We start from the raw sequence: 144,179 nt of genomic DNA on the forward strand, positions 1-144,179 counted from the left end.
GATCAGTATATCCCTAGGCGTTAAGAGCAGCTTATCACAATCTGGTTCCTTGCGGTAGCCCTAGAAAGAACAGGCTGCATCTATCCGTCATGCAACGTGGGACTGGCTATCAGATCTGAGGCCTGAAAGTAACCGGAGTCCCTAATCTCTCCCTCTCCTGAACGCTCTGGGCACTTCCTTTCCACCTTTCGAGGCACTCACTGCCCTGCACTGCCTATCTTAGCTGTTTGTCCTCCTCTTGCTAGAGTATAAATGGTTGATGACAGGGCTGGCTTACTCACTACTGTGTTGTACCTTAGCATAGGTGCTTTGTGCACAAAAGATGGGCAAATGTCTGTAGCAGGCACACCCCTCGAATACAGCATTTATCAAAACATACTACATTTGCTTGTCTGTCCCCCCTTTAGACCGTGCTCAAAGGCAGATATTGAGTTGTATTGATCTATGCTTTCTTTGTGTTTGAAACTTAGTAGTTTTGCATATGTTGACTGGTTGGTGTGAATGCATTGGTCAAAGAATGAATAAAAGATAGGAGCATGTGGAGATTTAGGGGGAAATCTAAAAAGATGCCTCACTGCACAGGCACTGCATTTTGTCACACAATCATCTGTCTCATCCTGCCATCAGTTGTGAAAGCTGGTGGAAAACGAAGCCAAGATACCTGTTTTCATTTACACCATATGAAATGTTTGGAATACACATTCTGGATCTTATGCAAATCTCTAGCCACCCTCTTTTACAGCACAGGGCCTGGATAAAAGGGCTAAGTGTTCCTTGCAGCTAAATGACTGACAAGTCTGTCCACCTTTATTAGGTACCTATTTGAATGGGTTCAATGATATATTACCCTGGGCACTTGAGGACTGCAATTTAAGGCTGGCATTGCAGAGAAAAAGCAAAAGATTTATGGAACAGGATAGAAGCAGCATTGGATCAGAACAGTGGAAATCTACCCCCACTGCAGGGAAAACAGTTACTTGAAGGGCATCTTTCAATTTTCACTGGGTAGGGTTTTTTGTTTTAAAGACTCGCTTCCCGTCTGTGAGGCCAGTCGGAAATAATAAAAGCGGACTCTCACACAGGGCGTACTTTGTGTCCAGGCATTAGTCTATGTGATTTGCATATATTAACTCATTTCTCATTACAACCTTTTGAAATGGATACCATTATGAGCTCCATTTTAGACGGCATGAAACGGAATAAGAGAGAAGTAATACAACGCAATCAAGGTCATAGAGCTAGAAATGGGGGGAGCTGAGAATCAAACCCACGCAGTCTGGCTCCCATACATCGAAGAGGAAAGTGTGTCTGGTTTACCTGTGTGGATTATAAAGAAAATCACTTAGCTTTTCTGATTATGCCAATCCAGCACTTATAAACTGTTATATGCTAGGGACGCTAATACAAGCTTTAGTTGCACTCTCTCATTTCTTTCTGACAATAACCCCCGAAGTAGTTTTTAATCCCTATGTCAAAGGCAAACACACACACATACACAACCACCGCCACCACCACCCAGATTTAAGACACAAAGGTTAAAACGATTCGCCCATGGACTGAAGTGCAGGCCGGCTGAGTCCACTACGAGCTTCTCAGTCTTTGCTGGCAGTGAAATGAGGCGAACGGAGGACCTCAAAATGATGCCACGGGAGTACAATGAAATAATGGATGTGAAAAGGCCTTGGTGAACAAGTGTAAAGGGAAAAAGGCCTACCCACTCGAATCACTGTTGAAAACCGGTTACCCAGGGCCCCAGTCCAACGGTTTCTAGTCCCAACCCTGTCCCTTCTCTGCCCAACCCACAGCAATATCTTTGAATCTCTTTCTCTATATCCTCGGATCCTGCCCCCAAACACTTGGCGAAGCGGCAGAGCGGAGAATAGAAGGTACGCGCGCGACCAGGAGGCGGAGCCTAGCCACCCCGATCCGTACAGGAGGCAGTGTGCACATGCGTAGTAGTGCTGCGACTTCACTTGCCCTGTCTCTGAGGCCAATCAGAGCCCGCGGCGCGCTCCAGACGTATAAACGCGCTGGAGAACGTGTGCGTGCGAGGGGGGTGACGTAAGGGCGCTCCGCGAGCCCGTCTCTCCTCGAATGAAAGGAAACAACCTCCAGCGACAGAGCCCCGCTCTCAGGCGCTGCAGGAGAACCGATACCGACTTCTTTCTCTTTCCCCTCATTGGCGCTTCTCTCCCGCCCTCCGCCTCTAAGCCCCGCCGGTGAGTCCCCTCGGAACCCTGGGACCCCCCATTCTCTGCCCGGCGGGAGAAGACAAGGAGGATGGCGGTGGCCAGGCCGCCGCCCCTGCCCGTTGTTAAGGGGGGGACTCTTGGTGGTCTCGCTTTATTGTCAGGGACCCCAGAAGCGCCGCTCATTGTAGGCGCTTGGCGAAGAGGCTGCTGAGAAAGTGCTTTGGAGGTGCCGGAGGAGACATTAGCCTTGAGCCTCGACTTCGGGGGAGGGGGCGCGACATCCGAAGAGGGGAAAAAACGGAATTTTTAATGTTTACGGTTGCTTAGGACACATTTGGGAAGAAAGAGACACTCAGTTTAGGGAGAGTAAGAAGAGGAAAAAATGTTAGAATGGCAAGAGGGTTAGCCTTACGGAATGAGGAAAAACTCCGGGGTGGGGGGAATTAGGGGTGAAACTGATGCAGAAGGCGAAGCTTACAACGAAGACTATTGGAGGGCGAACTCCTGGGGGAGGGGGTCTAAAGAAAGTGGTAGGGTGCTATTTTCCTGGTTTCTGGAGGATTGCAAAAGGACAATTAGGGGACCTTGACTTGACTACGGAAAGGAACCTGCTGAAGTATTTGAGAAGAAGATAGTTTTGCGAGTTTATCCAGCGCTTGATTAGAGGGAGATCTTGGAGTTTAGTGTGTATTGGGGAATAAATAACGGAGAGGAATCGGTACGTTAATGTGTACCATCTTTTATTATATGGACGAAGAGCACCGTGTTCCTTTGCAATTTCCATTCGTTTCGATGTTCTGCGTGGAAGTTAAAATCTTTTTGTTTTTGAAAAAAAAAAAAAAAAACCTTTTCTTTTCACGGGCTTACTGCGTAATAGCAGGTCGTATTCATACGGTTCAAATTCTTCTCTACCCTTGATTTTGAAACAACTGGAAAATTCCTTTAGTTTCCTTTTGAATAACCGCAAAAAGCAGTGCGAAGCGTGTAACAATATCGTGCAACCAAATTCAGGTGCCCTTCCGGTACATCTCTTATTCGTTTATTTCTCTCCACTGTAACTTTCCTGCCAAATACTGCTTCTTGGGGGGATCACGTTTATAAATTCAGATGTGTATATTTCAGCTCGCCTGCGTGTGGGTGTTTTAATCTTCCGGAAGTGCAGTTTTTGTTTTTATTTAGTTTGTTTTTCTGTGAAAATGCTCTTTCAGATACCAGACATTGAATGAGCTCTCGACTCGGTTCTTGAATGCTCTCCTTGCTGTTTCAGGTTATTTCTGTCTCGGCGCTTCACAGCATCTTGGAAAATCAAAAACGCATTGATCGCTTCAGCTTAACTAATCTGGCTCTCATATGTTTTCCAGGCATTTATGTTCTTCACCCTATTACTGTTGTCTCTCTAATTTTTGCTTTGGAACATCCATATTGCAACGTTCCTTTTTAAAAGGAAAAGGTTCCATTGTTGGGTTACAGTGATAAACTTTGATTTTGGCATACCCTGAAAACCATTGTAAACTAAAATTAAAATGCCATATAGCTGTGGATCATTATAAACCCCCTTAGTACTGGTCCTTGGAGTGCCCCTATGCTGCTTAACTAGAGACCACAAATGTGACAGCATTAGATAAAAGTCTGTATTTTCCTGATAAAGACATTTTTGCCAGGAGTCATTGTTTCCACTTATGTTTTACAAGGAGGCTATAAAAAATTAGCAAGATATGCACAGATGCATTATTTGAATTTTAGTGGAAAAATCCATTTAGTCATTGTACATTGGGGAAAGTTTGCAATTGGTTTGTAGTACTTTTTGTGTGGGGGGCTCTGTTCACAAATGAAATTTAAACTAATTACAGAAAAATATTTTTGAATGCAAAATAAAGTGTACCTTTTTCCCCTCTTTTAGATGTTACAGCCTGTGAAAAAGTAGAAGAGCAGGTTCTCAATTAACATGAGAAATTTACCTGTTTATTAATCGGAAGAGGCAAATTCAATCGGGATAGAATTTGGGGGGTACCATTTCAGAATTAATTTTAAGAATAAAAAGTAATTTACACTCTAGGAATTTTATCTTAAGCCAGTTTTATACCCGGTGCTAGAAGTGTATAGAAATTACACATTACAGATGTCTGTGCAGATTAGATTTATAATGTGCCATCCTTTCAACTGGCCAGGATGAGCGGGAGAAATGCTGAATACATTACAGTGGTTTTTGAGTGCCTACTATTCATTGCATAGTAGTAAAGAAAACTAATTTAAGCCTCAAATAGCAATTTTTGGCACTATTTATGAATCTTGGTGTTTTGCATAGTTAATTCTAAAGGTTTGGGCAGTTTCTGGATAAAACAACTGAGCACATACTTGCCTGAGCAAATGCAAACACACTTCCCCTTTTGTTTCTTTTGTTTCTCTGTTATGTCCTTTTTTTCCCCGTTTAATCCTAAAAGTATTTGCTGCCTGTTTTCAATCAGTTTCACGGTTTATAGCCAGTGCTGTGAATTTAGTACTATTGCGAAGTGTCTGATGGCTGTTTGGAAGACTGAGGTATTTAAAATTATAGATAGCCTTAAGAGTTTGTTAAACCCATCAAAGCAAGGACTGTCAGGGCCTTTGAAGTTTCCTTAAAAAGAAAATTCCAGATGTAAATTGATGATGAGAGGACATGTTTTCTTTGTTGCTTCCCACTTAATTTTGATGAAGTATCTGAATTTTTATATTGAGAAATGTTGAGTGGTTTGTAGATACACTACCACCTTGCTGGCATCCAGCTGTCACTGTTCTTGGTGAACAGGTACTTTCTCAGAAAACTACATTGTTGAAAGAGTATTATGAACATTTTCACATAATGAAAATAGAAAACTTTTAATCAATTAATTACTTTCAATAAAAGTTTAAGATTTGATTGATTGTGATACGTGCTCTCACAGCCTGGCTCCAGGACTGTTGACTTGGGAAAACTACAAAAATGGAATAACTGATTTTCAATCTGTTTGCTGCTGTTCTGCAGAATCCATGTTGAGATGATGATGTAAATCTGAAACCTTTTGTGGCAGACTTTTTCTTCCCTTTTTTGTTTGACTATGCTACCTATAATTATAATTCGACCAAATTTAAGGCTCATTCAGAAAATTTTTCCTTCCATTACACAATATTACTAATGTAAGTATGGAAGTTACCGCCTTTAGAAAACCATTGTCAGTTATCAGTTTGTGACTTTAATTACTAAGCAGACTTGGAGTAAATCTCAGCATCATATAATATAGTTGTTTTATAAAGAACTGAATCCTAAAATTACTGTCTTTGACTAGTTTGTTAGAAGCTTATTTTTTTACTTGAAAAGGAAAAAGAGTGGCAAAAATGAATTTATTAGACATACACATGATTTTTAAAACTTAGAAATAACTCAAGTTTAAAAATAAATCAGTGTTCCAAAGTCATGGTTAAGTAACTACACTTTACTTTTACTGATTTATCAACATGTGAACTTTAAGAAATTGTGCAGTTATAGGAGCCTGTTCCTTCTGGATGTTTTGTGGTGCTCTTAGTAGTTTTTGCTTAGATACATAATTTTTCCTTGAAATGGTACCTTGTTATACATAAAATATAGTTGGCATTAGGCTTTGCCAGCAGATGATTTAATATTTACATTTTTATCCACACAGAAATAATTCTAATTGTTTCCCATATTCCCTAATTTGGAGGCAGCTTGATTTTTCTCACTCTAGACTTCACTTAGTTATTTATCTATAAATACATTTGTTATAGAGGCATCTTAGATTTTTACATTAAGTTGTATATGCTTTTTCATTTATTGATTATTGTGTTTAATTTGACTATTAACCATTTGAAAAATGAGTGTATTAAAACCTAGGTCAAACATTAAACAACTGACATGAATATGTATACACTGATTTTTAAAATGAAATTAACTGTTTTATTGCCATTCTTATTCTCGGTAGCATTTCTTAAGGCTTAAAGTGGCAGTCTAAAGGCGATTTAAAAATCATGTCAAGCTCAATTGAACAGAAAAAAGGGCCTACAAGACAGCGAAAATGTGGCTTTTGTAAATCAAATAGAGACAAGGAATGTGGACAGTTACTGATATCTGAAAACCAGAAGGTGGCAGCACACCATAAGTGCATGGTAAGTATCCTGGCAGCACCTAAGAAACCTTGATGCTATTCATGAGAATCTGAATAGCACATGAATATTCCCAAATACTTAAAAAACTCAGCTAAGATTTTAAAAAAGTGATTTATCACTATTGCTATGCCGTTTTTAGTAGTAGAAAATTTCCTTTTAAATTTAGCATCTCATTCATTGTTTTACAGTAATTATTTATGAACCTTATTTTTTTAATGTAATTTATAGCTATTTTCATCTGCCTTGGTATCATCACACTCTGATAATGAAAGTCTTGGTGGATTTTCTATTGAAGATGTCCAAAAGGAAATTAAAAGAGGCACAAAGCTGGTAAGTTGGTATTTCTGCCTCTTGAGTATAAAAATAATTTTAAATTTACTATGGAGGAAATGCTTATTTTAGAGTGTATTGCATTGTTAACAGTATAATTTAAAATCCCAGGCTTTTTTTTTTCCTGAGCCAGCAAAATCCAAGACTGAGCTTAACTTATTTACCACTCAATAAAAAGGAATGAATCATTATTTACATAATTCAATTTTTTTCTTTTCAAAAAGAATTAAAATGCTCTTAGAGGTTGTGTTTACTTAGAAACCAAGCAGTTTGCTTAATTTGAATATGCTTTAAAAATTGTAATGATATTTTCCATAATTCTGATACATTTCATATTCCATCATCAAATTATTGTGGTCATTTAAGTAAAGATGAAAATACTCTCTCAACAGGAAAATGTTAGCACTTGACACTCAAAGTATTTTACTGTGGTTCAACTATATAACCTGGCATTTATGATTTTGGATAACTTCTGTGAATTTTATAGAAATTTTTCTGAAACTGTACTATGGTAATGGTCCTGTAGTTGTCTTTACTACCAGTAACCAGATTGATAAGGTATTATATTGCTCTATTGAAAAAGTAGTATCATTTCAATTGGTATTTATGGCACATTGTGGTTTACTTTGAAACATTTAATTGAGCGATTTATTTTCATTTAGTTCTTTCTCTTGTTTGAGCTCTTTATTGAAATTGCATCTGTACTTGCACCTTCTGTAGTTTCACTATCAAATGTTTTGTTATTTTAAAGCTGTGTCTGTGTTTTTAGCCATTGGATGATCCCTTATTTTGCAAACAGTCTTAGATGGTAGTTTTGGGATGAAATGGTGATGGGAAGAGGAAGGTTATCAGTCTTCTAGTATTAAGGAAAAAAAGTAACATGAATGCATTTAAGTTCAAAGATAACGTATGAGATTTACTTCAGGATAAATTATCTCAAATCCTGGTATCAGTATTGGTGAAAAATGAGAATTTAGAGGTCAGACTGGTTTTGTTGTGAGATCTAAGCTGTGAAAATCTTTATTTTCCCCACGCTCAGAATCATAGATAGTAAATGAAAGCTCCATTTTTAAAAATGTGATTTTTGTTTGGTTTTTAAAGATTTCTGCATGTTACATGTGCTGGTTTTTTGAGAACTAGAGCATTATGTTTTTATTTCTTAGTCCTTACAAGAAATTCCGATAAAAAGAAAAAATACTATTTATTTGGAAGTAGTTGGACAGTCAGCCTTATTACCTTATTATTTATTCCTTGTCATGATGAACATTCCTGGAAAATGTTTCTATATCCTGACTGGTTAGCATTTTTGTCATTTGACATGTCTGCTGTAGTCAGAACTGGAGCAGTTTTGGTCCCTGATGTTGAAATATCATTAACAAATATTCCATGAAGTGGCACTATACATCTAACAATATTGCTAAATTCATTAGAGATTTAATTTATTTGGATTGTTTGCAAAGAACACATCAGAACTTTATGCAAGTTTCATTATTACTGTTTTGATTAATTTTAATGTTAGAGTGTAGGGCATTAAATTCCCCCTTAAGCGTAACATATTATAAGTAACTAAACTTGTTCCTTGATCCAGAGAGTGGAGCAATTCTGGAGGTGAGAGCGTAAGCTGTAGTAGCAGACTTGAGTAAATCTCAGCTCTGTTCCTCATTCGCTGCGGGACCCTGAGTAAGTGATTTCTTTCTCTAGGCCATGTTTCCGTCACTTGCAAGAAGGGGACAATGTTAGTACTTGCCTCATGGAATTATTGCCAGTATTAAGAGAGAGAATATACAGGGCTTAACAGAGTGTTCAGCACATGGTTAGGACTTGATAAATGGAGGCCCCCATTGTAGTTAGTGGTTGTAAATAAAAGTAAGATCCTGCTAATGTCATTGTAGGATAATGAAAAGCGTGCTGGTCTGGCAAGTCATGAGGCCTATTTTTTTTAATAACTGCTACTGACACATTCTTTAACCTTAGACAAGTCAGCAACTTATTTGTCTTTTTGCCAAGTGTAAATAGCTAATGCTGCATCATTGCTTATTACGTACTTGATGTTGTGTGACTGCAAAATACTGTGAAAGAGAAAGATTTACCTTAGAAAAGATGTTTCAGAAGCCATTTTGAGACTGTAGGCATTTAACATTGAGGAACAGTGGCAGGAGGAGAGAACTTTTGAGTCTGGACATAGCATTTTGCTCCCTTTCCTTCTCCCCAGATGTCAAAATTTAAATAACTTACTTAGGGGATAGGAAAGCAGGTTTATATATTTAACTTTGAAATAATTTTACCTTCAGTTCTGTTCCTTCCACACTATCACGTTTTACAGTTTTTTTTTTAAGATTGATTTATTTGAAAGGCAAAGTGACAGAGTAAGCGAGAGATCAGTCTTCATCTGCTGATTCACTCCCCAAATGCTGCAGCAGCCAGGACTGAGCGAGGCTGAAGACAGGCGCCTGGAGCTCAATCCAGGTTTTCCACATGGGTACAGGGGCCCAAGCACTTGGGCCATCTTCCGCTGCTTTCCCAGGCCATTAACAGTGAGCTGGATCTGAAACAGAGCACCTGAGACTCCAACCAGTGCTCTAATAATGGGATGCCAACAATACAAGTGGTGGCCTAACCCCTGCGCTGGAGTGCCAGCTTCCCATTGAATCATTTTTTTTCTTTTAAGATTTATTTATTTGCTTGAAAGTCAGAGTTACACAGAGAGAGAAAGAGAGAGAGAGAAATCTTCCATCGTTGGTTCATTCCCCAGATGGCTGCAAAGACTGGAGATGTGCCGATCCGAAGCCAGGAGCAAGGAGCTTCCCCACGTGGGTGCAGGGGCCCCAGGGCTTGGGCCATCTTCTACTGCTTTCCCAGGCCACAGCAGGGAGCTGGATCTGAAGTAGAGCAGCCGGGACCAGAACCGGCGCCCATATGGGATGACAGCACTGCAGGCAGTGGCTTTACCTGCTACGCCACGGTGCCAGCTCCCCCCAGTTGAATCATTTTAAAAAGATGATATAACAAATAGCCAGAATTCCAGATTTTAATTTTTTTCTTTACCCTCCAGAGATTTGCCTTTTTAAATTTTCCAATATTTTTTACTTTTCATTTATTTGATTTCCCATCTTCTGTTTCACTCCCCAAATGCCCTCAAATAGCTAAGGATGGGTGAGGCAAAAGTCCCGAGCTTGGAACTCAATCCAGATCCCCCACAAGGGTAGCAGGGATCCAACAACAATCACCTGCTACTTCCCAGGGTTACACATTAGCAGGAAGCTGGAGTTAGAAGCAGAGTTGAGACTTGAACCCAAACATTCTGATACGGGATGTGGGCATTCCTGTAGCAAACATTTTGTGTAACCAATACAAGGGCTGTAAATCAAATGGCGGGGGAGGGGGGGTGGCGCATGAAGGCCTTTATGTAACTAGGTAAAGTACATATAAACTAGACAACCAACTTCCCTAATTGACTTTTTAAGGCATTTTATTCTGTGAGCCTGTTTGCCCTGGCTCTTTTTCATCTGGATTTCTTGGTGAAAAGTAGGTCATGAATACTCACTGAAAAATCAAAAGCTGGAATGCTGGCCCCTGAGTGCTTTCAAGACAGATTCCAGTCTACCTGAAGTTGGCACCAAAGGTGCTTATTTGCCCCCAAAGAAAAGGACAGAGAGAAGAGGGTTTAGACCAGAAGGGTCTGAGTCCTGTGAGGATGGTGGGCTAGTAGGGCAGAAGGTACAGGTGTGTAGTTTCTGTGTTCTTGGCTGCCATAGGCAATCGTCCAAGGTTTTCAGGTCAGCCATAAGAATCAGAAGAGGAAAGCCATCCTACATAAACATATTCATCTCTTTTACATCATTTTTAAGGACATAGCGCCAAGATGGACCATGAAAAATTTGATAGACTGCTAAGGCTTTTATCATTTGAGGCCTTGTTTTTCCAGTTTAGACAGATACACAATTTTTCCAGAATGACTTCCAGTGCCTACTGAAGCCATATGGAGAATATCAATCTGTACCATCTATTCTTACTCTAAAGCCATCTAGCCAAGAAATGCAAATTTCCAAGTAAAATCATGACTTATCATTGCTTTTTTTGAATTTAAGGAAACACTGGAGAGCAGTATATTTGAAGAACATTCTCTCTGGATAAAGCTAGGTTATGTGGTCACTAAGATTATCTATGTTGGATAGCCACTATTCTAATTGGGACCTGTGTCAGAAAGAGTTCAGAAGGACATTTAGTTCACCTTCCTTACCCCAGGCAGGATGACCAACCTACAAGCCATCCAAGAGAAGATTGTTGTCTGCCTTGTGTTTAAATACGTTAAGAAATTGTGACTTTCCCCAAGTAACCTAAAGCAGGACCAATAATATGTTACTGGTTCAGAGTTGAGAAATTCTTCCTTCTGTATTACTCGAGCCTCTTTCTTAATTTAAAGCTGTTTATTCGAGGTCTGTCTCCTCCCATTAAAAAAGTAATTTTTCCTCTTATTTAAGAAAACAAATCCTTCATATACTTGATGATCATCCTCACAACTAGACTTTCCCTTTCAAAACTAAATTTTACTCAACTGACTTATAAAATTCTCTGAACATTTTCCTGCTTTTTCCTAGCAATAGAAATAGTTAACGTTTATTGAATACTTTATATGTGCTGGGGACTAGGCTGAGTATTTTAAATGTGTAATCCTGTTTAATCTTCAGTCATACTATGAGATAGGAAAGTATTTCTTTTCACCTTATGCCTATGGAAACTGAGGCTTAGGAAAGTAGCTTGAATGGTCATAGAGCTAATAAGTGGCAGAGCTGTGATTAGAATCCAGGGCCAGTTGGCTCCAAAGACAGAATCCTAATCATCAGGTTACACTAGCCCATCTTTTAAGATACCCACCTCCAAATCACATTTTTAAAAATGAGATGATTAGGCCGGCGCCGCGGCTCACTAGGCTAATCCTCCGCCTAGCGGCGCCGGCACACCGGGTTCTAGTCCCGGTCGGGGCGCCGGATTCTGTCCCGGTTGCCCCTCTTCCAGGCCAGCCCTCTGCTGTGGCCAGGGAGTGCAGTGGAGGATGGCCCAGGTGCTTGGGCCCTGCACCCCATGGGAGACCAGGAAAAGCACCTGGCTCCTGGCTCCTGCCATCGGATCAGCGCGGTGCGCCGGCCGCAGCGCGCCGGCCGCGGCGGCCATTGGAGGGTGAACCAACGGCAAAGGAAGACCTTTCTCTCTGTCTCTCTCTCTCACTGTCCACTCTGCCTGTCAAAAAAATAAAAAAAGAAAAAAAAAAAAAAAGAAAAAAAAAAGAAAAATGAGATGATTAGAGCCTAGTTTTCTTTTTCTTTCTTTCTTTCTTTTTTTTTTTTTTTTTTTTGACAGAGTGGACAGTGAGAGAGAGAGACAGAGAGAAAGGTCTTCCTTTGCCGTTGGTTCACCCTCCAATGGCCGCCACGGCTGGCGCGCTGTGGCCGGCACACCACGCTGATCCGAAGGCAGGAGCCAGGTGCTTCTCCTGGTCTCCCATGGGGTGCAGGGCCCAAGCACTTGGGCCATCCTCCACTGCACTCCTGGGCCACAGCAGAGAGCTGGCCTGGAAGAGGGGCAACTGGGACAGAATCTGGCGCCCCGACCAGGACTAGAACCTGGTGTGCCTGCACCGCAGGCGGAGGATTAGCCTATTGAGCCTCGGCACCGGCCTAGAGCTTAGTTTTCTCATAAAGATGGAAATAGTGCTGAATTTAGGATATAATTAGATTCCTGTTAATTGATATGTTTTGTAAATAGCCCCTTAATTTTTAGGATGACAATCCTATATGCCATGTAAGAATGTTTTGATCATTACCTGCAGCCTCTGAAAATAAAAAGACAAATTTTATGTAGTCTTTATGTGCTCAGTACCAGTGGAATGCTGACACTGCTAAGAAACAGTTGTCTAAATTTGACAGTGTATTAATAGGTGTTGGACCTACCATGAATCTGCATATATGACACTTCATTTTGTACACCTTTTTATTCTTCAGTCTTACGTAATTATGGAATTAACACTGCTTCCTAAAGGTGGTAAAACTAAAAGAATGTTGTTGAGTATAGGAAATAAGTTAGCCATACCAGCATGGGTCATTGAGATAGGCAGTAATGGACTAGAGTTGAGTGGGGTGGGCTGATTGCAGCAGGTCTTTAAATATTCAGACGGGACTCCCTTCTTCTCCTGAGAATGGCAGGGGAGCAGTGATTCCTTCTGAGCTCCCAGTTTATTATAAAGTAAATTAGGTATCCCACCCTTCTGATGGCTCTTTGTTTTATCTCCAACGCAAGCCAAATAGGATAAAAGATTGCAAATGAGGTCTTTTGTTGGGTTTTGTCTCCGCCTTGTAACTGAATGTGAAGCTGAAGTTTCTTTTTTCCCCCAAATTGTACTTAGAAACCCCACCACCCCAGCCCCCTTCAGGTTTTTCCTTCCCTGGAGCCCCCCTCTGTGCTGCTCTGGCTGGAGGTCTTTGACTCTAATAAATCTTGCTTTTAAATCTCAAAAAAAAAAAAAATAGATAGGGATTTCAACACAGAAAGATAGGGATGGAAAGGGCATAGGATTTTTCAGGAGACAAGTGATATACAATAGGCACCTTGGAGAATGAGATACAATGATGGCAGCATATTTATCTGCTCTACATAGATGTCCTGCAGGCATCTTAAACTCAACCTGTCCCAACCAGTATTCATAACTCCCTCACCCTGAAACCTGATTCTCTTTTGTGAATCCCTGAACTTCAATTCCTTCTTCTTCATTCATGTTGAGTCTATTTCTGGGATGTCTGTGCCCTATTGTCTTTCTTGAAACTACCCTATAGCTAATTCCCATCTTCCAATGCAATGCTGGTGATTACTTGGGCTCTGCTTTTATAACTTAGTGTCACTTCCTAGCTCAAAACCTTTCATGATTCCTTGCTTATTATTATACAAAATAATACCCAGAGGCTTTAGCCTGCCCTTATTATCTCACCTTTTTGATTCCTCTCTGCTCTCCATTTCCTGAACTACTTCTGTTTGCCTGCCCCCACTGCTGTGCATGTACTGATGTTCACCTGTGCAGTTCCCTTTTCTTCTCAAAAGTTGTGTTTTTGAAGTCCAGCTCAAACTTCAAATTTTACTTGTCCTATAGTACAAGACGTTATGCATGTGCATAAGCCTTTATCCTCCACTGTACTATGGACTCTGGGACACTTGGATTGTATTTCTTTCCTGTCCTTTTGAAAATATTTAGTTGAGTACCTACTTTGTACCAAGCACAATGATAGACAGTTTAAATGTAAATATGAATAAATATGGGTTATCCTTGCAAGTATGTAAAGACTGCCACAGTAGAACTGGGAAAGAGGACCACAGTTAACTCTATCGGAGATATCAGAAGGCTCCATATAAAATGACATTTGAAATGTGTTTCACCATGAGAGTCAATGGGGAAAAAGTTTCAAGGAGGAGGAAGTGGCCACAAACATTAAATGAGTATTAAATACCTGTGCTGTTTAGAGTATGTGGCTCATTGAGCTTTCAGTAAGGGCTGGATGGAGCACTCACCACCACCTTGCTGTCTGCATATGTAGAAGCAGAAGATGCTAGGTGACTATTGGTGCTACTAAATCCTTAGAGCAATGGTACCTAAGCAGCTTCACTAAATTGGGGGGGCAAGAGGTGAATTGCAGTCAGGTATCTTTTAAAAAGAGTTCCCAGGTGATTTTTGATGCACTGGTTTTGCCATAGATCATTGTTTTAGGATAGTGGTTAGCAACATTTTTCTGTAAAGGACCAGATAATAAATACTAAGACTTTGCAAGCCACATGAGCTCAGTTAAAATCACAGACAATACACAAAGAAATGAGCACAGCTGTAATCCAATAAAATTTTATTTACACAATGAAGTGGTGGGCTGAATTGGACCTACAGGAGGTTTGCCTTAAGTTATTTGGGGAGGGAAGGTAGATTTCATTTTTTGAAGATTTGCTCAGTGACCCCATTATCATCTGTGTACATGCGTTATGAATGTATTCATAGGAATTTTTTTACAAAACTCCAACTATGGCATGCAGATTAATTTTAATGTATGCAAGTATTTTACTTGTCATTTATGTTAAAATGAACTTTACTTTTAAGGTAACGAAGAATAACCAAAAGGCTAAAGAGAAACATTAAGTCTAATGATGGAGAAAATTGTGTCTTTGATTATTACCGAATAAGTTTTTTTTAAATGCACCATTTTTCCCTTGCCTTCATTTAATGTTTTTTTGTAATTGGGAATACTATAAATTTATGTCATTACATAATTCTCATTTATTTATGCTAATGGGGGAGAACCAAAACCAATGATACAAAATAATTTATGATGTCTTGCTTTGGGGACTGTCTTCATATTTAGTTGGGTAGAGTACTTCAGAAATTAAATACAGCATGTAGCAAGAAACCCGTATCTTAGAAAATATGGAAAACAAGATTTCACACATTCCAATAAGAGAATTTATATTCCTTATTTATTCTGATCCAAATGTTTTTTATTTTTTTACAGGCAGAGTGGACAGTGAGAGAGAGAGACAGAGAGAAAGGTCTTCCTTTGCCATTGGTTCACCCTCCAATGGCCGCCACGGCTGGTGCGCTGTGGCCAGCGCACCGCGCTGATCTGAAGGCAGGAGCCAGGTGCTTCTCCTGGTCTCCCATGGGGTGCAGGGCCCAAAGACTTGGGCCATCCTCCACTGCACTCCCTGGCCACAGCAGAGAGCTGGCCTGGAAGAGGGGCAACCGGGACAGAATCCGGCGCCCCGACCAGGACTAGAACCCAGTGTGCCGGCGCCGCAAGGTGGAGGATTAGCCTATTGAGCCACGGCGCCGGCGATCCAAATGTTATATGGAGTTGGAATATATGTTACTCCAAACAAGATTGGAAGATTAGGTTAAGTAAGAACCTGACAGGCTCAGTTCACTTCCCTCTAGCTTCAAGACTCCCGAAATGATGTATTTAATAAGTACTTAGACTTACTCTGTTATACCATTAAAAACTTAGCAAGTAATTTTCAGTTACCTCATTTTTTTAGAAGTGCCTAGAATTTAAGGTCCTAATGTGGTTTTCAAGCAACCTGTCACTTTTCAATGACTTTGACAGCTTTTGGATTTCATTGTTGCTTTTTTCCATTTAGACCTTTTAAGCAATGTTATGTTAATGTTTTTATGTTGGTGTTTTTATGATATTAAAATGCTGGGCTTTTTAAAATAGTAGCTGTAGGATTAAACAAAAACAGTTAATGAATTCATATTCCACCCTCCCATGCATACTTTTTAAAAGGAATTTTTAATAAACCAGGCAACTGTCAGCCAGTAATTCAGAGGGCACCCTATTCTCTATGTTGGATATGCGTGGAGTTACCATAAAGCAATGAACCTGGAGTTAAGTACGATTTGAAAGGCCATCTCTCTGGCCGGCGCTGCGGCTCAATAGGCTACTCCTCCACCTAGCGGCGCCGGCACACCGGGTTCTAGTCCTGGTTGGGGCGCCGGATTCTGTCCCGGTTGCCCCCCTTCCAGGCCAGCTCTCTGCTGTGGCCAGGGAGTGCAGTGGAGGATGGCCCAAGTGCTTGGGCCCTGCACCCCATGGGAGACCAGGAGAAGCACCTGGCTCCTGCCTTCAGATCAGCGCGGTGCGCTGGCCGCAGTGCGCCAGCCGTGGCGGCCATTGGAGGGTGAATCAACGGCAAAAGGAAAACCTTTCTGTCTCTCTCTATCCACTCTGCCTGTCAAAGAAAAAAAGGGGGACATCTCTGAAAACTTAACCCAATTCACTATTCTGCTTTCTGTTTTTTAACTGGAGATAGTGTTATCTGTTAATAAAACCAAAAACTAAGCACCTGTGTGAGGTGAGCTGTTCCCACTTCTTTTTGATTCTGATCTCCTGTGAAAATATCCACAGTATCCTGTCATCTACTACCAGTACTTTTGTCATTTTTTTCTTTGCCTACAGGCTCAAGAACATGGCCTGTTGTTGTACCTTCCTTTGCAGTCACTGTGCATTTGTAGCTGTTTTCTTGGAGCAGGTGTTTTGAGAGTAGTAACTACAATACTTTGAGAATTTATATCTGAACACCTGTAATTACTTACTGACATGTGTAGTAGATATACAGCAAGTAAGCTGGGCAAAGCTAAATTGTAGGGAGTGCTTCCTCCCTGGGTTCCATGTGGCTCTATCTAGACATCAGATTGAAGCTTTTCCCGAAGAGCCTTTTGCTGCATACCCTAGAAGTTGGCCATCTCATTCTAGTTTTACTGCCTCTTAGCTAGAAAGCAATATTTTTCCTTTCATTACTTAAGATTTCATTTTGCAAACTAAATTTCAGTCCTGGTGTAATTCAGGTGCCTGAGGAACAGCTATGTCCCAAACTCTGATTCCTACCAGACTTTAACTAAGTCATGGTCCTGATAGTTCCTTGTACCCACTCTCATATGTGACTTAGTTCCTCTTTCATCTGTGGGTCAGCTCCTTGAAACTGATTTGTAGCACAACTTACCTTTAAGTTAGTGTAGCTTCTAACAGCAGTATAGAGATGCCACACAGAGACCTATAAGAGGATGAAGTTGCCTTTTCAAATCTCCCCAATTTGGAACTGGTATTGAGGTTCACTAGGCCTACTAAGGTAGCAAACTAATAGGAGAGTAAATCTGTTTAAATCAAGAACTTCACATTAGGACACTAGCAGGATATTTTGAGATCATTCTTATTTCTATGTAACCTTTATATGTGTGTTGACAGAAAGAAAGAAGCTCTCAAGAAAATATCTGATATGTGGGTCAGGCCTTTTTTTGGCAGTGGGGCGAAGTCTACCATTGTTTTTGAAGAAGGTATTCTCGTCACGTTAACTTTCATTTCCCCACATGGAGGGAGCCATGGGTACAGTGCAAGCATGATGATGAATGGCAGCTATCAGTTCTGTTGAGGGCCATGAGGAATGGTGAATTGGAGAGCGAATGTTTCGTATGAAGGGGGATACCATTATTTGGGTCCAACCAACTGGTGCCTTAATGTAGCAGTGGAGATGGTGGTAGTAGTGGAGATCCCATTTTCTAGTTCTACTTTTTTTCCAAGAGCAGGTATCTTTTTTTTTGTTAGTTCCTACAGTTTTAAAAAAAGCTACTAGCCAGCTATCTATTTTTCACCTTTTTAAATTTTTCTTTTTATCTCTTCTTAGTTCTCAGCTTTGTTTATAGCAGAGCTAATTTTTTTTCCCCAAACGCTCATTCTGTGCCTGTTCAACTGGATCATTCTCCACAGTTTTATTTTTCTCAATCCTAGACAGACTGTTTATATATTTTTAGAAGTCCCTGAAGATAATTATGTTAAATCTGCAGGTATTGGAAATGTGAATGAGAAAAAAAGATGCCACAAGATTTTGAAAATCTTCAATAACAGCTTACAATCAACAGATTTATTGAGCACTACTTTATAAAACAGCTTTAATCTTCAAAAATTTCAGTATAGAAGGCATTCAATAAAATTTATATATTTATAAAGACAATTAGCCATCTAAGGGGATAAAATGGTGAGAGTCAAAAATGAGCACTTCATATGGTAAGTCGTGAAGGAGTTCCAGGAAAAGGATTGTTTCAGGGATTGGAATATAGGGTAGTAGACTGAAAGATAACAGTTATTTTTGCTTTTTGCTTAGATAGGTAAGCGAAGAAATGTAATATTTTATTTGAATTTAATTATGGATAATTTTTGCAATTTTGTTAGTACCTTGCCAAAAATTTGATTCTTTGTATATGAACACTACATGAATTAGATCCTGTGAATTTTAATTCAGCAAAATGCTTGAGAAGAATTTTCCACACTGAAAATATTTTTATTGCAATGTCTTTCTCTTCCTTGAGTGAGACTGACAATAAAAATAAAATACACTTTCTCTCACTTTTTAAATTGCTATAGTTAACTGGTTATTTGCAAAATTGCTTTTTTTACTATAGCAGCTGAAACCAGTTACTCTGGGAAGAATTGAATTTATAAGCAGCCAAAAAACTGTTTTTGATATATGTTGGGTTTTCAGTTTCCTTTTCATTCACACCAGAGAGATGGGTATTGAAAGTAATTTTTAGAGTATTTATAATGTTTTTTAAATTTTTTGCATATAAAAGTACTTTTGCCCATTGTGGAAAAATCACAAAATAATAGGGAAAACCAACCACTCAGAGAGAGCACTTCGGCATTTTGCTTTATTTACTTCCATTTACTTTCAAAGAATATATGTTACAAACATAATTGTGATCATGATTCACATAGTTTTATATCTGCCTAATTTTTTCACTTAGCACATGTCAGCCTTTTCTCATGCCATTAAAATATCTTTGAAAGAGTGGTTAATAGATTATTGCTTCAAACAGATGTGCTATGATTTATTGAACATCTTTCACTTATTTTTCGTGAGTTGTTTTCCATTTGGGGTTGTTTTAAACAATCCTACAATGACTGTGTTGGTAAATATATTTGTTTGGATCCAACTTTTTTAGTCCAGATTTATGGAAGTAAAATTACTAGATCAGAGAATATAAACTTTTAAAAAGCTCTCCAATAAGTAAGGCAAATTACTTTGCAGCACAGGAGTGTGCCTAGCCCACTGTCTTTCCAGCATTGAGCTCAACACAGTATTTTTAACAGCAGCTCTCCTTTCAGTTTTGCTTACTAATTGAATTCAGCGATGTGTGTTCCAGATGTAACTATCTGAATCCATTGTAGATGCATTTTAAGGTAAACTACTTACTGTAGAGTCCTTAATGAGGTGGGGTAACATTGAATTTATTAACTGTTTAAAAAGTAGGTTGCAAAATAGTGTGTGCAGAATTCATGTAAGCATCATAACACTATAAGGCATCTGCTTGGTGAGTATGAATGATTTTTTAAAGTTTTTTTGTTTTCTAAAAAATTTCTATAATTAGTCTGGTTTTTGGTCAAAAATGTGATTCCCTAAAATAATAGAGCTTTATGATTAAGCTTTCATACAGATGTTCTTCCTCCTTAAGAATTTATAAACCATCCAAAACCTTTCCCCGCTTGATAATTTGGCAGAGTATGTCTTCTTACAGTAATACTTGAAGCTTCTGTATTTATTTAAGGAAGTGAGGTCTTTCTCAAGTACTAATAATGGGTACTGGCCCTCATGTTTTCTGGGAAGTACCTGTATCGAGAGTGGTTCTGTTTCTGACTTAGATATGAATATTTTTAAATGATAGTGTCACTGAGAGTTTGAGTGTTTGACTTGCTTAGAGAAATGTAAGAAATTTCATTGCAATTTGTATTAGCCTCTTGGTACATCAGAATTGCTTAGAGGCAAAGAAATGCAAGAGTTAGGATAGTAAGTGTGCTTTATGTTCAAATTAATAAAGAGGACTGAGAACAGTTTAGAATGAGGTATCTAGCAACCAAGAAACAAATTAATAGTGTTTCATATTTATCTTACAGCTTCGGTAAAAGTCTGCTTACACAGTACACCTCACTATGTGAATCAAAACCACTAACAAGCACTGTTACATACTTTTTTAAAAAGAAAGTTTTTTAAATCTAGAATATGAGCTAGTTAATCAATATGAATTATCCATTAAATTTAGGAGGTAAAGTATATTAAAATACCTTAAAAGACTGTTGTATGTATATGTCAAAAGGTAAGTACCTGATTAAATTGAAGTAGGTGAGCACATTTTTACAGTGCAATCAACTTGATTCCACAAAATATTCTCAGAGCTCAATATATTTAAAAAATTACCTAATTCTTTTATCTCCTCTCATTCCTTCACGTTAAGTTGATTTTACCAGGTTCCTAAATAGTGTATGAGGCTTTTCCCCCCCAAAGATTCTCATTGATTAAGTGGAAATTTCAAAAAATTTTCAGGTATGAGGAGACATTTTCCCCAAGGTCTGATCCTTTTGTAATGTTGTGTATAGCTCATGTTCCTGATCTGTATTTCAACTTTTTTCTTGACCACAATGAAATAATAGACATTAATAATGTCCCATTGATTCTTGTCAGTGTTTAATATGAGGAAAAAATACCCTTAGAAGAATTATTTCTAGGAAAGAAAAGTAGCATTATTAATTGCAAAATTTTTCAATAACCAGTTTGTTTTTCTTGACAGAAATTGATATGCCTCTAACCTGATACCATGGCCTCAGAAAAATCACATACTGCTAATAATACTTTGTTGTTTTGCTGTAGATGTGTTCTTTGTGCCACTGTCCTGGAGCAACCATTGGCTGTGATGTGAAAACATGTCATAGGACATACCACTACCACTGTGCATTGCATGATAAAGCTCAAATCCGAGAGAAACCTTCACAAGGAATTTACATGTAATTATTTGACTTCTCTTTAAGTTTCTTTGAACAGTCATATCTTCTTTAGGCATTTGTAAAGATGTTTCACATTGTGGAGTATTTTATCCTCATCGTGAAGAATATTTTTGATAAGGGGTTTAATGCTCAAAGTTGATACAAGAAATTTCATAGCAAGATGTTTTCAGCCAGCTTGTGAATGGGATAAAGTACATTGCTCATTTTTCTTATTTTGTAAAATGAGTTTAGGGACAAACATTTGCTGCAGTGATGCCACGTGGGATGCTCTTGTGCCCTATCAGAGTGCCTTGGCTTCAGTCCCAGCTCTGCTTCCAATTCCAGCTTTGTTTGAATGCTTACCCTGAGAGGCAGCAGATGATGACTCAAGTACTTGGGTCCTTGCCACCCACGTGGGAGACTTGATTGAGTTCCAAGCTTCTTGTCTTCTGCCTGGTCCAACCCTGGTCTGTGGGAGGCATTTAGGGAATGAAACAGCTGATGAAGATCTCTGTGTCACTGCCTTTGTTTCTGTCTCTCTCTCTCTCTCTGTCTGCGTTCAAAAAATAAAAATAAATAAAATTAGAGCACATTATGACTATATTATTGTGAGTTCTAATAGCAATGACCAAAAACTGAATTTCATTTTGTTTGTGTACTTGATAATTTTCTGTATCTTCCTTTTTTATAGGGTTTATTGCCGAAAACATAAGAAAACTGCACATAACTCTGAAGGTATGTCATTCAGCCACTTTTCAGTTTTGAGAAGAATTTTGAGTAAAATACGAGTGAATTATACATTAATTTTTACCATAAAATATGTCTCATTATTAAGTATATTTAAATGAATTGACAAAAGCATTAGAATAAACTAATGTATATAGTGGGAAAAGATCAGAATTTCTAAGAAAACTTTTATCCCAAAGTTCTTGCAAAATGTGTATTGAAAATTTATATCTCTTTAGGAAGGAATGATCTAGTGGTATTGTGTTTCTGTAAGGGTAGTAACTGGAATCCTTGTTAGCATCTGTTATAAGTAATGTTAACTTGGGAATACTAATACATTTTGAGATCACCAGCCTTTCTATTAAACATTTATTCAGATTGTGCAGTAGTCCCATCCTTTATCTGCAGTTTCACTTTCTGCAGTGTCTGCTACCCTCAGTAAATCATAGTCTGAAAATACTAGATGGAAAATTCCAGAAATAGTTCATACATTTAAAATTACTCATTACTATACATTGGTATAATTGTTGTATTAATTGTTAATCTTTTAATATGTTTAATTTATAAGTTAAACTTTATCAGAGATATGTATGTATATACAGGAGAAACAGTATATACAGGGTTGAGTACTGTCTGTGATTTCAGGCACCCACCGGGGGGTCTTGGAATGTGTCCTCTACTGATGAGTGGGGACTAGTGTCTAGGGAACTAGTACCCTAAGTTTAGACGTGTTTAGAAGTAAATTTAAGGCCGGCGCCGTGGCTCACTAGGCTAATCCTCCACCTTGCGGCGCCGGCACACCGGGTTCTAGTCCCGGTCGGGGCGCCAGATCCTGTCCCGGTTGCCCCTCTTCCAGGCCAGCTCTCTGCTGTGGCCAGGGAGTGCAGTGGAGGATGGCCCAAGTGCTTGGGCCCTGCACCCCATGGGAGACCAGGAGAAGTACCTGGCTCCTGCCATCAGATCAGCGCGGTGCACCGGCCGCAGCGCACCGGCCGCAGCGGCCATTGGAGGGTGAACCAACAGCAAAGGAAGACCTTTCTCTCTGTCTCTCTCTCTCACTGTCCACTCTGCCTGTCCAAAAAAAAATAGTCTTTAGCAAGAACTAGTCTTTAAGTTACACTAGTTAAATAATAAGAACAAAATGTTTTTGAAGTAAAATTTTGTGACTGGAAAGCCTTTATATTTCTTTCTTCCATTTTCTCCTCAGTTCTAGAATTGAAAAATCTTTTGCAAAACAGAGTAAGCTTTCTTACCTTTCATTACTTCACATTTTAACTGTATTACTTGATACTCTATAAGATTATAGTGCCATATAGGTTAGTTGAGCTTTTAAACTCCTGATTTGGTGAATACAATATGAGCATCCTGGGACTGGATATTTGAGACATTTAAGAAGAATGATTAAAATATACTGATTACTAATAAATAGCCAGCTGGCATTTTTATTCCCTAGGTTTCTAAAGCTGATCATACCATCTAGTGGTAGAGAAAAGTCACTGCAGACTATATAAAGTGTGTAGAATAATTTTGACTACTTGTTTGCTGTGAATTTATTAGTGAAAGAGATCTAAGTTTGTACTTTTCAAGGCAACTTTTTTTTTAATGAAACTGGTGGTATTACAACAGTCTCACATTTCTGATGACAATGTATTTGAATTTTGGGCTCAATGTACACTTCCGTGGAATGTTAGGGGTCTCTTATGTCATTAGTATATATAAATGTGTTTATACTCATATTGTAGAACTTGAAGCATGATTTATTATTTTAAAATTTTTATTTATTTGGTGCCAGCACTATGGTGTAGTGGGTAAAGCTGCTGCTTGCAGTGCTGACATCCCATATGGGTGCTACGTTCAAGTCCTGGCTGCTCCACTTCCTATCCAGCTCTCTGCAATGGCCTGTGAAAGCAGTAGAAGATGGCCCAAGTGCTTGGGCCCCTGCACCTGTGTGGGAGACCAGGAAGAAGCTCCTGGCTCCTGACTTCGGATCAGCCCAGCTCTGGCCATTGTGGCCATTTGGGGAGTGAACCAGCAGATGGAAGACCTATCTCTCTCTCTCCCTCTGCCTCTCTAACTCTGCTTTTCAAATAAATAAATAAATCTTTAAAAAAATTTTTTTATTCATTTGAAAGGCAGAAAGAGTGACAGATATCTTCTATCTATTGGCTCACTCCCCAAATGCCCACAGCAGCTAGAGCTGGGCCAACCCTATGGCAGAGGCCCACAACTCAGTCTGGGTCTGCCACATGAGTGGCAGGGACCCAGGTACTTGAGTCATCACCTGCTGCTTCTCAGGGAAGCTTTAATTGGAAGAAGAGTCAGGACTTGATCCCAGGCACTCTGATATGAGATGTGGGCATCTCAAGCCACATCTTTTTTTTTTTCTTAAGATTTTTATTTATTTATCTGGGAGGTACTGTTACAGTGAGAGGGGCAGACAGAGAGAAAGATCTTCCATCCGCTGGTTTACTCCCCAATTGACTGCAATGGCTGGAGCTGAGCCGATTCGATGCCAGAAGCCAGGAGCTTCTTCCAGATCTCCCATGCTGGTGCAGGGGCCCAAGTGCTTGGGCCATCTTCTGCTCACAGGCCATAGCAGAGAGCTGGATGGGAAGAGGAGCAGCCAGGACTAGAACCAGCACTCATATGGGATGCTGGCACCACAGGCGGAGGATTAACCTACTATACCACACCGCAGCGCCAGCCCCCGAAGCTACAATCTTAACTGCTATGCCAAGTGCTTACCTCTTAAAGCATAATTTTGCCATGTAACAGAGTTTGTATTATTGACTTTTAGCTTTTATCACATTTATCTAGCTCAGATTTATTTTATAGTGAGTGCTTTGTCAGAAACCGAACTTCCAGCTGTTCAGATGAAAAGCACGTTTCTGCTCTGTGGTTATGATTTGTGACGGGGAAGGGGTGTTACAGGATTGTGGGAGGTGCTGTTTAAGGGATTCTCTTCAGAACTGTATTATGCTGGTCTCTAGTCTCATCATTTGCTTCTGTGGCTCAGAACTTTGCTAATATTTAAAGTATGATAAACACTATGTAATTCAGTCAGTCAGCTTTATATAACAAGAACTATTTTTGGAAAATATTAAATTTGAGAATAATTGCATATTATAGCAATTTAATTTCCCCACCTTACATAAAATACTACTGAATATTAAATACCTAAAACCCACCAGATAAAAATGGACTGTGAATTTGTAGGAACATTTTGTTTACAGTCCAAGATATTTAGCTATGTGGATAAAATTTTAAGCTGTTACTATGTCACTAGATTATTAAAATGCCAGTCCCAGAACTATATATTTACTGGTTAGTGGTGATGGCCTTAACATAGACTGCCTATAGACTGGCTTGAAATGTGCACAAAAGCATTTCTGATTCAAAACATATCTCCCCTGTCAAATGCAGCAGCCTAATGAGTGTAGGGTCCCTCTGGAATTATACGCAGATTGGTAAATTCATGTTGCCCAGGCCTGTTAGGTAATTGAGGATATAGGTATCTGACCCCAAAGACCTTGAAGTATAATTTGAGGGATGTGCATTTGGTAAATAATTGCACAGTTTTTGGTAACTGGAATAAATGCCAAGAATGAAAAATACTGGGGATCATTAGCACATGTTGGAAAGGAACTTAAGAGTTTGATTTAAATTAAGTCTGAAGCAAATAAAGTTGGAGGGGCATTCTGTGCAGAACAAAATCTTACAGGTGGAAAGTAACTGGATGTTTTCAAAGGACTAATTTTTAAAAAGCAATGAAAGTAAAAGGTAGATAGAGTGGCACAGAGATTGGGAGAAGAATGCATGGGTCCGATTGATAAAGATTTTTGGCTATTATCATAAGGATAAGAAGTGATTGACAGGGTGGGGCTGATGCTTTGATTGGGCCATTTGGTCACCTGACTTCTAGTAAGCCAGGCTGGGCAAAGAATGAAGCTTATTGTACAAAATGGCGAAGGGGCCAGAGCCCAAGATGGCGCCACAGATAAGAACATACCATTTTACTAATATTTCCCCCTTTTGTTTTTTATAAAGCAAATGTTGTATGGGATTACATTGGCCCAGAAGTCCAGGAGGGGTGGAGGGATGATGATTATCGTCTAGAGCTGCTTCCTGCTGACATGGGGCGATATCTGAAGTCATGATGTCCTGGGTGGGGAGCTGAGTATATCCCTGTAGTAGCATTTGGTTGACCACCTGGTTGGTGAAGGGTTTGGTTCATTCCATTATCACTTCCTGTAAAAACTTAAACTGACAATGTAGTATAAAAGCTAGGGTGAGAATAGCAGCTGGGGCCGGCGCTGTGGCGCAGTGGGTTAATGCCCTGGCCTGAAGTGCCGGCATCCCACATGGGTGCCAGTTCTAGTCCCGGCTGCTCCTCTTCTGATCCAGCTCTCTGCTATGGCCTGGGAGAGCAGTAGAAGATGGCCCAAGTCCTTGGGCCCCTGCACCCGTGTGAGAGTCCAGGAAGAAACTCCTGGCTCCTGGCTTCGGATTGGTGCAGCTCCGGCCCGTTGTGGCCATCTGGGGAGTGAACCAGCGGATGGAAGACCTTTCTCTGTGGCTCTACCTCTCTCCATAACTCTGTCTTTTAAATAAATAAAATAAATCTTTAAAAAAGAGAGAGAGAATAGCAGCCAATGGTCCTAAGGGCAGCATTAACTAAGTGGGGGAGGGGGCTCCATAGGGAGGGAGAGAGGAGAAGTTTATTTGTAGAAAAAGTTCTGAGTAATCATACAATGTTAAGTGGCAGGGAGAGGTCTATCAATACACATGGGTCAGGAGTAGAGCCATTGATGTAGAGTAAGAAAGGTGCTGTCTAAACCATGAATAAGTTTTCCAATTGAGAGGCAAATAGAACCTGACAGAAGGGGGTTGATAATAATCAAGTAGGTTTTAAGGCCTTGCCAGTCATGAAGCCCAGGCTTGTTTTTCTCTTTACATGGGGTACATCATAAGGGAGGTGTGAACGTCCTTGGGGAAAGCACTCTGTTGACTTCCATTACCTTGCTGGCCTGGGAGGAGAGCTGGCCACGTAAAGGCAGGTGACATCTCTAACAAGAAATTTACAGTTCTGCCTGCAATGTTGCTGACCCTACTTGGCTGTCCCCTCAGCAGCAATTGCTACTTTGAAAGCTGGGCAGAGTGAAGGGCTTTTCAGCTTGAAGCCAACTAGGCCTGCAGCTCTGACCTTAGTGTCCTTTGACTCCAGGGCATTTCTGTTTCCAGCGACCCAACTCTTGGCTGGCAGAGCTGCCAGGGCTCTTCATAAGCTGACTTCTGCTGAAGCCCTGACTTTCCATATAAACCAATGCAGTGGGCTGGCCTGTTGGGTCTCCTTGATGGCAGATCACTTTGTAGAGCCGCCATTAATTGGCCTGCCACCTATCTTTGCTATGCTTCTGCTGCCTAGCCTTCTCTTTCTCCTGGTTTTTGTTAAAGCAGACCAGAGGAAACCTTTTAGAGGATGCAAAGCAAGGAGGTGTTCAAGTCCCATCTCTAATCTTTGATGGTCTAAACTAGAAGTCTATGATAGGATTTTACAAAACATTGATTCCTTTTAGGCCTCTGGACTGTTCTTATTAAGATAACCATCATGTCTGGTAGTACAAGATCATTAGACTTTTTAACTTTGGGACGTTTATATCAGTAGCATTTTACATTATCATAACTTAAAATTTAGCACGACTTCATGTCTTGACAGTACCTGTAATACAATCCAAATAACCTGATTAGTTGCTGTCTCTACAAGATGAGAGACATATATCCTTTGATATTTCCAGGGGCCCAGCTGGAAATACCGAAGTTCAAAGAATTTGGAATTTTGATTTTTTTTAAATGACTGTCAAGGAAGCCAAGGAGGTTTAAAATATCTGGTAGAAACAGGATCCCTTAACATCATGGCAAAATATAGACCAGATTTGATCATTGATACAAGGTGATTACTCAAATGTTTTAGAATAAGTATATATTTAAGCAAACCATAACTCTTAATAAAAACTCAGCTGTTTTAAACAATCAGAACTTAGCAGGGACATTAAAAGAACATAATAGATTACTTAAACAGAACACAAAATCTGTGTCTCTTTGCTCATTCCAAAAATCTAAAATAAAACCTTTTTAAGAGCTAGTGCATGGAATCATATCCCATAACTTGGAACAGTTTTTACAGAGTCACTACTAGGGAAGAGAAAATAGCTTACTGGAACTGGCTAGAAAACAGAGTCAGCAATTAAACAAAACTATTAAAATGAGATGCTACAGGTTTTAAACAGATTTTTAAGATGATTTCAAAATATTATAAAAACTTCATTGCTTTAACAGAGGATCAGATTCTAGTTCTATGTCAAATAATAGCTTTTGCTTTCCACCTGTTGATTTCCTTGATTTTCATTTTGAAATAACCCTTTAGAAATCTCCAAATTAAGATAGCATTTTCTAAATAAGGTAACATATCGAATTGTAACCTTAGTTACTTTCAAGTGGTGTTGAACTATTGTCACATAGACTATTTATGAGAACATGTTAGCAAACCCAGATAGTTTTTCTATAGACTATAAGGTGTTAAGAGGTACAATGTTTACATTTAGACACATTTATCTCATCTGCCTTTACCCAATTTACATTTAGCAATAACACCTGGATAAGTGAAGGTGCTGGTATTATACCATACCTCTATCTAAATTAAGATCAAAATTGTATTCATATGGAATTCTACTCCTTTTATAAAACTCTATAAATCAGTGACATTAAAACAGAGACTGCAAAATCTACCTTAGAGGCTGTAACAAGGACTGTTTTGTGGTTGGCAAAAATCCAGGATCCCAAAGCAGCTCCCATCCCTGAGGGGAGAGCAAGGTCGACAGAAGTGCCTGGTCCTGGGTTTCTGCACCAATGAAAGGAAAGGCCACCACAAAACACACCAAACACTGGAGTAAGGGAGAAGGTTTATTGTTGGGTGGGGGAAACCTGACAGGCTGCCTCCCCGTGCACAGAGAGAGCAGCAGCCTATACTGGGAGAACAGGTCCTCTATAGCTTTGCAGAGGTCAGGAAGCGGAAGCAGCAGATCCCATTAGGGTGGGGGTGGAGCTGATGCTTGTGATTGGGCCATTTGGTCACCTGACTTCCAGTGAGCCAGGCTGGGCTTAGAATGAAGCTTATTGTAAAAAATGGCCACAGGGCCAGAGCCTAAGATGGCGCCACAGATAAGACAGTAGTACCATTTTACTAACACTGACTAGGTAATAGAAATTGTGAGAGAGAATTATCTCTGTGAGTGGAGGAAAATGCCTTAAGGAGAGAATTCAGAATAGGAGAGGGCCTAGGGCTGATTGTTGAAGAACTTTGAGTATAGAAGGATGGGCCTGTCAAGGGAGAGGTAGAGGAATGGCTTGAGAGGTAGGATGAAAACTCAGGTTCCTGTTAAGTCCTGGCAGCCAAGAGAAGGGAGAGTAGAACTAGAAGGGACTAAATGGTCAACTTGGTATGCAGTTGAAAGAGCATCCATCTATAGGATTTGGTGACAATGGAGCCATTGGTGACCTTACACAATAGCTTGAGTGGAGTAGTAGGGGCAGAAACCATGTTGATAAAGCACTTCTGAGCACATGAGACATGAGACTTGGAGAAAAGGGACATAGATAAGCCTTCTAATATGTTTGCTTGTAAAGAAGCAAGGGAATAGTTGGAAAGAAGTTAAAGGATAGCTTTTTTTCTTTATTAATAGACTTCATTTTTAGAGCAGTTTTAGGTTTATAGCAAAGTTGAGCAGAAAGTACGGAGTTCCCATACATCTCCTGTCTGCTCTCCTTCCTCCCCAGTATCTACATATAACCTTCCCTACCATTGGCATCCCTCACCAGTATGGTACATTTATTACAATCAAAAATCAATATTGACACATCATTATCACCTGAAGTCCACAGTTTACATTGGAGTTCATTCTTGGTGTAGTATGGTCTACAGATTTTGACACATGTATAATAGCGCGGATCCACCATTGTATTATCATAGTGCATAGTTTCACTGCCCTAAAAATCCCCTGTGCTCCACCTGTTCTTCCCTTCCTTCCCCCTAACCCTTGGCCACCTATGATATTTTTACTGTTTCCATAGTTTTGCTTTTTCCATAATGTCACATAGTTGGAATCATACAGTATATAGCTTTTTCACATTGGCCTGTTTCACTTAGTTGTCTTTTTTAACAGGGTAATTAGTTGATATATAATTTCCCATGAGAAAGGATCCTACAGTTAAGAGGAGATAAAATGTACAGGAAAGAAGATTCAACACACAAGCAAAAATATTGGCTAGTGATAAGATGAGGACATTTCCACTATAATAGGAGGGAAGGAACTCCTATCAGATCTGTTTTCTCTGGAGGAAATGAGGTTATAAATTGCAGAAAAGAGAGGATTTGAAAAAATAGCTGTGAAGACTAGGAAAAGAAGTTTGCCTAAAGAAATGTAAAGTTTCCAGACTAGATTGATGGCTTTGTTGAGACTGATAAGCATGAACTTATGTAGTGGTACCCATCCTGGATGTAGCATAAAGTGGTTACTTGGCTAATTCAGAATTAAGGTTTTGTTAATGAATTCAGCAAAGAAGTTAGGAATGAGGGGGTTTGAGATACTTGCAAGAGAGAAAATCTGAGCTAGATAGGGAGGGAAGTGGAAAGCAGGAGAATAAGAAGAAACAGGAAGAAATCAAAGGACTGCAGCTGCTATTAAGGTTGAAGAGCAATGAGAGTACTTGGGACTGCTCACATTTGTGGTTCAAGGAGTGATATCAGGATTTTTGAAGTAGAACCAGTTTTGATGATTTTTAGGTTTATTAGATGTGATTGTAGAACATGGAGGACATCATTGAAAATCAAGAAACTGAGTGGTTGGTTGGTTTTTGCTGAGATTGTCCATGTGGACAGCTAAAACCACCCAGGATGATGGCAGAGGTTGGAGTGGAGAAGGGGACTGTGGGCTGTGGGCTGAAGAATGAGGTGGAATGATTGGGAGTTAATTATTAGCAACAAGGAAGGGAAGGGGGTAGACACAGCTTCTTTCTACTCAGAGCAGAATTGGCATCATCTGGAGCTTGTTAGAAATGTCTGATCCCAAACATCACCCTTGCCTGACTAAATAGGAATCTCCATTTTAATGAGATCCTCTATGGTTTGTATTCACTTTAATGTTTCAGAAGCAGATATTTAGCTAAATGATGTAATCCTCAAATATACAGGGCTTCTTACAAGGGGATAGAGAACTAATGGCCAAGTAACAATGTCTAGTAGAACTTTCTGTGATGATGGAAATGTTCCTTATTTGCACTGTCCAGTATGGTAGCTACTAGCCACATGTGATTATTGACTACTGTACTTAAAATGGTATGATGCCTTCCTATTCTTAATTTAATTTTGGGCAGGAATAACCAGAGTTCAATCCTGTATCAAGTATTTTTTCCATATTTGTCTAGATAATAGATATATTCTTTACACTTTTATGCAATATTTCAAAAGTGTCGAACATTGGTAGTAGCAAATAGTTTTGTCTTATAACTGATACTAGTCTGTTTTATAAAAGTACTTTAATAGGATAGCTTGTCATCACTAAACCTTTGAGTGCTGCAAGGAACTGTGATTAGGATTGAATGGTGGTTCATTTAAAATCACTTTCATTAAGAAGTTAAGACCATTGGCTGGTGCCGCCGCTCACTAGGCTAATCCTCCACCTAGCGGCACCGGCACACCGGGTTCTAGTTCCAGTCGGGGCGCCGGATTCTGTCCCGGTTGCCCCTCTTCCAGGCCAGCTCTCTGCTGTGGTCCGGGAGTGCAGTGGAGGATGGCCCAAGTGCTTGGGCCCTGCACCCCATGGGAGACCAGGAGAAGCACCTTGCTCCTGGCTTTGGATCAGTGCGGTGCGCTGGCTATAGCGTGCCAGCCGCGGCAGCCATTGGAGGGTGAACCAACGGCAAAAGGAAAACCTTTCTGTCTGTCTGTCTCTCTCAGTGCCCACTCTGCCTGTCAAAAAAAAAAAAGACCTTTGTACTAAATTTATATTGAGCAAAATAATCTGTGTGAGATAGGGTGTTAACTATTCGTTGCATGAATGTGTAGAATGTAGGTCATGATTAAAATCTCAGATCACTTTAGGTTCTTAGAATTTAAGGAAACAAACTTGTGGTTTATTTTTTTTTTTATTATGTTACCCAACTGTAACGTGGTGGGAAGCCTATGGTGTAGAAGGTTAAGCTTTTGCCTGTAGCACCGGCATCCCATATGGGCACCAGTTTGAGACCCTAGTCTACTCCACTTCCGATCCTACCCCCCTGCTAGTGCACCTGGGAAAGCAGTAGAAGATGGCAGTAATACAGAGAGAAAAGGAAAGAGAGAGAGAGAGAGAATCTTCCGTCCATTGGTTCACTCCCCAGATGGCTGCAATGGCCAGAGCTGTGCCGATTTGAAGCGAGGAGCCAAGAGCTTCTTCTGGGTCTCTCACGTGGGTACAGGGCCCCAAGGACTTGGGCCATCCTCTGCTGCATTCCCAGGCCATAGCGGAGAGCTGGATTGGAAGTGGAGCAGCCAGGACTCAAACCTGCACCCATATGGGATGCTGGCTCTGCAGGCAGCAGCTTTACCCACTGTGCCACATCGCTGGCCCCCCAAAAATAAATGAATATTAAAAAAAAGAACGTCTGGCATGGGATGCGTTCTCAAAAAAAGTTTGTAACCTCTTCAGTTTCTTTAACCTGAAGCTAAGCATGGTATCTAATGTGTCACTTATTTTTCAATAACACTTCCCTCTCCCATAGCTTCTCTTGTGCTGGAGGTTAGTGGAACAAGATGAATTAAGGAAATATAATTTCAGTTTGGGGACAGTAGGTAGAAGGGGAAGCAATTTAGTGACATATATGTGACCCACTGATTAAAGCATAGAGTGACACATAGAACTGTTCAGATATAATAGGGCATCATGGCTGTATCTTACTCTGAAACATTTCAGGAGAAAAAACGTATCCTGTGGACAGAATGAATGATAAGCATATGCAGTGAAATATTAACATTTATGGAATGTAAGTAGAGGGTATTAAGTCTGAGATGACTTTTAAAACTCCGTATGGATAAATGCTAGCATTATCATGACTATAACATTCTACACTTTCTGAGATAGTGTATAGGAATCTTTTGTGCACAGTCTTGGAGGCTGTAGTGCTGATCTTATTCAAGAACCTGGTGGATTCCCTAATAGACAGTTCTGAAGTTTTATATTAGAATTTACATGTCAAATCATTTAATTTCATTTATGGTTCAGGCAATAGGGTCATCATGATTATATTAGAAATGAAAGAGTGTTATAATTTATGTAGATTGCCTGCTTTAATATTCACTTAGTGTTTTCTTTCCCTTATTCTATTTCATTAGAATATGCTGTAACTTTCAATCTTCATTACTTTTACTAAGTTGAAATTTAGAGGGATTTTCATGTGATATGGAAGTTCCTTAAAATGTTTAAATTTGGTAGCTTTGCATCGATTTATGAAGTGCTGGGAAGGCAATATCATACAAGAGCAATGACTTTGAAATCATTTCTATATTTGAATTCTTAGCTCTGCCACTTCCTAGTTACACAGTTGTGGGCAAGTTATTTGATCTCTCAGAGGAGAGCCTTAGATACTGCATCAGTATAATGGGATTTTAAAAAACAGCCTACCTCATATGATGATTGTAAGGATTAAATGAAATAGTGCATGTGACGCTCTTAGCAATGTTGGTGGTTCATAGTAAGTGCTCGGTAAATAATGTATTCTATATTATCATCATTATTGTTCCTTTAAAATTCTACCTACCTTTATTACCAGTCATCTTCTCCTGTGTTCTTCTTTGCAAGACAATGGAATTTACATTGAATTTTCTTGTTTAACTTGGAAAATTTTAGTAACATGCATACTGTGGTCTTTGTACCATGTTGAACTGCCTCCGTACTTTTTCTGATTTACCAGATTTATTGACTGCCTGTGTGCAAAGTACAATGTTAGATTGTACATGTTCAACTTTGATTTAGCATACTCTACAGAGTTTCTTTATAGGAAATTTCAAGCATAAGCAGAAGTAGCGATAACAACATAATGAACCCCCATGTACCCATCACCTGGCTTCAGCAGTCATAGGCTTATGGCCAATCTTTTTTTTATCTGTATCCCCCACTCACTTCCTCCATCTGAATTACTATGAAGTCAGTTTCAAGCAGTATATTTTTTATTTTAGCACAATTAAGAATGCTACATTTTGGATGTCTGCTTCATATTTGCATATGTAGACATGTAATGGTAAGCAGGAAACAAATGATTTACCTGACACTTCTCCCGAGAAAGCAGAAAGCTCCGTACGCTAGTGACACAGAGCATGCGGAGCAAAGGCACATCATGTGTACGCTGGAGAAAGCCGGCAGGTGACCTCCAGTTTTCCTTTTGCAGCAACCATAACAATTGTAAGCAGTAGTCATGATGCTTGTCCCAACTGTAATGCCTATCCTTTCTTTCTTTCTTTTTACATTCCAACAAACATTTATTGAAATTTATTGAGTGCCTGTTGAGTGTGGGCACGTTTGGGAAAGTAGAGACCCCTTGTGTACAGAGAGCTTATGGTCTTGGTATGACAAGAGTAATTGGTAACAACTGAATAGACTTATGTGGTCTACAAAGTATTTTTCACACATAATTTCTCAAAGCAGCTTTATAAAGAAGATATTAACATTTAGTCTCATTTGATACATGAGAAGACTGCCTCGCAAATGTTAAGTACCTTAACTAAGTTAAGACCTAGTAAGTGGCAGTTTAGGCTTCCTGTCCAGGGGTCCTTTGTTCTTCGCATTGTTAAACCACGTGGGAACTTGGGGAAAGAAGTGCCGCATAAGCCAGGAGGATGTAAGGCGAGGAAAACATTGGTTAAGAAGAAGAGGATTAGTAAGGGGACCGATGGGGCTTTGGAACACTAGGTAAGAATGGGTATCCTGTTAAGTTGTTAGCTCCTGGCCACCCTATACGGCCATACCAGAGGCAAACAGATGGGTAACACGGAGGGGCCTGGCTGGTGTAAAGTACCATAGACATCTTGGGGCTGTGCTTATAAGAGGTTGGGAACATTTGGTGGCATAGGAAGGATGGCAACTTTATTTTATCACCTGTCTTATCAGCCTGGATTTTTAGAAATTGCAAGTATATTGTATTCATCTGTTTGAGTAGGTACATGAGCATTGTAGTAGGCTTTCTTCCACCCCTTGCTCTTGTACCTCAGTTTCCAGATTTTGCTAAAAGCAAACAAGTTTATCCTTCCAGAGCAATTCCATGTACCCACAAATAAAACTGCCCTTACTCAAACTTCCAGGAACTTAGGGAAATGAATATTGCCATTTTAAAAGCATACTTGTAGTTACTTACGGACATATATTTGTCCCAGCTCTGCTACTCTCATGCTTTGTGACCTTGAACGAAATTATGTAACCTTCATAGAAGGGGAAGGCGGAGTTGGAAGATGACTGATAGAAGTCTGTGGAGTTGTGAGGCTCAGAGCTAATGCATATGAACTGTGAAGCACATTGGGTACAGTAAAAGCTCAAAAGCGCAAATGTTTATTCTTATGAGCATTTCAACTTTATTTCATATCTGCATACAGACACACATATGTGCTGTTAAGGTTGTATAACAGGCCGGCGCCGCAGCTCACTTGGCTAATCCTCCGCCTGCAGTGCCGGCACCCCGGGTTCTAGTCCCTGTTGGGGCGCCAGATTCTGTCCCGGTTGCTCCTCTTCCAGTCCAGCTCTCTGCTGTGGCCCGGGAAGGCAGTGGGGGATGGCTCAAGTCCTTGGGCCCTGCACCCGCATGGGAGACCAGAAGGAAGCACCTGGCTCCTGGCTTCGGATCAGCACAGCGCACCAGCTGCAACGCGCCGGCCGTGGCGGCCACTTGTGGGGTGAACCAACAGAAAAAGGAAGACCTTTCTCTCTGTCTCTCTGTCTCTCTCTCTCACTTTCTAACTCTGCCTGTCAAAAAAGAAAAAAAAAAAGGTTGTATAACAAGCAAAGATTAATGGAGGAAGATGTTCCTTAAAACATTGGTAATAGAAAAAGAATGAAAATAGTTTGCAAGCAATATAATAGGTGGCTGGTTAAATACAGTGGATTACTATTAGCTCTTAAAGGGCAGTTTGTATGTACTGTGATGGAAAATGGAAAAAGCAAGATGTAGAATAGTAGCTTAGGATGCCATTTGTGTATCTTTTTTAAAAAAAAGGTTTATTTATTTGAGAGGCAGAGTTTCAAACAGAAAGAGGGAAAGAAAAAGAGCTCTTCCATCTGCTGGTTCACTCCCCAAATGGCCACAATGGCTGGAGCTGCGCCGATCTGAAGCCAGGAGCCAGGAGCTTCCTCCAGGTCTCCCATGTGGGTGCAGGGGCCCAAGGACTTGGACCATCTTTTACTGCTTTCTCAGGCCATCAGCAGGGAGCTGGATCGGAAGTGGAGCAGCTGGGACTAGAACTGGTGCCCACATGGGATGCCAGTGCCACAGGTACCACAGGTGGATGCTTAAGCTATGACACCACAGCACCGGCCCCAACCATTTGTGTATCTTTTTTTTTTTATTTGACAGGTAGAGTTAGACAGTGAGAGAGAGACAGAGAGAAAGGTCTTCCTTCCGTCGGTTCACCCCCCAAATGGCCGCTATGGCCAGTGCACTGTGCCGATCCGAAGCCAGGAGCCAGGTGCTTCGTGCTTCCTCCTGGTCTCCCATGCGAGTGCAGGAGTCCAAGGACCTGGGCCATCCTCCACTGCCTTCCCAGGCCACAGCAGAGAGCTGGACTGGAAGAGTAGCCACAAGGACTAGAACCCGGCGCCCATATGGGATGCCGGTGCCGCAGGCGGAGGATTAACCAAGTGAGCCACGGCGCCAGCCCCCATTTGTGTATCTTTTTAACAAATGTTTGCACACTCAGAGAAAATAATAGCCAACATTTATTGAGAGTGTCTTTCATGCCACTGTCCTAAGTTCTTTACATGGACTAACTCATGTAATTCATTCAAGAACCCTCTGAGGTACTTCTCTGGTCTAAGGCCAAAAGGTGTGTGCCAGATCCACAATTCAGCCTGGGGTTCTTAACCCCCAAGGCTAAGAATAAAGCAATTATCTATGGTTACCTGGGAAGGAAGCAGTTTGAAGAGGGAGACTAGGGAACCAGCTGCGAGTGCAGAGCAGGTAGAAGGAGAAGATGGAAGGAAGGTTTTTACTTTTATGCCGATCTTTTATAATTACAAAAGAAAAAATAATTTTTAAGTGTTAAAATGCTTTCACAGTTATGAATTGGGGAACAAAAAGCAGTGGATTATAGTGGCTAGCTATGTGCACTTTCAGTTACTTTTAGAATGAATTCCTATAACTGAGATGCTGAATGAAAGGGGATACACTTGTTAAGGTTCCTGATACATGGTGCCCTATTCCTTTGCAGAAAGATTGTGCTGCTTTGTATTCCCATTGTTGGTGAATAAACATATTCCAATCCCTCCTTTCACCACATTGGATGTTATACATTTTTTAATTCTAAAAATACCACATTGTCCATTGTTTAAAAAATTTTAAATGGTATAGAAATACTATTAAAATTAAAGTAATTTTTTAAAGATTTATTTTATTTATTTGAAAGGGTTAGAGGTAGAGACAGAGAGGTCTTCCATCTGCTGGTTCATTCCCCAGATGGCCATAGTGGCTGGAGCTGCTACAATCCAAAGCCAGGAGCCAGGAGCTTCCTCCAGGTCTCCTTGGAGGACTATCTGATCTATTTTACCCTTGAAGTCTTAATCTTATATATAGTTTATCATTTAAGGATACTAATCATTTGTCACAGGTCCAACAAATATTTTTCTAATTTATTATTTGTCATTTAGCTTACTACCCTTTAAAAAAACTTCTCACTAGTTTGAAAGTCTAATAGTTAAATCCATGAATCTTTTTGTGATTATGCTGTGACTTTTAAATGTTGAATAATCTCATATATAGGACAAAAATGCCAGGTGGGAAATCAGTCATGTTGGCCTGTAATAGAATTAGTTCTTAGGTGATTTATTTATAGATACTTAATAAAGTAGTGTTATTATAGTGTTAGTGATAATTGCTTTCATTTTAGAAAACTGAATGTTATATATACATATATAAATAAATATTTACGTATACTTTTAACTCCATTTTCTTCCACAAACCCTTGTATATGCATCTATATCTAACAATGAGTGAAACATTTGGTTATGACTTTTTAAGACTTTAAATTTTTGACAACTATAAATAATTCTAGCAGCTTTAATGAAATCTCACGTCTTCAAAATTATCACTTTGAGTATTTAAAATAGATAGTGTGTTCTGATATGAAATTTGTTGTAATGTTAATATCAGAGGATATCTTTTATTGACTGTCTGTACAGGAAGAGTTGTTCACATGAGTTTGTCTTCTTACCTATAAAACACCATCCCATAACTTTGGCCTTTCCCCCTTTACTCCTTCAAGTCCTGCCATTGTTATGTGAAGTTGTATTTATAAAAGATTGCTATTAATTATTTTACAAACAGTCTGCTACGTGAGTTTCTTAAGTTTACATATATTCAAGTATACTTCCTGAATTAACTTGTTGTTAACAGTGTGCTTTAGGCCGGCGCCGCAGCTCACTAGGCTAATCCTCCGCCTTGCAGCACCGGCACACCGGGTTCTAGTCCCAGTCGGGGCGCCGGATCCTGTCCCGGTTGCCCCTCTTCCAGGCCAGCTCTCTGCTGTGGCCAGGGAGTGCAGTGGAGGATGGCCCAAGTGCTTGGGCCCTGCACCCCATGGGAGACCAGGAGAAGCACCTGGTCCTGCCATCGGATCAGTGCAGCGCGCTGGCCGCGGCGACCATTGGAGGGTGAACCAACGGCAAAAGGAAGACCTTTCTCTCTGTCTCTCTCTCTCACTGTCCACTCTGCCTGTCAAAAAATAAATAAACAAACAAACAAACAAAAAACAGTGTGCTTTAAAAAAAACCCTGTGTTAGGAAAAATATTAGTATCTGAGAAATAGCAGTTGATCTGCTTTCTCATTGAGATATTAGTCTCTAGAATTATAATCAGTGATGTGGTAAAGGAAAATCAATGAAGGTATTATAACTTTGCTAAAAACTTTATAGTTTGAGCCAGCACCGCGGCTCAATAGGCTAATCCTCTGCCTTGTGGCGCCGGCACACCGGCGCTGGATTCTGTCCCGGTTGCCCCTCTTCCAGGCCAGCTCTCTGCTGTGGCCTGGGAGTGCAGTGGAGGATGGCCCAAGTGCTTGGGCCCTGCACCCCATGGGAGACCAGGAGAAGCACCTGGCTCCTGCCATCGGATCAGCGCGGTACGCCGGCCGCAGTGCGCCAACCATGGCAGCCATTGGAGGGTGAACCAACGGCAAAAGGAAGACCTTTCTCTCTGTCTCTCTCTCTCACTGTCCACTCTGCCTGTCAAAAAAAAAAAAAAAAAACTTTATAGCTTGACCCTAAGATAAGTGAGCAATTGGTTGTTACACATTTTTGAGAATTTATTGTCTTGTATAATGATATGCCCTCAACTAATAAAATGTTTGTAGCAAAAACTGGAACACCTTTTTTTTTAAAGATAAACTTTTTTAAAGATCTATTTATGTATTTGAGAGGCAGAGTTGCAGACAGAGAGAGAGGTCGTCCATCCACTGGTTCACCCCCCAAATGGTCGCAATAGCTGGAGCTGGTCTAATCCGAAGCCAGGAGCTTCTTCCAGGTCTCCCATGAGGATGTAGGGGCCCAAGCACTTGGCTCATCTTCCACTGTCTTCCCAGGCAGTTAGCAGAAATGCTGGCACCACAGGTGGAGGCTTAACTTACTATGCCACGATGATGGCCCCTGGAACACCTTTTTTAATGGTAGAAACTCTTTTCAAATTGCTGGGAAATGCAGTTCTAAAATTTCTACATTTGTTTCATCTACTATAATATACACAATTAATTCGCAGCATAGCTTTTCTACCACTTGTATTAGAAACTCCTTTTTGCTTAATATTTGTTTAATTACTTGATCAGTTATTTCATTCGTGGGTGACTTCCTTAATGAACTTGTTCATTCAGTTTTTATGATGGTTTGAAGAGCTATCTAGAGCAGTACCATCCGAAAGAACTGTTCTTTGATGGTGGAAACTATATGTTTGTACTGTCTAATGCAGTTGCAGCTAGGCACATAGGATCAATAAGCTCTTGAAATGTGGTCAATATGGCTGATGAATGGAGTTTAATTTTATTATAACTAACTTAAAGTTTTAAAAGTCACATAATCAAGATCGTACAGGCCGGCGCCGCAGCTCACTAGGCTAATCCTCCGCCTTGCAGCACCAGCACACGGGGTTCTAGTCCCGGTCGGGGCGCCGGATTCTGTCCCGGTTGTCCCTCTTCCAGGCCAGCTCTCTGCTGTGGCCAGGGAGTGCAGTGGAGGATGGCCCAAGTACTTGGGCCCTGCACCCCATGGGAGACCAGGATAAGTACCTGGCTCCTGCCATTGGATCAGCGCGGTGCGCCGGCCACAGCGCGCTGGCTGCGGTGGCCATTGGAGGGTGGACCAACGGCAAAAGGAAGACCTTTTTCTCTGTCTCTCTCTCTCACTGTCCACTCTGCCTGTCAAAAATAAAAAAAAAAGATCATACAGCTCACTTTTACAGAATTGCAAATCCAAAGGAAATAAGATTTCAATATTTGTAATATAACCATTTTATTATATTTGGATTTTGTTGTATTTTTCTGTAACATTGCATTGCGGTATTGGACATATCAAAGACCATGTCTCCTCATTTCTGGAGATGATTTCACGCCAAGGAGAAATGTATGTCCTAAGGACCTGTGAACTAATAATGGTCATTCTAAGATTGGTCCCTATAAAGCATTTGTTTATTTTTAAGCAGCTGATTTAGAAGAAAGTTTTAATGAGCATGAACTGGAGCCTTCATCACCTAAAAATAAAAAGAAAAGTCGCAAAGGCAGGCCACGAAAAACCAATTTCAAAGGGCTGTCAGAAGATACAAGGTCCACATCCTCCCATGGAACAGATGAAATGGAAAGTAGTTCTTACGTAAGTAGAAAACTTTTGGATTCTTAACTTTTTGTTGTGCCATGAATATTTTATTTAAACTGTGTCTATAGATGAAGTTCCTCATTTGAAATGTAATGTAAGCTTGAAATACTGATAGGATTTTATTAAGTTGGTTTTTTCTTTCTTTTTACATTTACAGAGAGATAGATCTCCACATAGAAGCAGCCCTAGTGATACAAGGCCCAAATGTGGATTTTGTCATGTAGGGGAGGAAGAAAATGAAGCAAGAGGAAAACTGCATATATTTAATGCTAAGAAGGCAGCTGCACATTATAAGTGTATGGTAAGCATGGTTTGTTTTATTTTGCTTTTAAAGCTAAGTTCTGAAAATCATTTAACTAATAGCCAAATGTAGCACTTACTTCCCTAGTATAGTGTTTTAGAATTTTGAATTGTGTATCCTATAATCCCAAATCTTTTTTTTTAACTTTTATTTAGTAAATATAAATTTCCAAAGTACAGTTTATGGATTACAATGGCTTCCCCCCTCCCATAATTTCCCTCCCACTCACACCCCTCCCGTCTCCTGCTCCCTCTCCCATTCCATTCACATCAAGATTCATTTTCAATTATTTTTATATACAGAAGATCGATTTAGTATATATTAAGTAAAGATTTCATCAGTTTGCACCCACACAGAACACAAAGTGTAAAGTACTGTTTGAGTACTAGTTATAGCATTAATTCACATTGTACAACACATTAAGGACAGATCGCACATGAGAAGTAAGTACACAGTGACTCCTGTTGTTGACTTAACAATTTGACACTCTTGTTATGGCGTCAGTAATCTCCCTAGGCTCTAGTCATGAGTGGCCAAGGCCTTGGAAGCCTTTTGAGTTGGCCGACTTCGATCTTATTCTGACAGGGTCATAGTCAAAGTGGAAGTTCTCTCCTCCATTCAGAGAAAGGTACCTCCTTCTTTGATGGCCCCATTCTTTCCACTGGGATCTCACTCGCAGAGATCTTTCATTTAGGTCTTCTTTTTTTTTTTTTCTTTTCCAGAACGTCTTGCCAAATCTTTTTTTAAAAGATTTATTTTACTTGAAAGTTAGAGAAGGAGAGGCAGAGAGAGAAAGGTCTTCCATCTGCTGGTTCACTCTCCAGTTGGCCATAGTGGCTGGAGCTGCGTTAATCTGAAACCAGGAGCCAGGAACCAAGAGCTTCTTCCGGGTCTCCCATGTGGGTGCAGGGGCCCAAAGACTTGGGCCATCTTCTGCTGTTTTCCCAGATCATAACAGAGAGCTGGATCGGAAGTGGAACAGCCGGGACTCAAACTGGCACTCATATGGGATGCCGGCGCTGCAGGCGGTGGCTTTACCTGCTACGCCACAGTGCTGGCCCTCCCAAATCTTAATAAACTTCATATTTTCAAAAATAATTGTCTTCATGTTTTTGTAGAATTTACATAGTCCTAATTATAGTTACCATATTCAAAATAATTCATAATTTATTTCATAACTAAAAATTTCAACATTTTATGAAAGATATTTTAGGCCTCTACTGTAACTTAATAAATACTTCTATTATTGTGCCTAACATACTGATTAACAATTATTTATTTATGACCCTATCTTCTCTAATAGACTCTTAATTCCTTGAGGATAAGAATGAAATGAGGATAAGTTTTTATCTTTGCAAGCTTAGATCCAGGCCTGACTTATATTACACATAAATGTTTTTGAGTTAGGTTATATTGGATTACTTACCCATTTTATGACCAAGTTTATAAAATTGCATTATTTGTACCATAGATTTGTTTGAAAAATATTTATCTTCATCTAGTTGAAAGGCAGATCCACAGAGTAAAGAGAGAGAAAGAAACAGACAGAGATCTTTTATCCACTGGTTCACTCCCCAAATGCCCACAACAGCCAAGGCTGGGCCAGGCCGAAGCCAGGAGCCAGAAACTCCATTCAGGTTTCCCACAAGGGTGGCAGGGACCTGAGCACTTGGGCCCTCTTTGCCTCACAAGATGCACATTAACAGGAAGCTGAATTGGAAATGGGAATAACCAGGACTGAACTGGCCCTCTGATTTAGGACCAATTGTACCACAACACTCACCCCATTTTATAGATTCTTAACTAGAGGGCATATGAGATTTACCTGGGAAGCTTTTGCCAAAATATATGCACTTAGGGTACCCATGGAGTGGCTCCCAAACATGACTGTTTTGAAAAAACAGTGTGGTTCTGATCTGCATCTGTAATTGAAATGTGCCAATGTAAGCTATTTTTTAAAAGAAATGTAAAGCAGTTGAGATGATAGAATATTGTTGAAATCTTCATTGTTTGAAGAAATGTATTTAATCTTAGCTCATGCTGGCAATCTTAGTTTTATTTTATTGTCTTTGAGTTGTATTTTAATGATGTGAATATATTAAAAATAATTGGAGTTAGTACTTGATTATTCAGGAATATCATCTTAGAAAATTAATATAACACATTTGTTATTATCTTGTTTAATTTTTTTCTCATAAGAGCTCTGTTAATGTTCCTGCATTTCTCTTCTCTAGTTGTTTTCTTCTGGAACAGTTCAGCTCACGACAACATCAAGAGCAGAATTTGGAGACTTTGATATCAAAACTGTTCTTCAAGAGATTAAGCGAGGAAAAAGAATGGTCTGTGGTTTTTAAACTTATGTTATGCAGCATTACTCTTAACTCTGCTTTAAATATAGAACACACCTCAAATTTATCCAGTCATTAAAAATTTAATATAAAATAGTTCGTATGTTAAACAAAGTGTACGTTTGACTTATTTATAGTGTAATAACGGATACTGATATTATGAAACTTACTCCTTTTTCGAATTAACATCATTTCTAAAGAGAATTATGAATTACACTAAAAATTTATATTTCAAGGTAGTTGTAAGCCCTTTGATAAAATGAGTGAAGATATGGATGTGATAAACATTGTCAAGCATAAAATGTTATATTGTATAATCATGCTTAAAGAAGAATTTCATAAACCTAATAGAGCTTTGAGAATCTGTGTTAATCTTTTTCTTTTTACATAAAAGAAAAAGATTTTTAAGGCTTTAGGTTTGAAGTACATATAAACAGTTATGTCTTAAAATGTTTATCATAGCTTTAAAGTTTTCTTTATAAAATGTGCCTTAGTCTGTTTTTATTATTTTTATTATGTTTTAAAGATTATTTATTTCAAGCCGGCACCGCGGCTCACTAGGCTAATCCTCCGCCTTGCGGCGCCGGCACACCGGGTTCTAGTCCCGGTCGGGGCACCGGATTCTGTCCCGGTTGCCCCTCTTCCAGGCCAGCCCTCTGCTGTGGCCAGGGAATGCAGTGGAGGATGGCCCAGGTGCTTGGGCCCTGCACCCCATGGGAGACCAGGAAAAGCACCTGGCTCCTGGCTTCTGCCATTGGATCAGCGCGGTGCGCCGGCTGCAGCGCGGCGGCCATTGGAGGGTGAACCAACGGCAAAGGAAGACCTTTCTCTCTGTCTCTCTCTCTCACTGTCCACTCTGCCTGTCAAAAAAAAAAAAAAAAAAAAAAAAAAAAAAAAAAAAAGATTATTTATTTCAGGCCGGCGCCACGGCTCACTAGGTTAATCCTCCGCCTTACGGCGTTGGCACACCGGGTTCTAGTCCCGGTCGGGGCACCGGATTCTGTCCCAGTTGCCCCTCTTCCAGGCCAGCTCTCTGCTGTGGCCCAGGAAGGCAGTGGAGGATGGCCCAAGTGCTTGGGCCCTGCACCCCATGGGAGACCAGGAGAAGCACCTGGCTCCTGCCTTCGGATCAGTGCGGTGCGCTGGCCGCAGCGCGCCAGCTGTGGCGGCCATTGGAGGGTGAACCAATGGCAAAAAGGAAGATTTTTCTCTCTGTCTCTCTCTCCCTGTCCACTCTGCCTGTCAAAAAAAAAATTATTTATTTCAAAGGCAGAGTTACAGAGAGAGGGAGAGACAGGGATCTTCCATCTGCTGTCTTTACTCCCCCAGTAGCCACAATGGCCTGGGCACGGCCCTGGGCTGGACCAGGCCAAAACCAGGAGCCTAGAACTCCATCCAGGTTTCCCACATGGGTGGCAGGAGCCCAGGCATTTGGGCTGTTATCCGCTGCCTTCTCAGGCACACTAGTTTGGAACTGGGTCAGAAGTGGAGCATTCAGGACTTGAACTGGTACCCATATGGGATACCCGCGTCACAGGTGGCAGCTTAGCCCACTGCTCTATGACAACAGCTCCCTAGTGTCATGTTTTTAAACATTCTGAACGACTGATCAGTGGCTTTGAGAAACATTGGCACTTTTAGGGATCACTTACTCCCTTAAAGCTTATAAATATTATAAAATGTCAATGGAGTGCAAAGTGTTTTCTTTAACACAGCACTTATTTCTAGAAACAACTTTTAATTTTTGAATTTTTGTTATAAAATCATCCATCACCTTCAGTTCATCATTTGCCATAAACTGTAGCACTTTTTCATTTATGCCTTTTATTCATGTTGCTTGTTGTATTTTAAAGCAGAGGTAAGACTTCATATCATTTCAGTATATATCTTTTTTTTAAAGATGTTTATTTACTTGAAAGAGTTAGAGAAAAAAGAAGAGGCAGGGAGAAATGTCTTCCATCCGCTGGTTCACTCCCCAATTGGCCGCAGTGGCTGGAGCTTCCAATGCAAAGCTAATTCTGAGTTTGCCAATCCGAAGCCAGGAGCCAGGAGCTTCCTTCGGGTCTCCCATGTGGGTGCGGGGGCCCAAGGACTTGGGGCGTCTTCCATTGCTTTCCCAGGCCATAGCAGAGAGCTGGATTGGAAGTGGAGCAGCAGGGACTCGAACCCGCACCCATATGGGATGCCGGCACTGCAGTTGGCAGCTTTATCTGCTGTGCTGCAGCACTGGCCCTCTCAATATATGTCTTTTAAAAACTGGACTTCTCCTCATCTAACTACAGTGTCATTACACCTTATTAATTAACAGTAATTTCTTAGTGTCATTTATTTAATACTCAATTTATGTTTGTTTTCTGTCAGCTGTCTCAAAACCATCTCTGCAAGGTCAATTCGTATGAGTCAGGATCCACAGAAGGAACACACATTACATTTTTATTGTTGTTGTTGTTGTTGTTTTGTTTTTGACAGGTAGAGTTAGTGAGAGAGAGAGAGAGACAGAGAAAGGTCTTCCTTCCGTTGGTTCACCCCCCAAATGGCCGCTACGGCCGGCACACTGCACCGATCTGAAGCCAGGAGCCAAGTGCTTCCTCCTGGTCTCCCATGCAGGTGCAGGGCCCAAGCACTTGGGCCATTCTCCACTGCCTTCCCGGACCACAGCAGAGAGCTGGGCTGGAAGAGGAGCAACCGGGACTAGAACCTGGAGTACTGGCGCCGCAGGCGCAGGATTAGCCTAATGAGCCACGATGCTGGCCTACATTTGTTTTTATATTTCTGTATCCCTTAAATAATCTAAGGCAGTCTGTCCTCCCTCTTTTTTGTGAAGTTCCCTTTCAAACTCTCATATAATGTTTTCAAAACAGTAAAAGCCTTTGTCTAAATCCATTAAAAACGACCCTTTCTTTTTGATGGTATGAAAGTTACTGATGTGATCTATTCCATTTAGTTCCAGTCAAGTTTATTGGTACTTTGATTACTGTTTTAAAAATGAAACTCATTTATAACAGAACCTGTAGTACTAAAAAAGGAAAAATCACTTCACCGTATCATGCAGAATACTGTTGTATCATATAGCTGAAGTCAGAATAGATGACTAGAATAACCATTCGGTTCTCTTGATCACTTTTTCCCCTGTACTTTTGAAGGGTAAACAGTGACATAACACTTCCCACAAATATGCCAAAAATAGTCTCCCACCCCTCAAAAAATACAAGGTCATCTAAGTTTTCAATAAACTTGAAAACTCTGTACCAAAACCCCCATTCCTGGAGAAAAGGCTTCTTAGCCTAACTTTTCTTAGACTTATTTGACCATGAAACCCCCTTTTCAACAGACATGTTTTCATCTAAGAACATTCTGTAGGCAAGGCTGAACTAGGCCAAACTGAGAAGTCTTGAAAAAGATTTCAGCTCTTTTAGTTTCCCTCTGCCCTTTTGCCTCCTTGGTAGTGATCTCTTTGGGAAGAGGGGGGTACTTTCCTGTTTTCTTATTCTTTCCCCCAATTATAATAGGAAGGGATCTGATATCAGGGAAGAAACAAAGTCAACCATTGAAATACACAATACCATTCTACTTTTGTATCTGACAGCATTAAGGAGTATCTTGTTTAGATTTAAATGTGAGATCTGATGAGTGGTGTAGTTTTCCCAACAGGCTGGCATATTCCAGATGTTAAATGGTGGAAACATCAGGAGATGGTGTAATATTCAAAGGTTTATCAAAGTATGGTTTATATTGTAGTATTATTTTAATTATATGCTATATAATAAATTTAATGTGCCCTTTTTGATGGAAAATGGCTCCTATTTGCTTTGTAAACTGGAATGCTTGGCTAAAATATGTCAAAAATAGAGTAAGAAAGCCTCAACTTTAGAATGCTGCTTACAATTATTCTTCCTCTTTCTTTAAACAGAAATGTACACTTTGCAGTCAGCCCGGTGCTACTATTGGATGTGAAATAAAAGCCTGTGTTAAGACTTACCATTACCACTGTGGAGTACAAGACAAAGCTAAATACATTGAAAATATGTCACGAGGAATTTACAAGTAAGAAAACAACAATTGTCCATTTTCATAAATATGTCAGTAAGTAACTATGCTTAAATACATGGCATTCATTCACTTGATTTCTATTCTTAGATGGTCTTTAGTCAAGTATAGAATACTGAGGATATTATTAAAGGAATAAGTAGTGCAGTTTGCATTTTCCCCTGACTATATGTCCTTGGATTAAAATTCATTCATGCAGTATTATGCTTGCTAGGGCAGGCATTGTACTAGGAGCTGGGTATACACTATTGACCAAAACAGAGATAGACTGTGTCCTCATGAAACTTATAGTCTAGTAGGATAGATCTATTAATTAAATAGCCAGGCAAATAAATATACAAACTACATAATTGCTCTTAAAAAGTTAAAAGATATGGAGGCTGGCATTTGGGTACCATGAGTTAAGCTGCTGTGTACAATGCTGGACTTGCATATCAGAGTCCAGGTTCAAGTCCCAGCTGCTCCACTACCTTTTTTTTTTTAAGATTTATTTTATTTATTTGAAAGAGTTACAGAGAGAGGTAGAGACAGAGAGAGAGGTCTTCCATCTGCTGGTTCACTCCCGAGATGGCTGCAACGGCCGGAGCCACGCCAATCCAAAGCCAGGAGCCAAGAGCCTCCTCTGGGTCTCCCACGTGGGTGTGGGGGCCCAAGCACTTGGGCCATCTTCCACTGCTTTCTCAGGCCATAGCAGAGAGCTGGATTGAAAGTGGAGCAGCCGGGACTAGAACCGGTACCCAAATGGGATGCTGGTGCTTCAGGCCAGGGCTTTAACCCACTGCTTTACAGCCCCAGCCCCTCCACTTCCAATCTACTAATATTCCTGGGAAGGCAGCAGAAGATGGTTCAGGCTTGGGCCTCAGCTACCCAGGGATTCCTGATCTCTGACTTCAGCCTGGTTTGGCCTTGGCTATTGCAGCCACTTAGGGAGTGAACCAATGTAAGTCTCTCACTGTCTGTCCCACTCTCTTTGTCACACTGTCTTTGAAGTAAATAAATCTTGACCTTCAGGTAGGACAGAAGCAAGAGTAGAAATGAAGAGATTAATTTGGAGGCTGTTGCTGGTAGTTCAAGTGCAAATTGTTGGTAGCTTAGAATAGGATGTAGTTGTGAAGATAGAAGGCAAAAGATTCTCTTTGGAAGATGATGGAAGAGTAAGGAATGGGTATTTGGGATTGCATGCCACTGTCTTCCACTTACTTGTGCTGCCTTAGGGTAGTGATGTCAGTATATTGCCTTAATGGTTCTGTTTGTTTAAGCAAATGGAGGATAATTTGGTTGGGATCCCTGAACTTTTCATTTGCCTTGAGAGTTGTAAAGCACTTACTCTGACATGCCTGGAATGCAAGAACCCAGTGATTTTAGGTCCTACAATTCTGTGTGAAAAACAGCTGACAAAAACACTCAGCAAGTCAGCAGTGGGCAGCACCATGTAGGATGCTAATGTTATAAAATTTACCAAATCCTACTTAGCAATCAAGGCATAAATACTTCTCAGTTGAGTTCAGTCAAGCCTTTAAGGAACAGATAATCCCAATGTTATTTAAAGAGGTCCAGCACATGGCAAGAGATGGAAAATTCATTGGTTCATTCTGTGAAGCTTGCATAAATGTGATACCAAACCTTACAGATACAATAAAAGAAAAACCAAACTGAAGACCAGTTTCACTTTATAAATATATATGTACAAAAATCTTAAAATTACTCAAAATCACCTCTGGATTAGAATTTAAAGACTGTTCAAAACTAGGAAATATATTAATGTGATCTGTTATAATTAACAAAGAAAAATCTTATTGCCTGCTTGATGAATGGTGAAAAGACATTTGATAATATACACTATCAATTTCTGGATTTTAAAGTAATATAACAAGTACTATTAGCAAGCTAGGAAGCTTTTAATAGAGTGTTTATGGGAAAACAACAGTTAGTTTGCTTAGTGTTAAAATAAAGAATCAGTGGTTTTAAACAGGGATGAGCCTCAGAATCACCTGGAGGTAGATAGAGCCCTCTTTAAAAATGTCCATGCCAAGGCCAGTGTTGTGGTGTAGCAGGTAAAGCCTCTGCCTCTGATGCCAGCATCCCATATGGGCACCAGTTCCTGTCTGAGCTGCTCTGTTTCCAATCCAGCTCCCTGCAAATGTGCTTGGGAGGGCAGTGGAAGATGATTCAATTGCTTGGGCCCCTGCACCTACATGGGAAACCCAGAGGAAGCTCCTGGCTTTGGCCTTGCCCAGCACTGGCCATTGCTGCCATCTGGGAGTGAACCAGTGGATGGAAGATCTCTCTCTTTGTAACTCTTGACTTTCAAAACAAATAAATAAATCTTTAAAAATAAATAAAAATGTCCATGCCTGAACCCTACCCTCAGAGATGGAAATTCAGTACATCTTAGTTGAGGCCCAAACTGTATTTTGATGACTGCCCAGGTAATTCTTAATTCATCTCTGAGAACTGTTCAACTAAATATGCTTTCATTCAGATTAGGAACAAGACAAAGGCACCAACTACCTACATTCTTCCAGAGGATTAAGCCAGTGAAACAAAAAATGAAAGAAAAATGTCTAACAAATAAAATAATCAATATTTTTATCATTGTCTTTCAAGAAAACCCAAAGGAGTCAACTCTGAATTTATTAAAATTAATAGGAGTTCAGTAAGATTGCTGAATATGAGATAACTTTTAAAAAAAAATTCCTGTAATAACTAGTCATTAAAAAAAATGCCCATCACCTCCCATACACACACACACAAACACACACAGTAAAGATGAACCTTTTCTGTCTTTAGAAACAATGACATTTTAGGACTGGTACTGTGGAGTAGCAGCTAAAACCACTGCCTGCAATGCTGGCATCCCATATGGGTGCTGGTTCAATTCTCAGCTGCTTCACTTCCAATCCAGCTCCCAGCTAATGTGCCTGGGAAAGCAGCAGAAGATGGCTTAAATACTTGGGCCCCTGCACCCATGTGAGAGACCTGATGTTGCTCCTGGCTTTGGCCTGGTCATTGTGGCCATCTGGGCAGTGAACCAGTGCATGGAAGATCTGTCTCCCTCTCTCTCTCTCTCTCTGACTCAGCCTTTCAAATAAATAAATAAATAAATCTTTTTTAGGTGACATTTTGTAAAGGACTCAGATGGTTGATGAAATGTATTATGTTCCTTGATAGAAAACTCAGTATTGAAAGATACCTACTCTCATCAAATTAATGTACAAATTTAATTTTAATTAATTTCAGTTACTGACGATTTTATCTAGAAGAGTAAATACGGTATAATTTTCCATTTCTGATTAGATTTATCTGATGTGATGTGAGAGAAATCTTAATATAGAGGATGATTTCCCTCCTAAAAGACATACAGAAGAAAGCACTGCAAATACATAGTAGGCAGTTTGTCAGTAACACCAGAGTCCCAGGTTACCATCGCTGTGCTCAACTATGCTTGGAACATACCTCCGTGTATGTGCATATGTGCTTTTGTGTATGTAGGAAAATCTCTAGGAACGTTCAGCAAACTTTTGATGCTCATTACCTCCCAGTAGTTACATAGGGATAGAGGAGAAAAGAGGCAAATTTGTATTCTCCATTGTATGAATTCATGGTTATTAAATATTTCACAAGCACTACATTATTATGTGAAGTAACCATTAACAATTTTAATCACAGACCCATATTAAATAGCTAAGATTATATAGAGAATTATTTAAATATTTAATTTTAGCTAATTTGTAATTACCTATTTTCATTTTTGGAAAAAGAAAGTATAAAAAAGAAAAGAAACTTCATGTCAATTTTAATTCTATGCAGAGGTAACAATTTTAAATCATTTGGGATGTTTTCTTCTAGACATTTGTGTGATTATGTATACATGTCTATCTATGAAAACAAAGTATTCTTATATATTCTGTTTCATAATCTGTTTTCTATTTACTATATCTGAGACATTTTTTCCTGGACATTTAGCAGTTTTACATCTGCTTTAATTGTTGCATGGGATTCCATTGCATGGCAATATCAATTTGCTTTATAGGTTCCTTTTCTAGATACTTAGTGGTTTTTTTTTTGTTTTTTGTGTTTTTTTTTTTTTTTTAACGTTGTAGCTATTAGAAAATCATGTTTCAGTGACCATCTCTAAACAAAAATATTTGCACTAGGATGCATGGTGATTTGAATTGCTCTTTTTCCTTTTTTATTTTTTTTTAATTTTTTTTTTATTTTTTGACAGGCAGAGTGGACAGTGAGAGAGAGACAGAAAGAAAGGTTTCCCTTTGCCGTTGGCTCACCCTCCAATGGCCGCTGCGGCCGGCGCATCGCGCTTATCCGATGGCAGGAGCCAGGTGCTTCTCCTGGTATCCCATGGGGTGCAGAGCCCAAGCTCTTGGGCCATCCTCCACTGCACTCCCTGGCCACAGCAGAGAGCTGGCCTGGAAGAGGGGCAACCGGGACAGAATCCGGCGCCCCAACCGGGACTAGAACCGGTGTGCCGGTGCCGCAAGGTGGAGGATTAGCCTAGTGAGCCGTGGCGCCGGCTTCTTTTTGCTTTTCACATTGAAATGTGTTTCTTTATCTTTTTATTTTTTATTATTATTTTTTTTGACAGGCAGAGTTAGTGAGAGAGAGAGAGACAGAGAGAAAGGTCTTCCATTCTGTTGGTTCACCCCCCTAATGGCCGCTACAGCCGGCACGCTGCAGCGATCCGAAGGCAGGAGCCAGGTGCTTCCTCCTGGTCTCCCATGCTTGCGCAGGGCCCAAGGACCTGGGCCATCCTCCACTGCCTTCCCAGGCCACAGTAGAGAGCTGGACTGGAAGAGGAGCAACAGGGACAGAATACGGCAGCACAACTGGGACTAGAACCCGGGGTGCCGGCCGCTGCAGGCGGAGGATTAGCCAAGTGAGCCACGGCACCGGCCTGAAATGTGTTTCTAAAATCAGCTTATTATGTGGGCTCCTGATAGAGAGGCCTTTGAGTTCAAATGAGATTCCATCTGTGACTAGTTTGGGAACAGAAGAATGGACAAACAGAAGAAAATGCAAGGAGAAATATTTCTGAATAAAGTGGCTTCTCTATCTCCTAAATGTGGCTTTCCATCCTTACCGGCCTTTTCTGGATCTTGACATATTCATATTAAAAAAAATGAGGCAGGAATGTATAAATGATTTTTATGTATGTTAATCCTGTACTGTCCATTTTTTAAAGATTGTTTATTTATTTGAGAGGTAGAGTTACTGACAGTGAGAGGGAGAGACAGAGAGAAAGGTCTTCATCCTCTGGTTCACTCCCCAGATGGCCGCAACAGCCAGAGCTGGGCTGATCAGGAGCCAGGAGCTTCTTCCAGGTCTCCCATGCAGGTGCAGGGGCCTAAGGACTTGGGCCATCTTCTACTGCTTTCCCAGGCTACAGCAGAGAGCTGGATGGGAAGAGGAGCAGCCAGGACTAGAACCAGCGCCCATATGGGATGCCAGCGCTTCAGGCCAGGGTGTTAACCCGCTGCACCACAGCGTCGGCCCCATGTCCATTTTTTAAAAATGTTATTTCTTCAGGGGTGGGCGTTTGGCCTAGTAGTTTAAGACACTACTTGAGATGCCTGTATCCCATAGAAGAGTATCTGGGTTTGAGTCCCAGCTCCTCTTGATTCTAGACCCTAGGAGACAGCAGGTGATGGTGGTTCAAAGTAGTTGTGTTGTCACCACCCATGTGGGAGACCCAGAATGAGTTCTTGACCTTGGCCTGTCCCAGCCCTCTCGATTGGTAGGCATTTGGGAGTGAACCAGTAGATGAGAGATTGGTTTGTCTTTCTACCTCTCAAATACATACATATATACATACATATGTACATATATATGTAGTTTCTTAAAGTGAGTTCTGTGACAACAGGGATCGTGTTAAGTCAAAACCTTTGACCTTGGGGCCAGCATTGTGGTGTAGTGGGTTAAGTCACTGCTTGCAGTGCTGGCATCCCATACCTATAAAAGATGTACATCCCAAATTTGTCAGTTTGTGATTTCATGGTGCAGTTTAACTTGCATCTATACTGTCTTCCCCATATTTCCTTATCAGTTGGTTCAGAAGTTTAATTAGATTCAGGTTGCATTTTTAGGGAAAAATGCTTCATGAGTTGTGCTAGGAATTCCACTCTTTTAGTTTAGTTTAGTTGAAAGGCACAGACAGAAATTGTCCATCTTTTGATTTACTCCTGGAATGTCAGACTGAAGCTAGGGACCCTAGTATTGAGCCATGATTTTTTTTCTTTTTTTGGAATATTTATTTTTGAAAGACAGAGTTAGAAAAGGAGAGATAGAGATCTTCAATCCGCTGGTTCACTCCCCAAATGGCCGCAATGGCCAGGGCTGGGGCCAAGCCAAAGCCAGGAAAAAGGAGCTTCATCTGTGTCTCCCACATGGGTGCAAGGACCCAAGCACTTGGGCCATCCTCTGCTGCTTCCCTAGGACATTAGCAGGGAGCTGGACAGGAAGTGGAGCAGCCAGGACTTGAACTGGCGCCCACACGGGATTTGGTGCTGCAGGCAGCGGCTTAATTGCTGAACCACAGCACTGGCCCCAATTTTTCTTTATTTCTATAACAAAAATTGTTTCCAATGGACAGCATTTGAAGAGTATAAATCCTTCCCAGATCTGTGAAAGTTATTGAAAATGCTTTTTTTTTTAATTTATTTATTTGACAGATAGAGTTAGTGAGAGAGAGACAGAGAGAAAGGTCTTCCGTTGGTTCACTCCCCAAATGACCGCCATAGCCGGAGCTATGCCGATCCGAAGCCAGGATCCAGGTGCTTCCTCCTGGTCTCCCATGCAGGTGCAGGGCCCAAGCACTTGGGCCATCCTCCACTCCCCTCCCGGGTCATAGCAGAGAGCTGGATTGGAAGAGGAGAGGAGCAACCGGGACTAGAACCCAGTGCCCATATGGGATGCTGGCACCGCAGGCAGAGGATTAACCAAGTGAGCCACGGTGCCGGCCCCTGAAAATGCTTTAAGAACAAAAAAAAATGAGCAACACTAGACTGAAGTCAGTTGTTGTTCTCAACTCCAGTCCTGCCTTTTTATTTCCTTAATGTTAGGTCTGGTTTAGATCAACTGTTTGTGATGTGTGATTTCCTGGATTGATCATTTTTAGACATTACTGACCACAAGAGGGCATCCAGTGAACATTTTCTAAGCATTGTTCCACTGTCATTTTGTCTATAATTGACATACAACTGAGCTCAAAATACTCCAGCTTCTCCAAAAATCGCCTACCTTTTGTTTTTCTAATTAAAAACTGGATTTCAAATATACGGTGTTTTTACTCAAACGATGTTTGGCGATAGGTGTTGTGACTCAGTAAGTAAAGCTGCTTCTTTCAACGCCCACATCCCATATTGGGGTGTGCGAGTGAGTCCCAGCTCCTCTGCTTCTTGGAGGCAGCAGATGAGGGCTCAGGTACTTGAACCACAAACGTAGGAGACCCTGATGGAGTTCCTGGCTCCTGGCTTCAACCTGGTACAGCTCCAGCTATTAAAGACATTTGGAAAGTGAGCCAGCAGATGGAAGAATCTGTCTCTCACTCTGTCACTCTGCTTTTCAAATAAATCCTTAAGGAAAAAGGTTATTTGAACAGTGTGATGTCAAAGTGTCACTCCAACAATTGTTAGTTTTAAAAGGTCAAACCTACCTTTACTGTGGAGAAATCTGGCCATCTAACTACCACCTTCATCATATGATTAACCATGGCATCTTGTGGGGCACATTGAAAAAGTCGAACCTAAAAGCTAACCAAGCCCTTAAACTTTATCTCCAGTTTATAGGTAGTGAAAGGAAAGCAAATGAAACTACCAGATTTAGGTGAATCTTGAATATGGCACACATGACAAGCTGTCTGATATGATCTTGTCCCAAAACGTCAGTGATAGAAAAGAAATTGGAAGGATCAGTGTAGATCAGGGCAGGCAAAGCCAAGTGTCATACTGTTCACTGGTTCATGAACGTGTTTTAGTACAGTGAAGGTGGAAGGGCATTTGAAGAGTTTGAGTAAAATTATTTCATGAAATGTGAAGCAGAAAGCAGCAGTAAATAAAGAATGCATTTCCAGACATGTGATTCTAGGTTATATATAATAAATTTAAAAGTTGTTTATTTAATCTGTGTACCTCAAAGTTAATGTTTTTTTCAAGTTGGCCAGAAACGTTTGCTTTTAAGCTCGTTAGGTGGAATGAAGAAGTGCCTTGTAACTGTCATCTTCCACTGGAGATTTTGTTTCCAATATTATCTCAATACTAGTGTGCTTTCCTGTCTTTTAGATAGAAATGGACTTGTAACTGTTTGTGGAGTATTTTTAAGTGTGAATGAGGAAACATATTTGAAATGAGCACCAACCTCATCCACCAAGGATGGCATAAATGTATTCTCATCAACAATGACAAAGCATTTTGAGGTTTTTTTTTTCTCTTTTATCGTCGTAGACTGTATTGTAAAAACCATAGTGGAAACGATGAAAGAGATGAAGAAGATGAGGAACGAGAGAGTAAAAGCCGGGGAAAAATAGAAATTGATCAGCAGCAACTAACTCAGCAGCAACTTAATGGAAACTAGGTATGAAAGCTAATTATATGAGATCTGTAGTCAGGACACAGTACACACTGATAGATACATGTTGAAGTAATGGTATACAGTAAGATCTTTAAATCCTATTATGTTTAGTTAAGAGCATGTGACTGGAATGCTGAGGATTGTGTAGGCTTGCCTAGTTTTTTCTTTTTTGTTTTTTGACTAGCCAGTTTTGTAACTGTTAACACAAGCTATCTACTTTATCAATAGATGTAGTTTTAATGTCAAATCGATAATATATTCTCACTCCTCAATAACATTATGTTGATTATATTCCCCCCAAGCATCATATTTTACATTTCTTTATCATCTTTTAAACAGGTTCATGGGACAGAGTTAGAAAACTGGGAATGAATAAGACATCCATAACTACTATTCTTTTTTTCACTGTTTTCTAAAATCAAAAAGGGTTTGTAACTTTTTACTGCCCAACTCTTAGATCCTTCATTGAACTGCCTAAAATCATCTTGTTCGTTTTATGAGCCTTCGCTAGACGGCTGAGTTTGACGTGTTGATATTACATAGCTGTAGCTTGCAGTTTCTGGGACACAATTGAAACACTATTAACCCTGTGTATAGTGTCAACAGTTAAAGTGGGCCTCGAATGGAGTAAGCTATATTTCTGGACTGAACAAATTTCTGCCGTTTAGAGTGTTTGAGTTTGTTTAGTGGATTGATGCTCAAGGGAAGGCATAAGCAGATTTTACTTTACAATGCAAACATGCGCTAGGGGCAACACGTGATTTGTGGATATTTTTTTTTCCACACTCAAGTAACGGAGGCTAAAACTGAAGAGAACTTTTCTTTTTCTCTTGGCTTTGCCAGCACATACTAAAAATCTCATCCAAGAAGTGTGCTGAAGCTTTTCATTGGGTTCCTGTTAAAGTTGTTCTCCCTGATCAGCTTGGACTTGGGCAACTGCTGATTATAAGCTATTAGCTCCAGTGCTTATGCCAAAATTCTCTTGACTATACACCTCTTCTCTTTCCATGTCGTGCAGAGAGCTTCTGGCAAAATGATTGAATCCTTTCAAGTTTAAAGTAATGTTTGGCAACAGCAAATTAAATTTCTTTAAGATTTAAAGGGTTACCACTCTCTAAGGACTCGAGACACAATGTCTGAAACCTGTTCCTCTCAAGTGCCCTGTTGTGTGGAACACTTCACATATTGGCCCAAAGTGTGTAAGGAGGTGTTGTGTGCTGTAGGAGTGAAAAACAGTCTTTGCATAGAACAGTATTTATTTTTTAACTTTGTGACCACTATTTTAGAAACCTTATTTAATATTTGTAATGTTTTCAGTCATTGCTTTGGTTATCTGTTAAACAGGCTTTTGTGCCCTGCTTCTCTCCTGGTAGGGCTTAGTATTTTATTGATCATCAGAATTGTGTATGAAAGCCTAAGAACCCAGCTTTTTAGAAAGGATTTTCACACCGGTATTTCTAGCTTGTGATATTTTCTTCTACTTACCTGCTGAAGCGCATTTATATATTTCTTTATGGTAAAACCAAAAAACTTCAGTTGTGATCTGCCTGATAGTACCATAGCACCTCAGTACCAAGGGTAGGAATTTGATTTTTGGATTGTTAGTTACCCTTCCACAACAAAGCAGATTTGCAAATAAGAAATTACCATGTTAACTAGACTGTACATTGAAATAGTCTGCCGCTGATAGAACAGCATTTTGAAAACGTTAACAGGTGGAAAATTACACTGTGCTTAATGACTGAATTTTTTAAACTGCTAGTCCCTTAAAACCATATTTGTAAAGTGTGTATTCACACATCTATGTAAAACAAGGGACTCAATGCTTGCTTTATTTTAACCACATTATATTATTATTTTTAGAAGGAAACTAGCTTTAGTAGTGGGTTGCCCTGTATGTTTTATCCTTTTGCTCTTACTATGCTGTCATGTGTATGTGATTAATTTTCAAAATTCATCATGACTTGAAGTGCAAGGACAGATCTAGATGTTTGTTTACCAAGCTATGTGACTTTTCCCAAAGGATCTGTACTTTATTTCCTTACAACAGCTTGAAAACCATTGTTTTTTTAAATCTTTAGATCACTGTGTCTACATCATTTGTATATTGTGTGCCATAGAATTTACCCATGGAGAAACAGAGCTCCTTCATTTTTGGACAACTACTGTAATGACTTTTTTAGGGAAAATGGAAGGTGCCCAGGGGGTAATCATGGCCAGTCAATAATTATGTAAAGGACTTCAAATACTATAAGCTGTCAGTTGATGGATTTGTTATGTAGTAAAATGTATGACTTTGTATGGCTTTCTTCAGCCCTTTCTCTGCCACTAGCAACCAGAATAGCACTTTACCTTTTGGTTGGCTAGACAAGTGGCTGACTACCTGTTTTCCTCACTGTGGTGTGATTGGCTAAATCATCTTTCATTACAAAATGGAAATGTAAATGGAAGTCACATGAGAAATCATCTTTGGTTGTAAATCTCCAATATATTGATTCTCTATCCATGTTTTCGTCACATGCTGAGTAAAAGTGCCTTACAATGTAAAAATTGTACAGTACTTCTGTTCCCAAGTAGCATCATCATCTTCTGGGTAGTAATTACATTGTGGTATTAATATTTAGAAAAATGGACCTCAGCAGTGTATTTACTGTACATCTCTTAAGTCCTTAACTGTAGTTTTAATAAGCATGACATTTGATAAGTATATGACATTTACATCATTTCAGAAATACTGCCATTAATGTCTTTTATGCATATTTTAGCCTGAAATTTTGAAGCGTCTTTTCTTCCTTTTTTTTCTTTTTCTTTTTTTGTTTTTGTTTTTGTTTTTTTTTTTTGTTATTGATATTAAACAGTGTAATCTTTGCAAGCGTATACTGAAGATTATTCTGGAGCATTTATTGCCTTACCAGAAATGTTAGTAAGAAATGTTCTTTAGAGTAGAAAGGTAGACTTGAGTTTCTATACTTTAATAAGAGCTCTTTGTTCCTGGGGGGAGGGGTGGTGGGGAATTTTACTTTCATCTCAATTAATTAAAAACCCACAACTGAAATAAATTTTATTTCAAGAAGAGCGATTTTAGAGTTTCAGACAGTACTTGCTCTGAAATATGTGCTACTCAAGACATTAAAGGAGTAATAAGTTTTATAGGTCTACTATTGATGCTGATTCTATGTACTTGAACAGATGTGTGAATCTCAAATATCTCAAAGCAAAAGACAAAGTGTTCTAGAGTGTTGTTGCTTTTTTAAAAAGCACTAAAGTTTGACCAAGGCATACAGTTTTGTTCTAACAGACATTTAGGTTAATTGTAAAGATAAGGAATGCATCCTGGGTCAAGTATCAAACATTCCTCTCATGTTTGTATATTTTGTTCCTGTTATATTGGCTTTATTTTCAAGATTGTAGTTTGTAGTATTTGTTTCCTTTTATTGGTATTCTTGCATATACTATTCATTCAATAAATGAGTTATGACTTTCATAGTTGTACGTCTTTTTTGTGAGTGTGTATAATGAAGTGTATTTGACTTTTTGTCTTGCTTTATTTTTAGGTGAAATGCCTAGTTTGTTTAATAACTTGTTAAACACATATGGGAGAAGGAAAAATGTGAATTTGGATTCATCTCAAAGTTTCACAATAGAATGTTTTTCTCATGGAGAGAAACAGCAGTCTTCTAAGAACAAGAGAATTTCATTACATCTTGGTTCTTTTATTACATGGTTCAGATACCTGTGGCTTAAACCAGATCCTTTGGAACCTAGTGAAAAACCGATTTTGAAAATGAACAAACCAAAACTGCTAGTATACCTTGTCTGATTGGTAATAGGAGTGCAGGATTAGTAGCCTTGTTACAAAGGGATTCCACGTTACAGATTTAAATTAATTCCCAATACCATGAAAGACTTGCTTCTGGCACAGGGCTCATATGTTGAGGTTGGTCATATCCAGGGAAGAAATCAGTTTTCATTAGTGTAAAGTACTTGTTCCTTACACACAATTCCTAACCTGCATTCTTGCATGGAGGAAGAAATAAAATCAAGAGATCAATGATTAATGTTGGAACATAGGATGATGATGTGCTTTGCTACAAATGCTGTCTAGTAGTGGCTGCACATTCATGAATGAGTGTATGTATGTGTGTGTGTTTAAAAATAATAAGTCTCATTTTCATGACCACAATAAAAATATGGAAATGTGGAGTTATGTGGTGACAGCTTTTTCTTTTGTTTCCTAGCGGCAGGCACTGGCAATTGTTGAGGTCATTCCAAAGCATGAATCTGGTAGAAGTTCCTAGGAAAATCCTATGGCCAGCAAATTAGTCTGCCTTTTTAAGCAAAAAACCCAGTCCTTCTTATATTTAAATATCAGAGTCTTTAGTTGCAGAGACAAAGTGCTGCAGTATACTTATCTTTGCCTTTTTCAGATCGTGAGGGAACAAGGCACTAAAGATATAAGGGAGAATGTATTTATGATTTTTACTATGGATATGGAAATTATAAAGCCAAATAACTATGAAAGTTAATGATGACATTTGGAAGTGTTGCTCTGTAGCGTGAATGTACTTCATTCTTTGTACTGAAGTTTACAAACCAGACCTTAGTCCATGCCAGAGAGAGCAGACCCATATATTTCCAGAGTATACTTTTGTACCTCTGCAGCTCTAAGTGTGTTTTCATGTGGGAAGTTGGGGCAGTAGTAGGGAGAGAGGGAAAATAAAATGCAGCTGGGCAAAGAGTAAGCCAGCTCTGCTATGTGGGTGATACTCTTTAATAAAGAGACCTGCATGACGACAAAAGTACTGTTGGAGGGGTAAACTTTTTTTTATTTTTTGCCAGGCAGAGTTAGACAGTGAGAGAGTTAGAGACAGAGACAGAGGGAGAGGTCTTCCTTCCGTTGGTTCTCTCCCCTAATGGATGCTATGGCCAGCGCTGCGCTGATCCGAAGCCAGGAGCCAGGTGCTTCTCCTAGTCTCCCATGCGGGTGCAGGGCCCAAGCACTTGGGCCATCCTCCACTGCACTCCTGGGCCACAGCAGAGAGCTGGACTGGAAGAGGAGCAACCGGAACAGATTCCAGCGTCCCAACCGGGACTAGAACCCGGGGTGCCGGCGCCACAGGTGGAGGAATAGCCTAGTGAGCAAGGGCACTGGCCGCGGGGGTAAACTTTTAAAGGGATCTGAGAGACAAGGTATTTGAGAGTATTAGGAGTAGCAAGACAAACATGAAGTGCGCTTTAAGATGCCATTGAATCACGGTGATTTCTACAAAGGTTAAGGTGCTTTTTACTACATTTAAACTCAAAAGTATTCACAGAGTTTTTTACTTATGGAAATAATATATAGCTATAGAAAGGAGTAAACTGTTGATATATGATACAATGTGGGTGAACATTGAAAACATTATGCTAAGAAGCCAGACATAAAAGGTCGCATATGCTATGAGTCCGTTTACAGGAAATGTCCAGAGAAACTTATCCATAGATAGATTAGTGGTTGTCAGGGGAGACAGAAGCAGGGAGATAAGCAGTAATTGTTAACAGGCATAGAGTTTCTTTTTGGAGTGATGTCTGGAATTAGTGGTTGGTGGTTGCATGACTTTGTGAATATACTGAAAACTATGAATTACACATGTTATAAGGGCACCTCAATTCTTAAAAAGGGAATATGGGGTGATTGTACGAAATGAAAATGGACAAAGGTATATAAAGCAAGGTGAAAATTCCCCAGCGCTTCTCCACAGGCCTACTCCCCAGAAGGACTGGCTATGTATCCTGTAAATGCTCCTGTGCGTGTATAGCATATATACTTTTTTTCACATAAACAGCATCATACTCCTCCTACACTTATGCACCTTGTCTTTTTCACTGGAACACATTGCAAGGTGTCAGTACATCTTGATTTCTCACCTTTTTTTTAGCAGCTTTATCTAGTATTTCAGCATGTGGATGAACTAGAATCAGTCTTTCCAGTCTCCCAATCATCCTCATGTTCTTATGCTAGTAATTTCTTAAGCTCAGTTTCCAGAAGTAGAACTACTCAGCCTAGGGTTTGTGCATTTAAAGTTTTTTTTAATGTTTTATAAAGATTTATTAATTTTATTTGAAAGGCAGAGGGAGAGAGAAAGCTCTTCCATCCACTGGTTCACTCCCCAAATGGCTGCAAAGGCCAGGACGGGGCCATGTCAAAGTCAGGGGCCAGGAGTTTCATCTGGGTCTCCCATGGTGCACAGGCCCAAGGAAACCCCACTGCTTTCCCAGGTGCATTAGCAGGGAACTGCATCCGAAGCAGAGCAGCCAGGAACCAACGCCCAGATGAGATGCCAGCGTGTTGTGGGTGGCAACTTGACTCGCTGTGCCACAACACTGGCCGCAACATTTAATAGAACATAACATTTTAATAGAAGTGGCCATCCAAAAAATTGTACCAAGTTAACAATAGTCTAAGATTAAGCTTGTCATCTTCTCCACTCCAGAAGAGTGCGTCTGATTGAAATATGTGTGTTTTAAAGTTATGTGCCTTTGGGCCGGTGCCACGGATCACTTGGCTAATCCTCCACCTGCAGCGCCGGCACCCTGGGTTCTAGTCCCGGTTAGGGTGCCAGATTCTGTCCCGGTTGCCCCTCTTCCAGGCCAGCTCTCTGCTGTGGCCCGGGAAGGCAGTGGAGGATGGCCCAAGTGCTTGGGCCCTGCACCCACATGGGAGACCGGGAGGAAACACCTGGCTCCTGCCTTTGGATCGGCACAGCGCGCCGGCCGTAGCGGCCATTAGGGGGTGAACCAATGGAAGGAGGACCTTTCTCTCTGTCTCTCTCACTGTCTAACTCTGCCTGTCAAAAAAGTTATGTGCCTTTAAAAACAAAACAACACACTCTGTAGGAAATACTGTGGGGTTTTGATTTTGTTGTGAAGCCCACTTAGACGCTGAAAGTGACATATGAAATATCTTTGGGAAATCAGGTATTATATTTCATTTGTGAAAAGGTTAAATCAAAAGGTTGTTTTGGGGTGGGCACTGTGGTGCAGCGGGTTAAGCCACCACTTGTCTGAATGCTTGGTTTGAGTCCTGGCGGCTCCATACTTCTGATCCTGCTTCCTGCTAATGCACCTGGGAGGTAGTGGATGATCGCCCAAGTACTTGGGTCCCTGCTGCCCTCATGGGAGATATGGATGGAGTTCCAGGCTTCTGGCTTCGGCCTGGCCCAGCCCTGGTGTTTGTGGGCATTTGGGGAGTGAACCAGCAGATGGAAGATCTTTCTGTCTCTCCCTCCCTCTCTGTCACTCTGCCTCTCAAGTAAATCTTTCAAATTATATCAAGTCTGTTATCTGGCCATAATAGAATGAAACTAGAAATTAGTAACAGGAGAGATTTTAAGAAATTCACAAATACATAGCAATTAAGCAGTATGCTACTGAATAACAATAATAAGCGTTTCCTGTGAACTTTGAAGACCCTTGTGATAACATTACAAAAACAAGTTTAAATGTTTCACCACTAACGCACCTTTGATCATGTTTCCTCCCATTCATTTTTTGTATTTATTGATAAGTCTTTAAGGAGGGGCAAAAAAAAAAGTAACTATACAAGAGAGTTCTTTTGGTGATAGTACTGTTAGCAGTCGTGGGAACTGGCGCTGTTCTTACTTCAGAGGTTAGCTAGGCAAATTAACACAGGCTTATTTTCCAATGTTCCTGATCCTTAAGTCCAATAGGCTTATATTCTATATTTAGTGTTGATTTAGTATTACCAGGAAGCAGTAATTCTTTGGACGCTGCTCTCAGATGTTCTTGGTTAGAAAGCCAAAGATAAGTAGTTTCTGACCGTTTACAGATCAGAGAGCTGGAGTTTTTGGCATTATCCTCAAATCAACTTTCTGGACATCCCTTGGCAAAATTGTCCTTAAGCATTTCAACTTATCTCATGGATCCAAACTGCTTGGGACAGCTAGCCAATATGCTGGGGGTGCAAACAACGTTAACAAAAACATGTTGCTTGGGAAAAAGGCTTGACAGATTTTTCTTTCTCCCTAGAGAAGAGGCAGGGTAGAGAAGAGGGAGAGCAGCTTTAGGCAGCATTTAATAACAGGTCAGTCCATTCCATGAAACGAAAATGCAGCCAACAGTTTGTAAGCCACTTCCTAGAAAGAACACCACAAAACTTGAAAGGGTCCTACCTGGGACACCGGCATTCCGTATCAGAGTGCCTGAGTTCAAGTCCTGGCTCAGCTTCTGATTGCAGCTTCCTGCTTAGGCACAGCCCAGGAAGCAGGTGATAGCTCAGCTATTCATGGGAAACTCGAATTGAGTTCCCAGCTAATTGGCTTCAGCCTGGCTCAGACCCAGCTGTTGGAAGATCCATCTCTCTGTTTTTCTGCCTTCCAAATGAAATGAAATGAAGTAAATACAGAATTTTAAACAGTCACATCCTTTTTTTTTTCTCTGACAGTCTCCTGGAAGCACTCTTACCTTAATCTCCATATCTGTAACCACCTCTCCAAGACCACTCCTTTTCTGACTTATCTCCGTACCTTAAACGAGGGTTTCCCGAGGTCCTCATCTTTGCCATCTTGTATTATTCTCAAACCCATCACCATCACCACAATCTGCTGCTATGGCTCTCAACTATGTGTTCCACAGTCATGTCCTCCAATCACTGAAGCTCCATGCTAAATATTTATTAATTTCTTTGAAAGGCAGAGTTAGAGAGAGAGAGGGAGAAACAGATCTTCCACCTGCTGGTTCACTCCCCAAATGGCCACAATGGCTGGAGCTGGGCCAGGTCGAAGCCAGGAGCTTCTTTTGGGTGTCCCATGTGAATGGCAGGGTCCCATCAATTTGGGCCATCTTCCACTGCTTTCCCAGGCACACCAGCAGGGAGCTGGATCAGAAGTGGAGCATCCAGGATTCAAACCAGTGCCCATTTGGGATGCCATACTGCAAGCAGAGGCTAAACCCATTGTGCCACAGCGCTTACCCCATACTGAGTCTTAACTGATCTTTTGTTATTATTATTATTATCCTCTTAGTCTATTTTGCTTTTGTTGCTTGTGCTACTAGGTTCATATCCAAAACCTGATTGCCTAGGGGCAAGCATTTGGCGGAGTGATTAACCTCTTGGATACCAGCATCCCAAATTGAAGTGCCTGGGTGTGAGTGCAGCTTTACTCCTGTTTCCAGGTTCCTTCTTCTGCGCATAGCAGGTGATGACTCAAGTAGTTGAGCTGCCACCCATATGGGAGATATGGATTGAGTAATTTTAGTTTTTTTAACAGATTCAATATAGTCCATAGGTATAATTCCAAGAATACAATATTCTCTCCCTCCATTGTCTTAACTGTTCTTGGCATTTCTACCCCAACTGCTGGCTGCTCAAGCAGAAGTCCCAAACTAAATTGTTCTGACCTGGATTTTCTCTCTTTTCTCAGTGACACTCAGTGAGTCATGTTACAAGTGGTCTGTTTTGGTCTCCACATCCACTTGCTAAATCCCCCCACCCCCCACCCCAACCTCTCACTCTCTCCTTTGGCTCCATCCTCTCCACTCTTACTGTTGATAAGCTAGTGTGGATTCTTCTTTCTGTTTTCATTTTAACCTTTTGCCCACATTCCTAACCTCTCGTCTGTGCCTACTAGTCCCTTCATTTTATTGGGCAATTCTTGGCTTTACTTCCTTAACTATACAGTCTGGATGTGATGATGCATGACTTGTATTATCTCTTGGCGCCTCTGGCCTCAACTTCCTGCTTCTCTCAGTTCTCTTTAACCCATGCCCACCCTTACATAGGGGGAAGGTGACTTGCTTGAGAGATATACAACAGGGCACACTGGTGTCACCACAGATACCTGGTGGATGGTCTCGGTTCTCCATATCCGTCTTCAGTCCTGCTTACTTGTCTTTCCTATTATCTTTAGAAACTATTACAAACATATGCGCACCAACTCTGGATTTTGGTGCTCTGGGTTCAAATTCCATGGATGTCTGATTATGTACTGAACCTCTCCACCTCCATTATATGTCAATAAAATGCAGATGAAAATAAGACTTGACTCAGAGATTTGTGAGAATTAGAGGCAGGAACACAGACTCAAGACTCCCATCCCCCAGTACACTGCCCCTTATACCTGTGTTTCTAAATTCTACCTTTTACTCCGATTCTCACATAGAATTCTTCTGAAAGTCAAATCCTTGCTTTACATCTCCACTTTTTATTTTTTAGCACTTGTTTCTCAACCTGCTGTACTCAACTTCTGTCCCATCACCTCCACTATTCTCCACTATGCTCAAATTGCCCCCAGCAAAATGCACCGATGATTGTAGTGGAAACCAGTGAACGTTTTCAGTTCTTATCTTTCTTTTTGACTCTATTTGATGTCCTTGACAGTACAAGTGCTGTCATTTGGTCATGTATTAATTTGCTTTGGCAAATGACCCATGAATAAAAGTAACACATTAGATGATAGGATCAAAGTTAGAAAGTTCTGTCAGCTGGGACTCTTGGTGTACTATCTACCTACCACCTTTCTGCTAGCACATTGAATAGGCACATACAGAAAATGTAGAATTTTCTTGGCAAAAACCCCTAGATGTAAGGGTGGGGTGAACCGTAGGCACCAGGGAGGTAAAAGGGTGAAAGAGAACTGAGAGAAACAGGAAGTTGAATAAGCTTATTTTGGGTGCAAAGAAATTTTGAAACCTATGCAGTTTTCATAATACTCTTTTCCATGAGCTTTTCGAAAAATCTTTGTGTGCAATCTTTGTCAGAAAAGTAAATGTTAAAACGCATGCCTAGTTATAAAAAAAATCCGTGAAAATCACCAGATGAATGATGGGGATACCAACAGCTGGATGATACGGAACACTGTAGTCAACATTCCAAGCCCCATATCCAGATGGAGTCGGGCGGCAGACGGCTGAACACTGGTGGTGCTCCCTTTCTCCAGGACTCCTTGCTGCTGCTTTTTTTTTTTTTTTTTTTTTGACAGGCAGAGTGGACAGTGAGAGAGAGAGACAGAGAGAAAGGTCTTCCTTTGCCGTTGGTTCACGCTCCAGTGGCCGCCGCGGCCGGCGCACTGCGGCCGGCACACCGCACTGATCCAATGGCAGGAGCCAGGAGCTTCTCCTGGTCTCCCATGGGGTGCAGGGCCCAAGCACTTGGGCCATCCTCCACTGCACTCCCGGGCCACAGCAGAGAGCTGGCCTGGAAGAGGGGCAACCGGGACAGAACCCGGCGCCCCGACCAGGACTAGAACCCGGTGTGCCGGCGCCGCAGGCGTAGGATTAGCCTAGTGAGCCGCGGCGCCGGCTCTCCTTGCTTCTCTGTCTCTGAATGCCACCTGCCTTCTACTCAAACACTTCTAGGGACCGCGAGCTCAGCCCATCTCGCAGTTGTTCGGTTCTAGTCCAAAACCTGCTGCTTTACAACTTCCACCTGTTGGTTCTCCCAGTTCTGCCCTCCAAGAAAGCCCCACAGGCGCAATGTGAGGTGGACAAAATGAGGGCCTCCTAGTCTCCAAGACCTCGGTTTGAATTCTAGTTTTGCCACTCATAACTAGTAACCCTAAGCAAGGTACTTTTCCCCTTCTCTCAGCTTCAGTCCCCTCTCCATCTGTCCAAATCAAGGCAATATCCCTTAAACCACTGGGCTGTCTTGGCCTAATACAGAAGACAAAGTGATTATTAGTGAAATTACCTGGTTCATAGCAGATAACAGTGCTTTGTATTCTTTTGTTCTTTTACCGTGTGCTTTTTTTTTTAAAACAGAAAAATAATTGCTGTACCCTGTTCCACATAGTGATCCTTCCTCCAGGTAGAAAAGAGAAGCTTGACTCTGTTCAGTTCTTTTTTATTATTATTCACAGATGAATTGAAGCTCATTACACATAAATTAGAAAATAAACCCTATGGAAGACAGTATAGAGATTCCTCAGAAATCTGAAAATAGATCTCCCATTTGCCACAGCCATCCCACTCCTGGGAATTTACCCAAATGAAATATAATCAGCATATGAAAGAGTTATCTGTACCCCCACATTTGCTGCAGCTCAGCTCACAATAGCTAAGATGTGGAATCAACCCAGATATCCGTCAGCTGGTGGCTGGATCAAGAAAATGTGGTATATATACACACATGGAATACTACTCAACCGTAAAAAAGAATGAAATCCTGTCTTTTGCAATAAAATGGATGCAACCAGAAACCATTACGCTTAGTAAAATAAGCCAGTCTCAAAAAGACAAATATGTTTTCTCTAATATGTAGCAGTTAATATAGAATACAAAAAATGTACAGGAATTCAATAGACATCTTGTCATTTTTAGAACCTGTGTATACTCCTGTGGAACTGTGGTCTTCATACTTTTTACTTTTGAATATTCTGTTAGTGGTGAATTAAGCCTGTGATTATAGAGTAGGTTAAAATGATGTCTTTGCAGAAATTTAAGAAAAAAAGGAAGGAGGGGGGTTGAGGGAGGGAGAAAAGGAGGGAAGGAAATATGGTTATCTTCTTAGAACAGTACCTATGAAATACATGAAATCTGTTCTATTTATATTAATTTAACATTTTTTAATTAGAAAATACAGATAAGTAAAAATAAAATTTTAAATCTCCCATGATCCTACTAACCATAATAGGTCACCATTGTAGTTTTTGAAAATCAGATGTGTCTATGCATATATAGCTCTATATGTTTATTTTCTCAAAATTGGTTCATTTACCTGTTAAGTTGTATCTGCTTTTTTCACTGAAAAATTGGAAACATCTTATTGGCTGCATGATCACGTGGATATACTATAGTTTTGTGGATATACTATAGTTTACTTAACCATTTCCCTATCCTTGAACAATTAAGCTTTTCCAATTGTTGTTATTTCACTACTGCGAATGGTGCTGATCTACCATGGAGAAATAGCAGAGACGCCAAGACTGAAGGACTCTATAGAAACGCTGGCGTGTACTCCTCAATACAGTGTCTTGAAAAACAAGGAAAGACTGAGCAACTGTTTCAGATTAAAGTTTCATTAAAGAGGCATGACAACAAAAAGTAATGCTGAATCCTGATTTGGATCCTGATTCAAGGAAACAATATTTTGTCTGCTACAAAGGGCATTTTAGGGACTATTGGCTAAATGTAAGCTTGGATGGAAATGTTGTATCAGTGTTAATTTTTCAATTCTGATCATTGTACTGTAGCTATATAAGAATACCCTTGTTCTTAGAAAATGCATACTGAAATATTTCATGTGTTCAATTTCAGTGGTTCGGGAAAAAAAGAAGTGTTTATAAAAAGAGATAAAGCAAGTGGGGCAAAATGTTACAAGGTGTTGACTCTTGGTGAAGAATATACAAGAGCTCTTTGTGCTATTTTTGCAACTTTTCTGTAATTTTTGAAATTGTTAAGCATACCAGCAGAAACAGCAGCATTTCCCAAGGGAGTCTGAAGAAGACCCAGAACTGGGTTCGTCAAAGTCAAGATCAGAAGCAAGCATTGGGCAGACTGGGGGGCTGGGGAGGGTGATGCTCATCAGGATGTTTAAAGAACCACGTCAGGAGGAAAGCGACCAAGTGTGTTTGGATCAGATGGACTACAGAGAACTCTTCTTCACTCCCCGGTACTCGGGGGATCCCCAGCCTCTCCCACTTCAGCGTGCCCAACACTGAGGAGAGGGACTTCCTGAGCTGTTGTCCCCCTTCAGCTGCCAACATCTTGTTGCGTTTGTGTTTCTTGTCATTTCCCTTTTTCATTTTGTTGAAGCAATATTTTTTTTTCCTTGTGGGACACATGGGTAATAAATGTCTCAAACTGCTGCTGAGCTGAACATTCTTGTGCATAGTGCTTTTTCTTGTTGTCTGATTATTTCTTCTAGACAAATTCCTAGAACAAAAGTTCGTAAGCCAAAGAGTTTTGTGCGCATTTTGGAAAAGCCCAGTGACTCACATTACTAAACATCTTGCAGCACATTTTTACTGCAGATACATTACCCAGCTTCAAGAATGATCAGCTCTTTCTCTTCCTTCCTATATACCCCTATCTATTCCCCTCTCACATACATCAGGGTTTATTTTCTAGCAAATCTTGAGATTTCACTTCATATATATATTACACTTTTATGAAATAAAATCGCAGTATTATTACTGGACCCACCAATTTTTTTTAAGGTTGATTTATTTTTTTGAAAGTCAGAGTTACACAGAGAGAGGAGAGGCAGAGAGAGAGAGAGAGAGGTCTTCCATACGATGGTTCACTCCCCAAATGGCCGTATTGGCCGGAGCTGTGCCAATCCGAAGCCAGGAGCCAGGAGCTTCTTCTGGTTCTCCTGCATGGGTGCAGGGGCCCAAGGACTTGGCCCATCTTCTGCTGCTTTCCCAGGCCATAGCAGAGAGCTGGATCAGAAGTGGAGCAACTGGGACTCGAACCAGCACCCATATGGGATGCCGGTACTTCAGGCCAGGGTGTTAACCTGCTGTACCACAGCATCAGCCCCTGGACCCACCAATTTTTAACAGTAATAAACTTCATTATCTTCAAACATCCAGTGTTTAAGTTTCTCCAGTGGCAGCTGCTCTTAAGTATTCTTATTCTTACCAAACTTTCCACAAACTGGGGGATGGAAGCAAATACGCGTTCTTGAGACTTTGTTTGAAAACTTCTTAAGATCAAAATGCACTTTATATATAATTACTGTCTATATATTATTTGTGATACAAGCTTATTAATTATTAATTAATGCTCATTAATTAGCTTTACACTAATTTAACTTCCCCCAAACACTTAAGAATATAAGGAAATACAACCAAATAATAGAGATTTAATACAATTGCTAGATAATTATTAGAAAAATGTGTCAGATATTGTGCCTTTAAGAGTCCACATATGAAGTGGAAATAGAAACATTTCTGTATCACTTAGTTTTATAAAAGTTTACCTGGATTCAGCTAAGCAAATTATTATGAAAATGACTTACCCTAAAAGGAATTGTGTTAACTAACTTTTCAGCCTTACAGTGAAATACCTGAGAAAACTAACTTGATGAGAAAAAAAGGTTTATTTGGCTCACAGTTTTGGAGGTTCGTTTCCAGGATCAGGTGGCTGTACTGGGTTAGCCTCTGCTGAAGGCGTTGATTGTGGATCATGGAGTGCAGGGAGGGGAAGGATAATGTGGTGGGTGACCCAGGAAGCAGGAAGAGCGGCTAGGCTGACCCAGGCCTTTATAACCAACACTCCTGAGAACCACGTTCTTGGGTCACAGCCCCGCCGGTGGCTTAAGGACCGCCCATTAGGCCCAGCTCTTAGACACCTTAATCGGACTAAGCTCCTACCTCCAGGGTTTAACTGCGGGGGTTTGAGAGCCATATCCTTTGTAAACCATAGCAGGAATTGATCAAGAAACATTCATTTGTTGCTTTCTACAATTTCTAACAAATAGTGGAAGTTAGTCTTACGTACACAGTACATGGTTATCATTAACATTATTTATATTCATGCTGAGGCTGTTCTGTAAGGTGTGTCTTCTATTAGAAATGTATTTCTGGGCCGGCGCCGCGGCTCACTCGGCTAATCCTCCGCCTGCGGTGCCGGCACACCGGGTTCTAGTCCCGGTCAGGGCGCCGGATTCTGTCCCGGTTGCCCCTCTTCCAGGCCAGCTCTCTGCTGTGGCCAGGGAGTACAGTGGAGGATGGCCCAAGTGCTTGGGTCCTGCACGCCATGGGAGACCAGGAGGAAGCACCTGGCTCCTGGCTTCAGATCAGCGCAGCGCCAGCCATAGCGGCCATTTGGGGAGTGAACCAACAGAAGGAGGGCCTTTCTCTCTGTCTCTCTCTCTCTCACTGTCTGTAACTCTACCTGTCAAATAAAAAAAAAAAAAGGTATTTCTGAATATAATGCCGGGGTGGGGGTAGTCATTTGGCCTAGTGGTTAAAACACCTGTATCCTGTACCAGAGTGCTTGGGTTCAATACTTGCCTCCAGCTTCCCGCTGACACAGACCCTGGTCAAGGGAATGTGTCCTTGCCTCTCACTTGGGAGACCTGGATTGAGTTGGGGTTTCAGCCACAACTAGGGGTCTTGGAGACATTGGAAAGTGCATCAGCAGATGGAAGAGCATTCTCCCATCTCCCTCTCCCTCTCTTTCCCCGCTCCTCCATCTCCCTTTCTCAAATAAACAGCAAAACAAAGATAACGTGCTAACTCATTTTCAGTGGTATCCATTTCATGCAGCCTACGGACCTGCGTGGAGCAGGTGCTATTGGTGCCGTGCCAGGTCCCCTTACCAGCTAGTGCTCACCGTCTCACCTTGGCCTTGAGTGCAGCTTAGCCCACCCTGCCACCTTGTCTGCTTACCAGCCCTTGCCTTATGAGAGCCTTGGGAACCTGCACTCCTCTTCCCTGGGGAGCCAAGAATTCTACCATCCAAACTCCCTGGCCCCTGCCTCATGGCTGGGCCACTGCCCTTTTTGCTCTGCCGTGGATCAGGCCCAGTTACATTTTCTGTGTGGCCATGTCTTTGCTCAGCTTTCCTCCCCATCCTGCTTTGCCCTCTCCCTCAGATAGGTTCTTTAACAGCAGGGGGTCCGCAAATCTCAAGTCTCATAACGGAAATAACATACCAGCTAAGGAAGGAATCTTGCTTTTTTGGTTTAAAAGTTTCAGTTTAGCTTGAAGGCCAGTGGATACTGATTAGTGTGCGACTGTGTTGAAACATACTGTTAACCTGAGTGTTTGAAGGGCAGCAAAAAAGAAAGGGGCTTTGTCTCTGCCTGTCAGAAAAAAAAAATGGAACATAAAAAAAAAAAATTCCCCTGAGATTCTAAGACAGTCATAACTGGATTTACCAATTTCACTCAGTGTGTTTTCTGTCCATTTATAGTAGCAGTCCACCTTCCTGAAGTCATCTGCGTGGGAGCGAAAATAATCCCGGAAATCCCAGAGCTTAGGTGCATCGCAACAATCTTGCGGTTGTGTGCACCTGGTAGTAATAAGGGCTTACTTGGAAAAAGAACCTGTTTCGGGGACAGTCCTTCCTGAAGCTTGGAGACTGTTCTTGATCACTCCTTCCAGAACACCCACTCTCTAGCCCTGGGCTGTCCTCCAGAATGTTCTGCGATGTTGGAGTCTGTACTGGCTAGTACATAGGCACTAGCTACAAGTGGCTGTTCAACATTTGCGCCCTATCTTCGATTTCATTTTCCTTGAATAGCATTCAGCAACTTGAGCAAATGCTCAGGTGTTCAGAAGGCCCTTGTGACTCATTTTTTCCACTCTTCATGGTCCTTGATGCCCACCATTCCACCACCAATTACCCAGCCTGTGCTTCTGCTCCTGCTAGGCCACTGAAACTGGCTGTGAAATTCTCTTAAAGCGTTTCCTATTTCTGTGACAACGAGTTGTTGGCAAGAGGTCTCATTGACTCCTGGAGAGTAGATGCTGGTAAGAGTTTGTGTATACATGTGTTTGTCAGTATGTGTGTGGGGGGGTGTCCAATTTATATATTTATATAGTTTCAAATATATGCACACATATGTATATATGTAGAAATCTAAATAACCACTTGTGGCTAGTGGCTACCCTACTGGACAGCACAGCCCATCTAATTTATAGCAGGGAACTTTAGGTCTGGTAAAGGAACACCAGAGATTATCCCTGAAAGACTGAATGGTTCTGGTTCATTAATATAGTTACCGGAAGTGTCAGAATGAAAGAAAGTGGAATGCCCTATTAGGGGTAGTACATAAGTAAACAGACTTCCCTGTAACTGTTTAGTCTGTGATAACCCTGAGGGCAAGGACGTACTATGAACAGAGTAGACCTAGGTAAATATCTAGTCCTGTACAGCTGTGCTATAAGCGGTAAAGGTATTTTAAAGTTAGCAATAACATCTTTGCAAGTCAGCTTGGTAACTTACAATAACATTTTACCTATACGACACTGACCTAAAGTAAGTACAGCTTCTGTCCTTTTTTTTTTTTTTTTTTTGACAGGCAGAGTGGACAGTGAGAGAGAGAGACAAAGGTCTTCCTTTGCCGTCGGTTCACCCTCCAATGGCCGCCGTGGCCGGCGCACTGCGGCCGGCGCACCGCGCTGATCCGGAAGCCAGGAGCCAGGTGCTTCCTCCTGGTCTCCCATGGGGTGCAGGGCCCAAGCACTTGGGCCATCCTCCACTGCACTCCCTGGCCACAGCAGAGAGCTGGCCTGGAAGAGGGGCAACCGTGACTAGAACCCAGTGTGCCGGCGCCGCAAGGCGGAGGATTAGCCTAGTGAGCCACGGCGCTGGCAGCTTCTGTCTTTGATTTGAGACAGCTTTCTATCATGAGCCGCAAATAGTAAAGATTATTCTTGAGTTCATTAAAAATATATTAAGCATACCTATCACACCTAGTTTCTGTTGTGCCTGTGTTTTCAACTTTTTATTTTCTTTTTTTTTTTTTTTTTTTTTTGACAGGCAGAGTGGACAGTGAGAGAGAGAGACAGAGAGAAAGGTCTTCCTTTTGCCGTTGGTTCACCCTCCAATGGCCGCCGCGGCCGGCGTGCTGCGGCCGGCGCACCGCGCTGATCCGATGGCAGGAGCCAGGAGCCAGGTGCTTTTCCTGGTCTCCCATGGGGTGCAGGGCCCAAGCACTTGGGCCATCCTCCACTGCACTCCCTGGCCACAGCAGAGGGCTGGCCTGGAAGAGGGGCAACCGGGACAGAATCCGGTGCCCCGACCGGGACTAGAACCCGGTGTGCCGGCGCCACTAGGCGGAGGATTAGCCTAGTGAGCCGCGGCGCCGGCCTCAACTTTTTATTTTCATAAAATCAGAATATGTACATCACAGGCAGGGCCGGCATCTAGAATGCATAGGCAGCAGGTGTTTGGTATAGCAGCTTAGATGCCAGTTATGATGCCAGGTTCCTATACTGAAGTCCCCGGGCTTGTCTCCCAGCTCTGGTGCCTGATGCCAGCTACCTGCTAATGTGCACCCTGGGAGGCAGCAGTCATAGTTCAAGTGGTTCGGTTCTTGCTTTGGCTCCCACCTCCAGCTGTGGCAGGCATTTGGGAAATGAATCAGCAGATGGGAGCTCTCTGTCTCTCTCACCCTGTTTCTCTGCCTCTCAAATTAGTTTCTTAATCAGCAATAAAATAAAGCATGTAAACAGCAATTTCTAAACTTGCAGTGATTTCGGGTCCAGCACTGTGGTGTAGCAGATAAAGCCGCCACCTGCAGTGCTGGCATCCCATATGGGCGCCGGTTCAAGACCCGGCTGCTCCGCTTCTGATCCAGCTCTCTGCTATGGCCTGAGAAAGCAGCAGAAGATGTCCCAAGGCCTTGGGTCTCTGCACCCATGTGGGAGACCTGGAAGAAGCTCCTGGCTCCTGGCTTCTGATCGGCACAGCTCCAGCCGTTGCAGCCATTTGGGGGAATGAACCAGTAGATGAAAGTCTCTCTCCCTCTCTCTCTCTCTCTCTGCCTTTCCTTCTTTCTGTGTAACTGACTTTCAAACAAATAAATAAATCTTAATAATATATGTATGAGGTTCAGTGTTTACATTAAGCAAGTTAGATCCATTATTTACTGAAAATATTCCTGAATAATAAACCTAGAAGTCATTGGATGTAGCTACAATTCTCTAACAAAATTTAAGACAAAATTGGCAACTTAAAGTGTGCCACAGTTTTGATATACTTGTCTCAATATATTAATGAGGGGCTGATGCTGTGGTGGCATCCCATATGGACACCGGTTCGGGTTGCAGCTGCTCCACTTCCGACCCAGCTCTCTGCTGTGGCCTCGGAAAACAGTGGAAGATGGCCCTTGGGGCCCTGCACCTGCTTGGGAGACCTGGCAGAAGCTCCCGGCTCCTGGCTTCAGATCGGCGTAGCTCCAGCCATTGCTACCATCTGGGGAGTGAACCAGTGTATGTAAGATCTCTCTCTCTCTCTCTCTCTCTCTCTGCCTCTGCCTCTCTGTAACTCTGCCTTTCAAGCAAATAAATAAATCTTTAAAAAAATTTTAATGAAACCAGTTGTGAACACTGACATGAAGAAGTGTCCACATTCTTGAAGGTTCTCAGTGCTTTGTTTAGTTATATATTTGGTTAGGCTTTCAGTGACTGCCTGGTATATACCTAATTATTTCTAGCACATGCCCCGCCCCCATTTTTGCATTTGATGCCACATTATGGGTCACCAGATGAGAGAGTAAGTCTTTGGTGCTAAAGGCCATCTAGCACAGCTAGATACTGTGATAGGAATTTTTTTTCTAGTCTCAGCACAGCACACACTCCTCTGACCAGATGTGTGTGGTGGTTTCCCGCACATCAAGTGATTCTCCCACAGACACTCACTGGATGGCCTAGAATTCAATTTGCCCACAGTTGAAGCCTCAGCCCCACGAGATTGCCCCCCCCCACATACCAATTGCAAATCTCAGGTTGAAACGTGTGTTTCCGACCAACCAGCTTTAAACTGGGGGTTCCCATGACCCCCTCCTTGGGTTCAATTAATTTGTCAGGACAGCTCACAGAACTCAGGGAAACACATCTACTGGCTTATTCAAAGGATATACGTGAACAGCCAGATGCAAGAAATGCTTAGGGCAAGTTATGGGGGAGGGGGCAAGAAGCTTTCAGGCCTTTGCACACACCCCACCCTCTTGGACCTCCACGTGTTCAGCAACCTGGAGGCTGCACTTGAGTGCTAGCCAAACCAACGAACAAAACAGAACAGTAAGGGTTCCTCACTGTTAGAGAAGCTAATATCCCTAAGGGCGTGCTGTCCCATATGAGCACCTGACTGGTCCACTTCTGATCCAGCTTCCTGCGAATGTGCCTGGGAGGGCAGCAGAAGATGGCTAACGTGTCTGGGCCCCTGTCATCCATGTAGGAGACCCAGATGAAGCTCCTGGCTCCTGGCTTCGACCTGGCCCAGCGCAGGCCATTGTGGCCACTTGAAGAGTGAACCAGCGGATAGACAATCTCTCTCTCTTTCTCTCTCTTTCACATCCCCCCCCCCCCCCGTATATAACACTACCTTTCAAATAAATAAATCTTTTGAAAAAAATCTTATTCAAATGTTTTTATCGAGCTTTCTCAGCCCATTCTTCCCCACTTGCCAGAGATTGGTGGGTGGGGCCGAAAGTTCTGAACCGCTAACCACACTAGCTTTCTGGTGACCAGCCAGTTTTGTATAACCTCAGGTGGGATCAAAGGGGTTTCATTATGAACAACGAAAGACACTCCTATCAGGAAATTCAAAGGGTTTTAGGTGCTCTCTGACAAGACTTATACTGTAGTTACCTAGTCAGTTTTATTCTGAGTTTGAGATCTGATCCTGGAAAAGAGCAATATTCAAATGCGTATATCAGCACAGAACAGGTAACCAACTGAGAACTCCAACTAGCAACACCCTTGGCTATGTTGATAACCAGAGTAACAAGGCTTTCTGAAAACCACAGACAATGGTAGCACGACCTTAGGGATATTAGCTTCTCTAGAGGTGAGGAACCCTTGCTGTTCTTACTGTTTTGTTCGTTGCTTTAGCTATAATTGTCTGTAGCAGAAGCACTCAGATGCAGTGCAGAAGCACAAAAGGTAACAGATCTTTTGAGAAGTACAAATTGAAGCAAGGGGAGGCAAAAACTCTGCTTTTTATGTAGAAAAATTCTTTAATGCCTCACATTGACAGTGAACTGATATTTGATGCATATTCAACTTCCTTTCTTCATGAGCCACCAGTTCCCTCCATTGTACTTATGAGCTTTCTCTTTAAGAAAAAAGATTAATATACCTGAATATATGCGTATTTAGATATGCAAATTTGAATATGAATATACATATACTAAGTAATGATAGATGGCATTACTTAAACTTTAAACTTTTGTTTTAAACCATACTTAAAAAAAAACCTTGTTAGGAGATACTATTTTTACCATCATAATTATTTTTAAAATATTTATTCATTTGTTTGAAAGAGACAGAAACGGAGAGAGTTCTTCTATCCACTGGTTCATTCCATCAGATACCCAGAACTGCCAGGATCCAGGAGCCAGAAACTCAATCCAGATCTCCCATGTCAGGGGCAGGGACCCAATTACTTGAACCATCACCTGCTGCCTCCCAGGTGCACATTAGCAGGAAGCTGGAATCAGAAATAGAGCCAGGGCTTAAACTCAGGCAGTTGAATCCAGTGGCATCTTAACCGCTGTGCAGAATATCCACTTCCCATATTTTTTTCTAGCATGTCTTCACAGTATAACTTCCCTTCCCCAGTGTTAACATCTGGCTGTTAGCGGTATAACCATCTGGCTGTTGTGGGCATTTGGGGAGTGAACCAGAAGATGGGAGACTTCTCTGTGTTTGGCGCTGTCTCTCTATATTTTTCAAATAAGCAAAAAAAATTTTTTTCAAAAAATAGGGGAAGTAGGATACTCAAAAAGGTAGTGCCCCAAAAGCCAAAGAAATGGATTCAAGATCACAGTGATAAATTATATCAAATGCAATACAAAGGACAGTTATGTAAGGCAAAAATAGTATCCATTGGATTTGGCAAAATGGCAGTCAATGGTGTTCCTTGCCAATTGTTTCTGTATAATCAAGGGTGCAGAAAACAAACAGCAGTGAGTTTGAGGAGGAAACAGGAAGTGAGGAAGTGGATACAGCAAGTATGGACAACTCAAGGAGCTAGTTGTTGGGGCTGCCGCTGTGGCGTAGTGGGTAAAGCTGCTGCCTGCAGTGCCAGCATCTCATATGGGCGCCAGTTCTAGTCCCGGCTGCTCCACTTCCAATCCAGCTCTCTGCTATGGCCTAGGAAAGCAGTGAAACATGGCCCAATTCCTTGGGCCCCTGCACCCACGTGGGAGACCCAGAGGAAGCTCCTGGCTCCTGGTGCAGCTCCGGTCATTGTGGCCAAGTGGGGAGTAAACCAGCAGATGGAAGACCCCTCTCTCTCTGCCTCTCCTTCTCTCTCTGTGTAACTCCGACTTTCAAATAAATAAATAAATAAGTAAATCTTAAAAAAAAGGAAGCTAGTTGTAACAGAGGAAGGACTTTAAACATGTCCATTCATTCAATTATTCGTTTACTTATTCATTTTTAGGATAGGAGAAATTTGAGTCTGTCTTTAAGCCTGAGGAGAAAACGAAGGAAGAAGAAACCGAAACTATTGGTGAACAGAAGTAGCTGTTTGGGAGAAAAGTGCCAAAGGTGATGGCATCCCAGGCCCAGATGGATCTGCTGGCCAGCGGATGGACTTCTTACCTCTGGGCCTTGGGGAAGGAGGTAGAAGTGTAGATGTGGATGGAAGGAAATTGATGTAGATCGTGGCTCAGTCCTTCAGCCTCTTCATAAGTCAATGGGTTAAGTCATATTTGAGTGTGGATAGCAGGGGTTGAATGGGGATAAATGTTTAGGACATTACTCAGGGGAATAAGAAGGGGAGCTGACCGAGGGTGTGTAAGATATTATGGAGGAGTGGTTAGGGCCCAGTTGAGTAGGGAGACCATGAATCTGTAGAGATACCAATCTCCATGGCTGGCTTTTTTCCCAGCAGCAATCAGCACTGTAGTAGTAGTAGACAAAACAGGTTCTGGGGTTGAGCCAGGGTGTGTCTTAGCCATCTTGGCAGAGCAGAATCAGAAGGGAGCAAAGGAGTTGTATCCAACTTAGGGAGTTGGGAAGAGAGAGGCTCAGATGCGATTCCCAAGGAACTGGAAAGTAAGAAAAGCCAGCAGTAGGGTGGTTGACCATACAATTGGAGGTATCCGTGAGTCTGAAGCACATTTAGAATAGCCAGAAAGAACTGGAGAGGAAGAAAATTGTATCCAGAGATTGAACTACTGCAGTTTAAAGCTGCTATGAGCAGAACTTGAACGTATCCTTTAGCCTTATTCCATTGTAGGACTATACATCTTAGTTTACCTAGGACAGTTCTAATTTATGTCTGCTATTCCAGAGTTTTGTCCAGTTTAGCACATGTCCCAGATTTTTTCATTTTCCCACATAGTTTATGAATTAATAGTCACACAGTATTTAACCTAAAAACAACCAATGATAGCCCTCTCTCTTTTCTAAATCTTTCCCAAATACAACCTAACTAATGCCTCCCTCTCAAGGATAGTATGCAAGGCATTCACTGATAACAAAGCAGGCACACTAAGACACTAGGAGTCAGGGACAAACTAACATTTTCTAATCACCATTGTGTCTCTTGCTGAATATCTGCTGTACCAGCCAGTGTATCCATGCCAAAGCCTGCAAGATACAAGAAGCTACCATGTCCGTAAAATATATTCTGAACTAAAGGCAGAAAAGTCCTGCCATAGACTGTGTGGTGAGTAGTCTGAGAGCTCTTGGTACCATGGTTGTGGCATTCATTATACAAAGCAAATCTACAGTTCATTATTTTACTGTTTGGCAATGCCTTTTTTTTTTTTTTTGGACAGATAGGGTTAGACAGTGACAGGGAGACAAAAAGGTCTTCCCTCCGTCGACTTACACCCCAAATGGCAGCCACAGCCAGAGCTATTCCAATCCAAATCCAGGAGCCAGGTGCTTCCCCCTGGTCTCCCACGTGGGTGCAGGGGCCCAAGCACTTGGGCCATCCTCCACAGCCTTCCTGGGCCACAGCAGAGAGCTGGACTGGAAGAGGAGCAACCGGGACTAGAACCCAGCGCCCATATGGGCTGCTGGCACCGAAGGTGGAGGATTAACCAAGTGAGCCATGGTGCCGGCCCCCTTGGTAAGCTTTTTAAAAATCTTTCAATCAACTCCTTCAGTACATAACTTTGAAAATTAAAGTGATTAATTCATGAAGAATTAAATATCGAATTTGTTTCTCAGGAATGTTGACGGTGAAAGTATAATATGCATAAAACATTTGTCATCATTTTTTATCCACTCATGGGGAACAATGATGTCACTGACTTCATGAAAACCAGAAGACATAAACTTGCCAAGAAAGCATAGCATCCACCTGTCAGGTTTGTAGTTATTTTAAGACTCTACTGGGGCCAGCGTTGTGATGCAGCGGGTTAAAGCCGCGGCCTGCAGCACCGGCATCCCATATGGGCGCCGGTTTGAGTCCTGGCTGCTCCATTTCCAATCCAGCTCTCTGCTGCAGCCTAGGAAAGCAGTGGAGAATGGTCCAAGTCCTTGGGCACCTGCACCCACGTGGGAGACCTGGAAGAAGCTCCAGGCTACTGGCTTCGGATCCGCTCAGCTCTGGCTGTTTTGGTCATTTGGGGAGTTAACCAGTGGATGGAAGACCTCTCTCTCTCTCTCTCTCTCTCTCTCTCTCTCTCTCTGTAACTCTGTCTCTCAAATAAATAAAATAAATCTTTAAAAAAACTCTACCTAAGATGATGATTGAGTGATGCATGGCTGCAGAGAGGGTTTTTATGTTGCTCATGGAATGACTTTCAAACATTTAGATCAGATGACCTTTCTTCAAAAATCATTTGCTCATTTTCTATTTCCACTTTCCTTGTACATGACCAAAGCTGAAGAACTACTTTTAATGAGTAGCTCTATTAACAGGAGAACTTCATAAGTAATTGAATGATGTCAGTTTTATATTGATATCATTCAATGCTTCAGATAGAAAATCAGTTGCATTAGTTAAGGTTCTCTACAGAAACAGAACCAATAGGATGTGTATACACATATGAGGGTCTTCAAAAAAGTTCATGCAAATGTGTACTATGAAAAAAACTGTATGTGGATTCAAAAAATTTTTAAAACCAAATAAACATATTTTAATTCTATTTTTCTCAAACTTTTTGAAGGTCTTTTGTAACTATGGGGGGGGGGTGGAGAGAGAGGAGAGATGTGTAATGGATGTAAGGAATTGGCATTCTCAGGTGTGGAGATGTGGGGAGGCCAGGAGGTGTCAGAGTGGGCCAGCAGGCCGGAGACTCCCAGGAGGAGCAGCAACTGCAGTGCTAAGACAGGCCATCTGCTAGCAGAATCCCTTCTTGCTCCAGGGAGATCAGTCTTGGTTCTTTCAAGGTTTTCAGCTGATGAGGCTCACCCACATTATGGAAGGTAATCTGTGTTACTCAGATCTCACTATGTTACACTAATCTCAATGTTAATCTCATCCCAAACCACCTTCAAAGAAACATCCAGAATAATGTTTGACCAAATATCTGAGCATTGTGGTCAGCCAAATTGACACAGAAAATTAAGCATCACATTACTTAATTCCAATAATGGTTCAGTTTTGCATCCAATTCATTGAATCAAAGTAAAAGCTGTGGAAATTTACTTTTCACCGTGATGAAACATCTGATGCTATTGAGAAAGCTAGTGTCAGCTCAGGCTAAAAATCCAAGATTCAGCCTAGCTATTTTTGTGTGATATATACATGATGGAATACTACAGCCATAAAAAGAATGAAATACTTTCACAACAAAATGGATGCAACTAGAGACCATTGTGCTTGGTAAAATAAGCCAGTCCCTCTCAAAGCTGTACATATTAAATTTGTATTCATTAAATAAAAAATAAAGAATTGTAAAAAAGAACATTTTTCCAATAAAACACTCCCCCCCCCAAAAAAAATAAAATAAGCCAGTCCCCAAAAGACAAACATCATAATTTTGGTAATTAATAAACAGAGTACAAAAAAAGTAAGCAAAATGAGCAAAACTGTCATTTTGAGATTTTTTAAAAGATTTATTTTATTTATTTAAAAGCAGAGTTACATAGAGAGGTAGAGCCAGAGAGAGAGAGAGAGAGGTCCTCCATCCCGCTGGTTCACTCCATATATGATTGCAACGGCCAGAGCCGGCCCAGACCAAAGCCAGGAGCCAGGAGCTTCATCCAGGTCTCCCATATGGGTACAGGGGCACTAGGACTTGAGCCATCCTCCACTGCTTTCCCAGGCGTATTAGCAGGAAAGTAGATCAGAAGTGGAGCAGCTGGGACTTGAACTAGCACCCACATGGGATGCTGGCATTGCAGGTGGTGGCTTAACCGGCTTATACCACAGTGCCAGCCCCTACATTTTGAGATTTGATTATTGTTATGGCCCTTGTCTATACTCTTGAGGAACAGTGATTTTTCTACTTACTACTTGCTGAATTCTTTATTTCATGGAGGGCTAATCTTGTAATTGCAAAGAAAATTGAAAGTATGTCATTGTAAAAATTAAAAATAAAAGGAGGAGTGAGAGAGGGAGAGTACAGTGTGAAGAAGTATCATTATGCTCTTAAAACTGTATAAATGGGGCCGGCACTGTGGTGCAGTAGGTTAATCATCTGCCTGCGGTGCCGGCAACCCATATGGGCGCCGGTTCTAGTCCCAGCTGTTCCTCTTCCAATCCAGCTCTCTGCTGTGGCCTGGGAAAGCAGTAGAAGATGGCCCAAGTGCTTGGGTCCCTGAACCTGCATGGGAGACCAGGAAGAAGCACCTGGCTTCTGGCTGCAGATCTGTGCAGCTGCAGCTGTTGCAGCCATTTGGGGGGTGAACCAACAGAAGGAAGACCTTTCTCTCTGTCTCTCCCTCTCACTATCTGTAACTCTACCTCTCAAATAAATAAATAAAATCTTTAAAAAAAATTGAACTGTATATATGGCCAGGGCCATGGTACAGTGGGTTAAGACGCTATATGCAGTGCCGGCATCCCATATGGGTGCTGGTTCGAGACCTGGCTGCTCCATTTCTAATCCAGCTCCCTGATGATGCACCTGAGAAGGCAGCAGAAGATGGCCCAAGTTCTTGGGGCCCTGACACCCACATGGGAGACCCCAGATGAAGCTTCTGGCTTTGGCCTGGCCCAGCCCTGGCCATTGCAGCAATTTGGCAGTGAACCAGTGCCTAGACAATCTCTCTCTCTTTGCCTTTCAAATAAATAAATAAATCTTTTTTTAAAAAGTAAAAAAAAAAAAAGACTCATTTTGAAGAAGCACAGCACCACAGTGAAACAAGGTTCTTACTAAATCAAAAAACTTGTGTAGCAGAAATATAGTTAGAATTGATGGTGGTGCACAAAATGGTTCATAATTGTGTTCAGACAAGTAGATTGCAAAATTGCGTCTAGACAGGCAGAAGTGGGGAAGGGCTGTCTTGGGTTATAGCCATGCTTTCCTTTTTTTCTTCCTGCATGCATATAGTCCAGTAAATGATGGTGGCACACCTAGCATATTAGACACCCAGAACAGAGCATTGTCCTCTGTAGGACAACATCACTTTTAGTAATAATTAGTAATACTCATTATTAATATAATTATTAATATAATTAATAATTATAATAATACTCTCGATTTCATCTTTAGTTTGAAAACAAAATTTTATTTTTAAAATTTTTATTATTTAAAAAAATTATTTGAAAGGCAGGGACAGAGACAGACTGACAAACACAAAGAACTGCCATCTGCTTCTTCACTCCCCCAAATGCCCACAACAGCTAGGGCTGGGCCAGTCTGAAGCCAGGAGCCAGGTTTCCCCTGTGGGTGGCCAAGACCCATATAAGTACTTGAGCCATCACCTGCTGCCTCCTGAGGTGCGCATAAACAGGAAGCTGGACTTAGGAATGGAACTGAGATTCTAATGCAGGCATCCTAAGTGGCTTCTTAACTGCTGCACAAAACACCTGCCCCTGAAAACCAAATTTTAAAAGAAGACATTTCAGGGGCCCCAGTGCTGTGGCTCAGCAGCTTAAGCCACCACTGGTGATGCTAGTATTCCAAATGAGCACCTGGCTGCTCCACTTCCTCTCCAACGCCCTGCTAATCCTCCTGGGAGAGCAGCTGATGATGGGCCCAGTGCTTGGGCCTCTGCACCCGTGTGCTCCCCCATGGAGTTCCAGGCTCCTAGCTTTGGCCTGGCCCCGCTCTGCCACTGCAGCCATTTGGGAAGTGAACCAGGGGATGAAAGATCTCTTTCTCTCTCTCCTTCCCTGCCTCTCTGTAAGTCTTTCAAATAAATAAATAAAATTAAAAAAAATATGTTTTGGGGCTGGCGCTGTGGCATAGTAGGTTAAGCCTCTGCCTGCAGTGCTAGCATCCCATATGGGCGCTGGTATGAGTCCCAGGTGCTCCACTTCCGATACAGCTCTCTGCTGTGGCCTGGGAAAGTAGTAGAAGATGTGCCAAAGTGCTTGGGCCCCTGCACCCATGTGGGAGACCCGGAAAAATCTTCTGGCTCCTGGCTTCAAATTGGAACGGCTCAGCTCCAGTCTTTGCAGCCATCTGGTGAGTGAACTAGCAGATGAAAGACCCCTCTCTCCCTCTCCCTCTCCCTCTCCCTCTCCCTCTCCCTCTCCCTCTCCCTCTCCCTCTCCCTCTCCCTCTCCCTCTCCCTCCCCATCCCCTCCCCCTCCCCCTTCTCATCCCCCCCCTCTCTGGTTAATCTGCTTCTCAAATATATAAAAAATCTTTTTTAAAAAAGGAATATGTTTCAATCTTAAATACAATGTCCAAATTCAGTAAAGCCCTTCACATCCAAACTAGATTTTTCCTTACCAAGAAAAAGGATTGCACCTTGCAGACTGCACTCTGTTTGCTGTTTTCCATTTTAAACACAAATCAAAAACTCCATGTATTACAGAGTGACAGGACTGAAATAATAGTATTGTCTCTTTGTCTTTACAATCACCTGCCTAGCATTGTTTATTTCAAATCTGCTCTTACAGGTGTATCTGCTGCCACAGAATTTGGAGAAAGGCGCCAGAAACAAGCTAGGATTCACAATTGTTAAGTACCTAATTAATTTTTTAATTTTAAAATATGTAGTACCACAAACTAAAGAAAAAATTTTTATCTACAAATACAAACACACATATACACAGTAGGACAGTGTTTCAACTGTATCTATAAACTGACACTATAAATAGCATCACCTTGGAATATATACTGTAAAATTAGAAATCTTCCTAGCTACAAGGAACCAGATAAACTTTATCCAAACCTGAAGAAGGAATAAAGAAATTTAAAATGACTAGTATTGGGCCGGCGCTGTGGCGTAGTGGGTAAAGCTGCTGGCTGCGGTGCCGGCATCCCATATGGGCGCTGGTTCGAGACCCGGTTGCTCCACTTCCAATCCAGCTCTCTGCTATGGCCTGGGAAAGCAGTAGAAGATTGCCCAAGTGCTTAGGCCCCTGCACCGGCGTGGAAGACCCAGAAGAAGCTCACGGCTCCTGGCTTCGGATCAGCGAAGCTCCGGCCGCTGCGGCCATCTGGGGGAGTGAACCAGTGGATGGAAGACCTCTCTCTCTGTCTCTGCCTCTCTCTACCTTTCTCTTTCTCTGCCTCTCCTTCTCTCTGTGTGTTACTCTGATTTTCAAGCAAAATAAATAAATCTTTAAAAGAAAAAAAGACTAGTATTTTTTTTTACTTTTTTTTTTTAATTTGACAGAGTTAGAGAGAGACAGAGAGAAAGGTCTTCCTTCCATTGGTTCACCCCCAAAATGGCCACTACGGTCGGAGCTGCGCCAATCCAAAGCCAGGAGCCAGGTGCTTCCGCCTGGTCTCCCACGCGGGTGCAGGGGCCCAAGCACTTGGGCCATCCTCCACTGCCCTCCCGGGCCACAGCAGAGAGCTGGACCGGAAGAGGAGCAACCGGGACTAGAACCCGGCGCCCATATGAGATGCCGGTGCCGCAGGCAGAGGATTAACCAAGTGAGCCACGGCGCCGGCCCCAAGACTAGTATTATTAGTTGCAATCTTGGCTAGCATAAACTTTTTTTTATTAAAAGAAGAGTTTCTTCTAAATGAATACTGTTAGATACAATTAATGAAAAATTCTCTAACCCTCACTATTCTGTAAGTACAGTCAGCAGTTGTTTCTCTTTATTTGTTTTGATATGTTATGAATATATCTTTAACAGTCTCTTCTTGAAATATATAGTTAGATGGACTATATTTATTTTTGTACAGGCTACTCGTCTACAACAAATATGTATATAGACCTCAACGTGTTGAATATGTACCACATCTCATCACCATGATATTACAGTGTAGATCATACAATTTGCTTGCCCACCATTCTATAAAGAACTATGACAAAATTTTATTGAAAACATTAAAGTACCTTACCAACTTAACAAGATCACTTTCTGATAAATATATTGAAAGAAGAGCTTGATATTGAGCAAATCCAAATTTCTGGGCAGAGTTCTGGTCCTTATTTATTAGACTTTATTTATTTATTTATTTTTGACAGGCAGAGTGGACAGTGAGAGAGAGAGACAGAGAGTAAGGTCTTCCTTTGCCGTTGGTTCACCCTCCAATGGCCGCCGTGGCTGGCGCACTGTGCTGATCCAATGGCAGGAGCCAGGTGCTTATCCTGGTCTCCCATGGGGTGCAGGGCCCAAGCACTTGGGCCATCCTCCACTACACTCCTGGGCCACAGCAGAGAGCTGGCCTGGAAGAGGGGCAAGCGGGACAGAATCCAGCACCCCGACCGGGACTAGAACCCGGTGTGCCGGCGCCGCTAGGCGGAGGATTAGCCTATTGAGCCGCGGCGCCGGCCATCATTGTTTTTAAAGTTATTCCAGTGACTTTCCAGTTTCAAATTTGGAGGCAAAATATTTAAACCCATATGTCCCACCATCTCTATATATAGGACACAGATAAACTTAGAACTTTGAAATAAGTATGATGTCTTTGAAATATTTGCAGAATTGAAAACTTGGGACTTAATCAATGGATATCATGTACCAGGATCTTCAAATGTTGAGAAGCTGTTACATAAATCCCACCGATTCACAATGTAATATCACATATACTGCATACTCAAATTTTCAATTTTGACAGTACATTAACAAAATTGTTATAAAAACTGGATAACCACAACCAAAGATGTTATAGAGTCTACAAGGTTCTGACAGGGCAACAAGGATGGTTTCTAGGAAACAATTTTCCTAAACAACACAGGAGTAGAAGTAATTGAAAATGTTTGGTGACCCAAATTACCATTTAGTATGCATTGTATTGTAGAGTATAACCTCCCCTTCCACCAGCCCATGGAATGTTAAGCTGACATCCAAGAAAGTCAAAACCTCCCATAATTCAACATCCCACTATTTTCTGGTTGTACAAAAAACAGACAACAAGAAAAACACTTCATGTCTTAAAAAATAACTTACACTTAAAAATGACATGAAGTGGGATTCCCTCCTTAAAAATGTTTCTAGAGTCTGGTTTTGTGGGGTAGCAGGTTAAGTTACATCCTGCTATGCTGGCATCCCATATGAGCGCCGGTTCCAGTTCCAGCTGCTCTACTTCCCACTGCAGCTTCCTGCTAGACTGCCTGGGAAAGCAGTGGAAGATGGCCTAAGTGCTTAGGGTCCCTGCACCCACGTGGGAGACCTGGATAGCGTTCCAGGCTCCCGGTTTCGGCATGGCCCAGCCTTGACTGTTGAGGCTATTTGTGCAGTGAACCAGTGAATGGAAGATCTCTTGCTCTCCCTAACTCTGCATTTTAATTAAATAATGTAAATCTTTAAAAAAAGTTTCTAGAGCTACGAAAAATATTTGATTTATAAAATAATTGGTAAAAATACTCATCAGAATTGTACAAGAAGGGGGACATGGACCACTGATAAGACATGTGTGATATTAATCAGACTTGGCTTCTTTCTCTTCTGCTTCCTCAGAGGATGGACTCCCCTCAATTTTAGTTTCTCCAGTTTCTGTGGAAAATCTTTAGTTTCTTGGTTAGCCACCTTGGTCTGTTTTTCCTATGGTTTGCACTTTTTTGTCTGATGACTTATGCTTCCCTACTTCCTTTTTTGGCTTCGTTTCCACTTTTGCAGGAGCGAGTTCTGCCAACAACTTCTCCTCTTAGGTTCTTCCTTCGCTACTGGCGCTTCGACAGAGCTGACCTCCTCTCAGGCATCTTGGCAGTGAGGAGGGCACATGCCAGTTGCCAGTGGCCCAAGAGCCTTCACGAAGTTGGGCTGCTTGGCCACTCCCACATCTCCCGGCTGCTGAGCTACTGGGACCTGCTAATTTTTCATGAGTAATAACCTAGTATTTGAAAACAACCCATTGAGCCTTAGGTAGAAGATGTTACACATAGAATCATTTTGTAATCAGATTAGCAGCACACAAATACTAAAGTATTGGTAATAAGTAATTAGTATCTTAATGGTTCTAAGAAGAAACTACCACAAAGTAGTATGGATGGATACTTAATTTAGAAATTAGCTTGAATACTTAATTTAGAAACAAACATGGGTAGCTGAGTCTACAGGTGTCAGGGACTGAATATATAATAAGATATTTTCTGAATTAGCTTCCAGGTAGAGCACAATGTTTGTTAAAGGAGCAAACAATGAAAAAGCGCTAACATGAATTTCAAAGTCTTTATGAAATATGTCTTCATACATTCACCAAAGGAAATATTTAAAACGTTCATAACAGTGCTATATGTAATAGCCTCAAACCTGGAAACTGCCCAAACGCTTAACAACAAGAGGATGGATGAGAAGTCTTTCAGGCTAGAAGGACAAGTATACCAGAGAACTGTTTAAGGTAAAATTATGGCACACATAGCATTGGTATTATGTATTACTCCAAGCACTATCCTAGGCACTTTTGCATGCATTATTTTGTTTAACATTCACCAGCACTTGTGAGAAATTATTTGACATATAAGCTAACTGAGATACAGAGAGATCAAAATCTTACCAAAGTCATAATGCTACTTGGTTTTGAATTTAGGATTTGAACTCAGATCTTTTTCAGTCCAAAGTGCACAAGTGCCTTTTCCATTTTAGCCTGTTGCCTATCCATGATTGATAGATAAGACAAAGAAACTTACAAATGTTCACTTCACACAGTCATACATGCTGAAATTATAACAGCTACTATTTAATTGGCAAGTACTCTGTGTGCTAGGTGCTTTAATTAAATGACTTATGATTCTCATAATGAACCTTTGTTGGCAGAAAACAGATGCTAGACACGATAGCATCATAAAGGGAAGATGAAAGTAAGCCTCTAATAAAGTAAACTGAAAGTAGATCATTGTAAAAGGTAAGGGAATAAGAGAGGAAGGAGGAGGAAGGATGGGAGGGGGGAAGGGAGAAGGGGGAGGGTAAAGTTGGGAAGCATCACTATGCTCCTAAATCTGTATATATGAAATACATGAAATCTGTTTAAACAAAAAAAAACCTCTTTGGTTAGCCTACTACACGGCACTGATTGTAAATCCTGCCTGCTCTTTTGAGACAGCCATCAGGTTGCAATTGGGACCACTTGCATCTGCATGATGCAGAGAGAGCCCCTGGTCATCCCGAGAATGGGAGAGCCATGGTACCCAGTCTGGAGTGAGTATGGCTTGTGAGAAGATAGAAAGGCTACAGACTTTAAGGTGCCCAGCACAGCAGCCTCTCCAACACAAAGAGGGTGAGAAGCTATCACTTACCAACTCTCCTGCTCCTGGCTGGCTCTCCAAGAAAGCTGTTAGTGGGTAATACATCCAGGTTCTTGATGCCATTGCAGATAAGAATTCTAGGACGTGTCACAGTTGACCTGAGCAAGCAAGCTCAATTGTATGCGTAAGTACACTCTCAAGATTCAGAGAATGGACAGCTTTGGGAAGAGCAACTGCCTTGAGGGTTTGAGAAGGTTTTTCCTTTATTTCTATCATATAACTGGGGGAGCTTTCCAATTTGTCACAGCGATTTTCCAGGTGGTCACAACGGCACCCACAATGATGCTATCAAAGAGGCTGCCTTTCCTGGGGCATTTGCCAACCTGATGGGTGTTTTTCTATTTATTTATTTGAGAGAGCAAGAGAAAGAGAGAAAAGGAGAAAATACAGCTCACTCCTCAAATGGCCACATCAGCCAGGTCTGGGCCAGGCCCAAGCCAGGAGCCAGGAACTCCATCCTGCTCTCTCACATGGGTGGGAGGGGCCCAAATGCACCTTGCCTTCCCAGGTGCATTAGCAGGAAGCTAGATGGAAAGCAGAGCATCCAGGACTTGAACCAACACCCTGGCATTGCAGTTGGCAGCTTAGCCCACTGTGCCAAAACGTCGGCCCCCAAACCCAGGGGTTTTTGAGTTGGTAGGATATGGAAAAGCCTCGGGACTCTCTGAGACATTTGGTGCTCTGTTCATTTCTAGCTATCTGCTTATGATCACACCGTTACAGGAGGAATTATTATTCTTATCTTGTACATGAGGAGACCGAGGTTCAGACATGTGCAACGACTTCCCAGTTTCACAGATGTCCTACCACAATATACCCCGCGTGTCCCCCAGTATCCTTCATTAAGAGGGAGCCCACTGACTGGGCACTGGGTGCTGTAGTGGATGCTGGAGCTATACAGAGGAGTACATTAGGACTAGCATAGCTGGAACAACTGTTGCTTGTTGACTTGACCAATTATTTAGAGAGTAAGTAGAGAATAAGTAGAGTTTTTCCCCAGTACCATAGAGGAGATTGCGGAGACATAAAGATCAGTAATAGCAACAGTTCCCATTTACCGATTGTTTTACTGTCCTAAGTACTGAAAATCTCTCTCTCTCTCTCTCTCTCTCTCTCACACACACACACACATACACACTCCTTGAATCCTCAGAATGATCCTGTTAATATACTGTCAATATAGTCATTTTACTCAGGTAAAAAGAGGCTTGGAGTCTGATTTGCACAAGGTTACACAGCACGTAAGCGTTCCTTTCGGATTCTTACCCTGATCTGGCTGACTTTGAGGCTGTAGGTCTCAAGCCTTACAACCAGTTAAGGGCTTTTTAAAGAAATGGGCCACAGTCGGTCCGGGAAAAAAAATGGAAGCCGCACTGTAGCGCAAGGTCTCTGGAAGGGGACGTCTGTTTCAGGGAGCCACGTGGTGATGGAACCCGAAGAGCTGGCACGCAGTTTAGGGCCACTAGGAGGAAACGCCGGCGGTGGTCGGTTTGGGAATTTGGGGACTCGTCTGCACGGGAGACTGAGGCAGACGGATAAACTGCGCAGGTGGTCTCCGTTTCTTCCGGAAGAAAATTCCCACGGTCACCTCGCGAGCGTGGAAACCTGTAACCGCGGCGGACGCACGCCGGCGAGCGCGCGGGCGGCGCCGACGGAGGCGGGGCGAGGGCGGGGCCTGCTCTCGGCGCTGAACGGCTGCTGCAGCCGCGAAGAGAGCCCGAGCGAGCCTCTCGGCTTTCCCGCGCGGCGCCGCCTCCTACTGCGCCTCCGCCTCCTCCTCTGCTCCGCTGCCGGCTTCCTCCTCCTCTGCCCGCCGCCCGTCAGCCCGCTCGCCGGCCGGCCCCGTTATGGCGACTCGCAGCCCCAGCGTTGTGGTGAGTAGCTTGGCTCGCTAGCCCCTCCAGGCCCTGGCCCACGCGGCCGGCGGCAGGGCAGCGGCGGCGGCGGCTGGGCCCTGGGGCGCGGGGCCCGCGGTGCGCTCTGGGGCCAGGGTGGCCCGGGGAACCCCGGGGGCGGGGGCGCTCACAGGTTCTCCCGTTGGGCTTTATGTCACCCGAGAGCGACAGGGAAGAAGGAATGGCGGGGTTCGGAGTGGGTCCCGCCTGGGGAGAGCCCTGGCCGAGAGGGCTGCGTGTGGGTAGGGAAGGTGGAAATGGCGTTGTGGTTGACATGTGCCGCCCGCGAGCGTGCCGTGGGGAGGGGCCGATTGGGCAGTGCCGGCGCGGGGTGCGGGTGTGGGGGCCGTCCTCTGAGAGGCCCTCCTCTGGAAGTTTGGAGCTGGTGCCGAGGTCCTCAGGGCACCTCTGCGTGCTGGCCTATTGGGCCAGCATGTGGGCACTGGGCTTTGCATGGACTTCTGCAGATGCTATAATTCATGTTTGTGGGAATGCGCAGTCCCTTCTTGAGTCCTCACCGCAGCTCCCGCAGTGGCAACCAGGCCTGTTTCACCCGCGAGGACACGGGTGAAAAAGGCAGGTCAGTTTCCCACGGCCCGAGGTAGCTGGGCCTTGAACTGAGATAAGATTGGATCCCTGTCCCGTGCGTTCCGACACTGCGGACAAGAAAAATTGGCGAATGTGGTCCTTACCTTCAAGGACGTTCCTCCCACCAGCAGCCTTGGTGTCTTATCTCCACCCTCATTGGTTCTGTTTCTGGAGCTAGCCAAGCTGTTGTTCCTGCTCCCCAACCTCTCTGATCCTTGCTTGCTAAAAACGTCCCGCCCCCTGCCAGTTCAATGCCTCAACCCGCTTTATTATGCTTATTGTCTTAGCACTCGCCTGATTACGTGTTGATGGCCTCTCTCAGGAAAACTTTGCTAGGGCAGGAGTCACCGGTGTTAACTCCAGCCCCATCGCAAGTGTCTGGCTTGTAGGAAGTTTTCAGCAGTGGTGTGTAGAATGAATAAATTAAATAATTAACCTCTTGAGCCCTAAGGAAGACAGGATTGCATTTCATGTTAGGGGTTGTGGCTTAAGGTGGAGTCAGGCTTAAGGCGTTGTGGCTTTGGGGATATTTACTAGCTCTGTGGCCTTGGGCAACTGACTTCACCTCTCCAGGCTTGAATTTTCTTAGGTACATCTGAGGTGCTGGCTACTTTGGGGTGTTACTGAAAGGATTATGAACAGTTTATGTGAGTAAACAACCCTTGCATGGCCCCTTCTTGGGAATAGTAATGATGGCTATCACTGTGACAGCTCTAACAGCGCTCTGATTATTACCATTTTATATCATCATTTTATATCTTTGATGCCTCAGAGGGGTTACAGACATATGCTAGGTCACTCAGTAAGAGAAAGATCTCTGACTCAAACCTAAATCTCTAAAGAGCCTGTGCATTTAAATGGTTTACTAAAAGTAGGTACTCAAAAATGCTAATGGCTGTTGCATTAGGCAGTTAGATAGATGCTTTTAGCTTTGGGATATGATGCCTGTCCCATTATACAGTGAAGTAATTATTATTGCTAGCACTGGCAGTTTTCTTGTTTTTTGACAACAGTATTTTTTTTTCTTTTTCTTTTTCTTTTTTTGGCAGGCAGAGTTAGTGAGAAAGAGAGGCAGAGAGAAAGGTCTTCCTTTTTCTGTTGGTTCACTCCCCCAAATGGCCGCCACGGCCGGTGCGCTGTGCCTATCCGAAGCCAGGAGCCAGGTGCCTCTCCTGGTCTCCCATGCGGGTGCAGGGCCCAAGGACTTGGGCCATCCTCCACTGCCCTCCCAGGCCACAGCAGAGAGCTGGACTGGAAGAGGAGCAACCGGGACAGAATCTGGCGCTCCAACTGGGACTAGAACCCAGGGTGCCAGCGCCGCAGGCGGAGGATTAGCCAAGTGAGCCACAGCGCTGGCCGACAACAATATTTTTTTTAAAGATTTATTTATTTATTTGAAAGTCAGAGTTACACAGAGAGAGGAGAGGCAGAGAGAGCGAGATCTTCCATCCGCTGGTTCACTCCCCAGATGGTCACATCGGCTGGAGCTGTGCTGATCCAAAGCCAGGAGTCAAGAACTTCTTCTGGGTCTCCCACGCATGTTCTACTGCTTTCCCAGGCCATAGCAGAGAGCCGTATTGGAAGTGGAGCAGCCGGGACTTGAACCAGCACCTGTATGGGATGCTGGCACTGCAGGCAGTGGCATTACCTACTATGCCACAGCGTTGGCCCCTGGCAGTTTTCTTTCAACATAAATATATTATGATTTTAGTTAGCAAGTTCCTGTTCCTTTAAAAATTTTTTTCTTCCACCTAAAGTGTTAGCAATAACACCTAAAAAGTGCTTACTTTGTGCTAATTACTGTTGTAAGCTCTTCACATGCATTAACTGACTTGATCTTTTTTGAAAAAGTGTACAACTCAAAGGTTAAGTAAATTGCCCATGATCTTCCCACAATGCTAGGATTTGAACCTAATTTATCTGCCCCCAGATTCTGCTCCTAACTGCTTCTAAATTTTGAAGTTAGTAGTGACAGTAGTAGATGTTTATCAGATATTTCCTATGTCTTAGGCATCGAGATAAATATTTTGCAGAGATTATCTAATGTAAATGCCCTAAAGTTGCTTAACCGGTACCCTATTAGGTAGATAAACCTAGTACGACCTTGGAGGCAGTTAGGTGAAGTAATTTTAACTTGCCCATGAGCACATAGATGAAATTGACCCCTAGATCTGCCTGATAAAACTCATGCTGCTTTGTAACTATCATTTGAAACTGCCAGAGTAAACATGGACTCATTTGAACTAAGAAAAAGCTTCTGGATTTTTGCAGTTAATGTGAAACATCAGACGTTCTTTATGTGGGTATAATGTCTTCTAAATATCAGGATGGTAGTGCTGGACATGTAATCCTGTACTAATAGAACTTAAATCTTAGCCCACCAATATTTTTTACAGAATTGACAAAATGATGCATTTTTGGGGGGTTCATGCCCATATCATTGATATCAACAGTTTAAACTGATAGTCTGTAGGTATAGACCAAAATTATTCTTGTAACCACTAAGAAATGGAGCGATTCAGTTTGCAGTTTTTGGTTTTGTTTTGTTTTTGCTTTCTGTGTGAAGTACTGTGGCAGACATACTAAAGACTCATCCTATTTGTTTTCTGATCATTGTTTGTTTCTGGGTATTGTGAAAAGTAGGAAAAGGACCAAGGAGATCAGCATAGAAGAGGTGTCTTGGAGTTTTCTGTCAGTTTTCTGGAGTTCCTTAGGCAGTAACTGGACCATGTTATTACTCGCCCTGGTAGTAAAGAGATGCTAAAGTGTGCTAGTGTACATTTTCTGTAATTTTATATTGTGTGGATTCAGTAAGATTTATGTGCTGTAAAAGTGTAAGTCACCACCATTAGCATCAATATTGACACTCAATTCTTAATTTCCTCCCAGTGGCTACCAGATTAATAACATTTACAATAATAATTTGCAAAAATAATAAGAATTCAGACAAATGCTTCAAATTACCATGGAGCTATTCAGTGTTATGCTTCTGATACAATTTTTTTCTGTCCAAAGTAAACATGCCTGTTATTCCACTGTACGCGATAACAGAGGAAAGATGGTAGTGTTGGGTGAATTGACATCCTTGCACATATAGCATTACGTGCCCATTTGCCTAGAATGGGTGATAAATTTTTTTTTTTTTTTTTTTTTTTTTTTTTTGACAGGCAGAGTGGACAGTGAGAGAGAGAGACAGAGAGAAAGGTCTTCCTTTGCCGTTGGTTCACCCTCCAATGGCCGCCGCGGCCGGCGCGCTGCGGCCGGCGCACCGCGCTGATCCGATGGCAGGAGCCAGGAGCCAGGTGCTTTTCCTGGTCTCCCATGGGGTGCAGGGCCCAAGCACCTGGGCCATCCTCCACTGCACTCCCTGGCCACAGCAGAGGGCTGGCCTGGAAGAGGGGCAACCGGGACAGAATCCGGCGCCCCGACCGGGACTAGAACCCGGTGTGCCGGCGCCGCTAGGCGGAGGATTAGCCTAGTGAGCCGCGGCGCCGGCTTTGGGTGATAAATTTATCCCTGTGTTGAGTAGTCGAGAATGCTTGTTTTAATTCTTTTTTTTAATTAATTAATTTATTTGAAAGTCAGAGTTACACAGAGAGAGGAGAGGCAGAGAGAGAGGTCTTCCATCTGATGTTTCACTCCCTAATTGGCCGCAACGGCCAGAGCTGCAGTGATCCAAAGCCAGGAGCCAGGAGCTTCTTCTGGGTCTCCCACGTGGGTGCAGGGGCCCAAGGACTTGGGCCATCTTCTACTGCTTTCCCAGGCCATAGCAGAGAGCTGGATTGGAAGTGGAGCAGCCAGGTCTGGAACTGGCACCCATATGGGATGCTGGCGCTTCAGGCTGGGGCGTTAACCCTCTGCGCTACAGTGCCAGCCCCTGTTTTAATTCTTATAATAGCTTTAACTCTTAGAAAAGGAAGCAAGCAAGCTTTATATGTACTTCTGAGACTGATACAAAATAGGAAGACGCACGTAATACTGGCATGTTTTCATATTTAGGAATATCTTCATCAATAATTCGTCATTTTGCTTTTATGATATCCTGAGTTATCACAAATTATCCCAAGGGGGTGGCATATTATCTACTTTGATGTTTTTTGACAATTTACTGCATCTGAATATAAAAGATAAAAAGTATATCACCTAGTGATTTCTGCCCATTCTCAAAGCCTGCAAATGTTTGTTACTGGGAATGAGATCAAATACCTTTTTTTTTAATCTGTTGTATATCTTTATTCACAGCTGTTTTTATGACTCATTTCTATTTAGTCTTGTTGGGACTGAAGCAGTCCTAGTCACAGGTGATGTATTGATGTTGCAAGTGTTGTTTTAGCTCAGATTAATTTCCTCGCTTACTGTGATTTTAGATAATATACCTTTGTAATTAGAAATATGTGTCAACCACAGTTTTTTTAATATATGAAAGTCATTATTACAGATGTGATACACATAATTATTCAGAATTTGCAAAGCCAGTTTTACTGGAAAGTAAAATTACTTAAATGATTCATTTATTAATTTATTTGAAAGGCACAGCCATAGAGAAAGAGGGAGGGACAGACAGAGATCTTCCATCTGCTGGTTCACTCCTGAGGGCTGGTTCACTCCTAGGGCTGGTTCACTCCTAGGGCTGGGCCAGGCTGAAGCCAGGAGCCTGGAACTCCATTCTGATCTCTCACATGGGTGGCAGGGGCCCACGCACTGGGCCATCTTCCACTGTTTGCTAAGCACAGTAGCAGGAAGCTGGATGAGAGGAGTTCCAACACTCTGATATGGGATGCCAGTGTTGCGAGTGGCAGCTTACACTGCTGCTCCACAATGCTGATCCCATTTCAGTAATTTATGATTGCAAAAGTATTGATTTTGATTTGAGACAAAAGGTAGAAAAGTATCTGCATACTTTTTTTGTTGATAAGTATAAAGGTTCGGATTTGAGATCTGTGTTCTAGAGCTCTGAGTAGATATAGTAAGATTTCTAAACTAGTAAATTTAAGTAACTCAGAGGTATTCAACCTGTTCGGAATGATTACAACTGAAGTTCCTGTTTATTGAATTTTATCTGCTTTATGGTCCAGGTGCAAGTGAGGCTTCTGAGTCAGAGTTTGTGTTCTTTCTTAACACTACCATACCACTTTACCTGTATTTTTTATGGCAGTTTATATACATGCCATCTGCTATACTGTGAGCTCAATGAGGGTGGTTCTGTCAACTTTATCTAATTCTCTCTAGTACATGCCATACAACATGGTAAGTTCCAAGAACTATCTGAGTAGTAGTAATAAGAATACAGATTCTGAATGGTGTCCTTACCTTTTTAAAATTGGTATTCTAACATTTTAATGTTTATTTATTTTCATGTACTTGAAAGGGAAAGAGAGAGAAATAGATATCTTCCATGTACTCCCCAAATATTTGTAATAATCAGGGCTGAGTCAGGCTGAAGCCAGAAGCCCAGATCTCCATCTGTGTTTCCCATGTGGATGGCAGGGCCCAAAACATTTGAGCCATCATCTGCATTAGCAGGAAACTAGATTGGGAGTGGAATACTTGGAACTTGAAATGGGACTCTGATATGTGATGTGGGTATCCCAAGGGGGACCCTAACCTGTGCTGTGCCATAGCACCTACCCCAGCATTCTAATATGTGATCACTAAATATGAATTAGGAGGGCTTGACTTTTTGTTAGATATAAAATTCAGGAAAGTTGATGTTGGTGCCTTTTCACTATTTAAAAAAAATTTTTTTTATTTGAAAGAGTTACAGAGAGGTAGAGACAGAGAGAGGTCTTCCATCCACTGGTTAACTCCCTAATTGGCTGCAACGGCTGGAACTGCACTGATCGGAAGCCAGGAGCCAGGAGCCAGTAGCTTCCTCCGGGTCTCCCACGTGGGTGCAGGAGCCCAAGGACTTGGGCCATCTTCTACTGCAATCCCTGGCCATAGCAGAGAGCTGGATCTGAAGAAGAGCAGCTGTGACTAGAACCGGCGCCCATATGGGATCCTGGCACTTCAGGCCAGGGCTTTAACCTGCTGCGCCACAGTGCCGGCGCCAAGCTTTTTCACTATTTTAATGAATGTCTTCTTATTTAACTTTGAATTTTGATGCATTTTGAACATCCATAAGTAGACGACAGCATTATGAATCCACATGTACTCCATGCCCAGTTCTGACAACTATCCATCTGTAATTAGTAATATATTTCTTAAGTTGGGACCCAGATAAAATCCATTTCATTTATGTATAATGAATTATAACAAACTTGTGAATTCGTGTCAAATACTTGATAAAATTTTTATGAATTTTTGTTTTTGCCTTTTGGGAAGAAATTGTGTTTACATGCTTTTTATGCTTCAAATAGCAAACCATAAATTTTCCCCAAAAACCCAAAATAAAACCTAGGATTCAATTTAAAAAGAGAAACTCTTTGACATTAAATGTGACATATAAATCTAGTTCTGCTGGAAATCAAATTTTTTGTATTCAGTGTTAATTTGGTATGTTGACAGAACTAGAGTCCAAGAATACAAACGGGTAAGTAGGGATGTACTCCAAAATAGGAATTCTAGACGATTCTTAGCGTCCAGGATGAACTCTGGGCAGAATTCACACTGGCTTTGATAGAAACAAACAAGACTCTTAAGTTCTGAGGCTGCCTGAAGAACCTGTAGGCAGGCCGTGAGCCATTTTGACAAATGCAGTAGTCTTTGCAAGTGTGCATTTCAGAGTCCTGGGTGGGTCCTGGTTTGTGCTTGTGGCAGAGACAATGAGTAACTGGATGGAAGGGGTGAGTAAGCTTTAGGGAAGTCATTTTTGGCACCCTGAATTTTCTTGATTTTTAAGAGTGCATTTTCATTTTTGTTTGATGATAAGAAAGATATTCTGATGAGCCAACATTAATGTTTATGTTTCATGTTATAAGATATAGCAAGGTCTATCTTTTCCCAAAACTTGAATTAAATTTCAATTTATAAAATTTGTAGAAACAGTACTTGCTCATTGTAAGGTATTCTTGGAACGCTCCTGTAGGTGACTCAGATGTCCTGTTTCCATTCTTTTCGTAGTAAATGTGTTCTGAAATAAGTATGATGTGGATGTTTAACAGATGCATTAGCACTTAATCTTAGAAGATCTGGCATAATCTTTTTTTCTTAGGATAGAACGCTTTTCTTCTTATGAAAGTAATGCTTTTTTAAAAAGTCAGTGTTGATTCTGGGCTGCTGCTGAGCACTGCACAGCACCTCCATCACCAAGACCAGTGCACACGGCCATGTCCTGCTCTATTGACCTGCAAAGTGTCATAGCCCACGTGCACAGGCGGCCAGTGTAGTTAGTGCACAGTACTACCTGCCCTACCTGATAATGCATAAAACTCAACCATAATCTGAGAACTCAAAATGGAGCTTTCAGGACTGAAAGAGAGACAACATATCCACTTTAAATCTCTGAGGAGTAAAAGCTTCAAAATTTAATTGGATTCAATATAAATCTTAAATACATGTTTTAAAGATTCATAGAAAGTTAGGCTACTTGCAGCTAATACCATGCTAACTGAAAAAAATGTTCAGTAGGTATTAACTAATACCTGAAGATTTAATTATGCTTTAAAAGCTAAAGCTTATATCAGCCTCTTTAATGTGGCTTGAAAGTTATTTAGTCTTAAATATAATCTGATATAGAATATTATAATTCTTTCTAGCTTAATTTTTGAATAAACCTTGAATATAATGGTAAGTGGGAATTTTAAATTAGTTAATAAAAGTTACACTGACGATGAAGAAATATTAAAGTGTAGAAAGTGGCAGGTACCCAGTTCTTACCATCATTTGTATATTCTTCCATACCCACCTACCTATCCTTCTTTCCATTTTTTCTTTTCCTTTATCTTTTTGTCAGTTTTTTGTTTGTGTATTTCTTTTCATTTAGTGTATCTTTTAAAATTTCTTCATACTTTTATGTACATATAAAAACACACTGCCAAAGATAATTTATAAGAAAAACCATTGAATTTTTTTAAAAAGTAACATATTCATTGAAGAAAAACTGGCATATAATCAGTGTAACTCCCCTCCCAAATATTATAGCTTTTATGATTTTGCTATATTCTTCTTTTCCTATGATGTGTATAGGTGTACAGGTACCACATCATCAGTATTATCAGGGACTGGACATACCAAAACAACCAAGCTATAATCCAACACAGTCTTGCAATGTGTACTAAGGTCTCATGAATTGATTGTAATAATCTCAGACTTCTAGGAGTTTGATTTTTTTGAGTGATCAATTAGCTTTTGCTGGTGGATTTGAGTATAGAGATGGATTTGGATGAGGTACAGCAATTTACTTGTTTAGTGTGATAGACTACAGTGTATTGAAATTTTTATACTAATTTCCAGACATACTCAGCAGTGGAGAGAATAGGATAATGAACTCCCATATACTTATCACCCATATTTAAAATATTATCAAGGTTTTGCCATATTTGTCTTAGCTATTTAAAATTTTTCTTTTTCTCTTTTTGACATAAAGGAAATTCTATGTCACGTGATTTTTACTTCTGTATTCTTGACTATTCATCTCTAAGACATGTTTTCTTATATAACTAATTCATTATAATACCTACAGAGTTAACAAAGTTGACATTATCTCATATCTTAATTTCCTTTGGTAGACTTAAAATTTTTGTTTTGTTTTGTTTTTCATTTAAAGCCAATCAAATGTATCCTGTAATGCCTTCATTGAAACAACTATTTCTTTTTCAGATTAGTGATGATGAACCGGGTTATGACCTAGATTTATTTTGTATACCTAATCATTACGTCGAGGACTTGGAAAGGGTGTTTATTCCTCATGGACTCATTATGGACAGGTTAGTAATATTTTAAGTTGAAGTTTTATATTTTTTTCTTTTATTAATTTTAGGTGTTAGCAGCTGTTCTGAATAATTGATATTTCAACATAAACTAGGCCAAATTGTTAAGTAATAGATGCCTTCTATTTGTAAAGTCCTCTTTATTGAAAAAGAGATGGGGTTCTTATTAATTACCCAGTATAACTCAAGGTATAGTGGAACTCTGTAGAGAGTAGAAAAAAGTAAGCATTGAAGGGAGGTTGGAGGAATGAACTGTAGACTTTGATTTCTTGGTCCTAAACAGCAGGGTAATGAGCTGGGGCTAAATCCCCTGAAGGCAGTGTCAGATTTTGCCTATTACAAACATATAATTTGAAAATTTCCCCTCAGATGAATTACAGTGAAAACCCATACTTGATATTTGAATACGTGCCTTGTGTGTCTGGCTATTCTGTGTGTTTTTTTTTTTCTAATTACAATGCCAGCATGTTTGTGTTGTAAAACATTCTGAATAATGTGGAGTAAAGTGCTCTCCTCAGCTTCCTGTAAGTGTTCCCTCCTTGGACACTGGCTATGCACATATATTGTATGCAAATATAGATACAGACATATCTATTTAAACACATGGGTACATACTGTCCTGTAGTTCTAACATTCATTGGATTTTTAAAATTTTTTTAAATTTTTATTTATTTATTTATTTATTTATTTTTGACAGGCAGAGTGGACAGTGAGAGAGACAGACAGAGAGAAAGGTCTTCCTTTTTTTCCATTGGTTCACCCCACAATGGCCGCTGCGCTGCGGCCGGTGCACTGCGCTGATCCAAAGCCAGGAGCCAGGTGCTTCTCCTGGTCTCTCCCATGCTGGTGCAGGGCCCAAGGAACTGGGCCATCCTCCACTGCACTCCCAGGCCACAGTAGAGAGCTGGACTGGGAAGAGGAGCAACCGGGACTAGAATCCGGTGTGCTGGCGCCGCAGGTGGAGGATTAGCCTATTGAGCCATGGCGCTGGCCATTTATTGGATTTTTTTTAATATGATTACATCTAGAGCTGTCTGTTAAAAGTTACATAGCATTCCATATTATGATTTTACCGTAACATCATTTATACGTTCTACACATTTTGGCATTTGCTCATCTTTATCCGTGTGGAAATTCTAAGTCAAAGGAAAAGTGTTCATTGAGTATTTTGGCATTGCCAATTTATCCTTCAAAATGATGTATCATTTTCTACTCCCAGTGATATTGGAGAGTGTCTTTTTCCTCATGATCTCTCCTTATGTTAGTTATTATCAAAGATGCATTATTCAGAATTTGCTAATCTAATAGGAGAAATTGGCATCTTATTTTTATTTGCATGTAAAAAATTAATGATAGATATTATGCTATACCTGGTTTTTGAAGGCATACAATTTTAATTTAATTTTATGAAGCAAGGACACACTTCATGGACACAAAGGATGTGAAGTTTAGAGTTTAGTGTTTATGAGCTAGCTGTGTGTTATAGTTTAAACACATGGAACTTTGTGTTTAATTCCTGATTTTGTTTCTGTAGGACTGAAAGGCTTGCTCGAGATGTGATGAAGGAGATGGGAGGCCATCACATTGTAGCCCTCTGTGTGCTCAAGGGGGGCTATAAGTTCTTTGCTGACCTGCTGGATTATATTAAAGCCCTGAATAGAAATAGTGATAGATCCATTCCTATGACTGTAGATTTTATCAGACTGAAGAGCTACTGTGTAAGTATATTTAATATGCTCCTTTTTAAAACTGTAGAAACTATAGTTTTCCTGTTTTCATTCTTTAAGATTGATGTATTTATATGCTTGAAAGGCAGTTCACAGAGAGAGAGGCGGGAAGAGGCAGAGAGAAATCTCTCATCTGCTAGTTCACTCCCCAAATGGCTACAAAAGCCAAGTCTGGGCCAGTCCAAAGCTAGGAGCATGGAACTCTATCTGAATAGTCTCCAACGTAGGTGACAGGGACCCAAGCCCTTGGACCATCTTCCAGTGCTTTCCTAGAAACATTAACAGAGAGCAGAATCGGAAATGGAGCAGCCAAGACTTGAACCAGCTTGAATTAAAGACTTTTTTTTTCTTTTTGACAGGCAGAGTGGACAGTGAGAGAGAGATAGAGAGAAAGGTCTTCCTTTGCCGTTGCTTCACCCTCCAATGGCCACTGCGGCCGGCACGCTGCGGCTGGCGCACCGCGCTGACTCGAAGCCAGGAGCCAGGTACTTCCTCCTGGTCTCCCATGGGGTGCAGGGCCCAAGCACTATGGGCCATCCTCCACTGCACTCCTGGGCCACAGCAGAGAGCTGGCCTGGAAAAGGGGCAAGCGGGACAGAATCCAGCGCCCCGACCGGGACTAGAACGTGGTGTGCTGGTGCCGCAAGGCGGAGGATTAGCCTATTGAGCTGCGGCGCCGGCTGAATTAAAGACTTTTTAAATACAGAATTTGAATTTTTACTCAACAGAATTTATTGACTGATGATTTACACCAGAACTCAATTCTAATCAGTGCAGCTGCTGGCCAGCCTTTGACAAGAGTCAGAGCGTGTGCTTTATAGTTCATGGTATGGATTTATCTTTTTGGTCTTCTTTAACACCCTCATCACCCCCCCAGCACCCACAAATTTGGAGATTTGGAAAGAATGTTGTTTCTTTGGAAAGCAAAGATGAGCCCCAAAATAGAGGGAGTTTATCTTTACTGTTTTCATTTTTTAGAAGTATTTCGTAGTTGTAAGAGAAGTTTGGAGTAGTAGAAACACTGACATTTTATTTCTGTTTTGTACTTTTAGGTTTCTCTTTGATGACTTTTCTACTTTTTTTCTTCATTTCATTCAAAAGTCAGGGAGGGAGACAGAAAGACAGATCTGCTTTCTGCCAGTTCACTCCCCAAATGCCCACAACAATCAGGGCTGGGCTGGGCCGAACCCATTAACTGGGATTTCAATCCAGGTCTCACATCTAGGTGGCAGGGACTCAAGTACTCAAATCTGCTGCCTTGCAGGGTGTACTTTAACAAGGAAGCAGGATGAGAAGCCGAGGATTTGAAGCAGGTGCTCTGAAAAGGCATGTGGCCCTTCTGAGAGATGACTTAACCACTGAGCCAAATGCCCACCTCTCTACTTTTAGTTGTTTTTTTTTTTTAAGTTCTTAGAGTATTAAGTTTAGAGCTCCTCAGCTGATAAAACGCATGAAGTAGTAAACATAAGTAAAACATACTTTGTTAATTTTCATTTAGAGAAAAATATATTTTATGTCAAGTTCTTTGTAGATTTACTATTGAACAGTAGAGATTAAGAAAACTATCCAGATACTATATACTGATTTGAAATAACTTTTCTAGCCTGTTTAATAATTCAAGAGCTTGGGGCTGGCATTGTGGCATAGTGAGTAAAGCCACTGCCTGCAGTGCTGGCATCCCATATGGGCACCAGTTCGAGTCCTCGCTGCTCCACTTCCGATCCAGCTCCCTGCTAATGCACTTGGGAAAGCAGCGGAAGATGGCCCAAGTGTTTGGGCCCCTGCCATCCATGGGGGAGACCCAGAAGAAGCTCCTGGCTCCTGGCTTCAGTGTGACCCACCCCTGGCCTTTGTAGGCATTAGGGAAGTGAACCAGCAAATGGAAGATTGATCTCTCTCTCTCTCTCTATCTCTGCCTTTCAAGTAAATAAAATAAACCTTTAAAAACATAATTCAAAAGCTTATCATGGAAGACATTCACATGCATATAAAATTCCAGGCAGCTTAATTTGATAAAAGCATAAAAAGTAAATTTTAAATTGTTTACAGCATCCAGTAACATTGATATTAGTATGATTTTATGTGCTGATCTTGATCAGTTTGAAACAGTACATTAAAGCTGGCTGATTTATATTAATCCTAAAGAAATGTTCCATGAAGCATTAAATAGTTCCAGATTATATAAGTAATAAGCAATTCAATGTCCACATAGCCATCCATCTTTTTCTTCAAACTAAAAAATACATTTTTCTGGCCGGCGCCGCGGCTCACTAGGCTAATCCTCCGCCTTGCGGCGCCGGCACACCGGGTTCTAGTCCCGGTCAGGGCGCCAGATTCTGTCCCGCTTGCCTCTCTTCCAGGCCAGCTCTCTGCTGTGGCCAGGGAGTGCAGTGGAGGATGGCCCAGGTGCTTGGGCCTTGCACCCCATGGGAGACCAGGATAAGTACCTGACTCCTGCCATCGGATCAGCGTGGCGCGCTGGCCGCAGCGCGCCAGCCACGGTGGCCATTGGAGGGTGAACCAATGGCAAAGGAAGACCTTTCTCTCTGTCTCTCTCTCTCACTGTCCACTCTGCCTGTCAAAAAAATAAAAAAAAAAATAAATAAAAAATACATTTTTCTGATTAAGAGAATACAGTCTTATTATTTGAAAAAAAAAACAGCTGAAGGACATTATAGAGGAATTAAGAATTAAGTCATTCCAAATTCTACCACTCCTTTTTTATTTCTAACACTTTCAAAGAATTTACGCTTGTATACACACACACACATATACACATTAGAGTTTATAAACTCTTTTTTACAAAGATTTATTTATTTATTTGAAAGGCAGAGTTAGGGAGGGAGAGAGAGAGATCGATCTTCCATCCACTGGCTCGCTCCTCAAATGGCCACAATGGCCAGGTCTGGGCCAAGCTGAAGCCAGGAGCCCAGAGTTCCATTCGGGTCTCCTGTGTGGATGGCAGTGTAGTTCAAGTAATTGGACCATCTTCCACTGTTTTCCCAGGCACATTAGCCTGGAGCTGGATTGGAAGTGGAGCAGCCAGGACTCGAACTTGTGCTCATATGGGATGCCAGCATTATAGGCAGCAGTTTAACCTGCTGCACCACAGAGCTGCCACCTTTTATTTGCATATTTGCCTAGTGCCTAGATGGAACAGCCCAGGGATTTCAAATACCGTATTTCATTAAAGATGTCACTGATTTTAGGATTTACTACTGGGGTAAGCATTTGGTGCAGTGATTCAGATGCTACTTGAGGCCGGCGCCACGGCTCACTAGGCTAATCCTCCGCCTTGTGGCGCCGGCACACCAGGTTCTAGTCCCGGTCGGGGCACCGGATTCTGTCCCGCTTGCCCCTCTTCCAGGCCAGCTCTCTGCTGTGGCCCAGGAGTGCAGTGGAGGATGGCCCAAGTCCTTGGGCCCTGCACCCCATGGGAGACCAGGAGAAGCACCTGGCTCCTGCCATCGGATCAGCACAGTGCGCCGGCCGCAGCATGCCGGCCGTGGCGGCCATTGGAGGGTGAAGCAACGGCAAAGGAAGACCTTTCTCTCTGTCTCTCTCTCTCACTATCCACTCTGCCTGGCAAAAAAAAAAAAAAAAAGATGCTACTTGAGAAGCCTGCATCCCACTTCAGAGCAACTGAGTTCAAGTCACTGTCTGCTTCCCATCCACCTTCCTGCTAGTGCTAATACTACCATTAGCTTCCCGCTGATGACAGGCAGGAGATGATGGCTGAAGTACTTGGGTCCTTACTATCCATGTGGGAGACCTAGATGAAGTTTTGGGCTCTTGGTTTCAGCCTGGCCAGCCCCAGCTGTCAGGCATTTGCTGAGTGAGCCAGAAGGTAAGAATATCAATCTCCCTCTCCTTCTCTCTCTCTCTGCATTTCAAATAAATAAAAAATAAAATTTACAAAAGACTTACTGTTTTTTGCATTGCTGAAGAAGAACACTTCCAGTTATAGTTGTGTAGTGTCATCAGTTGTAATATGTCGATTTCACAAGTATTGAAGTGTGAATGTGCGTCTTGGAACAGTGAAATACAGTATTATATGTTCAGTGATCTTTTCTGCCATTAAGATTCTTTGATATTCAGAAAAATCAATTAATATGCAAATGTATTCCCTCTATTGCAAGATCATTTCAATATTGTAGTAAAATTTTTTTCTAAAACCGTTTAAGACTTGGGAGGAAAAGTTGTTAGACAAGTACATTTTTATAAGAATGTTTTTATGTGGGCCTTAAGCGAAGGGTAAATTAGCCTGGTTATGGTATATGTAGACTAAATGGCTGATATTAAGATGAAATTGCTCTTAGGACTTGGCAATCTTAGAGAACACTTTTTTCCTAGTTACAAATGATCCTTGTTTACACTTAAGAACAATGAGGCATAGAGAGATTAAAGGACTTGTCTAAGATCAGACAGGTCTTTGATTTGAACCTAGGTGTTAATTCTGTGCAGAACTTACGGTTTTACTTGGGAAAGTAAAACTAACTGACATAGATCTAACTGACATAGATCCTCTAATATGTGTTTCCTATTATTTCTTCATTCTCTGTTAATCAGAAGTTTTGTATGCAAGCAGTTCATTTTCCCACTTGGGGATTTTTCCTTTGTTGCAGTTAGGATTCATAAAGGTCTAACTTTCATTCTTGATCTTGATAGTTGCTCTTTAGGCTATCTGTTTAGCATTGTCAAAGGTACAATTCATCAACTTGCTTTGAGTGAGCATATTCAATTAAAGAAAAATGCAGCAGATTGGAGTAGCTTCTTGGTATACACAATGATGTTGTAAGATCCATATTGATAGTAAGAAGGTTGCTAAAGCAAAGCAAATTAATACATTTGTCAACTCACATAGTTAACCTTTTTTCCTTTGTTTCGGTGGCAAGAACATTAAGCCTACTCATTTAGCATAAATCTCAAGTACAGTACAACTTTATTACCTATAGACTTCATGCTGTATATTAGATCTTTAGGCATGTTCTCTATCCTACATATCTACTTCTTTGTATCCTCTGTCCTACACCTTCACATTTCCTCACCAACTCTCATAGTTTCCTTTGTGCCTTTTTTAAACTTATGTTTACCAGTTTTAATAAAGGGTACATTTCCTTGAGAAGGGGGGACTTCAAAAAGTTTGTGGAAAAATTTGGGGGCAGGTTTTGTGGCATCACAAGTAAAGCCACCTGCCATGCTGGTTCATGTCCTGGCTGCTCCACTTCCAATCTGGCTCCCTGTTAATGGCCTGGGAAGGCAGCAGGGGATGGCCCACTGCTTGGGCCCCTGCCACCCATGTGGCAGACTGGAAAGAAGCTCCTGGCTCCTGGTTTCAGCCTGGCCTGGGCTCAGCCTCAGCTTCAGTCATTGTGGCTGGCTGGGGAGTGAACCAGAGAATGGAAAACCTCTCTCTGTCTCTTCCCTCTCTCTGTAGCTCTGAGTTCCAAATAAATAACCTTTTTTAAAAAAAGATTGTTTATTTTGTTGCAAAAAATTTTGAAGCCGCATAATGTGTTCATAATGATGCATTTTCTATGAACTTTTTGAAGACCCCTCATAGTAAAGGATACAGGTGAATATCCAGATGAGATGCATGACAGGGAAAGGGTGCAGAGTTTCATTGCCCTTTCTGGGTCTGCCACACTCCCAGCACCTCCATGTGTTCAGCAACCCAGAATCTACCCTCCTAAATAGAGTCTCCTAAAGAGACATTTCTAAGAGATCAGTAGCTTTTAGCTTGACCTTTATCTCTGTTATTAGTCATTTGCTTTGAGCTTTGCTTTTCTTTCCAGAATAGTTAAAATTAAATGTAAGTACACCTCTTTGATGTTGATACTAGAATAGCTAGAGCTTATCTTCTGTAAATCTGTCTCTATATATTTAAAGCTAATGAAGTCATTGATGCCTTTCTCCTAGTTACTGAATTGAGACCATAGTCAGGGGTGAGGGAAAGAATTTAACAGGAATAGGGATACAATATCTGTGGTGTAAGACAAATTTAACAGAATTAGGGTCACAAGTATTCTTTCTGGTCCCTTCCCATGGACTTTGATGCAGTTCTTATCAGGCAACTGAGGTTTTATTTATTCTTTATATCCATTTTATTTGAAAGGCAGAGATATTTTCCATCTGCTGGTTCACATCCAAATGCCTGAAACAGCCAAGGCTGGGCCAGGTTGAATCCAGGAGCCCAGAATTCCGTTCAGGTCTCCCACGTGGTTGGCACAGACCCAGGTAGTTGAGCTGTCAACTGCTATCTCTCAAGCACACATTAGCAGCAAGTTGGGTCAGAATCAGAGCCAGCAGATGAACTTGGGTGTTTTGATATGGGATCCAGTTAGGCCTTTTTAATCGCCAAATTGCTCCATCCCACAGCTCAGCACATGCTTCAAGAAGGCAAAATTAAAAAAAAAAAAACAGATCAGCATCAACTCCTGACTCTGTGGGGTGGGGGCAGGGCTTAGCGACTAGGAGGGAGAAAAGTAAGTTTGTTTGCATTCTGCCAGGAGTGGGAGTGGGGCTTGGGGCTCTGGAGAAGTGAGAAGACATTCTGTTCGGGCTGTCTTTTCCCAGCCAGCGCTGAATTTGAACTTGACCATCAGAGCCCAGAACATTCTGCAGTGCCCTCCACCTGCTGACTGCTGCAAAGGTCAGCTGTGGTGGAGTGTGGGAGCGGAGGGTGCAGAAGCCCCAGAGCGTGCTGCCTTTGCTGCTGCCGCTGTGGGCCAGGCACCACGCTACACACGTCACGTGGCCTACTAAGAGCGTCCTTTTTTAAAGCAAAAATATTTATTTTATTAATTTGAAACACAGAGTTACGGAGAGATGTAGAGCCAGAAAGAGGGAGAGGTCTTCCATTCGCTGGTTCACTCCCCAAATGGCCACAACGTCCAGGGCCAGAGCTGAGCTGATCTGAAGCCAGGAGCCAGGAGCTTCTTCCAGGTCTCCCACGCGGGTGCAGGGGTCCAAGGACTTGGGCCATCTTCTACTGCTTTCCCAGGTCATAGCAGAGAGCTGGATCAGAAGTGGAGCAGCCAGGACTTGAACCAGTGCCCATATGGGATGCTGGTGCTGCAGGCCAGGGCATTAACCCACTGCACCACAGTGCCAGAACCCCAAGCAGTGTCTTAACTGCCGTACCAAGTCTGTCCCTGAGGTTTTATATAAGCACCCTGATTCTTAGAACATAAAAATGTTTTACTTTGGTCCCCAGAAACCACAAATTTTGAAAAAAAAAATTAAGGAAATTGACTAATACCCGCAGCAAACACAAGATCATCTGTACCATGCAGGGTGCTATTATAGGTCATACAGTTGGTTCTTTTGAGTACATTTATCTTATTAGGTTCTAGTCCCAAACCAGGAATGGAATGAAAAGCATGAAAATAGGATGTAGTAGCTTCTGAAGGTTTGAAAACACTGTACCTGGGCTCGGCGCCGTGGCATACTAGGTTGATCCTCCGCCTGTGGCGCTGGCATTCCCATATGGGTGCCGGTTCTAGTCCCGGCTGATCCTCTTCTGATCCAGCTCTCTGCTGTGGCCTGGTAAAATAGTAGAAGATGGCCCAAGTCCTTGGGCCCCTGCACCCACGTGAGACCCAGAAGAAGCTCCTGGCTCCTGGCTTAGGATCAGCATAGCTCCGGCCATTGCGGCCATTTGGGAAGTGAACCAACGGGTGGAGGACCTTTCTTTCTGTCTCTCTCTCTCTCTCACACTGTCTGTAATTCTACCTGTCAAGTAAATAAATAAAAATCTAAAAAAAAAAAAAAACAAAACAAAAAACACTGTACCTGAAAGATACCAGGTGTTAAGTATCAGTACTAACTCTGATCTTTTCTAGTACCATGTGTGCTAAATGGCATCATTGATACATTTAGAGCAGTGCTGTCCAGTAGAATTTGCTGTGATGATGGAAGTGTTGTCTATCTGTGCTGTCTGGTACGGAGCCACTTGCCATGTGTGGCTGTTGAGCACCTGCTAATCTATTTTTTCTTTTTTTTTTTTTTTTTGACAGGCAGAGTGGACAGTGAGAGAGAGAGACAGAGAGAAAGGTCTTCCTTTTGCCGTTGGTTCACCCTCCAATGGCCGCCGTGGCTGGCGCACTGCGGCCGGCACACTGCGCTGATCCGATGCCAGGAGCCAGGTGCTTCTCCTGGTCTCCCATGGGGTGCAGGGCCCAAGCACTTGGGTCATCCTCCACTGCACTCCCGGGCCACAGCAGAGAGCTGGCCTGGAAGAGGGGCAACCGGGACAGAATCCGGCGCCCCAACTGGGACTAGAACCTGGTGTGCTTGCGCCGCAAGGCGGAGGATTAGCCTAGTGAGCCGCGGCGCCAGCACGCTAATCTATTTTTAAAAAGCAATGTGTTTAAAGAACTGAGATTTGATGATTGTTTACAGCCCTTGTCTCTACTGTTGAAGAACAGTGTTTCTTTTCTTCATACTATTTATTGAACTCTTTACTTAGCATAGGGTTAACCTTATGAGTATAAAGTAAACTGAAAATAGACCTTTTTAAAAAATAAGAATGGGAATAGGAGAGGAAGAAGGGTTGGAGCATGGGTGAGAGGGAAAGTAGGGTGGGAAGAATCACTATATTCCTAAATCTATGTGAAATACATGAAACTTGTGTAACTTAAATAAAATTTTAAAAATTATCTCATAAAATAGAAGTGAATAAATTACCTGGGTATATATCCTTCCAGACTTATTTTTCTGCATATTTTTTAAAGATTTACTTATTTATTTGAAAGTCAGAGTTACACAGAGAGAAGGAGAGGCAGAGAGAGTGGGAGGTCTTCTATCTGATGATTCACTCCCCAAATGGCAGCAATGGCTGGGACTGAGCCAGATCGAAGTTAGGAGCCAGGAGCTTTTTCCGGGTCTCCCACACGGGTGCAGGGGCCCAAGGACTTGGGCCATCTTCTACTGCTTTCCCAGGCCATAGCAGAGAGCTGGATTGGAAGTGGAGCAGCCGGAACTCTTAACCGGTGCCCATATGGGATGCTAGCACCACAGGCGGCAGCTTTACCTGCTACGCCACAGCACCAGCCCTGCATTTATATATTTTTAACAGGGTATCTGTTGTCTTTATCTGAGGTCCACTCTGCTTCTAAAAATATATGATTCTAAACTCCCACTTTCATTGATATTTGATCAGAGAGTAGAAAAACAGTTAAAGGACAAGATGGTTCAGACTGTGGTGTGAAGAGAAAATATTATTGTGTATAGTAGACTTGGGACCTAGTTGGATATCAAGATACTGTTCCCAATGAGAAAATTCCATTCCAAGAGGATCCACACAAAAGCAAGCTGCATAGCAGGGTATCATTGGAAGTCCTGGATGTCGATCCAGGGCTTCCTACCTCAGTAATACTCCTAGGCATACTCTCTTGAGAACCCAGCCTTGGTGATGGGCTCTTGCTTATTTTTCCTAAAGTGTCAACCTACCTGTTTGTTTTAAGCATTTTTTCACCTACTCCTTTTGTAACAAGCTACAGTTCTTTTTTTTAAAGATTTATTTATTTATTTGAAAGAATATCACACAGAGAGAAGGAGAGTCAGAGAGAGAGAGAGAGAGAGGGAGGTCTTCCATCTGCTGGTTCATTCCCCAATTGACTGCAACTGCTGGAGCTGTGCTGATCCGAAGCCAGGAGCCAGGAGCTTCCTCTGAGTCTCCCACGCAGGTGCAGGGGCCCAAGGACTTGGGCCATCTTCCACTGCTTTCCCAGGCCATAAGCTATAGTTCTTGTTGCTATCTAGAGGTCTTAAAAATACCTGGTAATGGGCAAGTAGGAACAAACAATGTTCTTTCATATTAACCTTCTCGTTTTTTCATCTGGTCTCAAGAAGTAGACAAAATTGAAACAGACACTAATGGTATATGGAAAAGGGCATCAAGAATCCATGGAACTGGAATTAAAAGATACATGGGGACAGGTCTTTGGCTTAGTGGTTCAGCTGCAGTTTGGGACACCGGTGTCCCATATTGGTGTGCCTGGCTTTGACTTCTAGCTCAGCTCCCAATTCCAGCTTCGTGCTGAGGAGTACCCTGCTAGGCTGCAGGTGATTGCTCAAGTAGTAGAATCCCTGCTAAAGTCCCCTTGAATTAATAGACCTAAAGATTTCTCTGGGAATTTTATGTAGTTGATGGTGATACTTTGAGTTAAGGACAAAGGACAGATTGGATTCTCTGGTTGGCTGAGAGGAGTGGGAAGACAGAATGGTGGAAGAAGGTGTGTGTGGGGGGGAGGCTTTCCCCTCACTCATGCCAGCCTTGTTATCCAAGACTTTACCCTAATGAAAGATGACACATATAAGAGGCACTCGATAAAAAGGATGCACTGAAAAGGTTGTTAACAGTAAGGGAGTCAGGGAGGTTCTTGAACTTTCTCTGTCTATGCAAGTGAGGTAGTTGATCCATGGGTGCCACTTGTATACAGTTGGGGTACTTATACTTGTATTCCAGCACAGGGAACCCATTACTGTTACAGGAGTCTTCTTTATTACCTTACGTTTAAAAGGTGATTGTAGTTCCATGAAAAAGGCCTTAGAAAAGACTTAACTGAAAAACCTTGGGTCCAATGTATTGAAATTGTGATGTTAGTATAACAGCGGTGTTTTTCGTTCTTGAAGTTCTCTTGTCTCTTATCACCATAGCCCTTGGATTATGGGAGTTTTTCTGTGATTCCACACTGTTCAGTTCTCAAATATTTACTCCTCTCGTGCTTTCTTTATAAAAAGGAATTGGAGTTGGAGTGTAATACCAAATTGCTACAGAAGATGTCACTATTTAGCAATCATTTAACATGACTTCCTCATAAAGCTTCAAGTTCTGTACAATTTTTTCCTGTTACTCATGTATGTTTGAAACACCAGGTTTTAACAATGACAAGGAGAATCTCTGATTTCCATAAGATAAGAAATAATATGCAAGGGCTTTTAATATCATAAGTTTTACATTTAGTTTGCAACACCAAATAGTATTAGCCTATTTGTATTTTTCAAAAATAATATTCCAGGGGCCAGCATGGTGGTATAGCAGGTAAAGCTGCCGCCTGTGATGCTGGCATCCCATATAGATGTCCCGGCTGCTCCACTTCTGATTCAGCTCCCTGCTAATATCCTGGGAAAGCAGCGGAAGATGGCTCGAGTGCTTGGGGTCCCTGCACCCACGTGGAAGACCCGAAGAAGCTCCTGACTACGGACCAGCTCCAGCCGATGCGGACATTTGGGGAGTGAACAAATAAGAGAAATGATGTAAAAGTCATGAGAGCAGGGACTGGTGTTATGATATAGCAGGTGAAGCTGCTGCCTGCATTTGGGAACCAATTATAGTCCCGGCTGCTCCACTTCCAAACCAGCTCTCTGCTAATGTACCTGGGAAAGCAATAGAAGATGGCTTGTAGGGCCCCTGCACCCACGTGGGAGACCTAGAAGCTCCTGGCTCCTGGCTTTGGACCAGCCCAGCTCCAGCCATTTGGGGAGTGAACCAGTGGATGTAAGATCTCTTTCTCCCTTCCTCCCTCTTTCTAACTCTGCCTTTCAAGTAAATAAATAAATCTTAAAAAAAAAAACTCCATAAAAATGACATGTATATGTGGAAGTATATAACAAAAATAGAATTAGATAAAAGTAAAAAGTCTTATTGTCCCCATTCTCATATCTCAGAGATAATTGTTGTAAAAAATTTTTTTAGTCCTGAATTAAAAATGACTTCATAGGCAACACATTATTCTACTACTTGGTTTTTGTAATTAGCATTATTCCATGTCTAATGTGTATCAGATTGGCAGATTCTTTTTAATAGCTTCATGGTATAGCATTGTGTAGATGAATTTAATTTAACTAATTCCCTGTTAATAGATAGATAATACTTTTTGAAGAACAATTAATGTAGTGGACATCTTTGAATATACTTTTGTATATTTGTGATTGCTTTTTTTTTTTTTTTGACAGGCAGAGTGGACAGTGAGAGAGAGAGACAGAGAGAAAGGTCTTCCTTTGCCATTGGTTCACCCTCCAATTGCCGCCGCGGCCGGCGCACCGCGCTGATCCGATGGGATGGCAGGAGCCAGGTACTTATCCTGGTCTCCCATGGGGTGCAGGGCCCAAGCACCTGGGCCATCCTCCACTGCACTCCCTGGCCACAGCAGAGAGCTGGCCTGGAAGAGGGGCAACCAGGACAGAATCCGGCGCCCCAACCGGGACTAGAACCCGGTGTGCCGGCGCCGCAAGGTGGAGGATTAGCCTAGTGAGCCGCGGTGCCGGCCTGTGATTGCTTTTGTAACACCAGTTCCAAGAGGTGGAATTACTAGATCAAATGGCATATATCTTTCCAATTTTAATAGATATTGCTGTATCTTTTTCAACAGAGGTTGTACTAATTTATATTCTCACCAACAGCAAGAGTGCTTGTTTCCCCTTAATGTATCATCAGCCTTAAGTTTTACTAGTGTGGGAGGATGAACAATAGAATAATGTTTTGGTACTTATTTCTCAGCTCAGAATCATTTTTTAAAAAGATTTTTTTATTTATTTGAAAGGCAGAGTTACAGAAAGAGGGGAGAGGAAACAGAGAGCTTCCATCCACTGATTGACTCCTCAGATATCTGCAATGGCTAGGGCTGGGCCAGACCAAAGCCAGGAGCTGGGAGGTTCTTCCAGATCTCCCACGTGGGTTCAGGGACCCAAGCACTTGGGCTATCCTCCACTCCTTTTCCAGGCCATTAGCAGGGAGCTGGATTGGAAGTGGAGCAGCTGGGACTTGAGCCAGCGCCCATATGGGATGCTGGCTTTGTAGGTGGTGGCTTTTCCTGCTATGACTCAGTGCCAGCCCCCAGCTAGGTATTGTTTTATAGATTGTGACCTTTTCTTCTGTAAGTTTTCTATGTATGTGTGTTCGCCAGTTTCCTGTGGATTACTATTGTTGGCACTCAAGGTATAATAGGAATGTTTGTTACAGATCTTTTCCGTTTAGATGCATGTCATGCCTGGGTTTTTATCCGTTTTAAATATGTGAAAAAAATTCTCCACTGTATTCCAGTCTGCTTATGGCTTTATTTTTTACATTTAGATTTTAACCCATCTGGAATTTGTTTGTGTGTATACTTTGAGGTAGGGACCGTACTTCATTTTTTTTTCCTAAATGGATAACTAGTTGACCAAACCCCATTTGTTGAGCAATTCATCCTTTCCTTACTGACTCCAAATATCATCTTTATCATATACTAAATCATCTATTTCTGGGTCTGTTTCTGGGCTCTACTTTGTTCCTCGATCTCCTTGTTGATCACTGTGCTGGTGTTGCACTATTGCAATGGTTGAGCTTTATGGTGTGTTTTGCTCTCTGACAGGGCAAGTCTAAACTGTTTTGTTCACCTGCCCTTCCAACCTAGTTTTGCTTTGAATCCAGCACAACCAAATTGTCGTCATTATCACCATCAACTCTGGTGGGTGTTGAGCATTCTCCATTGAAACTCTTGTAAGGGTTTCTACTGGATTCTGTGGGAGCCAAAGAGATGTGTCTTAAAGGACTACTGATCAGATGTGATTTCCCAGACATTGCTGAAGATGAGTTGGGCCTGGACTAGACTTTTGGGGGATGTAGCCTTGGGACTGAGTGTCATATAGACCAGCCCCTACAACTTGCTTACCTCATAGGAATGGTACAGGGCCAGAATCAGACATCTGTCATGCTAATAACTTCCCTCATGGTTCGGAAGTGATTGTGACTGAAGATGGGTGGCTGCTGTGATACTGCCCACTCAAAAGTGGACGTACCCTATTTTTAGGACTCAAACATCAAATCAGTAATGTCTACTTAGGACTTTCCACTAATCTCTACTTGAAAATTATGTAATCTTTCATTTCTTGAAACAATTCTTATAATTCATGTCATTTAGAATATCATGCTGTGGACAGTAGATAGCTAACTTCTTAAATCTTCTAGTTCCCATTTGATAATTTGAAGCATGTGTGTACATAAAGATAAACATATATATGTTTTTTTAACCAGAATGACCAGTCAACAGGGGACATAAAAGTAATCGGTGGAGATGATCTCTCAACCTTAACTGGAAAGGTATGTATCTTGCAGAGGAAGGAAAGAACCCTTCATACCAAGAGTCAATTAGTAACACTGCTTTCAATCAATCATTAAGAGGCAGTTTACATAGTATAACTAAACAGAGGTTATTTAACCTTTGGAAGCAAAGGTAAATTATTTTCCCTTAGATCATATAATAAAAATGCAGCAGAATCTGATATTAAACTTAAATGTTCATATGGCCAAGTACTGATGTCTGCCCCTGTGGGAATCCTTCAAAAAATATAGGTGGAGGAAAGACAGGCTTCTTTTTAAGCAATAGACTCACACATAGTTTCTTCAACGATAGAGAAGCAGTATAATATAGTAGCTGAAATGGGTACTGGAGCCTGACAGCTTTGATTCAAAGCCTAGCTCAGCAATTTTTTAAGCTGTGGCCTCCAGGTAGATATGTAAATAGAGTGTGGGTGACAGTTGCAGCCACCTCATAGAGTTAAGAGAATTAAGTGATATAATGCTTATAGTGCTCTTTTAAAAAAATTTACTTATTTATTTGAAAGTCAGAGTGACAGGGAGAGCAGAAAGATCTTCAGTCTTCTAGTTCACTCCCTAGATGGCTGCAATGGTCAGCGCTGGTCCAGGCCAAAGTGGAACCCGGACCTCCATCCAGGTCTCCCGCATGGGTGCAGGGGCCCATGGACTTGGGCCAGCTTCTGCTGCTTTCATAGGCATGTTAGCAGGGAGCTGGTTCAGAAGCAGAGCAGCTGGATTCCATCCTCCAATATGGGGTGCTCGCTTAAACTGTTTTGCCACAATGCTGGCCCCAACATGTAGAGCTCTTACAGCAGTTTCTGGTACATAAAGAATTTCATAGATTCAAACATAATATTATTTTGAGAAATCTCAAGGAATTTTCTTAGTATATAAAAAATTCTTCCAGAGTAGTCAATTGGATTTGGTGCATCATGTTTCCATTATTGTTTATGTCAAGATATTTTTTAAAATTCCTTACATGGATTGTTGGTTGTTTGGGAGCATATTGTTTAATTAGAAATAATATAAATTAGTAAAGTATTTGAATATTATTATTCTGATACATTGAAAAAGTTTTTGAGTAACCAGTAATAAATGATACAATGCTACTTTCCTTTTAAGCTCTAGTTGTTGTTTACTTACAGACATTATGCCAGATTTTGAGTCAATCTCATAAGCTGTGAGGGGGATGATATTCCTGTGTTACAGATTAGGAAATTAAGGCTCAGCAAAGTTGAAGGACTTGCCCCAAGTCACAGGATGATAAGTGATAGAGTCTGAATTTGAATGCACATCAGTCTGACTTCAGTGGGTATTTTTTTCCTTCCCTCTGGCATTTAGATTTTATTTTTAAAAAAGCTTCCTTCCTCCCTTCCTCCCTTCCTTCCTTTTCTTTCGCGGAGTTACAGAGAGAGAGAGATCAATTGATAGGTTGATCTTCCATCTGCTGGTTTACTCCTCAAATATCTGCAACAGCTGGGGCTGGGCCAGGCTGAAGCCGGGAGCCAGGAACTCCGTCCAGGTCTCCCTTGTGGGTGGCAGGGACCCAAGTACTTGAGCTGGTGATCTGCCGCTTCCCAAGCACTTGAACAGGACTCAGACCAACATTCTGATATAGGATGCAGGCATCCCAGTGACAGCTAAAGCCACTGTGCCAAGACGCTTGCCCCTGGCTTTTAAATTTTAATGTTCACTACTTAATTTGACTGCTAATCTATAAGAAAACTTTGACCCATGACCTATGTGTGAAATTCTGTCTTTCCATATCATGATGCCAAACTAATGTGGCTTCCTCAGCATTTTGGAAAACTTCAAAGGAGAACTTATACAGTTAACTCTTTCTCCCTCCCATCCATTCCCTGTATCACTGCCAGAGCTAGCCTCCTTGTCTTTGTGCTTGTTTTGTCCATATTTAGAAGTCATTTCAAGCCCTTTTTCCTATAATCAGTTTCCAGTGTTAGTGCCTCTGCTCTACTATGTAACTCTGTGATCTTAATCAGGAAATGGGTCTGTTTGTCTAAAATAATTTTCTTTGCATAATAATGACAGTAAAGCAAACTTATTTTGAGAAAATCAAGAAATATGCATTTGAGTGGTTCTTTCAAAGTAAATATACTATGTGTAGGTACACATGAGATTGTTCTTAAGTATCCTTTGTTTTTTTTAAAAAAAAAAGATTTATTTATTTATTTTGAAGGGCAGAACATCAGAAAGAGAGGGAGAGACAGAGAGGGATAGGTCTTCCATTCACTGGTTCACTTAGTTTCTGCCATCAAAATTTTTAAGGTTTTTTTTTTTATTTGAAAGAGTGACAGAAAAAGAGAGAGACTGACACACACACACACACACACACAGAGCATTTCCATTTACCATTTACCCCCTAAATGCCCAAAATATCCAAGACTGGGCCAGACCAAAGCCAGGAGCCAGGAACTCCATCAGAGTTCACGTGGGTGACAGAGGCCCAAGTATTTGGGACATCTTCTGCCTCCCAGGCACATCAGCAAGGATCTCTATCTGAAGATGAGCAGCAGGGAGCTGAACTGGCACTGCAGGTGGCAGCTTAAACCTGCTGTGCCTCAGTGTTGACTCTTGTATTTAAGTATTTTTAGTTTTTTCCCCAACTATTGCTTGGGCATCTGGGCTTTGGAGCCTGAGTGAATACATACCACTGTTTAAATTCTTACCCTGCCATGTTCTTGTTTTTATGACTTTAGGCAGATCATTTGACCTCTGAACCTGATTTTCTTTTTCATTTAAGTAGGGATATAGCCACTTGACATAAATAAACACTCAGTAATGATAGCAATTCTCATTCTTTTATTTCTTAAATAGCATTAATGTCAGACTCTAGATGGCACAGTGTTTTATTGGACAAGTATTTTATACCTCTGGACTTCGATTCATATAGACTGTCTTATAATCTATGGCTATAACTTAATCAAAGTTGTACAGCTTAGTGTTAGAGCTGAGAGTAGAGTTTATTTTCTGTCTCATCCTTCCATGCTGTTTTCAAACTAACTCCATCCAGTTGTACAAATCACTGCCACAGTGAGCCAGTTACTGGTAAGAATATATTAATCTTCATAGGTGCTAGAAAATGTTGAGAAAGAATCACAGAGATTGTGGTGACACAATTATTGGCCTATTAATTTATTATATTCAGTTTTTCTAAAGATTTAAATTGTCTTGTTTGAAGAGACAAGTTTGCTGTGATATGAGGAAAGGAGAATTAACTTCAACAACTACTGCTGTATTACTGTATTCCTTATTTAACCTTCACAGCTGCCCTGTGATGAAGGTATCATCTTCCCTTTTCTCTAGATGAGAAAACTGAAACTCAAAGTCAGACAGCTGTTAGGTGATAGAGCCACAGCTTCATCAAGAAATGTCTAACTGCAGTATCTGTACCTATTGCACTGGACTAAAGATTCACTAACAGGCTTTTTCTCAGTGTATTGATAGTATTTGTAATATAGTTAGAACTTACTGAGACCTCCTCAAAATTGGAAAATAAATGTAATTTTACTCATTTGCTATATGCCCTTTGCTCCAATTTTTGTTTCTGTTTTATTTCTTCCCCATCCTGAGCCCCATTTTGCATAAAGAGTAATTTCTTTCCTACCTGTAAAATAGGCTACCAGTAGGCCACAGTTGTCTGTAGTAATTGGTTCACCTAGGATGAGTCAGAGTGAGAGAAGTTATATGAATTGCTTACCCAAACTTATGGGCTAGCCTTACGTTCTTCTGTACTTGGCCTTATCCAGGCTTGTGAGATATCTTGCCTCCATGATAAACTGCTTTAAGACATGGGAAGATTGAAGCTTTACTTGGTTATAAGTGTACATTTAACACCTACAGCTTGACTCTGAAAACTTTCACTTGTATTCCCAAAGAATTTTTTTTTTTTTTTTGACAGGCAGAGTGGACAGTGAGAGAGAGAGACAGAGAGAAAGGTCTTCCTTTTGCCGTTGGTTCACCCTCCAATGGCCGCCGCAGCCAGCGCGCTGCGGCTGGCGCACTGCACTGATCCGAAGGCAGGAGCCAGGTACTTCTCCTGGTCTCCCATGGGGTGCAGGGCCCATGAACTTGGGCCATCCTCCACTGCACTCCCGGGCCATAGCAGAGAGCTGGCCTGGAAGAGGGGCAAGCGGGACAGAATCCGGCGCCCCGACCGGGACTAGAACCCGGTGTGCTGGCGCCGCAAGGTGGAGGATTAGCCTAGTGAGCTGCGGCGCCGGCCTTTTTTTTTTTTTTTTTTTTTTGTATTCCCAAAGAATTTTTAAAAATGAATTATTTACTCCTAATAAATATTTGTAAATTATGTGTGAATTAGGGTAGTAACACGATGTATGTTATAAAAATTTCTTACAAAAAATAAAGATTAAACAAGGGAAGGGAAGGAAAAAAGTTTTTATCTTTCTTGCAACTCACTGGATATTGTGCACCCTATCTTGGTAAGCACTGCTTTAGGGGAGTTGTAGAACATTAAAATTCTGATTCTATATTTGTATGACAGATTATAATGAGAATTACAAATATATAATACGGTATGAATCTTCTTGTGGCAACAGTTACACCCAGTATAGAAGATGGTGCCTCATTCCTGTAACTAGCCTAAGAATAGATAGGACCATTCTCTACTTTGGGAAGCAGTTGTTAGATGGTATTTTCTCTCAAGAACTCTTCTAGCTATAAAATTCTAAGACGCAGAAAATAGGGTGAGGGTTTATGCTGGGAGGAAGAATTGCTATTTTTCCTTCATGTAAAATATGGACACAACAGAAGACACAGGTCAGTGTTAGTCTAATAAAAAAATGGGGTTTGAATTGGATTCCATCTGATTAGTTAAATACATAATTTTGGAGTTATAATACAAATTATACTTTTAAAATGTTAAGAGTCAGAAGATAAGAAGTCAGTTCAAGTTTTCATTTTATACTTGAGAAACTAAGACCCAGAGAAATTTCCTGAGGGGTCCAAGATTAGACCTCCTGTAAGTAATAAAAGCTTTTCAAAAGTGAACACTTGGGTCACATGTTATTTGTGAAAATATTATACTATTATGCTATATTATTATAGTATGACATAATTGAAAATACTGTCTGATTCATTTGTACTGATTTTCATTTCTCTTTTTCTTCTAGAATGTCTTGATTGTTGAAGTAAGTTCTACATTTACTTTTAATATAGTATGTTTATTATTTTCCTAAAGGTAAGAGGAAAAAATTCCTATTAAATTCAGTTTTAATGGTGGGCTTATGTTTTATAAAGATTACTTAGTAAATTATTTTTTACTAATAATGGAAAAATTTCATTTTTCCCTTTATCTCTTATTGGTTTGAATTTTTCCTTCTAATCATGCTATAACCATATTACATATGTATATGTAATTTAATATATTGCTTAAATTTTATCTGATGTGATATTTTCTACATGCAAGAGAATATTTCTGCACTACTTTCTTTTTGCTAATGTGCCCTAAAGTTTTTGTACATCATAATAACCAAATATATCCAGTGCTTATTTTGCCAGGGATTGTTCTAAGTGCTAAGGAGACAGACGCAGAAAGGTAAAGCACTTTCTCAAGGCTCCGAGCTAGTAAGTGAAGTGAAGAGTCAAATTCAGTGGTTCTCAAAGCGTGACCCCTAGATAAAAAGCATTGGCTAAGAATCTAATGAATTGAAATTTCTGTGATGAGTCCCAGCGAAGTATGTTTTAATAAGTATCCAGTATCCAGCACGCAGTATGCGTGCTGAGGTTTAAGAACCTTGATTTATGCATCAGTCACCTTTTCATTAAGGCCTTCCCTGGCCATCCTATATAAAAGCTCACATTTCCACCCTCTCAACTTCTATCCCTCTCTAATACTTTTTCTCCCCTTGATCACTTATCATTTTTTTTAAGATTTATTTATTTATTTGAAAGGCAGAGTTACAGAGAAGCAGAGGCAGAGAGAAAGGTCTTCCATGCGTTGGTTCACTCCCCAATTGGCCACAGTGGCTGGAGCTGCGATGATCCAGAGCCAGGAGCCAGGAGCTTCTTCCAGGTCTCCCACGTGGGTGCAGGGGCCCAAGGACTTGGGCCATCTTCCACTGCTTTCCCAGGCCATAGCAGAGAGCTGGATCAGAAGTGGAACAGCCGGGACTCGAACCAGTACCCATATGGGATGCTGGCACTGCAGGCGGCAGCTTTACCTGCTACGCCACAGCACCGGCCCGCACTTACCACTTTACTAGCCTGTTGTACTCCTATAATTTTTGTGTGTCGACTCCCTATTCAGGTATTTCTGCCTTCCTGAATTCTGCAAGCTTCTAAAGCGTAGCTTGTGATCCTATCTCCTACTCAGACCCTATTCCCCCATTCTTCAGTCTCTAGATTGAATTCTTTAAATTTTTTAGTGTGACTTCAATATATAATGCCAGCCTCATTCTCCAGCAACTTTCTCACATTTCTCTGTGCTTTTCGTAGCTTCCTGGAGCCTGTACCTCCATTTTCTGCCCTTGGTTCTTTCCTCCCTATTTCTTTTTTTTTAAATAACAGCTTAATTGAGATATAATTCACAACATTCACCCACTTAAGATGTGCAATTCAGTGATTTTTACTATATTTACAGTATTGTACATTCACTACATTCGATTTTAGAATATTTTTATTACCTCAGAAAGAACCCCAACCCCCTTAGCAATTTCCCTCTCCCCCAGCAAACTGATAATCTACTTGTTCTCTCTATAGGATTTGCGTATTCTGGACATTTTGTATAAATGGAATCATATAATATGTGGCCTTTTGTGTGTGGCTTCTTTCACTTAGCTCAGTGTTTTCAAGGTTTATGCAGGTTGTGGATACATCAATACACATTCCTTTTCACTACCAAGGAATATCCCAGTATGTGCATATACTACATTTTCTTCATCCATTCATTGGTTGATAGGCATTTAGATTGTTCCCCCTATTTTCTCCTCATTTCTTGTGCTTCAGATGTCTTTAACCTCTCCCTTATCCCATATTTAAATTCCTTTATGATTAGCTCAAAAGTCACCTCTACAAAGCTTTCCTTGGTACCCCTTCCCTCCTCAACTTGCTTGAATCTTTTAATTATGAAATATTTTGAACTAAGGAAAGTATATGTTCAGCACCCAGTTATTTACCCCAAAATATTCACATTTGGCCATATTTGCTTCAGATCTCATTTTTAAGGGAAACTAAACATCATAGTACAGCCAAAGCCCTGTTTTTTCCCCTTCATTCCCAGATGCATGATAACTGTGCTTACAGTTGATACATAGCATTTGCATGCATGTTTGAGTACAGATTTACCTGGGTCTTCTGCCCCAGGTCTCATTAGGCTGAATAAAGGTGTTAGCTGGGGCTTGTGTTCTTCACGTGAGTTCATTCAGGTTGTTGCTTGTGGACTGGAAGATTTAGGGCCCTTTTTCTTGCTGGTGGCTTGCTGACCACAGGTTGTGCTCAGATGCTAAAGGCCCTCCTCACGTCCTAGCCCAAGGCCCTCATAATTTGGCAGCTGACTTCTTCACAGCCTGCTGCCTGATACAGCTATATAGTAAAGTATAACCCAGTCACCACAAGAACTGTCACATCATTTTCACAGATCTCAGTCAGACACAGGGGGTGGGATTCTCCCAGGTGTGTATCCGTGATGGGACTGGAATCCTGGAACCATCAGAATTCTGCCTACCATGGCCTACATATCTGCAGTTTCTAAAAATCTCCAAACCTGATGTTTCTGATGGCCCATGCTGCTATATACCATCATTAATGCATATTTTCTTTGAAGAATATTGAGGTCATGTGTCGCTCCCCCTCTTCGTGGAGGAGCAACACAGGACCCTGCGCTGTTCTTTCGTCTGCTCGGCCCTCCCCGGGTTTGCTGCTGGTTCTTCCCGGGTTGGCTACTATCCCTTCCACCTCCGTGGAAGGGCAGTTCCCCCTGGCCACATTCCCCACTTCCGCAGGGGAGCGGCACACCGCCAGCCGGCTCTCTGGGGGCTGCACAGGCGTTCCCCTAGATGTTCCTGGTGCATGTTGTCTCTCTCCTCCTTTATAGTCCTCCTCCGCCAATCCTAACTCGGCTGCCCACACGCCGAGTACGCTGCTCTCCAATCAGGAGCAGGTCCTACAGTTTATTGGTTGAACTGGAGGCAGCTGTGCGGAAGCTGTTTACTTCTCTCCCAACGCCATATTGTGGGAGAGCAGATGCATAGAATAAGTCTTAATTCCAGTAACTCAGTCCAGTCCGGGCTGCTCCCCACAGTCATGGTTCAAAAAATATGTTCCCTTTTAGAGGTAGATTTTTTTTTGAAAATATCCTACTTTTGACTGAGTACCTGAGATTTGCTTTCATGTAAAGTCATTTTATACAGTAAAACTTTATTAGTATGGATACTTTTTAAGATGGTATAATACTGTATTTCTTAAATAGAGTGGGGTCTGTTAACACCTGCATGGGGGTGCTGGTGCTGTGGCTTAGCAGGTAAAGCTGCCGCTTGTAGTGCTGGCATCCCATATGGGGGCCGATTCGAGTCCCAGCTGCTCTACTTCCGATCCAGCTCTCTGCTATGGCAGATGGCTGCAATGGCCGGAGCTGTGACGATCCAAAGCCAGGAGCCAGGAGCTTACTCCGGGTCTCCCACATGGGTGTAGTTGCCCAAGGACTTGGGACTATCTTCCACTGCTTTCCCAGGCCAAAGCAGAGAGCTAGATCGGAAGTGGAGCAGCTGGGACTCGAACTGGCACCCATATGGGATGCCGGCACTGCAGGTGGCGGCTTTACCTGCTAAGCCACAGCGCCAGACCCAAAATAAATCTTTAAAAAAAACAAACACCTGTATGGGAAAGTTTTATGAAGAGATCCTCTATTTTGAGTTTATGGAAAAAAAACCCTAAACTACCTTTCATAACAAAGGATAACATCATAACTCTAATAAAATATACAGTATATACATGCATATATATGCACTTTATTTCTTCATATATCTTTATTACATTGACACAGTGATAGTACATATTTATAGTGTGTTGTGCTTGTCTATATTTAAATTTGCTATTATTGACTTCTATGTGCCTGCAAAATCTAATCCTGGAACTGACATATTTGCTCTTTGATGAGGACTAGATGATTTATAGGTTCCAGAAAATCTCAGTGTGTAAATTTTGATGAGAATTATTGAAGCAAAAAAAAAATGACAGTCTTCCAATTATACATGGGAGCTGTGATATTTTATTTTATATGGTAACTCTGGATTAAAAGTGTGCTGGTTTTTATTTACTATTTAAATATCTTCTCTTTTTTTTAAAGGATATAATTGACACTGGCAAAACAATGCAGACCTTGCTTTCCTTGGTCAAGCAGTATAATCCAAAGATGGTCAAGGTCGCAAGGTAAGTATCACTTTTGGACATAAGATAATTTTTTTCATTTGAAGATTGATTAAGTAATTACTTCTTTGTAAGTAGGAACGTTCTCGGAGATCATTTTATCTTCAAAAAGTAATATAATCTCAAATAAGACTTGGAAATTTTCCTTCTAAATAATTTCATTGTGCATTAATAAGCCCTTCCTTCATTAGTCATTTTCTTTCCTACACTAACATTTGAGTTTTTATCATGCTAATTATATCAACTTGTACTGAGTGTTGTGAGACAGGATTTTGGGCCTCCTTTCAGAATTGAGACTAAGGATCCCAACAGGGGATAAGGATGTGGTAGGAAGGGATATTCTATTCTCTCAAGGTTTGGAGCTCCTGAAATTGAGTAATGTATATTGCATCTTGTTTTGTGTCCAAATTGAAATTTTATGGTGCCTCCTCCCTTTTTTTCTAAGCTCCTGACCTTACCTGTACTGTTTGGCATTTTTTCTTATAGTTCTTTTTTTAAAAAAGTTTTATTTATTTATTTGAAAGGCAGAGATACAGAAAGAGGAGAGAGAGAGAGAGAGTCCATCTGCTGATTCACTCCCCAGATGGCCATAATGGCCAGCTGGGGCTGGGCCAGGCCAAAGCCAGGAGCCAGGAGCTTTTTAAGTTTTAAAGTTTTATTTATTTTTATTCATTTGAAAGGCAGAGCAACACAGAGAGAGAGAGAGAGAGAGAGAGACTGACTGACTCACTCCTGGCCAGACTGAAGCCAGGGCAGGTCTCCCACATGGCTGGCAGGGATCCAGCTACTTGAGCCATTGTCTGATGCCTCCCAGGGTGTGCATTAGCAGGAAACTGGATCAGAAACAGCTGAGACATAAACCCAGACACTCTAATATGGGATGCAGGCCTTGAAAGTGGCTTCTTAACCACTGTGCCACAATGCCCATCTTTGGAGTAGCATTCTTATTCCCATTTTATACATAAGGATACTGAGGCATTGGGACTTGCCCAAAGACACAGAGCTATTCAGCTGTAGACATGGGATTTGAACCTAGAAGAAATGGCTAAGTGCATCCTTTTTAAATCTTAAGTTTCTGGCACAGTAACATCCCTGATGTGTTATGGGTATGTATTTTTTTACTTTAGTAATGTTATTTTTGGGGCTGGTGCTGTGGCACAGCGGGTTAAAGCCCTGGCCTGAAGTGCCGGCATCCCATATGGTCACAGGTTCTAGTCCAGGCTGCTCCACTTCCGATTCAGCTCTCTGCTGTGGCCTGGGAAAGCAGTGGAAGATGGCCCAAGTGCTTGGGCCCCTGCACCCACGTGGGAGTCCTGGAAGAATCTCCTGGCCCCTGGCTTCAGGTTGGCACAGGTCCGGCCGTTGCGGCCATCTGTGGAGTAGACCAGTGGATGGAAGACCTCTCTCTCTATCTCTACTTCTCTCTGTGACGTGGGCCATCTTTTCCTGCTTTCTCAGGCCATAGCAGGGAGCTAGATCAGAAGAGGAGCATCAGGGACTAGAACCGGTACCTATATGGGATGCTGGCACTTCAGGCCAGGGCTTTAAGCCACTGCACCGCAGCGCTGGCCCTGGCATTGACTTTTATCCTCCAGATGCTCTTTGGTAGTTCTATCCCAGAGTATGCTGTGTAATTGAGGTAGACTGGCTCATGAGAATGTATTTGTGGTTCTAGAGTATGATGTATTCAAAGACTCCTTAGATTATTTCTTGTTAACACAGTTGGCCTAAATCAGTGTTTCTCAGCTTTCCCTAATTTTTCCACCACCATGAAATTTTAATATGGTGGCTATATTCTTCATCAGTTTATGTCTTACCTTTGTATCTGTGCTTTATGTATAGAGTATAGGGGTGGACGTGGTGGTGTACCAGGTTAAACTGCTATATGGGATGCTAACATCCCATATCAGAGTGCCAGATCAAGTCCTGGCTCCTCCGCTTCTGATCCAGCTTCCTGCTAATACATCGTAGGAGGCAGCAGATGATGGCTCAAGTACTTGGATTCCTGCCACCCATGTGGGAGACCTGGTTGGAGCTCCTAGCCCCTGGCTTGGGCCTGGCTCAACCCCAGTTGTGAACCAGCATTCCGCAGTTGAAATTCATTTCTCTCTCTCCCCCCCTCACTTCCCTCCCTCCCTCTCCTTCTCCCTCTCCCTCTCCATCTCTCCTTCCCTCCCTCTCCCCGCTTCTATCTGCCTCTGTTTCTCCTCCCTCTGTCACTCTGCCTTTCTTTTTTTATTATTATTATTATTTTTTGACAGGCAGGAGTGGACAGTGAGAGAGAGAGACAGAGAGAATGGTCTTCCTTTTGCCGTTGGTTCACCCTCCAGCGGCCGGCGCGCTGCAACCAGCACACCGCGCTGATCCGATGGCAGGAGCCAGGTACTTCTCCTGGTCTCCCATGGGGTGCAGGGCCCAAGGACTTGGGCCATCCTCCACTGCACTCCCTGGCCACAGCAGAGAGCTGGCCTGGAAGAGGGGCAACCGGGACAGAATCCGGTGCCCCAACCGGGACTAGAACCCGGTGTGCCGGCGCCGTAAGGCGGAGGATTAGCCTAGTGAGCCGCGGCGCCGGCCCACTCTGCCTTTCAAATACATAGAGGGAGAGAGAGATAATATGAGAATACAAAGCTTTATCTAATGCAGGGTTAAGAATGACTAAACTGGGGGCCAGCATTGTGGAGTAGCAGGTTAAGCCACCTCCTGGGATACTAGCATCCCATATCAGAGCACCAGTTTCAGTCCTGGCTGCTCCACTTCCAATCTAGCTCTTTGCTAATGCACCTGGGAAAGCAGCAGAAGATGGCCCATGTACTTGGGCCCCTGCCACATGTGTGGGATACTTGAATGAAGTTTTAGGCTCCTGGCTTCAGCCTGGCCTGTCCTCAGCTATTGCAGCCATTTGGAGAGTGAACCAGTTGATGGAAGATCTCTCTCTGTCTCTCCCTCTCTCTGTCACTCTGCCTTTCAAATAAATCTTTAAAAAAAAGGATGAGTATGAGGTCAGTGTTGTGGCATAGTGGGTGAAGCTACCACCTGCAACACTGGCATCTCATATGGGTGCTGGTTTCTGTCCTGGGTGCTCCACTTCCACTCCAGCTTCCTACTAATGACCTGGGAAAGCAACAGATGGTGGCCCGGCTGCCTGGTCCCCTGATACCCACATGGGAGACTTAGAAGAAGCTCTTTGCTCTCAGCTTCTGCCTGATCCAGTTTTGACCATTACGGCCATCTGGGGAGTGAATCAGTGGATGGAAGATTCTCTCTTTCTCTCTCTTTCTCTCTGTGTGTAAATCTAACTTTCAAAAAATAAATCTTTTTTTTTAAAAGGATGAATAAATAAACATTTTAAATTAAAAATTAAAAGCTGTTAACTGACAGGAATGTAAAGTGGCATGGCTACTCTGGAAAACAGTTTGGCAGTTTCTTTAAAAATTAGACATTTAACTACCTTAAGACAGTTATACTACTGAGCATTTATCCTGGAGAAGTAAAAACTTAGGTCCATACAAAAGCTTGTACATGAATGTTCATGGCAGCCTTATTTATAATAGCCCTAAGCTGGAAGCAACCAGGATGCCCTTCCGTAGGTGAATGGTTCAACAAACGGTGGACGAAAGGAACAAACTGTTAATATATACAACAACCTAGATAAGCCTCAGAGGATAAAAGCCAATCTCAAAAGGTTATATACTGCATGTTTCCAATTGTACAATATTCTTAAAACGACAAACCAGAGAATAGATTAGTGATTGCCAGGGGTATATGGATACAAGAGGGAACATTGATGCAAGGTGTCTCGGTGGAGTGGTGATAACATGAATCCACATGTGATAAAATCGCATAGAACTATGCACATGCAGATTAAGCACATGAAAACTGGTAATATCTAGAAATAGGCTGTTCACCAATGTCTGGGAAATCTGGATATGGTCAGTTCACCAATGTCTGTGTCCCAGTTGTGATATCTATAGTTAGGCAAAGTGTTACCATTGAAGGGAACATCATGAAGAGCACTTGCATTTTTTTCTGCATCTTCCTATGAATCTATATTTCAGTTTAAAAAATTTGAACAAACTATTAACTTTTAGCTTAGCTTCATAATTGTATTTGCTAAGTCACTTTTATTATAGCTTATTTATATAAATTGTAATGTATCAAATTATACATGCAAATTAGCAGTTTATATAAATACCTAAAACTGATGGCAATGTAATGAATTTTTTTAAAAGTTCACAATTGTTTTCAGCAAGAGTCAAACAAACCTTTAATTACTTAAAAATTAACTTCTAGGTACTCACTGAGATTTTGTTGATACTTTCTTTTTAGTAGTTGACATAATAAAGGCTAGCAAATAGCTTTTGGGGATTAAATAATAAAGTATAGATTCTGGATTAAAAAGTAAACAGTATCCACAAGGCAGCTAACAAGCACCGTAGGCTGCCTCACCATAACTTCAAGACTGAGCAGTTAATGAAGGAAGCCCTCTAACCAAAGCCATGTGTTCACCAGTTTTATAGCATTGATGTCGCATACATTTCATGTATCTTCCATGCACTCAGTGTCAGTGCTGTTCGTGTGATGCCCAAGAGAACACAACAGAAAAACTAAATACTAAGGAATAAGATTATGTCAGGAAGGGTTGAATTTTGGAAGGTCACAAATTGTTGTGATGTCCAAAATCTCTGCCTTTCGTGCTGATAATTAGTTTTGCTTTCCTTGGAGACACCATCACTACAGTTGAGAATGCAAGGAGCGTCCCATCTGTTTCAAGTTCCAGGGCTTCTCCATAGAGCAGTGGAGTGGGAAAACATGTCTGGGATTTCAGTATGGCATTTCTTTCCCACTTACCTCATAAACTGTTCCAGTTTTCAAGGAGATACTGTGTTTTTTCATTGTTGGCTGTTACAGTGAGCAGATGCTTAATTGTGCTTTTTAGAATGTAGGAAAGATAGTAAGGCTTTTAACATGTTATATATTGCTGATTCTGGAAAACCAAATAACCCATGTCCCCATTATCAGTCATTCACCCTGCCCCCCACCTCCTAGACAGTGACACCACTAATCTACTTTCTAAGAAAGTTTGACTTTGCTTATTCTGAACATTTCGCAGAAATGGACTCATGCAGTATGTGGCCTTTGTATCTGGTTTCCTTCACTTAGGATGATGTTTTCAGGGTTCATGCATGTTGCAGCATATAATGATACTTCATTCCTTGTTATGTTACAGTGAGAGAGAGACAGAGAGAAAGGTCTTCTTTCCATTGGTTCACTCCCTTATTGGCCGCTACGGCCAGTGCTACGCAGATCCGAAGCCAGGAGCTGGGTACTTCTTCCCGGTCTTCCATGCGGGTGCAGGGACCCAAGCACTTGGGCCATCCTCCCCTGCCTTCCCGGGCCACAGCAGAGAGCTGGACTGGAAGAGGAGCAACCGGGACTAGTACCCGGCGCCCCAACCGGGACTAGAACCCAGGGTGCCAGTGCTGCGAGGCGGAGGATTAGCCAAGTGAGCCATGGTGCTGGCCTATGAATACTGTTAATATGAATATTCATGTACAAGTTTTTGTTTGAATCCTTGTTTCCAGTTCTCCTGGGTTTGTGATTGCTAGGACATGTGGTAACTCTGTGTTTAACATGGTAAGGAACTGCCAAATTGTTTAACAAATACCATTTTACATTCCCACAGCAACATATAAAGGTTCTACCATCTGCATACCTTGACAACACTTGTTATTGTCTAACTTTTATTAGAACCATCCTAGTGAGTTTAATGTGGTACCTCATTGTGTTCTGGGTTTGCATTTCTCTGATGACAAATGATGGTGCAGCATCTTTTTTTATTTGCATATTAGCCATTTGCATAGATCTTCTTTGGAATATTACCCTTTTAAAGTATTGAAAATGCTTTAGAATTGACCCACAGTCATGCCTCACCAATGGAACTTTATATATTTTTTAAATTTACATTTTTATTAAATTTTTTGATTAACATATAATGTGCACATTTTTACGGGATGCAATATTTCAGCACATATATACAGCATAAACTTATTAAATCAGGTAACTGACCCTTCAGTTTACTTTTCTTTGTGCTTGGAGCCTACCAGTTTCTCTCTTCCAGTTCTTTATACAGAATGTAATACATTATTGTGAACTGTAATCTTCTCTCTGTGCAGTAGAACACTAGAACTTGTCCCCTCTATCTGTTTCGTTATCTGTTATCCAACTTCACTCTGTCCTCTTCCTTTACCTTTCCCCAACTTATTTTAAACATTGAGATGTGTAGGTATAGGGGGTGCTGCATTCCCCTGATCTCTTAGCACAGCTTGCACTGTGTTCAGTGACGGCTTTTCTGGAGTGTTCATGAGTTCAGGCAGAGGTAAGGAGTTTCGCGGTGACTGGTTTGTTATTTCTAAGTGGAAATTGAGTTCAGAATCTCCTGTGACTAATAACTGGAAGAAAGTCATGGGAGACTTGATTAGATGTTCCTTGGAGCCTTGGGCTTAGACCAGTGCTTCTCAACTTTGGCTGCACATTGAAATCCCCAGACAGTTAACAAACAAACAAACAAAACCAAACATCTCTGCTTGTGTCTTGTGCCCAGACATTCTGATGTAACTGGTCAGGGGTGTGGCTGGAGTATCTATCCATTTTGTGTTTCTCAAAATGCCCAGGTGATTCTGATGTGCAGCCACGGTTAAGAATCACTTAAGGCTTTTTCCAGATTTTTAAATATATTTATCTAGGAAGGTATGAAATCATAAGTTTTATTGAAGATGTCTTTAACATATGTAAAGGCTTTCAATGCACCTACTACAGCTTTTTAAAAAATGTATGTATGTATTTGACGGAAAAAGAGACAGAGTGCTCCCATCCACTGGTTCATTTACCAAATGTCCACAATGGCCAGGATTGACATTGGCTGCAGCTAAGAGCTGGAAACTTCATACAAGTCCCCATGTGGGTAGCAGGAACCCAACCTTTTGCACTATCCTCACTGCTTCCCAGGGTCTGCATTAGCAGGAGGCTGGAATAAGGAACTGGGAACTGAACCCAGAGACTCTGATTTATTGTTTAAGATTTATTTTTTATTTATTGGAAAGGCAGAATTACAGAGAGATAAGGGGAGACAGAGCAAGGAAGAGAGATTTTCCATTTGCTGGTTCACTCCCCCAAATGGCAGCAATGGCCGGGACTGAGCCAGGCTGAAGTCAGGAGCCAGGAGCTTCTTTTAGGTTTTCCACATAGGTGCAGGTGCCCAAGCACTTGGGTCATCTGCTGTTTTTCCCAGGCACATTAACAGGGAGCTGGATCGGAAGTGGAGCAGCTGAGAATTGAACCGGTGCCCATATGGGATGCCAGCGTTGCAGGCAACAGCTCAACCCACTACATCACAACGCCAGCACATGTACTCTGATTTTTGAGGCAGGCGTTTTAACCTGTAGGCTAAATGCCCACCTATACAGCTTCTCCCTGCCCCCCACGCTGCTACCATGGCTGAAAAATTTCAGCAGGCAGCATTTAGGTTACAACATTAGCTTTTGGCAGAATTGACTTACCTCAGAGCCAGTTGTCGCTCCCCCTCTTGGCGGAGGAACGACACAGGACCCTGCGCTGTTCTTTTGTCTGCTCGGCCCTCCCCGGGTTTGCTGCTGGTTCTTCCCGGGTTGGCTACTGACCCTTCCACCTCCGTGGAAGGGCGGTTCCCCCTGCCACTTTCCCCACTTCCGCGGGGGAGCGGCACACCGCCGGCCGGCTCTCTCGGGGGCTGCACAGGTGTTCCTTCAGATAGATGTTCCTGGTGCATGTTGTCTCTCTCCTCCTTTATAGTCCTCTTCCACCAATCCCAACTCTGCTACCCACACACCGAGTACGCTGCTCTCCTCCAATCAGGAGCAGGTCCTGCTGTTTATTGGTTGAACTGGAGGCAGCTGTGTAGAAGCTGTTTCCTCCTCTCCCAGCGCCATATTGTGGGAGAGCAGATGCATAGAATAAGTCTTAATTCGAGTAACAGTCTAGTCCGAGTTGCTCCCCACACCAGTGTTGTGGCATAGTGGATAAAACCAACTCCTGCAGTATGCACACCAGTTCAAGTCCCAGCTGCTCCACTTCTGATCCAGCTCCCCGTTAATGTGCCTGGGGAAAACAGCAGAAGATGGTGCAAGTGCTTAAAGCCCTGCCACCCACTGGGAGACCCAGAAGAAGCTCTTGGCTCCTAGCTTTGGTCTGGCCCCACCCTGGCTGTTGTGGCCACTTGGAGAGTGGACCAGCGGATGGAAGTCTCTCTCTGTGTCTCTGTCTCTCCTTCTCGCTCTAACTCCGCCTTTTGAATAAATAAATAAATCTTTAAAAGAAAAAAAAGAATTGACTTACCTTACCTGCTACTATTGCTCTCAAAAATGAATGCCAGTTCCTTTATCACACTAGTTACTTTTTAGCCTGCAGCTCCTCTTTGCAAGCCAAGTATTCAAGTTTAATGAAAGCTGATGTTCACTTCTCCCACACCCTTGACAGCTTAGGAATTGTATTTCCAGAGATTCTGGACCAAGAACCCTTTTAATCCTTGCTCATTGGCACTCCCCACCCATTCATCTTGGATAGCTGCCTTCAGTGGCCACGTAGGAGTCAGGGTACAGCTCCCAGAACTGTCCATCAGGCTCCAGGTAGACTTCAGGCAGAGGCCTCGCCTCATCCGTTGGGTACATTCATCGCCACTGCTCTCATCTCCAGGATTTTGCCGGCCATTTCCTAGTCTGTCTTTAGGGATGTTAAAGCTCACCATGATATGGTTAATGCAGTGAAAGCCTTTGGGAACATTAATGTTCTCTTTGGTAATGCCCTGTAGTCTCTCCATATGTCTCTTGTATCATTTTGTAATTAACAGCCTGCTGGTGAAAAGGACCCCTCGAAGTGTTGGATACAGGCCAGACTGTAAGTGAATTACCTTTTTTGTCAATCATTTAACCATCTTTAACGTAAAAAAGGTTGTATGTGAAATGGCTTAGAGTTACTTTAGGGAATATTTGTAGAGAAGGCCATTTGCAAGTATTAAAGTTGAAAGCAGTATTTTCTGTATCTAAATGATGAATTATGATTCTTTCTAGTTGTTGGATTTGAAATTCCAGACAAGTTTGTTGTAGGATATGCCCTTGACTATAATGAATACTTCAGGGATTTGAATGTAAGTAATTCTTCTTCTTCTCGCTCTTATTTTTCAAAACCCACATAAAAATTTAGGAAAGGGAAGAATTGTTTTCTCTTTCCAGCACCTCATAATTTGAACAGACTGATGGTTCCCATTAGTCACATAAAACTGTAGTCAAGTACAGACGTCCTTAGAACTGGAACTTGGCCAGACTGGGGTGACAATTCTTGCTGGCTGAAATAGTTGAACAGCTTTAATATGTAATAACTGTCCCGTTATTATTCCAGATGATAAATATGGTCATAAGTAAGAAATAGATAAGTGTTTCAAGTCTTCTTTCATTCTCCTTCAAATGCCCTCCTCCTGTGGAAGCAGGAGTCCCACGGATACATTTAGGAACACTACCAAGGAAGATGAGGAGGACTACTCCAACGGCACTCTCTAAAGCAGGCTTTTTATTGCATCTTTTTTCACCACTTACCCTGCCCCCCATTTTGATATACTTAAAATTTCCTGCTTCATTTGTTATTTAAAATTGCATATTGAGATCAAAAAAGAAACTAACGGGACAAACTACTGGTTTGGTTTCAAGACACTCCCCAAAGGTTACCAGTCTAAGTTATCATAGAATTACTTCTGTTTGTTTAGTAAGAAGCCTGGCAGCATAAAGGTATTCTTACCAGATAGGCAAAATGTTCTGCTTGCCTTTTATTTTGGTCTGTTCCTCTAATGTGAATTTCTGAATTTTTATTTTCTAGCATGTTTGTGTCATTAGTGAAACTGGAAAAGCAAAATACAAAGCCTAAGATGAAACTGCGAGTCGAATTTGGAAAACATCAGGAGTCTCATTGACATCGCCAGTAAAATTATCAAATGCTCTAGTTCTGTGGCCATCTGCTTAAATAGAGCTTTTTGCATGTTACCTTATAAGAATTTTTATCTGTTTTGTATTTTAGAAATGTCATTTGCTGCATTCCTAAGCTCTTTGTTTGCACTATGAGCCTATAGACTATCAGTTCCCTTTGGGTGGATTGTTAAACAATTGTTAAACTTGTGAATGAAAAAATTATCTTAAATCGCACCACTATAAGATGAAAATATTGAAGTTGTATCTAAGAAACATTTAAAGAGAAGATATATTAGTTTTTTAATTGGTATTTTAATTTTTATATATTCAGGAAAGAACAGAAGTGATTGAATATTGTTAATTATATTACTGTGTGTTTAGAAAAGAAAAGAAGCAGTCAGTTTCACATCAAATAGAGCATCTAAGAGGTTTTGTTCTGTTGAAGAAACCTATGCCCTGTAGTTATTTTATTAGTGTTTCAGTAGTATTGGCTATTTTCCCACATGTTCAGATTATTTCCAAGGAATTTTTGTCAACAGTTCCTTTTAAATGCAATCAAATAAATTACCAAAAAATACCACTTTGTGAATTCTTCACTGTAAAAATCCTTAAAATAAGGACTGTGTCTTTAAAAGAAGCTATGCCTACCTATCATTTCCCTACAAATTAACCTAGTATAGTTTTCTGTCAATTATGTTTTCCTGGTTTATTAAGTTTTTGCAGCTAGTTTAATTGTAATCTTTACCAACATAGAGAATAATGATTATCTGGTAGAATGGGTTGGTGGAGCTAGCGAAATTCCTTTCTACTTCAGAGACATTAAATGTCAGACACATGGTACACTTTATTACATTTTACTAGGCTAAAATAACATGTATGTCTCTTGGAATTCTTCGACTTGTTCAGATTGGATTCTCAGCTACATCTCAACAGATTGTTTTCCGACACGTCCTGTTACCTTCTGTGTATAGATGATGCTTTATTGACCAAAGAACAACAGCAAAATCGTTTTGCTTTTCTACGGAGTAGGAGGAAAGTTAACTGTGAACTGCTTCAATGCTCCCAGTGAGGTATGAATCGGGTGACTTTGTGGGCCATCTGATCTTTTTTTTTTTTTTCTTAAGGTGGTTGCTGTAATGCCTAGCAACAAAGTAGGGAACTTTGAACAATACGAAATAGTAGTTTGCTGCAGTACTAGCACTAGCTAGTTTACAAAAGATTTTCACTTCTGTTGCTCTTGGTAACCCTGGAAGGTTGAGGTAAGTTGTAGCACATGTGAATGCAATCTCCGAACAACTCAGGGCTCCTCCTTCCCCCCAGATGTGGCCTCACTAAGAGCCGTGTGCCTACAGTACTTAATACTGCATCCTGCCTCCCACTGCTGAGCCTCCTTACTCTTTCCTCTTTTCAGCTGCACACACCACCAGGCTGAACCAAATGAAATGACTGTTTCTTTTTTTATGACTTTTTTAGATTATTTATTTATTTGAAAGACAGAGTTACAGAGAGAGGCAGAGAGAGAGAGCGAGAGAGAGAGAGGTCTTCCATCCGCTGCTTCACTCCCCAATTGGCCACAACGGCCTGAGCTGTGCCGATCTGAAGGAGGAGCTCCTTCTGGGTCTCCTCCCTCCCTCCCTTCCTTCCTTCCCTCTATCCCTCCTCTCCTTTTTTTTCCTAAATAAGAGGCAGTGTTGAATTTTGCATAGTCCAATAACATGATTTGTAATTTACATGTATGTTCATTCTTCAGTTTGACTATACCCCTCTCCCACCCCTGCTAGAATATAAGAAGGGCAAAAACTGTTGACTGATGTGTATCATGTCCTTAGGGGAGTGCCTAGAAGATAGTAGGATCTCAGGTGATTATTGCTGAGTGAATGAGTAGCTAAGAGACGTGGCCTAGGTTTGGGTTACACTGCTCTGACTTTGCTTATTCACTCGGTAACATCAAGTTAACTTCAGAACCTCTTTTCTCATCTGGTTGATGGGAATAATGCTATCTATTCCAGAGGCTTAATGTAAGGATTACTTAGATGCTATTGTGCAGGGGAAATAGGACAGTGGCCTGCAATATAGCAAAGTGCTACATTGCCATGAGATGCCTGTGAAAACAATGGCATGTTCCAAGAAGTTAGGTGCAGGGCGAGTAAGTGGCAGAGCCAGGATTTCAACTCAGCTGTCTGATTCTTGTACAATGTTATGAAGAAACTGAGCACTTGCTCCTTCTAATTCACTACAACTCTCTAGTTTGTAGTTAAGTATGATTGTACATTGGTATGCTCAGGGGGATTAGTGCTCCAAGAGCGCCCCCAAGTGCCAAAATCTGAAGAATCTCTCAAGTACCTGATATAACGGTCATGGTATTCGCATATAACCTCTACTGTCCTGTGTACTTTACATCATCTCTGGATTACTTGTAAGATCTAATATAATGTAAGTAGCATGAAATAACTTTTCAGGAAATAAATTTTCAGGGAATAATGACAAGAAAATAGTCTATGTTCAGCACATATGATTTTTTTCGGAATATTTTCTATCCATGGTTGGTGGACTCTGCAGATGTAGAGCCCACAGATACGGAGGGCAGCCCAACCAGAAAGCCAGCTGACAGTCAGGAAGAAAAGGCCCCTTTCCCCAAATAGCATGAAGTCCATGCGTGGACTGAAGCTCTAATACTGCTCAGACCTTTACCTGATAGTTGGGCAGATACTTCTAGTTTTATTTCTCTGTCTTTTAGCAGAATAGAAACAATCCATGTAAAAGATAGGAAAAGGGGGGTACTGGGAGGGGCAGCAATCATTTTCATAATAACAGTCTGTTAAGATAGAAAAAAAGTTAAAAAATGCATCAATAGAAAGCTATTATCTTCCTGGGGCCATTTAGTATAGGAGCAAATGGGGATCTGCATAATCTCCCAGATCGTAACGTTGGTTACCGCGCCATACACTAAGTAAGGGATGTTCATGAAGAAGAGCAAAGAAAATTGTCGTTCACTTGGTTGTCGGAGATAGGGAAGCAGCCTGTTTTAAGAATGTTAAAGGGAATGTTGGTGTTTAAAGAAGAGATCAGCCTTAGTTACCTGGAAATTTCATCTGTGTCAAACCCTCGGTGTGTTCCTGTAATAGTGCAGGCCTTGAAATATTGGCATTCCAGTACGAAAGACCGGCCTACTGCTCTGTCATTCCTTTGGAGAGATCAGTGATGGCCTTCCCTGCACATGCAAGCCTACAAACACACTGAGCACCCTCTGGGTGCCAGGTATTAGGGAACACAGGCAAGGGTCCTGGTTTCATGAAAAAGAGCCAGTAAATAAGATAATTTCAAAGACTACTAGGCTGTGATGGAACTAAAACAGTGATGTGAGAGGTAGGCGAAGTCCTGATTGCGCTATGTTGAAGCAGCCAGCGGCGCAGAAAAGCCAGAGGCGGAATGCCTTGCAGGAGGAAGAGCAGTGCAAAAGGCAGCGAGATGGTGAGAGGCCATCTGAGGTATGTGAGGAAGAGGAGGCCCAATGTGTCTGGGAGTCGAGAGTACTAGAATCTAAGGTGGAGAGGAAGGCCAGAGCCAGACCATGCAGGACCTCGAAGGCTGTGGCAGGCAGGAAATATGGATTTTTTGCACTCCACAGAGGGAAAACACTTGAGAGTTTCAAGTTGGGAGTGAAAGTTCATTTGCATTTTAAAGGCCTTCTTGAGCCCATTTTAAGAAGTACAGAGACTTCCGGAAGAATGTTGGCAATGCCAGTAGTAATTATTATTTAATATGTGTCAGGTATTATACTAAGTGCTTTGTTCACATTATTTTTGTTTATCCACAACATGTTTCCAGAGGAGACTCTCCTGATATTGCGTTGACAAGTGAGTTGGGGAGAAGGGATTTAGTGAGGCAAGACTGCCCTGGGCAAATTGGCCATCATTTCTTACCATTCCAGTAGCCTCTGACCCAAACTCCAGCTTCTGTCCTTGCCTGTCTTCCTTGACTGACACACAGCAACCCCAGCGATCCTAATTAAATCTTCACGCAGATTGAGTCACCCCAATCCCTCCTTCGGCTCTCCATTTTATAATGAAGTCAAAATCCCTAACAATGGCAGAGAATCTGCTCATCCCCGCCTCACTGCTGCCAGCACCCTGGCCACATCGCTGCTCCCCAAGCATCTGAGCTGGCTCCAGAGTCCTCCACTTCCCTCCCACAGCCCCCTTCCCCAGGGCCCTGGGACTGCTGTGCCTACAACTGGTCTCCCTCTGCTTCCCGTTCAGCCTCCACTTCTGTTGGAGTGATCTTTTTTTTCCTTTAAGCAGAGGGGGATAATATTTTTAGAGAATATTTTTCTTTTTAAAGGTTTATTTAGAAGGCAGAGCAACAGAGAAAGAGTGGGAGAGAGAGAGAGGTCCTCCATCCACTAGTTCACCACCAAAATGGCTCAGCTGCCAGGGCTGGGCCAGACTGAAGTCAAACGTCCAAATTCCATCCAAGTCTTCCATGCTCTCAAATGAACAGCAGGGGCCCAAGCACTTGGACCATCTTCCACTGCCTTCCCAGGTGCATTGACAAGACTCTAGATCAGAAGTGGAACAGCTGAGACTCGAGCCAGTACTCTGATATGGAATGCCAGCTTCGCAGGTGGTAGCTTAACTCACTTCACCACAATGCCAACCCCAAGAGGGTGATGAACTTTGAAAAATAGGAATCAGGTTGGGGCAGGTGTTGTGGCTGTCATGGATAATGCTGCTGCCTGTGAAGCCAGCATCCCGTATGGGTGCCAGTTCAAGTCCCAGCTGCTCCACTTTTCGATCCAGCTCCCTGCTAACGACGTGAGAAATGCAGCAGAAGATGGCCCACGTGTTTGGACCCCTGCCACCCACATTGGGAGACCTGGATGAAACTCCTGGCTCCTGGGTGTGGCCTGGCCCAGCCCTGGTTGTCATGGCTATCTGGGGAGTGAACAAGTGCATGGAAGATCTCTCTCTGTAACTCTGACTTTCAAATAAATAAATCTTTTTTAAAAAACTCAGATCATATAGCTTGCTTATTTAACACCAAAGAAAATGCAAACTCTTCTATAGTCTACAAGCCCATGAGTAAATGAGCCCCTGCCTACTTCTCTAACCTCATTTATCCTCCTTGCTCACTTCACTTCAGCCATACCGCCATTCTCTCAGCTCCTCAAAATTGCCACTCACTTGCCTTGGGACCTCTGTAATTGCTGTTCCTTCTGCCTTTCCCTCTTTTCCTCCTGTCCCCCAGATCACTGGCTGGCGTACATGCCACCCACAAGCAATAGCTACTGCGGCTGCTAGGGCGGACTTGTCACTCTGCTGTGGGTTTGGCAGAGAAGCAAACAAGGCGAGGTGGCTACAGAGAGTTTGTTACTTAACATAAGCAAGGAGAGCGTTGTGTCAGCTGTGCATCCCCAGTCGCACAGGAGTCCCGCAAGTGGGGAGGCAAGTTCAAAAGTCACTTGACTTGCCAGAACCAGGCAGGCAAATGAGAAACTGTCTCATGGCAGCTCCCACAAGGTAGGCGAGGTGGTGACAAATGGCTTTGAGACAGCTCCTCACAAGACTACTCATGTTACTATGTTCCTGGGAGTGTCCCAGGGCATTCCTCCAAGACCGGTCACAGTGAACTTGGACTTGCTGTATGGAAGTGTCCCTGGAGGAGCTGTTCCCTCATAAGCATGTGGCAAATTGATCTTTGCATTTCTTATTTACTGTCTCCCCTACTAGACCATCAGCTTCATGAGGGCTGGATCTTGCCAGTCTTGTTCACTGCTATACCCCCAGCACCTGCCACAATACCTGGAAAATTGTAGTGCTCAGTAAATGCTTGTTGGATAAGTGGTAAGAAGTTAAGATGCAATGAAAATATTTGAAAATTGTAATACTACCTAGGGTAGGAAGCAAAATGTATTTTTCAGGTTAAAAAAAGATTAAAAGATTTGTTATTAAGAATAGCATTTAGCCTAGCGATTAAGATGCCTGTGTCATGCATTAGAATACCTGGGTTTAATGCAGACTGTGGGAGACAGCAAGTAATGGATCAAGTAATTGTGTTCCTGTGCCTCACATGGACGATCTGGATTATATTCCTGGCTCCCCATTGGCCCTGGCCATTGTGGGCATTTGAGGAGTGAACCAGCAGATGGGAGTGTTTCTCTTTGTCTCTGTCTCTCAAAAAGTAAAAATTTTAAGAATAGCCACTATTTACTAAATTATTTCCATGTAATATATGTATATAATGGAACTGTGCTAATAAGCACATTTGACTCCTTAATGATAACTCCTATGAGGTAGGCTGCTTTGGTTTTTTGAGTTGTCCCCACTTTAAAGATGAACAAATGTAGGTCCAGAGAGGTTGCATAATTGGCTCCGATTCACACAGCTAGCAAGTGGCCTACGAGAAGTCTGAACCCAGGCAATTCTATTCTAGAAATCTGCTCTCTCAGTTCCTTGCCACTTCACCTGTAGAGCCCGGTTCTTGTGTTGACATGGATACCCTGATAACATAGTGGGCAACATTAAGCCATTGAAGGTAGCAATCCCAAATGTACGTCGTGTACGTTAAGCGCGGCTTTTTGAGGTCACAGTTCATCTTTACAAATGTACGCTGACTCCGTTTACTGGAAAGCATTTTCAGACTGTCGTGGAGTTTCTCCAGTGTGCTCCTCGGCTTTGTCGGCTGCCTTATTTTACAATCCTGCGGGCAGCTTTAGACACAATAACCTTCTGGCATGAAGAACTCTCTGTGCTCTTTGCCATTTTTAAATGTGAATTTTATGGGCACTTCAAACCACTTGAAAGAGTAATGATTTTTTAATGGTTTTTCATTATTTGTAACTTCAAGCTTTACTGATAAACTGTCCAGCTTCAAGTTTTCTTTTACACAACTTGGGTGTACTTCATAATGGGTTTCCTCATTATTATCCGTGACTGAAGTGACTTTTAAACTTGGTAGCTTTTCAATAAAGCTTCCTTTCATAATGTGTTTTCCCATTCCTTTGATTTTGGCTGTATTAGAGAGCTCTGAAATGATAAATTCGATGATTTGTTATGTGGCTTCTTTGCCTCAAATTCTTTTTTTTTTTTAAAGAAAAGATTTATTTACTTATTTGAAAGGCAGATTTACAGAGAGGCA

The 144,179-nt window shown here is 41.7% G+C and overlaps 2 protein-coding genes across 7 annotated transcripts; both read left to right on the forward strand.

The window, feature by feature from the left end:
- The first annotated feature begins 2,029 nt into the window (after positions 1 to 2,029).
- On the forward strand, positions 2,030 to 69,952 carry PHF6 (PHD finger protein 6). Of its 6 annotated transcripts, XM_070066650.1 has the most exons (12): positions 2,040 to 2,219; positions 5,194 to 5,345; positions 6,146 to 6,329; positions 6,558 to 6,659; positions 20,877 to 21,010; positions 21,681 to 21,724; positions 40,691 to 40,857; positions 41,018 to 41,161; positions 43,396 to 43,500; positions 47,420 to 47,553; positions 56,013 to 56,142; positions 56,479 to 59,623. In XM_070066650.1, exons 3-11 carry the CDS (start codon positions 6,192 to 6,194, stop codon positions 56,140 to 56,142), a joined length of 1,098 nt encoding a protein of 365 aa, XP_069922751.1. In that variant the 5' UTR covers positions 2,040 to 2,219; positions 5,194 to 5,345; positions 6,146 to 6,191; the 3' UTR covers positions 56,479 to 59,623. The 6 variants fall into 6 exon arrangements, with proteins under 6 accessions (XP_069922750.1, XP_069922749.1, XP_069922751.1 ...); XM_070066649.1 differs by lacking the exons at positions 5,194 to 5,345; positions 56,479 to 59,623 and adding an exon at positions 69,391 to 69,952 and having other exon boundaries at positions 2,030 to 2,219; XM_070066648.1 differs by lacking the exon at positions 5,194 to 5,345 and having other exon boundaries at positions 2,030 to 2,219.
- A 22,229-nt stretch (positions 69,953 to 92,181) lies between these two features.
- On the forward strand, positions 92,182 to 137,619 carry HPRT1 (hypoxanthine phosphoribosyltransferase 1). Its single transcript, NM_001105671.1, is given in 9 exon segments — positions 92,182 to 92,362; positions 101,732 to 101,838; positions 103,376 to 103,559; positions 117,589 to 117,654; positions 122,799 to 122,816; positions 126,971 to 127,053; positions 135,935 to 135,981; positions 136,155 to 136,231; positions 136,954 to 137,619. Coding segments are annotated over 9 exon segments (657 nt in total). The 5' UTR covers positions 92,182 to 92,335; the 3' UTR covers positions 137,002 to 137,619.
- The last annotated feature ends 6,560 nt before the right edge of the window (positions 137,620 to 144,179 follow it).

This window comes from Oryctolagus cuniculus, chromosome X (assembly GCF_964237555.1).
Source record: "Oryctolagus cuniculus chromosome X, mOryCun1.1, whole genome shotgun sequence".
In the NCBI taxonomy this organism is placed as follows: Eukaryota; Metazoa; Chordata; class Mammalia; order Lagomorpha; family Leporidae; genus Oryctolagus; species Oryctolagus cuniculus.

Bases quoted from the DNA above. Each gene is read 5' to 3' on its own strand.
- PHF6 (XM_008273229.4), top strand. From the start codon at position 6,192: ATGTCAAGCTCAATTGAACAGAAAAAAGGGCCTACAAGACAGCGAAAA. The intron at 21,011-21,680 runs GTAATTATTTGA...CCTTTTTTATAG, and splicing joins CCTTCACAAGGAATTTACAT to GGTTTATTGCCGAAAACATA. The intron at 21,725-40,687 runs GTATGTCATTCA...TTTATTTTTAAG, and splicing joins AACTGCACATAACTCTGAAG to CAGCTGATTTAGAAGAAAGT.